General features: G+C 43.2%; 1 pseudogene; it reads right to left on the bottom strand.

Annotated features, from left to right (window-relative positions):
* Positions 1-136451: 136451 nt before the first annotated feature.
* Positions 136452-137154, bottom strand: LOC141124893 (uncharacterized; annotated as a pseudogene).
* Between the last annotated feature and the right edge of the window lie 7025 nt (positions 137155-144179).

The following is a 144179-nucleotide window of genomic DNA, read 5'->3' as shown; positions in this document are numbered from 1 at the left end:
AGGCACTACAACAAGATGTCACAGTCAAAGAAGTATTTTCCACACTAAAAAAGTTTGTACATCACAAAGCTAAACCAAATTATATGCAATATGCTTATGAAGTATAGAAAATCTGAACTGGATTTAGATTATATTAGTAAATTGCAAATATATGTTCAAAGTTAAGCTGGCCATACATGATATAGCTGGCTGAGCAAAAAAACCTGAACAGATTTCCCCATCCACACATTGATGGTGGATGCAGGAATCCTCCCTGCAGTGTCCCAGATACGGATTGTTCATGCAAGCAGTATAAGCATAGTAAGCAAATTGTCTGACACAGACTTTTATTTATATGTATTCCATGCACAGGACTTTATTATTAATTTAATGAGGTATCACCCCTATACGAGGTGTGTCTATTAAATAATGAGACTGTGATTCCACCTAGTAAACAAAGCAGTCAGAACTGGTTGTAGCTGCATGCATGGTGACCTTGAGCATGTTTGAACCTGCATGACAAGCAGCAACACATTCAGTTGCTTGTGAGGCGCCATTTCGTTTGGTGGTGTTTTCTGTAGTGTAGTGCCGAAACAATGCTAAGTTTAAAAGTTGAACAACGTGTAAATTCCAAATTTTTTGTAAAATTGCACAAAACACCAACAGAATTTTTTTTAATGCGATGGCCTGTCTCATGTGCATTTGTTTGAGTGTCACAAAAGATTCCGCGAGGGATGGGAGAATGAATTCCCAAAAGTTAAATCCTTGCTTAAAGGGACACATTTTGAGTCAGTTGATGCTGTAAAGAAGAAAACGGCAAATGTGTTGAAACAGCTGACAGAAATTGATTTTCTCCATGCCTTCGACCAGTGGAAAACAAGACTGCAGCAATGTATTAGTGCAAATGGGGAATATATTGAAGGGGACAAGCATTAAATGTGTAATACATATAAATAAAGGTGAGTCATTTAATCAGTCTCATTATTTAATAGACATACCTCGTACACTACTATTCTTGGTGTGTGGGTTCTATACTTAGCCTTGATCACCTTTCCAAACCCCACATTCTTGTGGCTTTTTCCTCTACTCTCCTGGGTATAGTGGTGCATTCATTACCCCTCACTACCCAAATTCTTCATTACCTAATCAAATCAAAGATTGTTTTCAGACATCTTCAACACTTATTACTTATGGAGACTCTTTCTTCAATGGGGATATTGTGTGCGTGTACGCTTCGTGTGTGGGTTTTGCCACCTCAGTTCTCGTGACAGGCCAATTCAGCGGTCCCCATTCCATCACACTGCATATCTCCCCCATTTGAGTATCATGTAAGTGATTGGGATGGGTCATCCTCTCCCTCCTGTCCAAGAATAATTTTCCGTTATGTTGCTTTTTTGCCATATTCTTGATCTGCCGTTACGTTCTTTTTAGACATATAAAGGCATCTGCTCCTGATGAGTGGTTCCAACCACGAAACGCGTCAACCTACATGAGATGCCAACATATACTAAAATCACTAATCACCCAAGTATGATATGCTAATGATATGAGTATTATATGCCACCAATGTTGAACAGGATACAAACATATTGATTGGTACTTTACCTAAACAAGGATGGGTCATTGGGATGGACTGCTCCAATGTTCATGCATGTATGCATTTGTAAAGCACTCATGTTATGTATATATATGAAATTGTCTTTTAATACCTTTTTACATTTCTTGTAATGTGACATGTTTACCATTTGAATAAATCAACTCTGTATCTGACCATTGATCATCTGCCTCATTTAAAGTCCCAAACCCTTTTGTTATCACCTCGTACACTAAATGCACTTTATTATTTAGAAGTTATTTGAATGGGGCAATTTTAGTTTTTTGTTCATCATTGTACTTTTTACTTCCTTTAATTTTGTGTATATATGGGTTATTTTTCATTTATTAGGTATATGTCACAGAGACATATACATGTTACAACAACACATAGACATAAACATGTTACAATAACATATACAGCATATAAAAACATGAGTGTTTACTGCAACACCTGGTGCATCATTGGGGTGGAGTTTACTACTTTATAATGCAATGAGGAATGATTTACACTTTGTTATCTGTACAAGAGGTTCCCACCACTACTCACACTTTGTATAGGAGGTTTCCACCACTATTCACAATTAATGAGCAAATAGCGGGCAGCTCTACATTTTTTTGTATTATATGTATTTTGCATGGTGTGGAAACACATATTAGTGTTTTGGAGCAGGCCCGTTCTCAGTGTGTAATAATTATTTATCACTTATTTAGGGTTATATTGGATCATTATTTTAAATAGCAGGTGGTATTTGCAATATATATTTTAAGCCAGATCATGAGAAGTAAATCAATAGAACCAGCTGAATTTCGATCCATGTATGGCCAGCCTTAGTTCTCTTCCCAGTATTGTAACGACCATTGTCTATCATTTGTCTACAATTCAATAAAATATATGATAATGGTAAGTGAACTTGTAAAAACGTAAAGCATACAGAAGAAAAAGCTATATTCTTATCAAATGCCCCTTGCATGAGTGGGTGTTTAAGGCAAAACCAAGTTTCATTCACTTTACAGTTTGTTACCACATTACATGCTTGAAAAAGGACACATCACACATCTTGTTCAAGGAAACCATTATTGGTAAGAAAAAAAAATACTGCAACTTGGCCACTAATGTCCATCCCATTAAGCACAGACTGCCACGCTGCATTTCAAGTAACTTGCTTGAAATGATAAAATAAGCTTAGAAGCAAGATGCCATTATGTATATGTACAATGTAGCACTAAAAGCAAAAATAAAGCCACTTGACTTTATTGATGTTATCTGATATAGGGAAAATTCACCTGCTCTCCTTACAGTGCCTTGAAAAAGTATTCATACCCCTTTAAATTTTCCACATTTTGTCATGTTACAACCAAAAACATAAATGTATTTCATGTGATAGACCAACACAAAGTGGCACATAATTGTGAAATGGAAGGAAAATGATAAATGATTTTCAAATTTTATTACAAATAAATATCTGAAAAGTGTGGCTTGCATTTGTATTCAGCCCCCTTTACTCTGATACCCCTAACTAATATCTAGTGGAACCAATTGCCCTCAGAAGTCACCTAATTAGTAAATAGAGTCCATCTGTGTGTAATTTAATCTTAGTATAAATACAGCTGTTCTGTGAAGCCCTCGGAGGTTTGTTAGAGAACCTTAGTGAACAGACAGCATCATGAAGGCCAAGGAACAGATCAGACAGGTCAGGGATAAAGTTGTGGAGAAGTTTAAAGCATGGTTAGGTTATAAAAATATATCTCAAGCTTTGAACATCTCATGTTCAATCCATCATCCGAAAATAGAAAGAGTATGGCACAACTGCAAACCTACCGAGACATGTCTATGTACCTAAACTGAGAGGACGGGCTAGGGGAGCATTAATCAGAGAAGCAGCCAAGAGGCCCATGGTAACTCTGGAGGAGTTGCAGAGATCCACAGCTCAGTTGGGAGAATCTGTCCACAGGACAACTATTAGTTGTGCACTCCACAAATCTGGCCTTTATGGAAGAGTGTCTAAAAGAAAGCCATTGTTGAAAGAAAGCCATAAGAAGTCCCGTTTGCACTTTGAGAAAAACCATGTGGGGGACACAGCAAAAATATGGAAGAAGGTGCTCTGGTCAGATGAGATAAAAATTGAACTTTTTGCCTCAAAGCAAAACGCTATGTGTGATGGAAAACTAACATTGCACATAAACCTGAACACAGCATCCTCACTGTTAAACGTGGTGGTGGCAGCATCATGTTGTGGGGATGCTTTTCTTCAGCAGGGACAGGGAAGCTGGTCAGAGTTGATGGGAAGATGGATGGAGTCAAATACAGGGCAATCTTAGAAGAAAACCTGTTAGAGTCTGCAAAAAAATTGAGACAGTTTCCAGCTGTTAATGTTTGCTGGGAAAGCAATGGTTGGTTGCACCTGCTGTGTCTTTACCAACCACTGATGTTACCCGGCCCATTTACTTACATGGCCTGGAATCCCTGGCCATATAAGCAAATGGACGGGGAATGTAGTGGGTTATATCATTGACTAAACATGGCGACGTGGCCATATTTGGGCAATGATGTCACCACTATTCTGGCTGTCAGTGCTAGCTTAGAAAGCAGTGGCTGCTTTCATTGCATTTGTGCAATGCATAACATTGTCCAAATATGGCCTTACTTGGACAATTATGTCACCATTATCCCTGCCCCTTCCTTTATATGTAGCTGATGACAGCACGGGGAGATGTCATTCGACCAGTATTATTGTTGGGATCAGTTTTGTGTAATGGGTCATCAGTTTTTCTTTTTTGATGAATAAGATGTGATGGATGATGATGGATTTATGATGAGAAACTTTTTGTTGATTTTTATTTTTTTAATAAAGGATAGTCAAACATTTGGGTGCCTTTATTTCTAGGTGACATTTTTTTTTGTGAATGATTAGGGTTATACATACTCATCCACGTAGGTGTTTATCTAAGGGTTCTTAGATAATAAAAGGGTTTTCCCTATTCCAATAAGCCTCCCAACTGCAGACCCCACAACTACTGGGGAATGGTTGTGGGAATGAAGCCCTTGTCCACATCAACATGGGGACAAGGTGGTTTGTTGGACAGGGGGTTATTTTTTTTTGCACGGAGTCCTCCTTAAAATCCATACCGGACCTGAAGGGTCTGGTGTTGATTTCCTAGGGGACCTTACATACACAGTAGCACTCAGATGCCTCCAAATTTCCCCCCACAATACCTAACAGACCCTTAGATATCTGCTATGTATTTTGGGGGACCTCTGGGGTCTGACTGCTGTTTTAAAAAAAAAATCTAGGAGAGAGAATTAATTTGCCAGAATTGTAACCACTTGCTGCCTGCTCACAATACATTTACTGCTAGTGTGTCACACAGCCAGGCACCTTGATGTACGTGTACATTATGGTGAACTTCCGGGTTTTGGGGCATGTGTGCTGGCTTGTGCTGTGATTGCCTACAGCTAAAGCTTGTCAGCAGGTTTCAGCCAATGATTCTGGCTGTGAACCTCACTGTTCACTGCCATTACTAGTATAGTGTCTGTACAGATCATTATCTTGATAGTGTCCCCAAAAATGCAGTGTTAGCAGAATCAGCCCTGATCACCAAAAGCACTTATGTTTATCCCCCCCCCCCACTCAACAAGTGCAGTGTTGCTATAATTTTTCTGATCATTGCCACTTCTGATACACTGTTTACAAAATCACAGTGTTATCAAGATCAGGCTTAATCTCTGGTAGCACTAGCAGTTAATTTTGTTTCTAGTGCACAAGCAGTCCCTGATTGCTAGCCAGGAGTTCCTTTTTTCCCATAGTCGCCACTAGTTACCTAGTAAAGTTAGTGCTCAAAATGTCCAAAGAAAGGTACACTAGTTAGGAGGCCTACAGGATTCTGAGCATGACAGATGAGAGTGAAAGTAAAGCCTCAACGTCAGAATCAGGCTCAGACTATGAACCTGAAAATCAGTTTTGCCTCTTCAATACAGAGCACCTTCACGCCCTTCCTGCCCAGAGCAATTTTAAGCTTTCAGTGCTCTCACACTTCGAATGACAATTACTCAGTCATGCTACCCTTTACCCAAATTTTTTTTTTTATAATTTTCACACAAATAAAACTTTCTTTTGGTGGTATTTAATCACCACTGAGTTTTTTTTGTTTGTTTTTTTTACGATGTAAATGAGAAAAGAGCGAACGTTTCGAAAAAAACCCCCACTTTTTTAAGTTTCTATTATAAAGCTTTGTAACTAAGCAATTTCTGTTCATAAATTTGTGCCAAAATGTATACTGTTACATATCTTTGGTAAATATAACCCAAATTAGTGGATATTATTTGGTCTGTGTGAAAGTTATAGAGTCTACAAGCTATGGTGCCAATCATTAAAAATGTATCACACCTGATGTACTGAGGGCCTATCTCATTTCTTGGGGCCCTGAAATGCCAGGACAGTACAAATACCCCCCAAATGACCCATTTTTAGAAAGTAGACAGCCCAATGTATTTTTTTAAGAGGCATGGTGAGTTTTTTTCACGTTGTCATTTTTTCCCACAATTCTTGGGAAAATGAAGAAATGATTATTTATTTATTTTTTACACAACATTGCCATAATAACAAGTTATTTCTCACACAGCATATGCATACTTGCAATTATACATGAAAATACATTCTGCTACTCCATCGAAGTATGGTGATGCCACATGTGTAAGACATTTACACAGCCTGATCACATACAGAGGCCCAACATGCATGGAGCACTATCAGGTGTTTTAGGAGCATAAATTACACATATAATTTCCTGACTACCAATTACTTTTTTGAAGGCCCTGGAGCACCAGGACAGTCAAATTACCCACAAATTGACCCCATTTTGGAACGCAAACACTCCAACCTATATTTTATGAGGCATGGGTTGCAGAAAGGTACTTGGGTACTCTTATGGGCTGCAGATAGGTACTCGGGTACTCTGATGGGCTGGGGACAGGTATTTGGGTACTCTGATGGGCTGTTGACAGGTACTCGGGTACTCTGATGGGCTGGAGACAGGTACTTGGGTACTCCAATGGGCTGGAGACAGGTACTCAGGTACTCTGATGGGTTACAGATAGGTACTCGGGTACTCTAATGGGTTGGAGACAGGTACTTGTGTACTCTGATGAACTGCAAATAGGTACTCAGGTACTCTGATGAGCTGAAGATAGGTACTCAGGTACCCAGGACTGGAGACAGGTAATCGGATACTCTAATGGGTTGCAGATAGGTACTTGGGTACTCTGGGCTAGAAACAGGTACTCTGATACTCTGATGGGCTGAAGATAGGTACACGGGTATTCTAATGGGCTGGAGACAGTTACTCAGGTACTCTGTTGGGCTGAAGATAGGTACTCGGGTAGTCTAATGGGCTGGAGACAGGTACTTGGATACTCTGATGGGCTGCAGATAGGTACTCAGGTACTCTGATGAGCTGGAGATAGGTACTCAGGTACCCTGAACTGGAGACAGGTACTCAGATACTCTGATGGGTTGCAGATAGGTACTCAGGTACCCTGGGCTGGAGACAGGTATTCGGATACTCTGATAGGCTGCAGATAGGTACTCGGGTACTCTGAGCTGGAGACAAGTACTCTGGTACTCCGATGGGCTGCAGATAGGAACTCGGGTAGTCTAATGGGTTGACGACAGATATTCAGGTACTCTGACAGGCTGCAGATAGGTACTCAGGTACCATGGGCTGGAGACAGGTACTTGGGTATGCTGAAGGTCTGCAGATAGGTACTTGGGTACTCAGGGCGGAAGACAGGTACTCGGGTACTCTGGGCTGGAGACAGGTACTCGGGTACTCTGGGCTGGAGACAGGTACTCAGGTACTCTGACGGGCTGGAGACAGGTACTTGGGTACTCCAATGGGCTGGACACAGGTACTCGGGTACTCTGATGGGCTGCAGATAGGTACTCGAGTACTCTGATGAGCTGGAGATAGGTACTCGAGGTACCCTGGGCTGGAGACAGGTACTCAGATACTCTGATGGGCTGCAGATAGGTACTCAGTTACTCTGGGCTGGAGAATGGTATTTGGATACTCTGATAGGTTGCAGATAGGTACTCGGGTACTCTGATGAGCTGGAGATAGGATCTCGGGTACGCAACTAGGGAAAATTGGGCACGTAGTGCATGGCACAATGAAAGAAACTGGTAGCACCACCTTGCATGTAGGGAAAGCTCCGTCCTCAACTGCTCATGAGTTTTAAGAGAACCATTATCATACAGTAGGAGTAAGGAAGTAACCCCAGCTCTCTCCCATGCATTTTTTATATAGTTATTTTAAAGCGAGGGTTCCACCCAAAAGTGGAACTTCCACTCGTTGTACTCCTTCCCCCCTCGGGTGCCACATTTGGCACCTTTTGGGGGGGAGGAGGGACAGCATACCTGTCTTTCACAGGTATGCTTTCCCCACTTCAAGGAGCCTCAGCCGCGGGTATTGATGTCATGGCTGGGGCTCCCTCCTCCTCCTCCTGTCGCCGGGCCAGTAAGAGAGGAGCAGAGCCTCACTCATGCGCAGTAGGGTTCCCGACGGGAAGCCAAAAGGCTACACTGCCGAGTTCCCTTACTCGCAATGGAGGCGGCATGTACCTGACAGCTGATAGAAACATCAGCTGCAGTGCCGACATCGATGGAGTCCAGGACAGGTAAGTGTCCGATTATTAAAAGTCAGCAGCTGAAGTATGTGCAGCTGCCGCTTTTTAATGTTTGCAGTGGTGGGCAGACCTCCGCTTTAACCCATTTGTTTTTTTTTTCTTTAATTATTATATGGAATTGTTTGTTTTCATGTGTGTTATTTCAGTTACATATATAATGGTGCAATTCCATCTACTAACCATGTAGAATCATCTGATATCATTATTTTGGGTATTGTGGGTATTTTCGGATGCATTTTCGGATGCATGTATGTGTATGCACATGTATATGTATGTTGTCCATGATGTGGCTTTTAACACAACATCAATAAAATAATTTGGACTAATTTTATTTATTTATTTTTTTGGTCTGGCTCTCTTCCATATAAGCCTGTCTTTTCCTGGTAACCTACTTATGGTAGGGTAGCCTTGCCTGTTGTTAGCAGCCTAACCAGAGCCAGTGGGCTTTTTAAATTCTTCTTGCTCTCTCACTACAATCATATCAAAGTCACAGTGGCTCTTGGATGCCCCTTTTTTTTCCCATTGGAATAGCAAAAATTGGTCTGGTCATAAAGTGCATAAAACCCTCCAGTGGTCAAGTGGTTAAAACTTGTTTTTTCCTTTGTAAATCACAGTACTAAAAAGAAAAAAAAATCACTGTTCTCATCTGCATGGAATTTTTTTTTTTTTTTCGCATTGGTGCATGTTCCCAACCTCATGCTATTTTATGACACCCCTTGCCTACTAGAGAATGTGCTTATTTGTAAATTTCTGTTTGATTAAAGTTTTATACAAGAAACAATACAATACAGATAGGCAGTGTATAAAACAAGAACTGGCATTAAAAAGCAACCAAAGTAAGCTCCACCCTCCCAAAGCAATAAAAGAGCGCATGGCAGCCAATAGAGGTATAGTGCCTGGAGAACACGTTTATATATATATATATATACACAGTGGGGACGGAAAGTATTCAGACCCCCTTAAATTTTTCACTCTTTGTTATATTGCAGCCATTTGCTAAAATCATTTAAGTTCATTTTTTCCTCATTAATGCACACACAGCACCCCATATTGACAGAAAAACACAGAATTGTTGACATTTTGCAGATTTATTAAAAAAGAAAAACTGAAATATCACATGGTCCTAAGTATTCAGACCCTTTGTTGTGACACTCATATATTTAACTCAGGTGCTGTCCATTTCTTCTGATCACCCTTGAGATGGTTCTACACCTTCATTTGAGTCCAGCTGTGTTTGATTATACTGATTGGACTTGATTAGGAAAGCCACACATGCGGTATGTGTGGAGAAAACCAGGCATTGCTCCTTACCTGTCCAATACAGTCCCTACAGTGAAGCATGGTGGTGGCAGCATCATGCTGTGGGGGTGTTTTTCAGCTGCAGGGACAGGACGACTGGTTGCAATCGAGGGAAAGATGAATGCGGCCAAGTACAGGGATATCCTGGACAAAAGCCTTCTCCAGAGTGCTCAGGACCTCAGACTGGGCCGAAGGTTTACCTTCCAACAAGACAATGACCCTAAGCACACAGCTAAAATAACAAAGGAGTGGCTTCATAACTCCGTGACTGTTCTTGAATGGCCCAGCCAGAGCCCTGACTTAAACCCAATTGAGCATCTCTGGAGAGACCTAAAAATGGCTGTCCACCAACGTTTACCATCCAACCTGACAGAACTGGAGAGGATCTGCAAGGAGGAATGGCAGAGGATCCCCAAATCCAGGTGTGAAAAACTTGTTGCATCTTTCCCAAAAAGACTCATGGCTGTATTAGATCAAAAGCATGCTTTTACTAAATACTGAGCAAAGGGTCTGAATACTTAGGACCATGTGATATTTCAGTTCTTCTTTTTTAATAAATCTGCAAAAATGTCAACAATTCTGTGTTTGTGTCACCTACACAATAGCAGAAGATGAGTATTAAAAAATAAACAAAAGTGGGGGCCGTTTGCCAGTAGTCAATACAGAGCAGGAGCCCTTTAGCCACATGGGGAGAAAGGTAAACTCACAGCTACCTGGTTAGCATCACTTAAAATATAGAGGCATTAAGATAGGGCAACCATTAGTGTCTATTGTGTCCTACAAGGTCAAACTATGTATCTCTGGGCACAACAACCTCTCTTATAAGCTACAGGTTTATGTGTTAAGACATACAATTGTACTAGATCCTATTTGAATCTTCTATGAACCTTTGGGTAAAAACGTCTACTTTTAACGTGGTATATAGCTTCTGTTTGTCTACTTCTTAAAATGTACCACCTTCTCATATGACATAACTTTTATGGCATTATCAGTTACGGCGGACTCCCAGAAACAATGTGACTATGTGACTCTATAACAGTGATGGAGAACCTTGGCACCCCAGATGTTTTGGAACTACATTTTCCATGATGCTCATGCACTCGGCAGTTTAGTTGAGCATCATCGGAAATGTAGTTCCAAAACATCTGGGGTGCCAAGGTTCACCATCACGGCTCTATAACCTTGTATTTGTCTAAATCCAATTAAAATGACAAAAAAAAGATAGGGCAACAATGTCAGAATTCTGCAACCACAGAAACCACATTTTGCGAATTTGGCCAGATGTCCTTGGCTGTGGTAAAAGGCCTTATGAAATGGAAGGACTGAATTAACAAGCTTCTTCCACCTGTCTAAGGCTGGGGGAGCAATGTATTTCAGAGAAGCACAATTGCTTTTCTATCATAATGTAATAAGGTACTCAAGAGTATCTGAGTAACCTTTCTATGGGCCAGAGGTTCCACAAGACCCAGCAAGCAGATTCCCAATTCCTGGGGTATGTGAATAGTAGTTACAGCTGCTATGAATTGTAGAACCCAGACCCAGAATGTCCAGTGCCCATTTCTCTCCACATTTACACAAGCCCTGTGAGATCGACTGCCTCAGGGCCTGATTTAGAGTTGAACGGGCTTTGGGCATGGGAATCAAACCATAGAGCAGGTTTCAAATCAGTGACCTGAAGACTGGTAAGAGCCAAATTAAACTGTGATATACACGCATGATGTAATTGGAATCAGTTAGGAAATATTGCAAAAAATTGGGAAGGACCAGGCCACCAAAGGTCACAGACTGCCTAACAGTGGCAAAACTGAGTCAAGGAGGTTTACTATTCCACCAAAAATAGGAAATATATGCATATAGTTACAAATGTGCAACAGGCTAATCCCAATTAAATATTCTGTTGCACATTTGTTTGAGGGGGTTTGTAATACATCTGCTGGTATCACTTATGCCGCGTACACACAAGCGGTTTTGCCGTTGGAATAAACTCTGAAGGTTTCTCCGACGGAATTCCGACGGAATTCCACTCAAGCTGTCTTGCATGCACACGGTCACACCAAATTCCAACCAGCAAGAATGTGGTGACGTACAATACGTATGACGGGACAACCTGTACGACGTCTCGTTTCAGAGCATGCATCATTTTTGGTACGTTGGAACAGCATACAGATGAGCAGTTTTCCCAGGGCTTTTTTTCAGCGGGAACGCGGGGGAACGCAGTTCCGGCACCTTCAGCACTGAATGTATGTAATCGCAAGGGGTGCTGGATTGTGTTACAGTGTCTATTGATGCTGGCTGCTGGGGGATCTATTGTTACTGGAGGTGCTATTCTTTTGCAGGGGTTTATTGTTGCTGGGGAGGTCTATTGTTGTTGCTGGGGGACCTATTGTCTCTGGAAGCTATCTATTTTTGCAGGGGGGAGGTCTGTTGTTGCTGGTGGGGGATGTATTGTTGCTGGGGGTCAGTTGTTGTTGGGGGGATTTACTGCTGAGGGAGCAGTCTATTGTAGCTGGCTGTTGGAGGGTCTATTGATGCTGTCTGTGGGGGGGAGATCTGTTGTTGCTGCCGGAGGTCTATTGTTGCTGGAGGGGGGTATTTTTTGCAGGTGGTCCATTGTTGCTGGGGGGTGAGAATGGGGTCTATTGGTGGCTGCAGGGGATCTTTTTTACTGCTTTTCTTGTTATCATTAACAAATTCCATACAAATTACTTAGTACCACAAATGTTACTTGATTCTGTATTTTCTAAAAGGGGCAATATTGGGAGGTGGATAGGGGGTTGAACCAAGAAACGGTGCTCGGAGGTGGGTAGGAGCAGAGACAAGGGCTAACTCCGAAAGGCAGAGTTCCTGCACCTATTCTCTGAGAAAAAAGCCCTGGGTTTTCCCGATAGGAATTTGTTCAGTCGGAAAAATAAAGATCATATTCTCTATCTAAGCCCGTCTGAATTTTCGACGGAAAAAGTTCGATGGGGCATACGCACAGTCAGAATATACGATGAAAAATTCCCATCGGACTTTTTCTGACGGACATTCCGCTCGTGTGTACGCGGCATTATTGTCATTTATTAATAATTTCGGGGGGGGGGGGGATTGTTTATTCTATTTGCTAACATTCCTAAGGATATCAAGAAAGGTAGGGAGTAGTTTAATCTTGAGCAGGTTGACCTTTCCAATGAGTTAAAAAGGCATGGATTTCTAAAATTCTAATCTGAATTTCATTAAAGCTAAAAGGAGCAAGAAATTTAGAGAGATACAATTAGCTAGATTAGGGGATGGATTGACTCTGAGGGATTATGAGGGGTTGTTAAATTGTCTTGCCTAACTATGAGTGGAAGGGGCTACAGAAACAATTCCTGAATTACCTCTACTGAATAATAGCAGTACTAATATAAGTTGTAAACAATATAAGAGTCGATCTCAAAAATGGCTAATGAAGGTAGGTAATATTGTTGTAATGAATAAATATAAATACAGATACGGTATGTGTCTTAAGATATTGGACAATGTGGATTGGTACAGAGGGATTCCTGGTAGTTTGCTTGAGTGGTTCCATGAAGATTTTCATTGTCTAATTGATAAGAGCTTTCTGAAGGCCTTATTACTAAACAAATGCTGACTTATCCTATGAGTTTAATGTTTTATGCCCTACCAAAAGTAAAAAAAAACAAAAACAAAGAACAACTAGGAAGTCAAATTATATTGGAGGTGAATTGGTGTTATCCAAAACATATTTTGATTGATGATTATTTGGGGCTATTAGTTTAAAGATGACAATTTTATATTAAAGATATCACAATTATGCTCTTTATTAACCTCCCTGATTATGTCTCATTTTTGATGCTGAAAGTGGTACTGTGTTTTGCATGAAAATTTGGCGTTTTATATTGTAGGTCTGTAATTCTTAGGAATAATTCAGTTAAATCTGCCCAAACAAGAGTCTAGTAGACATCCCGGGTATGATAAAATTGAAACACAAAATCATAAATTATAATATAATAAATAACTATAAATAATAACAAAAAATAATATCATGATAATAAATTGTATTTAATAAATTTTATTCAATAATATAATCAAACCAAAAACACTGAAATTTGTCCAAACAAAGGTGCAATATAGTCACTGCATATTGGTTCAGTAAAGATCCCGGGGCATGAAAATTTTTGAAACATGGGACTGCACAAAGTCCGACGTCACAATCAGGACAATGGAACCTGGTTTCTTTTTGGATTTTTTTTCCACTGTCATCTCACTTCGAGCAACAAACCACGCACATCCTTGTAGGTGCTGACTTTTCCTCAGTTGGTGGGATGTGTTCCATGAAGTCACGACCAGTCAGGCATTCCAGGTTGACAATGCCAGCAGCACGACATCCAGCTCTATTTACAGCCATTGGTGTTTGGTGGTTCACGAAGATAATTTCAGCAATTTTCCAAATAAAGTCAGAATGAATCTCTTTTTTTTGAGCAGAATGAAGGCATTCCACAAGCATTGCTCAAGAAGATGCCCGGAGATCTTCTTGTAGTACTTTTTTTGCTGTTTCCTCATTTCTGGATAGAATGTCATTGCTTGGTCGGCTCTCTCAACACCTCCGATGGTGTTATTGTAGTCTATCACTACTTGTGGCTTCATGATTTCTTTCCCACCTTTTTGTGCGTACCATAATAGTGGAGGTATTATGGACTGTACTCATTAGGTACACATCTTTTTTGTCACGCCATCGCAGTGACATAATTTTGCCTTTCTGTCAGGTAACCATGTCTCCAGTCTTCAGCTTCTTACTGCCAATCATTGGCGGCATGTCACGCTGGTTAGCCCTAACGTTTCCACAGGCATCCATTTTGTTCTGCAGAAGAAACTCATATGCCACACACGCGGTTGGATTTTCTGACGGAAAATGTGCGATCGGAGCTTGTTGTTGGAAATTCTGACCGTGTGTGGGCTCCTTCTGACTTTTTCCATCGGATTTTCTGACATACAAAGTTTGAGAGCAGGCTATAAAATTTTCCGACAACAAAATCCGATCGCATCAATTCCGACCATGTGTGGACAATTCTGACGCACAAAGTGCCACACATGCTCAGAATAAATTTAGAGACGGAACTGCTCGGTCTGGTAAAATTAGCGTTCAGAATGGAAATAGCACTTTCGTCATGCTGCAATGTTTTAAATTGTTTAATGCAGCGCACTCTCTTTTTCTTTATAATGCTAGAAGAATGAAGTTGTTTTGCTGCTGATATTCACACAGAGTTCTCACTATCGTGATTTCATCAATATAATATTTTTATTTGTCACATCTACCAAAAAATTTTCTTTTTTTTTACAATTTTAGATTAAATCATTTATTTGTGATTTTTTTATTGCCTGATCTTGTGTTTTTTTTTTTTTTTTTTTTTTACTCCAGAATAGTTTTGGGTGTGTTTTGTGTGTCAAGTTACCACAACACCATTATTATCTTGTATTATTTAATCTCAAGGAGTTTGCTTGGTGTTGGTGTCTCTTGTTAATTTCACATTGTATTTTTGAAATGTACCTGCCTCCTCACAAACAAACTGTCCTTTTTGAAGGAAAACACACATAGGCAAGTATAACTGAAACAAAAATACTTTTATTAAGGAGATCATGAATAGCAGCAGATGACATGTATGTCCCCAGGCTGTGGTCATACAAGAGCCTGCATCTTTTGTCAGACCAGACTGAACCCAGGTCATCACTCTCTGGTCTTCCTTAGACGCTTCCTTCCAGGCTGTGGCTCTGGTGTTGGAGGTGTGGCAGGAGGAGGAGGTGGTGGAGGAGGACCTAGAGGAGGAGGAGGACCATGGGTGAGCTCACAAATGTGGCTTTGGCATGTAAATTGGCCCCTCAACCTCTTATTTAGTGCTTGTAAAATGATAAACTCACATAAGAGGCGTTGGCCCTCCATTTGCTGCATTTTGCATGCTGCTATGTCCGCAAAGTCCTCTTCAACACTGTGGGGGGTTCTGAGGGCCTCAGTAGCCTTCCAAAATAGGCCAATTGCTGCCTCCTCCAGGTTACTCCTCTTCCTGCCACTTTTTTTTTTAAGGAGGAGGGAACGGACCTGGGTATAGGGCAGGCTACTGGGCCTGCCCACCTCCTGGCTGAGACTTTCCTGTGTATGAAAAAGGGACATCGTTTTGGTTTTTGGTTCATCAATCACAATCATAAATTAGTAATCCAAACCAACATAGATTTAACATCATTAATTTGATCAACAGAAATATTTTGAAGAATGCTATACCTGGCGCAAGCTGGGCTCCTCCACATGTTGCTGCCTGGAAGGCCCAGGTTGGATGTCAAAAGCCTCAGCTGAGAGGGAAGGAAGCGTGGAAGGAAGACTGGAGAGTGCTGGCCTGGGTTCAGTCTGACCTGCCAGAAAATTCAGCCTGTCATAGTACCACAGCCTGGGGACATAAATCTCATCTGCAGCTCCTGATCTCTGGAAATCCTGGACCTTCTTGCGCTCCCTTAGCTAAGTGCTCCTCAGGCCACCAATTAGGATCTTCAAATAGGTGATGTCTGCCGTGGGGATCACTGGCTTCACATTTTCCAGAAACGTCACGATCCCAGAGGAGACGATTTAAGGCATCGAATATGTCTTTTGTGGAGATGGTGGAGATGGTTGACATACTGAAGAGGGCCGACTATGATGGGAAATATGGACCTTACCCCAACCCCAATGTCAGAAAGGCCAAGATCATGGCTAAAGTTGTGAAGAGTCTGCACCATAATTTTGGGGTATGGCGATCCAAGGATCAACTCAGGAAATGGTGGTCGGACCTGAAATTAAGGGAGCATGATCAGTATAGAAGGATCAGGAGAGTGCTGCAAAAAAGTAAGTAGTTGTCCTCTGTTCCTATTCTTTATTTTTATAACGTTCGTGCTGCTCCATGTGCTTTTCTTTACTGTTGTACAGTTTAAAATGGCAACTTTCATGTTCATGGACACATTATTCGTTCATAGGAAACATTGTTCGTTCAGCCAATAAAACACCATGTTTTGTCCAGATGCATTTCAATACATTTTTTCTGGCCTATTTCTCTTAAAATAATTTTGTTGTCTAGATGGGTTTGTAACTAGAATGAAATGAAAACTAGATTCTGTGTAAGGAGAGGACACTCAGAAGCTGTTTACACATCTGGACGCAGGAGCACTAATGTGGGACACCAGAACACCCTTTTTATTAGGGAGCCCACACAGGTGCTCCAGTGTATACTATAGGGGTGTCTCTCATCAGAGGAGACAACAGACCACCCCACCTCATGTAGAAGTGGAAATGCCACAAAGCCAACAGGAGTAGGACAAGGGAGACGTGGAAATAGTCACCACAACAGGTGAGTGTCTGTGACCACAGCCTCAGGTAAGACATGTATGCCTGCATATTTATAATACATGGTGTGTTTTTGTTTCTATATTTTAGGTGATCGTGATGTTGTAGATGAAGGTCATTTCACCAGTGAAAGTGCCCAGATCCTGATCGGGGAGAGAATGGGGTGTAATAGGGACTTGGAAAACATCAAGCAAAACATCAATGATGTTCAAAACAAAATGAAGAACATCATTGATGTTTTAGGGAGAGTTTAAAACCCCTCGAAATCCCTAATTTTTTCATCATTTTTTCCCGAAAATTGTTTTCACATTTTTTCACATATTCTCGAAAAGCCAAATTTTGAAGATGCACACAGTGTGTCAACATGTGCTATCTGCCATCACGGGAGATCAATGTATGCATTTTGGGGGTGCAACCCCTTCCTCAATAATAAAGTAGCTGAGAGGAAAGGGTTGCACCCACAAAACATGTCCATTGATCCCCCATGATGGCAGCTAGCACATTTTGACATTCGGCAATTTGTGTGCATCTTCAAAATTTGGCTTATCCAGGGGTGACTTGACCCCATCTGAACGCAATATCAAACACAGTTTATTAACCACTTCAGCCCTGGAAGGATTTACCCCCTTCATGACCAGAGCACTTTTTACAGTTTGGCACTGCGTCGCTTTAACTGCTAATTGCGGGGACATGCAATGCTGTACCCAAATGAAATTTGCGTCCTTTTCTTCACACAAATAGAGCTTTCTTTTGATGGTATTTGATCACCTCTGCGGTTATTATTTTTTGTGCTATAAATGGAAAAAGACCAAAATTTAAAAAAAAAAAAATGATATTTTCTACGTTTGTTATAAAACAATCCAATAAACTCAATTTTAGTCATACATTTAGGCCAAAATGTATTCGGCCACATGTCTTTGGTAAAAAAAATGTCAATAAGCCTATATTTATTGGTTTGCACAAAAGTTATAGCGTCTACAAACTAGGGTGGAATTTCCACAGCTTTTAGTTTATGACTACCTATGTCATTTCTTGAGGTACTAAAATGGCAGGGCAGTACAAACCCCCTCAAATGACCCCATTTTGGAAAGTAGACACCCCAAGGAAATTGCTGAGAGGCATGTTGAGCCCATTGAATATTACTTTTTTTGTCCCAAGTGATTGAATAATGACAAAAAAAATTTACAAAAAGTTGTCACTAAATGATATATGAAAAGAAAAGGGGGGAAGGACACCTTAAAGTCGTCCAATAGTAGGTTCTGGGGTGACAAACGGGGGAAGGGGAATTCCCTCCCACTGTGGTAATTAATCAAATTAATATGTCTCTCATGTCACCCGTATCATTATTAATCATATAACTCAGTGGTATGTAGCTGACTAGCTGTCAAACGGTTGTTCAATGGACCATAAAGCATATATAAGAAAGGGAAGGAAGGGGTCAAGAGGAGATCCCCCCAAAAAAAAAAAAGATGGTCCGCTCAAGAACAAACAGTTGAACCTACAAAAACTTTATTGTGTCACAATATGTAGAAACATAATCCAACAACCATGTGTATTTAAAAATAGGGCAGATAAAAGTCCTATTGTGTGCTGGTGGCCACCACAGACATTACACATATATCTCATGCATTCATGCACTCACACTCATCAATTAAAGTCACTAGAGACCCGGGTCTATACTATTTCACTGGAATTCCAGAGCTGGATTGGCTACATAAGTGGGTAGACTAGGTCCTTGTAGGTAAAGTGCAAGTGCTAATACACAACAAAAGTCCCCTCGGATGTGAACCAATGGCTGGTTAGACATATGTATGTGTCAATCAACCAGAGCCAAGGAAGGAAACGGTGTCCTGATTGTGTGGTGAACAATTGCAACTCAAGCAACCTCACATAGAGGGCTTTTAAGGATGGACGGAAAATGGCCATAAACAAAATGCCTCATGAATGTGAGGGTACATTTTAGCTCACCGTCTGACGTCTTCAATGAAGAAGGAGTAGAGCCCAAAGGAGTTGCTGATGGCCGCGTTCGTGTGGGTTTGAAAACACGTTCATGCGGTATTAGCTTGTTGTGGGCATGAGCGGGTTACTTCCGGGTATCCTCCGGCAGAAGGTAAGGTGAGTCACAAGGGTCAAGATTGTTAGTGTCTCATATAAAATGGTATAAGCAATCCGGAGAGACGCTCGGCGTCCGTGTTCACCGCAGAGGTTTCACCTGATATCCCAAATCTTGATTGATCCGATCAGGATCGTTAGAGATGTTCACATCCAATTTGGAAGGATATTGTAGTTAGAGTGTGAGAGTCTGTGTGCCACCTGCACATGGGTCAAATGCTGAGCGCTTTCGCTTGTTGCCAAGCTTCCTCAGAGCTAATGTGGTATCAGTAGCTGGATGTTTAAATAGCCAGAGGGCTAGTGTTCAATTTCCTGTCTTCTTAATTAGCACCTGAATACCATAGCTTGACCATAATTGCAATCACCAAGAATGTGCCAATCACACCCATACATACATCTATTTAGACAAAACCATTGAGGGTAATGGATACATAGAGATTCAATCTGATTGACTTGTGTATGTGGTCAGATTTGAATATTGCATCTCTTACCATCATGAAATAACGGAAAAAGGCTTGTCAAGCAACTGCTATCAATACATAAAAGCCAATTGAGGAATGCTGCATTTCCAAAAACAAACCGTGCATATATAACCATATACTAAATAATAATAATAATAATAAGATAGTCAAAATAGTGATATATGGGAGCAAGAGGGAACAGTCTATTGTTCCGAATTAAATTGCAACACATATCATCATCCTGACAATAAACAGAGATGTCCCAATAGTTGATCAAAAATTGCATGGCATACACACACGGAATAAAAATAATGAGTATGAATATATGCAACCAACCATCGCTTTGGCCAGATTAAATGGCAGCTCACGTCCCATGTATTGTCATCCACACACGGGATAAAAACATTGTTACCAGTGAGATTGCCTGTGAAGTCGCATAGGACAAATTAGTACATAGTGATTCCGGATAGTCCAGATATGTAGTTACATATAGGCATTGCACTGGTATTACCCGCACATGGAACAACAGAATAATCTGTTGTACAGATTATAATTTAAAATATGAAAATTTCATAATCTGGGGGCAGTGCGGCTTCAATTCAATCAGTTGGTTGGTAGCCAAATGATCGAGGCAAGCTGGGATGGAATGAGGTCATGGGCCACCGTCTCGCATAGGTTACGTCTCACATGTCACTCGCTGATATTCGTGTAGAGAGCAGAGACATGGTCGTGAGCAACACTACACACAGTCAATTTTCTTTAAAAGCTGCCCGTTATGGGCAGGAGAAGATGTGGATCCTCAGTTAGAACCAATCAATTTTCGGATGGGAACATTTAGATTGTGAATATTTAAGTCATTGTTCCAAAAATGGGGATAAATTAAATTCATTGTTCAATCCAAAAGGCTGCATGCTGTTTAAATAGAAGATCCACATCTTCTCCTTCTGACATAAGATCTTATCAAGATCTCCACGTCTATGGGGCAAATTAAGCTTGTATATACCCTTAACCCTAAGGCCATCCGGTTTACCTTCATGTTTATCAAGAAAGTGCAATGATAGTGGCCGGTCATCATCCTTGTTGATAATACTTTGGATGTGTTCGCCAGTTCTGACTTTTAGCTCTCTTTTGGTCTTGCCAACATAGATAAGGCCACACGGGCAGGTCAACATATAGACTACCCGTGTGGTTGTACAGTTGATAAAATTATTGATTCTAAATTGTCTTTTATTGTCAGAACTGGCGAACACATCCGTCCTATCCACGTGTCTACATATATGGCATCTACCGCAACTGTACATACCCCTAAGGGGTGGAAGATCAGTAAGCCAGCTGCGTTTTTTAGGGCGGGTGTACTCTGAGTGTACCAGGCGATCCCTTAAATTTGTAGCTCTACGGGCAGTGAGCAGAGGTTTTTTGCTGACAAGCTTTCCCAAAATGGGGGCCTCAGATAAAATGTGCCAATGTCGGCCCAGAATTTCTTTGATTTGGTCCCACTGGGTACCAAATTTGGTAATGATTCTAAGGGGAGGGTGGCTTGAGGTTTTTGCTTTTTCTTTAGTAGAGTTCACCAACAAAGACGATCTATTTGTCTGTAGTGCTCTTTTTCTAGCACGTCTGATGTCCGTATGCGAGTAACCCCTATCACGAAACCTCCCATGTAGGTCATACATTTCCCTGTGGAAATCCCCCTCCTCTGAACAGTTCCTTCTTGCGCGGAGGAACTGTCCCACGGGGATACCCCGTTTCAGAGATGCGGGATGGTGGCTAGACGCCAGCAGCAAAGTGTTTGCCGCTGTGTCTTTTCGAAAGGTTTTTGTATGTAACTTATCATCCCTGACAAACACCGTAAGGTCCAGAAATGGCAATTCATTGGTGTCATACGTATATGTTAACCTAATATTACGGTCGTTGTCATTAAGTTCATTAATGAATTGTGTCAATTCAGATGGCAGGCCGTCCCAAATCATGATCACGTCATCGATGTACCTCAGCCACAAACGACAGTGGCTGAGGTACATCAACGAGGGGTACACACACTCAGACTCCCAAAAGCCAAGGTGCAGGCATGCATATGATGGGGCCCATGGGGCACCCATCGATGTGCCCCTAATTTGTTTGTAATATATCCCAAGAAATTGGAAATAATTGTTTTCTAACATAAATTGCAATAGTTCAATGATAAATTCATTTTGGCCTGCTAATGATGGTTGATTGACACATACATATGTCTAACCAGCCATTGGTTCACATCCGAGGGGACTTTTGTTGTGTATTAGCACTTGCACTTTACCTACAAGGACCTAGTCTACCCACTTATGTAGCCAATCCAGCTCTGGAATTCCAGTGAAATAGTATAGACCCGGGTCTCTAGTGACTTTAATTGATGAGTGTGAGTGCATGAATGCATGAGATATATGTGTAATGTCTGTGGTGGCCACCAGCACACAATAGGACTTTTATCTGCCCTATTTTTAAATACACATGGTTGTTGGATTATGTTTCTACATATTGTGACACAATAAAGTTTTTGTAGGTTCAACTGTTTGTTCTTGAGCGGACCATCTTTTTTTTTTTGGGGGGATCTCCTCTTGACCCCTTCCTTCCCTTACTAAATGATATATTGCTGACACAGGCCATGAGCATATGTGGAATTGCACCCCAAAATACATTTAGCTGCTTCTCCTGAGTATGGGGATGCCACATGTGTGGGACTTTTTGGGAGCCTAGCCGCGCACGGAGCCCCGAAAACCAAGCACCGCCTTTAGGATTCCTAAGGACGTAAATTTTTGATTTCACTCCTCACTACCTATCACAGTTTTGAAGGCCGTAAAATGCCAAGATGGCACAACCCCCCCAAATGACCCCATTTTGGAAAGTAGACACCCCAACCTATTTGGTGAGAGGCATGTTGAGTCCATGGAATATTTTATATTTTGACACAAGTTGCGGGAAAATTACAAACTTTTTTTTTTTTTTTGCACAAAGTTGTCACTAAATGATATATTGCTCAAACATGCCATGGGCATATGTGGAATTACACCCCAAAATACATTCTACTGCTTCTCCTGAGTATGGGGATACCACATGTGTGGGACTTTCTGGGAGCCTAGCCGTGTACGGGGCCCCGAAACCAAGCACCGCCTTCAGGATTTCTAAGGGCGTAAATTTTTGATTTCACTCCTCACTACCATCCTAGTTTCGAAGGCCATAAAATGCCATAATAGCACAAACCCCCCCATTTTGGAAATTAGACACCCCAAGCTATTTGCTGAGAGGCATGGTGAGTATTTTGCAGCTCTCATTTGTTTTTGAAAATGAAGAAAGACAAGAAAAAAACATTTTTTTTTCTTTTTTCAATTTTCAAAACTTTGTGACAAAAAGTGAGGTCTGCAAAATACTCACTATATCTCTCAGCAAATAGCTTGGGGTGTCTACTTTCCAAAATAGGGTCATTTGGGGGGGGGGGTTGTGCCACCTGGGCATTCCATGGCCTCTGAAACTGTGATAGGCAGTGAAGAGTGAAATAAAAAATTTACGCCCTTAGAAAGTCTGAAGGCGGTGCTTGGTTTTCGGGGTCCTGTATGCGGCTAGGCTCCCAAAAAGCCTCACACGTGTGGTATCCCCGTACTCAGGAGAAGCAACAGAATGTATTTTGGGGTGTAATTTCACATATTCCCATGGCATGTTTGAGCAATATATCATTTAGTGACAACTTTGTGCAAAAAAAAAAAAAAAATTGTCTTTTTCCCGCAACTTGTGTCACAATATAAAGTATTCCATGGACTCGACATGCCTCTCAGCAAATAGCTTGGGGTGTCTACTTTCCAAAATGGGGTCATTTGGGGGGGATTTGAACTGTCTTGGCATTTATGCACAACATTTAGAAGCTTATGTCACAAATCACCCACTCTTCTAACTACTAGAAGACAAAGCCCTTTCTGACACTTTTTGTTTACATGAAAAAATTATTTTTTTTTTGCAAGAAAATTACTTTGAACCCCCAAACATTATATATTTTTTTAAAGCAAATGCCCTACAAATTAAAATGGTGGGTGTTTCATTTTTTTTTTTTCACACAGTATTTGCGCAGCGATTTTTCAAACGCATTTTTTTGGGAAAAAACACACTTTTTAAAATTTGAATGCACTAAAACACACTATATTGCCCAAATGTTTGATGAAATAAAAAAGATGATCTTAGGCCGAGTATATGGATACCAAACATGACATGCTTTAAAATTGCGCACAAATGTGCAGTGGCGACAAACTAAAAACATTTTTAAAAACTTTTAAAAGCCTTTACAGGTTACCATTTTAGATTTACAGAGGAGGTATACTGCTAAAATTACTGCCCTCAATCTGACCTTCGCGGTGATACCTCACATGCATGGTGCAATTGCTGTTTACATTTCACGCCAGACCGACGCTTGCGTTCGCCTTTGCGCGAGAGCAGAGGGGGGAAGGGGTCCTTTTTTTTTTTAGTTTATTATTTTTTTGCTTTTTTATCTTATTTTTAACTGTTCCTTTCATTTTTTTTAATCATTTTTATTGTTATCTCAGGGAATGTAAATATCCCCTATGATAGCAATAGGTAGTGACAGGTACTCTTTTTTGAAACAATTGGGGTCTATTAGACCCTAGATCACTCCTCTGCCCTCAAAGCATCTGACTACACCAAGATCGGTGTGATAAAATGCTTTCCCAATTTCCCAATGGCGCTGTTTACATCGGAAAAATCTAAGTCATGAAATGCTTGTAGCTTCCGGTTTCTTAGGCCATAGAGATGTTTGGAGCCATACTGGTCTCTGATCAGCTCTATGGTCAGCTGGCTGAATCACCGGCTGCATTCTCAGGTTCCCTGTTGGGACAGGAGAGCCAGAGGAAAACATGGAAGACGGTGGGGGGGGGCATTCCCTCCCACTGCTTGTAAAAGCAGTCTAGAGGCTAATTAGCCGCTAGGATTGCTTGTACATGAAAGCTGACCGCTGGCTAAAAAGAATGATACCAAGATAATACCTAAACCTGCAGGCATCATTCTGGTATAACCACTCAAAGTCCAGCAACATACCAGTACGTTGCTGGTCCTTGTTGGGCATATATTGTAAACTTTTTTTTCATGCAGCCTGTGGGCTGAACGAAAAAAAGATATTGATCGGTGGGTATGCCCACCATTAGAATACCTTCCTTCATCCACCCACTTCTAATGATGGGCATACATGCACCATTTATATATGCCAAAGCATGGGGCATCCTCCCGCAAAAGGTAGGAGCAAATCGATCCTCCACCCACTACTGCCCCCACGCTTCAGCATATATGCTGAAGTATGTAACTGTGGTGGTGAAATCCCCTCAGACAGCGCTGGAGTCATCAGCTTTATGTATCGTGGGAGCAAACGCTGTTGCTGTCAAGATAAATAAATCCGCTCTGCAGCTGAATGGCGTACCTGCTAAGCAAATGATGGTTAACAATAAAACAAAGTAACATTACAGTATAACAGTAAGACTTACCATACCTGCAAAGCAAATACAAAAAAAAATAGTAAAAAATAAAACATTTAACGCAACCTGTGCCTAAAATATATATATGCCGAAGCATGCAATGGCATCTTGGGAGACCCTGTGAAAGTGTGTCCTAGTCTGTGCAGTGCTGTACCCTACGCTAATACTCAACTAGTGTATGGTAGCGTTCAAAACATTCACCAATGCAAAGACCAGGATTGTCAGAACAGAAGGGACAATAATACTGGGTTTGTGTTTAGTGTTTTGTAAGTGATAGTGATTGATCAATACTGCACTTGGGTGGGCTGGGCAGGGCTGGGCTGAGGGGCAAAACGCAGGTGCTAGCAGGTATCTGGGCTGATCCCGCTAACACTGCTTTTTGGGAACCCTAAACTGCTGGGGACGCTAGTATAGATATGATCGGATCAGATATTGATCCGTTCAGATACTATAGCACTAAGGGAGGTGTATGGTGCGTGTGTGGGTGTTAGCGGTACTGGTGCCAACCTGACGCTGCCTAGGGCGACGCAGACCTTATCTGATCCTAAAACTTAACTTATATCACCGCCGGGCGATCAGGGGGTTAAACCTTTATAAGGTAATAAACGGCAGGTGCCCTGAAACTATAATAAACAAACTAACTAAGCAGCGTCACCTGTAACAGTTACAGTTACACGGTGATCACTGGTGAAAGGGTTAACTAGGGGGAAATCAGGGGGTTAAAACCTTTATTAGGTAGTATATGGGGGTCCCTGTCACTATAAAACGCTGACGGCGAACCTATATACTTACCTACCTAACTAGCGTCACCTGTGTCACTAATACAGCGATCAGAAAAAGGATCGCTTAGTGACACTGGTGACGGGGGTAATCAAGGGGTTAAAAATTTATTAGGGGGGTTAGGGGGGCACCCTAGACCTAAAGGGGGTTAACCCTAACTGCCCTACCACTTATAACTGTCACAAACTGACACCAATGCAAAAAAAAACCCTGCTATTGGTGTCACTGTGACAGGGGGTACAGGGGGGTGATCGGGGGGTGATGGGGGGTGAAAAGTGTGCCTAGTGTGTTCTACTGAAAGTGTAGTGTTGGTGCAAACTTACTTGATGTCTTCTCTCCTCGGCGCCGGAACGAAAAGACCTGCTTGAGGAGAGATGACATAACTTCCTCTGCCGCTGTTTACATTACAGCAGCAGAGGAAGATTTTCATTCGTGGGGAGCGATCACGAGGGGGTGGCCACGAATGAGTGGCCTCCCCCTCAGCCTGTATCGCTCCCCTAATGAAGCTGACCGCCTAGGGCACCGGGGGGGCGTGATCACATCAGGTACGTGATTTTGCCTGCCCGTGCCATTCTGCCACAGTATATCTGCGTTAGGTGGTCGGCAAATGGTTAATACCCATGTCTGATATTGCCTTCAAGTTCTACAAAAGTTGAACTTTGTAAGTTCCAGATTTGTGTATTTCTTGTTAAAACATGCCTGTTTTACCTTAAAAGGACATTTCTACTTTGATGTGACCTAAAAAATTGTTATACAGCAAACATGTTGGTTTGTTTTAAAAACCTTTTATAAATGCACATGTTATTGTGCTTTGATTAAAAAGATTGAGATTCAACAATGTGTGGCTTCTTCTTTCAATGCTCCAAAGCATTTTTGGGTTTTAAAATTTGTGTTTTCATTGACAATGGGTGTTATTTACTAAAGGCAATTCCACTTTGCACTACAAGTGCAGTTTCAGTGCAGTCTCAAGCGTACTTGTAGTGGAAAGTGTCTTTGCCTTTGGTAAATAACACCCAACAGTGCTTTTTAATTTGACACAATCACGCCATTTTCAGGACTCCCCAAATTTCAGTCAGGGTCAGCTAAAAGAAAGACAAGCAGTAAATCAAACCAAATATTTGTTCAGTTTAAAATATTTTTTTATTTAAAAAATGTCTCAGACATTGTCTGGCATATTGATGGCCCCCCTACCCGCAAAGTATTCCATGTATCTTATACGGACCTCGCGGGCACTCTGGGGGGCAAGCCAGGATGGCCAGCTTCAAGCACCGTCAGGGTTGGTTCATTGAGATTAATAATTCCGGCTTCAGGCCCAACTGAGCCAGCATAGTTCACAGAATTTCTCCTTAAAAAGTTGTGGAGAACACAGCAAGCCAGGATGATGTGATTGAGTTTATACTCCACCATGTGTATCGGTGTAGGAACTAGGCAGAACCGGCTGGCCATTATTCCAAACATGTTCTCCACCACTCTTTTGGCTCTGGCCAGCCGGTAATTAAAAACCCTCTGGTCCGGGGTGAGGGTCCTCATAGGAAATGGCTGCATAAGATGGTCCCCCAGAGCAAACACTTCATCCGCAACGAAGACGAATGGGAGTCCTTCTGCATTGTCTTCTGGAGGTGGAAAGTCCAAGCTGCCATTCTGGAGACGCCTGTAGAACTCTGTGTGGGCGATGACTCCACCATCTGACATCCGGCCATTCTTCCCCACGTCCACATACAGGAACTCGTAAGTAGCCGACACCACCGCCAACATCACAATACTATTGAACCCCTTGTAGTTGTAATAGTATGACCCCGAGTTGGGTGGTGGGACAATGTGGATGTGTTTCCCATCAATTGCCCCTCCGCAGTTAGGAAAGTCCCACCGCTGGGCAAAGTGGGAGGCCACAGTCTGCCATTCCTGTGGGTTGGAAGGAAACATTGGAGTCAAACAAGAATAAAAAATAAATAATTTTGCACATAAACATGGAAAGCAGATTGGACACAAACATTCTTGGCCAACATCAGTATAACATTTAGTTTAGGGAGTATTTTAGGACAAAGGTATAAGATCCACCTATCAGATTCCCCCCCCCCCCCTATCATGGGCCATTTTTAAAATTTTATGGGGGGGGGATGTTTTGGAGAGGTAACCCTCTCCACTTCATTGAGACATGAATGCCTAAATAATGTGTGTTACTTTGGCCAGCCCCTCCCTACTTTTACTTACACTATTGGCAGCCCACTGGACAGGTAAGAAGTGTCATAATACAAAGATATAAATACACACTGTACACATTTTAGCACATTTTTACATTCTGCTATTACCTATCAAGATAATAATAGGATACAAAAACTTTGAACAGTACCATTTGAAAGTATTCAGGCAGGCCCTTGCACTACATGCTTTGGGGAATTCATCCAGAAATCTAATCACAAAAGAGGTAGGTATAGTGTGTATGGGTTTGGCAAAGTCAGCAGATAGAGGATTGGTATCAGCTGAGTTAGCAGTTGGGGGGAGGAAGGGTTCCAAATGATTTTGGGACCTAAAAAAAAACCTCTGGCACTGTGCCTGAATTTAAAGCACAAATCGCAATTGTTCACATTTTAGGGGGTATTTAGGGTAAAGCACTACATGGAGCTGACAAAATACATTGTTAAGTGACTACACAAGGTGAATATAGAGCCAAGAGAGCATGCTGGGGAGGTAAGTGAAGGCAAATATGTATGAAGGACAAAATACCTAAAAATCCAGCATGCATGAGGAGAAAGGGGACATTCTCAGCATATTACAATCATGGTAATTAGGGAATGAGGAAAGAAATACAATACATTAGCAAACATTCTATACAATAAAATGTGATGTTAAAGGATAAAAATCTTACCTTAATATACTCCTTCTGCAGGACCTGGATGATGGCAGAACAGGTCTCTGGGATAATGATCCCCAGAGCCTGGGGGTAGATGCCTGTCGAGAACTTGAGGTCCTGCAGGCTTCTCCCCGTCGCCAAGTACCGCAGGGTGGCAACTAGCCTCTGCTCCAGAGTGATGGCTTGCCTTATGCAGGTATCCTGCCTGCTGATATAGGGGGTCAGCAAAGCCAACAAATGGTGAAATACGGTCTCTCAATCCGGAGAAAGTTCCTGAAATCATCAGGATTATTCTCACGGATCTCACGGAGCAAAGGCATGTGACAGAACTGGTCACGCTGGAACAACCAATTCTTGGTCCATGAACTCCTCCTCACCCTGTTCATGGACTGGGCTTGTGTCAAAGTAAGAACCCCAACACCAAGCCCCTGCACAGCACGAACTCTACGATGAGTACATACACGCAACATGGCTAGAAAATGGTCGGCTGCTCAGAATGAAGTAACAGAACGCACTGAAGAACAGCAAGGCCTGTGAAGAGCGACCTGAAAATAAGTAACGAACGAACAAGAACACAATGATAAGTCAATGGTAACTCACTGCACACAATAAAGAACAGATAAAACGAACTGAAAACCACGAGTCTGAAAAACCGCAAATCGTCTCTCACCAAACTTTTACTAACACGAGAATAGCAACAGGAGCCCAAAGGGTGCCGCGCTTGGTACTGAACTGCCCTTTTATAGTCTCGTCGTACGTGGTGTATGTCACCGCGTTCTTGGCATTCGGAAATTCCGACAACATTGTGCGACCGTGTGTATGCAAAACAAGTTTGAGCCAACATCCGTTGGAAAAAATCCATGGATTTTGTTGTCGGAATGTCCGATCAATGTCTGACCGTGTGTACGGAGCAATAAAGTTCAGGAGATGTGTAAAAGTTGTCAGTAGTTAAGCAATAGCCCTGATTTAGCAATGACTCAATCAGTGAAAGAACGGAAGATGTTGTCAATCCATAGTTGCTGTATATTGGGTTGAATTGTTCCTTTTCCAGTGTATATGACAAAATTCCAAATGTAGTCAGTTGACGATTCACATTGCATGAAGGATTTTACACCAAATTGTGCTCTCTTTGATGCAATGTATTGTATCCAGCTGAGCCTTCCCTTGTAGGCCATTAGACTGCAAGCAGGGCACTGGACAAAGCACTGGGGACAAGCTGAGGTCAAATGATTTGATACAATAATGTAATCCAATAAGATTACAATGTATTGTGTGTGTGTTGTGTTTTATACTTTTTGAATTTGCTGCTGGTTCCACCCCCCTGCATCGCGACGCTCGCAGGGAATGGAGCCAGAACACACAGAGCATCGGGCCGCCGGACACAGAGGGGGTACATTGCAGGATCGTGGGGACAAGGTAAGTAACCTCTTCCAGGATCCTGTGATGCAATCCCGCGTGTGGCTATGGGTTACCGCTAATGGTACTGGAATTTCACCCCGAGCCACACTAGGGAATACCACCATGGAGGTTAAGGATGGGCAAACGGTTCAGACCAAGCATGAGTTCGGGCCGAACACTGGCTGTTCAGAAGTTTCACGAACAACCGAATTAAAAGGTCGATCGACCCATTGTTCGGCCCACCCAACGACCACAATGCACTGCGCCCTGATTGGCTGAAAGACCTGATTGGCTGAAGCAATGAAAGCTTCGCCCAATCATGACACAGAGCACTGTCAGAGCTATGATTGGACGCTGTCATGATGACTGTACCCAATCATGGCTCATTTCTCTTAATCCCACCTCACACTACAAAAGTATTCTTTCTATAGTGGCCATTTGTAGTGTGATAGGGGTGTGGAGAGAGATAGAACAGGGCTCTGTTCAGTGCTATTAGACAGTAGGGATGAGCCGAACACCCCCCTGTTCGGTTCTCACCAGAACATGCGAACAGGAAAAAAGTTTGTTCGAACACGCGAACACCGTTAAAGTCTATGGGACACGAACATGAATAATCAAAAGTGCTAATTTTAAAGGCTTATATGCAAGTTATTGTCGTAAAACGTATTTGGGGACCTGGGTCCTGCCCCAGGGGACATGTATCAATGCAAAAAAAGTTTTAAAAACGGACGTTTTTTCAGGAGCAGTGATTTTAATAATGCTTAAAGTCAAACAATAAAAGTGTAATATCCCATTTCGTAGCTGGGGGGTGTCTATAGTATGCCTGTAAAGGGGCGCATGTTTCCCGTGTTTAGAACAGTCTGACAGCAAAATGACATTTCGAAGGAAAAAACCCATTTAAAACTACTCGCGGCTATTGCATTGCCGACAATACACATAGAAGTTCATTGATAAAAACAGCATGGGAATTCCGCACAGGGGAACCCCGAACCAAAATTTAAAAAAAAAATGACGTGGGAGTCCCCCTAAATTCCATACCAGGCCCTTCAGGTCTGGTATGGATATTAAGGGGAACCCTGCACCAAAAAAAAAAAAAAAAAACGGCGTGGGGTCCCCCCAAAAATCCATACCAGACCCTTATCCAAGCACGCAACCTGGCAGGCCGCAGGAAAAGAGGGGGGGACGAGAGTGCGCCCCCCCTCCTGAACAATACCAGGCCCCATGCCCTCAACATTGGGAGGGTGCTTTGGGGTAGCCCCCCAAAACACCTTGTCCCCATGTTGATGAGAACAAGGGCCTCATCCCCACAACCCTGGCCGGTGGTTGTGGGGGTCTGCGGGCGGGGGGCTTATCGGAATCTGGAAGCCCCCTTTAACAAGGGGACCCCCAGATCCAGGCCCCCCTCCTGTGTGAAATGGTAAGGGGGTACTTACCCCTATCATTTCACTAAAAAACTGTCAAAAATGTTAAAAATGACAAGAGACCGTTTTTGACAATTCCTTTATTTAAATGCTTCTTCTTTCTTCTATCTTCCTTCATCTTCTTCTTCTGGTTCTTCTGGTTCTTCCTCCGGCGTTCTCGTCCAGCATCTCCTCCGCGGCGTCTTCTATCTTCTTCTCCTCGGGCCGCTCCGCACCCATGGCATGGGGGGAGGCTCTCGCTCTTCTCTTCATCTTCTTCTCTTCTTCTCTTCTTCTCTTCTTCATTTTCTTCTCCGGGCCGCTCCGCACCCATGCTGGCATGGAGGGAGGCTCCCGATGTGTGACGGCGTCTCCTCGTCTGACGGTTCTTAAATAACGGGGGCGGGGCCACCCGGTGACCCCGTCCCCCTCTGATGCATGGTGACTTGACGGGACTTCCCTGTGACGTCACAGGGAAGTCACATCATGTCCCGTGCGTCAGAGGGGGGCGGGGTCACAGGTGGCCCCGCCCTCCGTTATTTAAGAACCGTCAGATGAGGAGACGCCGTCACACAGCGGGAGCCTCCCTCCATGCCAGCATGGATGCGGAGCGGTCCGGAGAAGAAAATGAAGAAGAGAAGAAGAGAAGAAGGAAGAAGAGAAAAAGAAGAAGATGAAGAGAAGAGCGGGAGCCTCCCCCCATGCCATGGGTGCGGAGCGGCCCGAGGAGAAGAAGATAGAAGACACCGCGGAGGAGATGCTGGATGAGAACGCCGGAGGAAGAACCAGAAGAACCAGAAGAAGAAGAAGATGAAGGAAGATAGAAGAAAGAAGAAGCATTTAAATAAAGGAATTGTCAAAAACTGTCTCTTGTCATTTTTAAAATTTTTGACAGTTTTTTTAGTGAAATGGTAGGGGTAAGTACCCCCTTACCATTTCACAAAGGGGGGGCCGGGATCTGCTTGTCCCCTTGTTAAAGGGGGCTTCCAGATTCCGATAAACCCCCCGCCCGGCCAGGGTTGTGGGGATGAGACCCTTGTCCTCATCAACATGGGGACAAGGTGTTTTGGGGGGCTACCCCAAAGCACCCTCCCAATGTTGAGGGCATGTGGCCTGGTACGGTTCAGGAGGGGGGCCGCACTCTCGTCCCCCCCTCTTTTCCTGCGGCCTGCCAGGTTGCGTGCTCGGATAAGGGTCTGGTATGGATTTTTGGGGGGACCCCACGCCGTTTTTTTTTTTGGCGCGGGGTTCCCCTTAAAATCCATACCAGACCCTTCAGGTCTGGTATGGAATTTAGGGGGAACCCCACGTCATTTTTTTTTTACATTTTGGCCGGGGTTCCCCTTAATATCCATACCAGACCTGAAGAGCCTGGTATGGAATTTAGGGGGACCCCCAGTAATTTTTTTTTTTAATTTTGGTTCGGGGTTCCCCTGTGGGGAATTCCCATGCTGTTTTTATCAATGAACTTCTATGTGTATTGTCGGCAATGCAATAGCCGCGAGTAGTTTTAAATGGGTTTTTTCCTTCGAAATGTCATTTTGCTGTCAGACTGTTCTAAACACGGGAAACATGCGCCCCTTCACAGGCATACTATAGACACCCCCCAGCTACGAAATTTAAAGGGATATTACACTTTTATTGTTTGACTTTAAGCATTATTAAAATCACTGCTCCTGAAAAAACGACAGTTTTTAAAACTTTTTTTGCATTGATCCATGTCCCCTGGGGCAGGACCTAGGTCCCCAAAGACTTTTTATGACAATAACTTGCATATAAGCCTTTAAAATTAGCACTTTTGATTTCTCCCATAGACTTTTAAAGGGTGTTCCGCGGCATTCAATTTGCCGCGAACACCCCAAATTGTTCGCTGTTCGGCGAACTTGCGAACAGCCAATGTTTGAGTCGAACATGAGTTCAACTCGAACTCGAAGCTCATCCCTATTAGACAGTTATGCCCCGTACAGACGGTCGGACATTGATCGGACATTCCGACAACAAAATCCTAAAATTTTTTCAGACGGATGTTGGCTCAAACTTGTCTTGCATACACACGGTCACACAAAGTTGTCGGAAAATCCGATCGTTCTGAACGCAGTGACGTAAAACACGTATGTCGGGGACTCTAAACGGGGCAGTAGCCAATAGCTTTCATCTCTTTATTTATTCTGAGCATGCGTGGCACTTTGTGCGTCGGATTTGTGTACACACGATCGGAAATTCCGACAACAGATTTTGTTGTCGGAAAATTTTATAGCCTGCTCTCAAACTTTGTGTGTCGGAAAATCCGATGGAAAATGTGTGATGGAGCCTACACACGGTCGGAATTTCCGACAACAAGGTCCTATCACACATTTTCCGTCGGAAAATCCGACCGTGTGTACGGGGCATTAGAGTGTTATAATGTACTATTCTGATTCTATTGTCAGTAGAATATCAGATTAGTGTGCATCTAGAGATAGTTCATTGTGAGTGTAGTGCGACCATTCATCTTTACATTGGTGTTAGTTCAGGGATAGTTCAGTGATTGTGAGTGTAGTGTGACCACCATTCATCTTTACATTAGTGTCAATATAGGGATAGTTCAGTGAGTGTAGTGCGACCATTCTTCTTTACATTAGTGTCAAATATGTAGGGATAGTTCAGTCATTGTGAGTGTAGTGCAACCACCATTCATCTTTACATTAGTGTCAATGTAGGGATAGCTCAGTCAGTGTGAGTGTAGTGACTGTTTAACACAGTTTTTTCTGTGCGTTACTGCAAGTTTAACACCATATAGTTCTGTGTGTTACTGCAAGCTTAACACTGTATATTTCATTGCGTTGCTACAAGTTTAATGCCATATATTTCATTGCATTACTGCAAGTTTAACACCATATAGTTCTGTGTGTTACTGCAATAATATAGTGTATCCTTGGAGTGTGTCTGTGTCATGAATGCTCAAATTAAAGTGCACCAAACACCACTTTCCATTGATTAAAGTGCATCCACATACACATTTACACATCTTTATTACATTTTGTTATTAAGCACCCCCACTCCCCCCATCATATCTGGGAGGACAGCAAGGAGAGACAGACTTTCCCATGGCACTGTAAGGGGGCCAGCAGCGTATGTGTCCACAGGCAAAGGTGGACATGGTCAGTCCTCAGGCAGGGCATCATTCCCTCTGTTTAGTGATGTTGCCTGTGCTATCCAGCCACAGCATGCAGAGGAGGTGGTGGACTGGCTTACTAAACTGTCCTCATCCTCCCCACCCTCCGTCACCCAAGCAGAGACTACTGCACAGTCCCCTGCAGCTGCCAGAGTGGCAAAACCTGCCTCCTTGTCCACAGCTATTTTTGCCATAGCCCCAGCATCAGGCATGGAGGATCCGGCGGAAGTATCTGAACACAGCTTCAGCCACTTGCTCCTCGATGATGCAGACATTACTCGATTCAGATGTTGGTTCTGAGTCTGAGGTTGAGGAAGGCAGGTACATGAGCCTACAGAGAGGGGAGAACACTGGTACACAAATTGGCAGTCATGTTCCCCCAGCCGCAGCATTTTGCTAAGCTGTCTCCAATGGTAATGAGGATGGAGGAGATGATGATGATAAGGTCACAGACTCGACTTGGGTGCCGGATAGAGCAGAGGTGGAAAGTGAGGGTGAGGCACAAACCCAACGAGGCAGCTATCATGGAAGAGTAGAGAGCAGCCACCCTATTCCACCACATTGTGGAGCTGTTATCTCCTGGCCCACTTCCCACAGCTCAGCTGTCTGGGCCTTTTTTTAGTACATGTGCAGCCAATTGCACTGTGGCAAACTTTGTCTCAAGCCCATCAAGCGTGGCAAAAACACAAACCATTTGGGTACCACATGCTTGACAAGGCACTTAACCTCCCACCACTCTGCCCATTGGCAAGAGCACCTAAAAGCCACAAAAAAGGGGCACAAATCTGTCCCTCCTCCTTACTCACCTCAGTCTGTCCCTGCTATACCTCATGACCTCTCAGCAACCTTCACTGACAGGGATGATGGTATAGCACTGGGTGTCCCAGATCCTTACAGCACATCAGCCAGCAGCACACACCACCAGCTGTAGACTATAGCTGGCAAATTTCTCTACCCATCTGCTGCAGTGGAAAAAAATACAGTCCTTGCCACCCACATGCCCAGCGTCTAAATGCAAGCTTATCAAAGCTGCTGGCTCTACAACTTCTGCCTTTCTGCCTGGTGGATTCTGCCCCCTTCCGTGAATTTGCAGAATGATCTGTACCACAATGGCAGGTTCCCAGTCGCTATTTTTTTCCAAGTAAGGCCATTTCATCCCTCTACCATCACGTGGAAGGCAATGTTTTGCCATCGTTGGGTAAGGCAGTCAGCTGCAAAGTCCACATTACTGCTGACACGTGGTCAAGTAAGCATGGGCAGGGACGATATATTTTTCATTCACAGCACACTGGGTAACTCTGCTTGCAACTCAGAAGGATGCAGGACAGGGCCCATGAAAACACAAAAGAGAGCAGCGCCATCTAAGTGCAGCAATGTTAAAACATTTTAATATACTGTGACGAGCCCCTTTGCTCGCTCGGTTCCACTCTCCCGACACTCCTCTGCAGCTATTGAATCAGACTGCAGATTGCAACATCTGATTGCTCGGTCATCCAGTGCTCCAGGATTAGAACTACAGCTCTGTGCCATTCTAGTCCAATTGTGATAGCTCAGAACAAACACCAGGCAGGCTGTATGTAAGTTCAACCAGGAATCTCTTTTATTGCAAAATACAGGCTTTTATACACTCAAAGTGGAGATGCAGACCTCCTGCTCATATTACTCTAACAATACAGCTGTAACCTAATTAACCTAATTAACATGAGCTAATTAACTAATCCCTTTAGACAGCCTAGATGACTCAGACATGACCGTTAGGCCAGACTGGCCGTCTTGTAGTTCAGAAAATCCAATCAACATTATCACAATCAACATAGACCCTTCTTCACACAATAGCAGAGTTAATTAACACAAATAACAATGGGGATCTAATGACTCTTAGATCCCATAGTAGACCTATTTACAATACACATTTTATCAGACAACAGACAGACAGGTGCTGGAATTTACATCAGCATCTCCTAACAGTATCTGTCCCAGCATTATGAATCAGCCACTATTCCAATATGGCAAATCCAGGGTCCCCAGAGTCTGTGTGTCCTGGGGGACCAGGACCCGAATCCACAGTAATACCACCTCAAGGGTCCCCAGGCATACAGCTCACAAAGAGCACCGTTCCCCCAAATGCAAGGGCCCCCAATCGATCGGCAAGAGGCTAGCATACAGTCCCCTCCAAAACACTCTCTTCCGGCTAGGTCTGTCACATTTCTCCCCTTTCGGCAGGAGACTAACACAGGAGGAGACCCTAGACGGGTTGACTCCGAAGTTAGTCAGTAGTTCCAGTCCTCTAATGCCTGTACCCACACAGTACCCCAAACAAATTGTTCCAAACAAGGCATTACTCACCCAGCCAACCTCTGCCTCTCTCAGAGAACATATCTGCCGCTGGGGAGAGGCCTGGACTGGCCCTTCTCCCTGGAGTCCTTTCTGCCACTGGAGAGAAGACAGGGTGTCTGGGCTCACTCCGCCATGCTGTTGGGGATCTGGGCCGACTGCCAAGCATCCCTGGGGTATACAGGTGGAGACTGAAGTCCCATCCACCTTCACAGGACATCCATCCTCTGTTAGTTGAGGGCAGAGTCCAGCAGTACTCGGCCCTGTTGCCAGCCCTTCTGCTGGAAACCCCACACCATCTGCTCTGGCTAACTGTTGGGGAGGGATGACAAACACCTCCTCTCCCTTCTCCCCCTGTATCCTGATCTGCTGCTGGGAAGTGACCACCTCCTTCTCACCCTGAGCCTCCGGAACCGACGCAGGTGTAGGGCAGAGATCTTGGACCCTCTGTCCGGTTGCCAGCGCTTCAGCTGGGGAAGTTCCTTGTAACTTCACAGATACTTCTGTTGGTGCTGGGCAGAGCATAGTGAAGTTTGGCCCTAATAACAGCTCCTCTTCTGCTGGAGGCTCACCAGGTTGTTCTTCCTCAGCAGAAAAGTCTATCAAATCCCCTGTCTCTGCAACTGGTGTCTGGGGATAAAGGTTCACCATCTCCTGTCCCTGGAACCCAGAAGATGCTATCAGTGCTGGCCAGAGCACAGTGAAGTTTGGCCCTAATAACAGCTCTTCTTCTGTTGGAGGCTCACCAGGTTGTTCTTCCTCAGCAGAAAAGTCTATCAAATCCCCTATCTCTGCAACTGGTGTCTGGGGATAAAGGTTCACCATCTCCTCTCCGTGGAACCCAGAAGATGCTATCAGTGCTGGGCAGAGGTTAGCAGAGCTCTGCCCTGTTGTCAGCACTTCAGGTTTGGGGACGGCAATCTTCAGATTTTCCACTGCCGATTCTCTGGCATTCTGCTGGACAGGCACATTCCTCCATCCAAGATCATCCAATGCAGAAACAGGTTCATCAAGGTCAATCAGCACTTGCTGCATCCGCCATAAGACCTCCCCCTCCATAGCTGCGGGTGCAGGTTGGCAAAGCACACCGTTACTCTGCCACATTGTCAACTCTTCAGCCAGGATTTCAGAGTTGTCAACTGGTATTTCATGATAGTCCCAGGCAAAGGGAGCACCACCCTGCTGCTGAGCAGAGTCTAACAGCTGTTTGAAGGCGATCTCCAACTCCCATTCCTGAACGGCCAGAAACTCCAAATCTTCCAGTGCCCAGTGCACTTCTGAGACATTCAGTCTCCGCTCTCTGTGCTCCATTATTTCCTCCAAACGCCACTCCCGATCACTTCCAAAGTCAAGGTCCCTGGACAGCCTCCAGTATAACAATCCCAGGCCATCGTAGTCAAAGCCTTCCGTGAGGCTGTCATCCGCTGTCCATGGGCACACTTGGGCTACATACCACTGGAGGACTCTGTAGCTCTCGTCCAACCGCATTTCTGCCTGGATCAGCCTGCTTAACTCGGCTGTCCACTCCTGGTTCGGCTGTTCCCCCAAAAGCAGCATTCGCACTTCATACTGCGACCAGTACTTCACATGGATGGAGGGGAGAACTTTTCCCTGGTGTCGCTGCTCACGGGCTAGTGCTTCCTTACAGAGTTCACAGCGGATAGAATCAAACCATCCTAGCAGGACCTGCTCTGATACTGGTCCTCTGTGCTGTATCTCCTCTCGCAACCTCCTTCTGAATTCATCATCCATGGTGGCTGGTATTTCTCCTCTCCTGCTATCCTGCTACCTTGGATCCAGGTGATGGTTTGGATGTGTTCACGGCAAGGAAGCACGATCCCACCATTCCCTCCATGGCTCTCAAGTAAGTCTTTCAGCGTGGCTCTCCTGCAGGCTGGTTGGGAGTATTCCCAGTAACTGGAGAGCAAATCCCGTGGCTGCCAACCAATGTAACGAGCCCCTTTGCTCGCTCAGTTCCACTCTCCCGACACTCCTCTGCAGCTATTGAATCAGACTGCAGATCGCAACATCTGATTGCTCGGTCATCCAATGCTCCGGGATTAGAACTACAGCTATGTGCCGTTCTAGTCCAATTGTGATAGCTCAGAACAAACACCAGGCAGGCTGTATGTAAGTTCAACCAGGAATCTCTTTTATTGCAAAATACAGGCTTTTATACACTCAAAGTGGAGGTGCAGACCTCCTGCTCATATTACTCTAACAATACAGCTGTAACCTAATTAACCTAATTAACATGAGCTAATTAACTAATCCCTTTAGACAGCCTAGATGACTCAGACATGACCGTTAGGCCAGACTGGCCGTCTTGTAGTTCAGAAAATCCAATCAACATTATCACAATCAACATAAACCCTTCTTCACACAATAGCAGAGTTAATTAACACAAATAACAATGGGGATCTAATGACTCTTAGATCCCATAGTAGACTTATTTACAATACACATTTTATCAGACAACAGACAGACAGGTGCTGGAATTTACATCAGCATCTCCTAACAGTATCTGTCCCAGCATTATGAATCAGCCACTATTCCAATATGGCAAATCCAGGGTCCCCAGAGTCTGTGTGTCCTGGGGGACCAGGACCCGAATCCACAGTAATACCACCTCAAGGGTCCCCTGGCATACAGCTCACAAAGAGCACCATTCCCCCAAAAGCAAGGGCCCCCGATCGATCGGAAAGAGGCTAGCATACAGTCCCCTTCAAAACTCTCTCTCCCGGCTAGGTCTGTCACATATACGACAGACAATTTGGAACTCACAAGATCATAGAGATCACAGCGCATGTAGGAAGGTATAAGAGGTATAAGAGGTTCATCCACTCCTGGGGGAAGGTGGTAGGCTCACAGATGGAGAGGCAGCTGATGTTCCCGGCTGCGCTGATGGCTTCCAGTGCTTCCTGGTTCTCAGAATTGGCTCAGGGATTGCTGGACATGTCACTTCCAGATGGTGAGGGAGTGAGGAGGAGGTAGGAAGCCTGGGAGCCTACCGCCTTCCCCCAGGAGTGGATGAACCTCTTATACCTCTTAAGCTAAATAGAATGATTGGCTTCCCTAGGCAAAAGGAACGCAGTGCCACATCCAGTAATTACATATATATCAAAAAAGAGATAATTCCCCTGAGTGGACTTTACCGGCACTTGCTACTAGATTTTGGATAGTGAGTACATATGAAAAGGGTATAAATAGTAAAAAAAGAATTTTTATTTGAACATATCATAGATTAAAAACATAGTATAATATACATTCAACGGAACATATTACAGGAACAGAGAATAACAGTGTTGTTACCAAACAAAATTAATTATACGGAGGCTCTTATTCAACCCAATGCGTTTCGGAGTACATACTAATATTCTCCTTCTTCAGGGATATAACACGGAAGAGCGCTTCGTCTTAAGTGGTTAAAATATAACACAATGAGTGGATTGTTATGACATATGAGTATGGGTATATTTAATCAATCTATATTTAGGTAATGGGTCACTCACTTATAATATGTTTCGTTGGATTACTTTAAAATTTCTGAATTAAAATATTAGTGGACATTGTTGCTGGTATAGTTATTATCGTGGGAACATAATAGTTATCACTAGTTGGTATTATTTGTTGGATGTCCCTTTTACTGGGACATAGAATCTCACCAACCCCCGTCCCTCCTGGGCGCATGCAGACCAGAGTGATGTGCTGAGACGAGAGGAGAGGAAACCCCTAGGGGTAAAGTAATGTAAACAGAGTAAATATTTGTACATATAATTTAAATAAAAATTCACTAATTAAATATACCAAATATCTCAAGAAAAATATTAATTATTGCGAAAAGGTCATGTATCTACGCTATAAGTAAAAAATATATATGCTGTATATATAGTTCATTAGACGACGACTATTATTATTTTATTTGTTTTATATGATAATTTTTAATTTTGGTTGTAATAACTCATTCACATATAGCATGATGGTATCCCAGGATATTTAATATTGTTTAATAATGACCATAAATCTCTATTTTAAACAGAGATAAATATCATTATTTTAATATTTTATAGTTTAAAGAATGGTTACAGTTTTTCTCTGTGTTGACCATGTTATATGTAGAATTACAATGTTTCTTTATATTAATTAATATTCTATAAATAAGTCATAGAGATTAAGTGCTTGTATGTACATTGTAGTTATATGTATCATTAGTAAACTTTAAGGTGAAAGATTATAAAGTGTGCAGAGAAAGAATTGGTTAATTGTTGCTTGAAAAATAGCAATTGCACTATTGTGAGCTCTATGGCACAGGGCTGTAGAGTATGCAAAGAAAGGATTATTTAAGTATTGCTACAATAATAGCAAGTGTATCGCATTGTATAGTCTGAAGAACAGTCAAGGGGAGGGGGGAAAAAGAAGAGAAGTTTTTTGGTTTTCCTTACCTATTTGTATTGAATACTGCAGTGTGTCAGCCACGCATCCCAGCTTCCAGCATATACAACGCCTGAGCTGGGAATGCAATGGTCTGACATTTTATGGTGGTGAACCTGCAATCAGCTGGTGCTGATAATTGCGCTCAGCTGATCAGTCAGGCTTTCAGTGGGGGAAGCCTCGTATTCGCCCCCTGGGCAGAGGGTTCGTGGCGCCGCCCCCACCGCGTACGCGCAAGCGTGCTTGTGTTGGAGCTGCGTCACGCACACCCCGCTCACCGACATGGATAGCTACGCCGGTGGACTGCGCATGTCCGCCGGAGTAGCAAGATGGAGGTTGTGGGTGGTGATGGTATACGCCCAACTAATCTCCCATGACGCCGCCCAGATGAGAATCTGGGCGGCTTTCCATGCCGGGCAATCGCTCTGGCTGATCGCACCGGGGGAAAGACCTGGGGAGGAAGAAAATTTAGTAATGTTTAGCAAAGAAGTAATATTTTTTCAATACAGTCTTAATTGGAACAGGAGAATCCCTACAATACAGAGAAACCAAACAAAATATATACTGATATATATATACTGTGGTTTACAGATATATAAACGTTTCTGAGGTTAATTAGATGTAGACAGTAAGATTATGGTATCTTTTGACTCATGGTCAATCAGCATGAACTCTTCTATGTCCATTTGTATATTGATGTTTATCCACAACAGGAAATCTTTAACATAGGTCATATTCTATTACATGATGAAGAAAAATTACCTGTAGACATTTGTACAGAACATTAGAAAAAGTTCATTTCAACAGTCAAACAAGTTCAGTTTGTTTAAATAGACAAAATAATTTTGGAGATAAACATATATGGACAGAATTGTATAAAAATTATAGTCTGGATTGTCCGATCGTAGTAAAAATACCTGATGACATTATATATGCGTTTATTAGACCCCTGGCATGCATGGTTTTCGGAATCTGGGTATAATGCTCAGATGTATAGTCCCAGTCGTATTATTACAGTTATTTCATATAGTAATTAGTAATTGGAAATTTATAATATTAACAAATTAGCATATATGTGGGTTGAATTAACAGTACCGATACATATATTGTATATTAGTTACATCCAAAATAATGAAGACAGCAAGGGACTATCACTGTATAAAAGGAAGTGAACACTGGAGTAGATAAACCACTCCAGTGGTCCTGCAGTTGGCAAAGTGTTTTGGGTAGAATTTCTTACCATTCGGAAGAATGGGGTTCCTTTGTGTGAGCATATACCTACAGTAGCGACAGGATCCACACATAAAGGTGCCCTTGTATCAACAGTGTGTTCTCGTTGATTCATTTTTGAATTCGCTCTTCACGATTCTGTCGCTAATGGAGGCAACCCTTCTAAATGTGAATTGTGGTTTCTCCGGCACTAGGTGACCCAAGGATGGGTCCAGGGTCAACATGTGCCAATATTTTTGAACAATTTTTCTCACCTGGCGATGTTGTTGATTATATGTTGTAATAATGCGTAATTGATTGGTGTCTTTCTGTTTATGAGATTGAAAGAGTGTATTCCTAGGTTTGTTTAGTACTTTTTTAAAAGCTTTTTTTAGAGTTTTGTGGGTATAGCCTCTTGCTAGTAATCTCTCTCGTAGGAGACCTGCTTCTCTTATAAACGTCTCATTATCTGTACAGTTGCGCTTAATTCTGAGATATTGTGAGTAGGGTATTGAATTAATGAGAGGTTGGGGGTGAAAACTGGTTACGTGGAGGATTGTGTTTCCTGCAGTGATTTTTCTAAATAGTTTACTGCCTACTTTGCCTTGTTCATTCTTATATATCTCTATGTCTAGGAATGTTATCCGATTTGGGTCGGAAGACATAGTAAATGTTAGGTTGAAATCGTTTTTATTCATCCTCAATAAGCACTGCTCGAGCACATCCATAGGTCCATCCCAGATGACCAGAATGTCGTCTATATAACGATACCATCCCAGGATATGGGTGGTGTATTGAGTGAGGTCTCCATCTGTGAGGAATGTTTTCTCCCACTCCCCGTTGGCGTATGATGGGGCACAACAAGTCCCCATCGCCACCCCCTGCACCTGGAGGTAGTGGGAGCCATCAAATGTAAACACGTTATGGGTAAGGATGTGCTCGAGCAGTGTAACAATGAATTCGTTGTATGTGGGGTCGGTATCTAAATTTTGTTGAAGGATGTGCCGAATGGCTGCTAGTCCCCGTTCGTGTGGGATCGAGCTATCCAGCGTTTCCACGTCGATCGTTACTAGAAGGGCTGAATCTGGTACATGTAGTTGATCCAGAATTTGTAAGAGGTGGCCTGTGTCTTTAACATATGATGGCAGAGAGACTACAAAAGGTCTTAAGTATTCGTTTACCACTTTACTCGCATTATCACTAATTGAACCAATACCTGAAATGATTGGCCTGCAAGGTGGGTCTTTTAGATTTTTGTGTATTTTTGGGAGTGTATAGAACGTAGGGGTTCTAGGGAAATTATTTCTGATGAATGTCCAAGTGGTTTTATCAATGGTGTTGCTTAAGAAGGCCGAATCTATTAACATGTAAAACTCTTTATTGTATTTGTCCACAATGGTTGCTGGCATGCGCCGTTACCAATTTAAATTGTTCAAAATTTTTTTACAGATATTTGTGTAATGTTCATTATTGAGGACAACTACATTTCCGCCCTTGTCAGATGATTTTATGGTGATTTGAGTGTTGGCAGCTAGCGAATTTAGTGCATCTAGTTCCCCTGGGCTTGTCCTTTTGTCTGTATTTTTAGTTTTTCAAGGTCATTATTAATTAGTTTTAAAAAAGCTGCCGCATTGGGGCATGTACTTGGTGGCGGACAGAAATCTGATTTTTTCTTGAGTTTAGACGAGGTTGGAGTGATTGGGTTAATTGAGTCTAATTCTTCTATGGACTGTAAAATTCAGGGAAGGTCTATTGAGTCAATTAAATCGGTCGTGTCACTCACTTCGAGGAGGGTGATTAATTGATCTAGAGCTTGGTTTTCTTGAGGGGTATAATCTATTCTCATATTTTGTTTCTGATATAATTTTTTCAAAATTACTTTTCGGATAAATAACTGAAGATCTTTGTAGAATTCGAATTTATCTAGGTTGTGACTGGGACAAAAATTCAGTCCTTTTTTAAGGACTGAGAGTTCATCTCTCGATAGGGAATGTGAAGACAAATTAATAATACTGAGGTCTGTGTCTGAGTGTATTAGGATATCATGGTGATCATTTACAGTGTTAATTGAGTGTAGGTGTTGAGGTTGGGTGGGGTTGGTTTGATTCCGGCTAGGACTTGGTCTAAAAAAGATACATCATTGCGTGTCGGATCCTGTGCGGTGTGCACCTCTTGATTGGTAGACAATGTGTTTTCTTGTGGTGTATAGTGGGGCATAAGGGGGTTAGTGGATTTATCAGAAAGTGCCTCTTATACCTTCCTACATGTGCTGTGATCTCTACGCTCTTGTGAGTTCCAAATTATCTGTCCTATATTAAAATGTTTTAACATTGCTGCACTTAGATGGCACTGCTCTCTTTTATGTTTTACTGTCTGCAGATCCCCTTCTAGCTTGCTACGAGCCAGCAGCCATCCACAGTCAGCCATCCACAGTCAGCCTATCTGTGACCACAAACACACCTTGTGCTGCATTTGAACTCTCATACATGGACTCCCTGCTATAGAGAGCTGTTTAATTGCCCATTCTCTCTACTGAGCTTACAGAGCGCATATGAGCATATGTATACAATATTCTTGTGTTAGGACAGGGCTCAATGCTGCAGCTTGTTGTGACCTCACATCTCCATACAGCTGGTGATGATGCCAGATTTGTCATATCTACCCCCAGCTCCTCCTCCATGCCTTCCTCTGCTGAATTGTCCTATGAACCTCAAGTACCCCCTAAGCGTTCAAAGGGCTATTTAATGAGTCAGGCTAAAAGGTGACATGCAGTGCTTCAGCTTGTGTGTCTAGGGGACAGGAACACACCGGAGCAGAGATTTTTGCAGCTCTGCAGAGACAGGGCAAGAGGTGGTTTACGCCATGCCAGCTGGAGCCAGGAATGGTGGTGTGTGATAATGGCACGTCCTTAGACAGGGAAAGTTGACACATGTGCCATACCTGGCACATGTCCTCAGTTTGGTGGTGCAGCATTTCCTAAATAGGTACCCAGGGTTAGAAGATCCGCTAAAGCAGGCCAGAAGAACATGTAGCCATTTTAGGCAGTCATACACATCCAGTGCTTGGTTGGCTGAAATTCAGCAGGAATTCCACCTGCCCGTAAACCACCTGATTTGTGACCTGCCCACCAGGTGGAATTCGACTTTGGAAATGCTGCAGCGGCTGCACATGCAGCAGAGGGCCGTCAACGTGTTCCTATGTGAGTATGGCACAACGACAGGCTCAGGCCAGCTCGGCTTTTTTTCCCCATGCCAATGGCTGCTCATAAAGCAAAATAAAGAAAGCTTGCAGGGGAGGGGGCATGGCCAGCAGCTGAGGAGAGCTTGAGGAGAGAGCTCCATAAGAATCCAGAGCAATCCAGCGACTAAACACAGAAAGGCATCGTGAGGTGATACTGATAGCCCAAACACTCAGCTATCATCTGCCATCAAGATGTACAAAAGAAAACCTGAGCAGAGCTGTAAAAAGCCGCGGACCTCAAAATGGCGTAGCGGCCTATACCTCGAGGCGTGGTCGTGGCAGCAGTGGAGGATCCAGGAACGATCACCAGTATCTGGCATCATCCCCAGGGAACAGCAGCAGATCCTCACTGAGCGGAACCTGTGTGCATAGCCCACAGAAGGCTTCACAGAAAAGGTCAGTGGAACACAAATATCCAGGTGAGATGGGGGGACATGACACCTCACAGGACAGTACAAAATAATTCATTGATCAAATGCATGATTTCCCCACCCTGGACCAGCCACTAACTGACACCATGATGAGAGACATGCTTGACACTCTAAGGGGCTCACTGCACAGGGACCTGATGGAATGCATAACTCAATTAAAAGCTGAAGTTGCTGCTATTGAGGACAGAGTATCTTATGCAGAGGACAAAATGGGGGAATTTGCCACGGCCCATAATGAGCTGGTTGATGGCTATAAAGGAGTGGAGGATGAGATTCTAGCGATTAAAAACAAAATGGCAGACTTAGAAGACCGCTCAAGGAGGAACAGCGTAAAGTTGAGAGGGGTGACTGAATCTATAGTGCCAGCAAAACTCAGGAAAAATGTCCAACAATTCATCTCTACATTGCTGCCAGATGTACCAGAGGGGGAGGTGATTGTAGATCGGGCACATCGCCTGCCTAAACTCAAGCACTTGCCTGATAAAATACCAAGAGATGTCATTGCACGCATTCATTTCTTTCATATGAAGGAGGATTTGATGAGATTCACCAGAAAAAAACTCCCCTCTACCTGACCCATATGCGGACATTTCTGTGTATTCTGACATCTCACAACACACCATGCTGGCTCGATAGAACCTCGCCACGCTGACAAAACTATTTCAAAATCACAAAATACCCTACACATGGGGGTTTCCTACAAAAATCATCATAACAAGAGAAAACAAAACCTATGCCATTACTAATCTGGAACACAGATTAAAATTGGCCAAGCACTGGCAGCTTATCCCAGCTGAAGAAGAAGGCCCCATTGTTTCTCCCACTCATAAAATTTCCTCTGAGTGGCAAAAAGTTAAACCAGGGTGAACACAAGGATGATCAGCATTTGCAATTTGCATTACCCCACACCTTTCTATAACCTATCCTGGATAGGATTCTGGATCTCTGGGCGTAAAGACCCCCAGCGTGTTGAAGCAAATATTTTCGTACATAGTGATATGTTTCACTTTTTTTTATTTTTTTTATTTTTTCTTCTCGTTATTTTCTTCTGTTTCATATGTACCTGCAAGCTATGTTGAACCTCTGCATTGGAAAATGCTTATGACTTCAGAACAACCAGGCCTGCACAGAGTTTTTAACTTCCAGCAGTTCATTCCCTATCCTTTGCTGCCATCTACAAGTAATAGCAAGAATTTGCACTATTTTACTAACTGTATTTATCCACATCTAGCACTGACTTCACAAAATAACAATGACCATTAAAGTGATCTCGCTTAATGCGCATGGCTTGAACAGCCCATTTAAAAGAAGGATCATGTGGCAAGAAGGCCAGTAGTTTTCAAACTCCATACAACTGTAACAGACTCAAAAGGCAGATACATCATCTTGGTGTGTGAAATGAACAATTTGTTATACACTATAGTCAACCTGTATGCGCCAAATACTGGACAAGCATCTTTTTTAAAAGATCTTCACCATAGGATTAATAAGCATAAACAAGGATCTCTACTCATCTCTGGGGACTTGAACTGCGTTGTAGACAGAACCATGGACTGCTCCTCCTATCACACAATATGAAATAAAACCATTTCTCGCAGAGACTAATCTCTACGATACTTGGATATGTACCAATTCCTCAGAGCGGGACTATACGTATTCCACAGCCCCTCAGAATCCTACTCAAGGATTGACCTAATTTTATCAGACCTCACTATTCTACAAAATATTCTAGAGGTGAAAATACATGCGATAACCTGGTCAGATCATGCTCCAGTAACCATTACCATACAAGAACACAACTCATGTACCCCTACTTACCTTTGTAGGAATAATATTTTGATACTATTTAACCCACTCTATTAAGGGCAAATTTCTAAATTACTTAAAGAATATTTTCAGCTTAATGATAATGCAGAAGTGAATGTAATGTCTTTATGGTGTGCTCACAAGGCCTATAGCAGAGGCTTGCTAATCCAAGCTGCAGCTAGGGAAAAGAGGCAGAAGGCTAAAAATCTCACCAATCTATTAACAAACTTAAATACATTGGAGACACAAAACAAACAAAGCCCCTCCCCTATCACCCAATCAGCACTTTTAGAATGTAAACAAAAGCTTTGGCTAGCCCTATTAGCAGAACATACATCTCTGAAACGCTTTAAAGCCACCTATTATGCACATGGCAACAAAGCAGGCAAACTGTTAGCTAATTATATACAGAAAAAACAACAACATTCTAAACTAAGTTCTATCACTGACCCCCATACAGGTCAGTTTACCATCCAACTAAAATTGCCAATGCATTTCAGAAATACTACAGTGACTTATATAACTTAAAATCTGACTGCAAACAACCCACAACTAAATGACCTCAATATAAACACTTTCCTTAATTCAGTAAACCTGCCCAAACTAAGTGAGGAAGCCTTGGACTCACTTAACTCACCGATACTATAAAAAGAAATATTAGATACAATTAAATCACTCCCAGCTTATAAATCCCAAGGCAGTGATGGGTTCTCTGGAGAATACTATCAGACCTTCGCAACAATTCTCTCTCCGCATTTACAAAAATTGTTCAACTATGCAGCCTCAATTGCCTCTTTCCCCGAAGAAATGCTAGAAGCCACTATTACAGCCTTGCCAAAACCAGGTAAGAAGCCGGACTGTCCTCAAAACTTTAGACCAATTTTGCTGCTTAACACTGATTTAAAAATATATGCTAAACTTATAGCTAAACCAAATAGTACACACGCTGCGCTTATCAAAATAAAAATGTAAGAAATTTCTACTAAAATATTAATAAAATGATATTGTGCTTAACATACAAAATATACAAAATCTATTAATACTATACATTAATGTGCAATAAACTTCGATGAATGAATAAATAGGTAAAAGTGCTCCAATCAGCCTGTGTATTGCAAATATTCCACAAAGCTTGTGCAATTTTCAAACATTAATAGATAATTCAAAACAAACATCCATGCGATTTAGTGTTGCATCCATGCATTTCAGTGCTGCATCTATGCAATATGGTGTTAGTGCAATGTTCAAACAATAAAAAGTTAAAAAGTAAAAAAAATGCATCCATGCGATTTGGTGCTACATCCATGTGATTCTATGCAATTCAGTGCTGTGTTGCTGTGCAATAATCAAATTAACAGTCCGATTTAGTGTTGCATCCATGCATTTCAGTGCTGCATCTATGCAATATGGTGTTAGTGCAATGTTCAAACAATAAAAAATTAAAAAATACAAAAAAACGCATCCATGGGATTTGTTGCAGTCTGCAGATCTTCCACAATCCATTCATGTGTTATTGTGAACACAAACTAAAGTGCTCTGTGCTCATACAAGTGCTCCCCCCAGGTGATAGCCCCTCATCTTAGGACGTGTGACCTTGCAATTAAGCCAATGAACCTCTATGGGTTCGATGTTATATGCAGGGTCCTGGATAGATTTGCACTGGTGCCTCTGTTCCTCACAGCAGTCCTGTTTGCGCCTCAATATATCAACACAAAAAGGACTTCATGGTGCACTATGTACTAAATGTATTAAAATCATAAACAAATCCCGCAATGGGTACTCACAGTAACAAGGCGCTTAAGGGCACCACACTAAAATAGCAGAAACGAACAGGCAACAGCGGCCAGTATGGGGTGGCGTGTAAATCGTTTCCAACAGGTTGTATAACGTTCCATCCTGTCCCCTTCCCCTACGCATGTTCGATACAAGGGGTATTTTGTATCTTCATCAGAGGGTGATTTGACAACTGTATGACAACTCATAGTTCACAACATAAATTAAACTAAACTGTGTAACTGCATCCTTATCTGTGTACTGAGCCAAGAAAGGGGAATAAGGGAAGGGAAAATAAATAATGACTGACGTTAAGTTTATTACATATAATGTAAGAGGGCTCAACTCCCCGGAAAAAAGACACACAGTGTTAAGAGAGTTGGAAAGATATTCAGCTGAGATAATTTTCCTACAAGAGATGGATATAGCAACGGATTCTAATATTAGAATATATTCGCGGGCGATCCCAACTTGGTTCTATGGTGACTCCCCAAACAAAAGAGCAAAAGGAGTTGCTATACGAATAGCGAAAAAGATCAGTTTTATTTTGGAAGAAAGGAAAATTGACCCAGAAGGTCGTTATTTGTTCCTTAGAGGGTCCTTCCAAGGGAAAACATATACATTAGCAAACGTTTACTGTTCCAATAGGCACCCTAAAAAATATCTAAAGGGGATTCTCAACGCACTAATGGAGTTTAAACAAGGTCACTTAATATTAGCAGGGGATTTCAACTTCACAATAGATAAAGATCTCAATAGTACGTCTGGTACACGGATTCGAGAAAATAAACAACTAAAATTGATTAAAAAAAAATGTACAGTCAACAATTAGTTGACCATGGAGGATAATATATCCAATATCAAAGGACTACACACTTCACTCAACGGTGCACGATACGTACTCAAGATTAGATTACATCCTGGTGGATCATGAAATACTGGAGTATGTAGTAGATGCATTGATTGGAATAATCTTGGTCTCTGACCATGCTCCAGTAACATTAAGGATAACCGCTTCAGCCCCGGAAGATTTTACCCCCTTCCTGGCCAGAGCGTTTTTTGCGATTCGGCACTGCGTCGCTTTAACTGACAATTGCGCAGTCGTGCGATGTGGCTCCCAAACAAAATTGATGTCCTTTTTTCCCACAAATAGAGCTTTCTTTTGGTGGTATTTGATTGCCTCTGTGATTTTTATTTTTTGCGCTATAAACAAAATAAGAGCGACAATTTTGAAAAAAACGCATTACTTTTTACATTTTGCTATAATAAAAATCCCCCAAAAATATATAAAAAAGTTTTTTTTTCCTCAGTTTAGGCCGATTGTATTCTTCTACATGTTTTTGGTAAAAAAAAAAATCGCAATAAGCATTTATTAATTGGTTTGCGCAAACGTTATAGCGTTTACTAAATAGGGGATAGTTTTATGGCATTTTTATTAATAATTTTTTTTTATTAGTAATGGCGGCAATCAGCGATTTTTATTGTGACTGCGACATTATGGCGGACATGTCGGACATTTTTGACACATTTTTGGGACCATTGTCATTTATACAGTGATCAGTGCGATTAAAAATGCACTGATTACTGTGTAAATGGCACTGGCAGTGAAGGGGTTAACCACTAGGGGGCGGGGAGGGGTTAAGTATGTCCTAGGGGAGTGATTACTAACTGTAGGGGGGGATGGGCTCTGTGTGTGATGTCACTGATCTCTGCTTCAATGACAGGGAGCAGAGATCGAGTGACACTTGTCACTAGGCAGAACGGGGAGATGCTGTTTACAACGGCATCTCCCCGTTCGTCCTCTCCGTGAGGCGATTGCAGGTATCCCAGCGGCGATCGAGTCCGTGGGACCCGCGACCCAACTCACGGAGCTCCCGGCTGGCGCGTGCCGCCGGTGGCGCGTACACAATGGCACGACGGGGAATTCAAATGGACGTACAGGTACGCCCATTTGCCCAGCCGTGCCATTCTGCCAATGTACATCGGCGTGTGCCAGTCGGGAACTGGATAAGATTTAATGATAGGGAGCATGGAAAAGGGAACTGGAGATTCAACGAAGACCTTATAGATGATGTAGAAGTTGGATAAAAAAATATTGACTGAAATTGAACAATACTTCAGTACAAATGACACACCAGAAGTGACAAATGCAACAAATTGGAGAGGCCCATAAAGTCTATATTAGGGGAAAACTGATCTCCATAGGAGCTAGAAAAAAGAAAGAAAGAGAGATAAAAATGAAAAATGTAATAAAAGAACTATATGAACAACTACATAAAACACAACTAGACAAAGAAACCCACCAGAGGATTGTCATAAAAAGGGGCCAGTTAAGAGACATGATGGAACAAGAAACTAGAAAGGTTTTTTAAAATGTAGTAAAAGAAAGGTACAAGTGGGGGAATAAGCCCGGCAAATATCTAGCAAAAATATCAAAGGGGAAAAAAACTTCAAATTATATAGAAAAAATGAAAAACGAGAAAGGTGAAATGAAATATAAATCAACTGAGATTGCAAATACTTTTAAAACATACTAAAGTGCATTATATGCAATCAGAAAAAATGAAACACAACAGGAGGAGGAGAGAAGGAAATCTAAAATACAGGAGTATCTAGCGGAATCTACCAAAAATAACAGCAGAAAGTGTAGTGAAATTAGAACCAAGTACCCACGGTGAAATCTATAAAACGATAATGGAAACACAAGGGGGGAAAAGCCCAGGCCCGGATGGCTATACGATTAAATATTATAAAAGATTTAAAGAACAACTAGTTCCAGTATTATGTAACTATTCAAATAAAATAGGGGAAAATGAGGAAATAAGGAAAGAATCTCTTTTAGCTAATATCACAGTAACAACCAAAGATAGAACTATTTGTTCAAACTACCACCCTATAACACTATTAAATGCAGACACAAAGCTATATGCAAAAATTATGCAAAAATTCTGGCATCGAGGTTAAAAAACCTCATGCCGGAACTGATTAATGTAGATCAAGCAGGTTTCGTGCCAGGAAGGAGGGTAGGGACAATAGTAGTAGAACCATGTTATTAATGAAGAGTAAATCCCCAATGCTTCTTATTTCAATCAATGCTGAAAAAGCATTTGACCAACTAGATTGGGGATTTACGTAGAACCATTACCAATAAAAATACGGAATAATGTGGATATAGGAGGGATCAGGGTGGGAGAGGAAGAACATAAGGTGGCAGCATACGCAGACGACATACTCCTATATATGACCAAACCAAGACTGTCCCAACGCAGCCTAACAGCCTAATAAAAGAACTGAAAGAGTATGGCGAGCTCACAAATTTTAAGAGCAATCCTATAAAAACAGTAATATTAAACTTAGGTGTAGATAAAAATGAGGAAAAGGCACTACAACAGGAATTTCCCTTTGTCTATGTTTACCTTCATTCTCATTTTACCCTTAACCCTACTCTGTGCCACTTTTTATACCCTACGGGCCAAATGGCTTGAGTAATCAGCAATGGTTGATGGGTATTTAGACAGTTTTACTGGGTAATATCTGGTTTTGCTTTCTTACTAAGTTTATCCTTAAGATTTTATCCTTAGCCACGAGGGGGACTCTGGAGCAATTAGACTATATACTAATGGTACAAATTTTTCTCACACTACTATATTTACCCTGGTCTGTGTATTAACTGATTTTATTTAGGGTCTGGGCTACCAGGTAATTGGAGGTATGCCAGTTAATTGTTGAGCCAGGTTCAATAAGAAACTATTTGTATTTTCTGCCTTTTGGACTAGGCGATCTATTTTATTTTTATTTTTATATCTCTATAGGTACTTTCTTCCTTTATTCGTAACTCTATGTTTATCTTTATTTTCATTTTATCCTTAACCCTACTCTGTGTCACTTTTTACACCTTACGAGCCAAAGGGCTTGAGTAATCAGTGATGGTTAATGGTTATTTAGACAGCTTTACTGGGTAATATCTGGCTTTACACTCTTACTAAGTTTATCCTTAAGATTTTATCCTTAGTCACTAGGGAGATTCTGGAGCAATTAGATTTTATACTAATGGTACAAATTTATCTTTATATTGCTATATTTACCCCGGTCTCTGTATTAACTGATTTGTGTTTATGAAGTTTATGGTGTTATCAAGGGAGAGTGGGTGTATTATTATCTACCTTCACCTGAAACCATATTTGGTCCGCCCCGGGATGGACACCTATTTAACATCATTATGCGATGTATGGGTTTCCTGGTTCCCAGTATTAGCTGGACGGGTCAGTGTTAAGTGGGCAGGGTTACAAGCCGTTCTCCCTTATAAAATATGTGATGTGCAGTGGTAAGACATCGCTGCTGAAGACGTCTATGACAAAACGCGTACGGCGTCACTACGCACATCACGTGAATTCCAGGAAGCTGAGCGAGTGGGTGGAACGCAACCAGAGTGCACGCTGTCCACCCACAGCTCGGTTGCCTATGCTTTATACCGGCAAGTGCAGCCCCTATGGGACTAGGCATTACGCTGCATGAACTGCATTTTTTGTCTGTTTGATTTTATACATTTTTTAAAATAATCTTTTAATAAACGGAAGTTTTTGGTTTGGTTATACTGCACTATGGGAGCCAATTTCTCTTTTTTATGAGGATTATGAAAATTACATCTATCCCAAGGCTGCTCGAGGAACTGCAAAGGCTGATACCAGTGGTTACCTGCCAACCTAAAGAGCTACATGCGCATTACCCCTGTAGGGGTAGTAGGATCTGGTAAGTGGGGACCCTTGAGGGGAGCACGCAAATCACCTGTCAAGATTCTGTGATCACTAAAGTCACCTGCTACAATTCCTCTAAACACGAACAGTCACCTTTATTGGGATGAATACACCTATGTGTTCTTTGTACATGGTGTGATAAACTGCATCTTGGTGTAATTTTTAATTTTGGTGCGATTTTTGCATTGTTTTTAGGTGCAATTTTTCCTTTTTTTTCTTTTTTTTTGCAACTTGGGTTTATATACACCTTGATTTTATGATTGGGACACTATATGTATACACTTATATGTTTCTGTATATGGTGCGATAATTACATTTTGGTGCGACTTTGGTGCAATTTTTTATACCTTTTTTGTTTTTTGGTGCGATTCTTTGCATTTTTACTTGGATTTGGTTTTTGGGTTCACTCACATCCTGTATTTTGGGTTTGGACACTATAGGCACTGTTATTAGCAGAGGATCACTATACTATCATGATATTCATGTTTGGATGTTTTATACACTAATGTGTAAGCCATTACAGTTTTGGTGATAACTTCTCCTGTGTAGGATTGGTGTCCACACCTAGAGGGTTTAGTACTCACCTACTGGGGTATCCTTTAATATCACACTGGGGTAGGTGAGGTGTGATAACTATTACACTATCACCTTTATGGAAACTGTTTTGTTATAATTCATTCCACAATAATGCCCCGTACACACGGTCGGACATTGATTGGACATTCCGACAACAAAATCCTAGGATTTTTTCCGACGGATGGTGGCTCAAACTTGTTTTGCGTACACACGGTCGCACAAAGTTGTCAGAATTTCCGATCGCCAACAACGCGGTGACGTCAACCACATCCAACGAGACTAGAAAAGGCCAGTTCAGATCCAAGCGCGGCACCCTTTGGGCTCCTTTTGCTAATCCCGTGTTAGTAAAAGTTTGGTGAGAGATGATTCGCGCTTTTTCAGACTCGTGGTTTTCAGATCGTTTTCTGCGGTTCAGTTTGTGCTTGTGGGTTTGTATCTGCTCTTCAGTGCGTGCAAGCAAGCTCCGCGTGACTTGGATTAGTCATTGTGTTCTTGTTCATTCGTTACTGTTTTTCAGGTCGCTCTTCACAGGCCTTGCTGTTCTTCAGTGCGTTCTGTTACTTCTTTCTGAGCAGCCGACTGTTTTCTAGCCATGTTGCGTATACGTACTCCGCGTAGAGTTCGTGCTGTGAGGGGGCTTGGTGTTGGGGTCCTGACCTTGACACAAGTCCAGTCCATGAACAGGGTGGGTAGGAGTTCATGGACCAAGAATTGGTTGCTTCAGCGTGACCAGTTCTGTCACATAGAAGTACATCTTCGCCAGCACACCATGGATCAGCAAACAAGATTGTCCAAAAAAAGGATTTTAATTGAAAACGGTCACATCACAAGGGAGCACCTCCCTTGTGATGTGACCGTTTTCGATGGCACCTCCCTTGTGATGTGACCGTTTTCGATAGCACCTCCCTTGTGATGTGACCGTTTTCGATTAAAATCCTTTTTTTGGACAATCTTGTTTGCTGATCCATGGTGTGCTGGCGAAGATGTACTTCTGTTTGATGCTTCCAGAACCCAACTGGTAATCGTTACAGCACCCGTTAATGTTCTATTGCATTTGTCCGGGAACGTGTGCGACTGGAATATTGAATTGACAGTTCTGTCACATGCCTTTGCTCCGTGAGATCCGTGAGAATAATCCTGATGATTTCAGGAACTTTCTCCGGATGATGGACCCCGTATTTCACCGTCTGCTGGCTTTGCTGACCCCCTATATCAGCAGGCAGGATACCTGCATGAGGCAAGCCATCACTCCGGAGCAGAGGCTCGTCACTACCCTGCGGTCCTTGGCGATGGGGAGAAGCCTGCAGGACTTGAAGTTCTCGACAGGCATCTACCCCCAGGCTCTGGGGATCATTATCCCAGAGACCTGTTCTGCCATCATCCAGGTCCTGCAGAAGGAGTATATGAAGGTAAGATTTGTATCCTTTAATATCACATTTTATTGTATATAATGTTTGATAATATATTGTATTTCTCTCCTCATTCCCTAATTCCCATGATTGTAATATGCTGTGAATGTCCCCTTTGTTCTCATGCATGCTGGATTTTTATGTAATTATTTTTTTGTCCTTCATACATATTTGCCTTCACTTACCTCCCCAGCATGTTCTCCTGGCCCTATATTCACCTCATGTAGTCACTTAACAATGTATTTTATCAGCTCCATAGTAGTGTTTTCCCCCAAACACCCCCTAAAATGTTTAGAAATGTGATCTGTGCTTTAAATTCAGGCAGAGTGCCAGAGGCTTTTTTTTGTGGTGTCCCCAAATCATTTTTATTAACCCTCCCTCCCCCCAACTGCTAGGTCAGCTGATACCAATTCTCTATCTATCCTCAATCATCTATCTGCTGACTTTGCCAAACCCATACACACTATACCCATCTCTTTTGTGGTCAGATTTATTGATGAATTCCCCAAAGCATGTAGTGCAAGGGCCTGCCTGTATACTTTCAAATGGTACTGTTTAAAGTTTTTGTATCCTATTATTATCTTGATAGGTAATAGCAGAATGTCTTACCTGTCCAGTGGGCTGCCAATAGTGTAACTAAGGAGGAGCTGTTCCAAGTAATACCCTGTATTTAGGCATTCATCACTCAATGAAGTGAAGAGGGTTACCTGTTCAAGATCCCCCTCTATAATGTTAGAAATGGCCCATGAGAGGGGGTGGGAGGGGGAATATGATAGGTGTACCTTATACTTTGGGGTTGTAAAATTCCCCTTAATAAATGTTATCTGGATGTTGGTCAAGGATGTTTGTGTCTAATCTGCTTTCCATGTTTATGTGCAAAAATACTAAGTTTGTTTTGTTTTCATCAACAGTTTCCTTTAACAAATGGCAGACTGTGGCCTCCCCTCTGCTCAGCGGTGGGACTTTCCTAACTGCGGAGGGGCAATTGATGGGAAACACGACCACATCGTCCCACCCCCCAACTCGGGGTCATACTATTATAATTACAATGGGTTCAATAGTATTGTGATGTTGGCGGTGGTGTCGGCTAATTACGAGTTCCTGTATGTGGACGTAGGGAAGAATGGCCGGATGTCCGATGGTGGAGTCATTGCCCAGACGGAGTTTTACAGGTGTCTCCAGAATGGCAGCTTGGACTTACCACCTCCAGAAGACAATGTGGAAGGACTCCCATTCGTCTTCGTTGCGGATGAAGCCTTTGCGCTGGGGGACCATCTTATGCGGCCATTCCCGATGAGAACCCTCACCCCGGACCAGAGAGTTTTTAATTACCGGCTGGCCAGAGCCAGAAGAGTGGTGGAGAACACATTTGGAATCATGGCCAGCCGGTTCCGCCTATTTTTGACACCCATCCATATGGCGGAGTATAAACGTAATCATATAATCCTGGCGTGCTGTGTTCTACATAACTTTTTACGCCAACATTCTGCCAACTATGCTGGCTCAGTTGGGCCTGAGGCCGGAATTCTAAATGAAACAACCCTGACGGCGCTTGAAAGTGGCCGTCCTGGCTTGCCCTCCCTGAGTGCCCGTGATGTCCGGTTAAGATACCTTGAGTTCTTTGCGGGTAGGGGGGCCATCAATATGCCAGACAATTTGTGAAGCCTTTATTAAATAAAAACAAAAGAAAAAAATAAATCTTTGGTGACATTTACTGCTTGTGTTTGTTTTAGCTGACCCTGACTGAAATGTGGGTAGTCCTGAAAATGGCGTGATTGTGTAACCTTATCCAAAGCACTGTTGGCTGTTATTTATTAAAGGCAAAGACACTTTGCACTGCAAGTGCACTTGAAACTGCACTGAAACTGCACTTGTAGTGCAAAGAGGATTTGCCCTTAGGAAATAACCCTCATTTTCACAGAAAGCAGCAATTACATAACCACAAAAGTGTTGTAGCGTTGAGACAATAATCCACACATTCTTGATTCACAATCTTTTTAATACCTGCACAATCACATGTGCATTTCAAAAAGCTTTTTAAAACAAACCAACATGTTTGTTATATAACATTTTTTGGGGTGGCATAATCAAAAACAGAAATATCCATTTAAGATAAAACAGGCATGTGTAAATCCAACAAGAAAGACACAAATCTTGAACTTAGAAAGTTCACATTTGGTAGAACTTGAAGGCAATATCAGACATGAGTATTTAGGAACTGTGTTTGATATTGCGTTCAGATGGGGTGAAGTCACCCCAGGAAAAGCCAAATTTGCAAGATGCACACAATTTTGCCAATGTCAACATGTGCTAGCTGCCATCACGGGGGATCAAGGGACGTGTTTTGGGGGAGAAACCCCTTCCTCTCAGCTACTTTATTATTGAGGAAGGGGTTGCACCCCCAAAACGCGTCCATTGATCTCCCGTGATGGCAGATAGCACATGTTGACACACTGTGTGCATCCTCCAAATTTGGCTTTTCTAAAAATTGCTCAAACATTTTAAAGATTGTAGCACACAAAAAAACAAAGGGATTTGGAGGGGTTTTAAACTCACCCCAAAACATCAATGATGTTTTTAGTTTTTTGAATAACATCATTGATATTTTTCTTGAGGTTTTCCAATTCTAAATTACACCCCATGATCTCCCCGATCAGGATCTGGGCACTTTCTGATGTGAAAGGATCTGGATCCACAACATCTCGATCACCTAAAAAGAGAGAAACCAAACAAAAACAGGTATCAAAAATATGCCGGCATCCATCTCTTATCTGAGCCTGTGGTCGCAGACACTCACCTGTTGTGGTGACAATTTCCACCACATCTTCTTCCTCCTCCTGCTCTGCTTGGGTTGGGGGTATTTCCCCTTCTTCCCGAGGTGGGGGGTCTCTGTTCTCCTCGGATGAGGAGTGTCCTCCGAGTCTTTTCTCCCCTATGTAAAATAAAAATGGTATATTTAGCACACAGATATTTGATGGCAGAACTATAAATAGGAAACATTGCTTGGAAGTGGGGTACAATTGTCTATTTTGGCCGAGTTCCAAAATGTAGCATTTTCAGTGTCCTTTGTCAAGCTGCAATACTTTTTACCTGTTTTGTACAAGCTTCACAGATGGAGTCACCCCTATAGTATACACTAGAGGACCTGTGTTGCCCCCCTAATAAAAATGGTGTTCTTGTGTCCCACACTAGTGCTCCAGTGTCCAGATGTGAAAACAGCTGCTGAGTGTCCTCTCCTTACACAGAATCTAGTTTGCATTTCATTCTAGTAACAAACACATCTACACAACCAAATTAGTTTCATACAAGTAGGGCGTCAAAAATGTGGCCAAATGCATATGGCCAAAACAATGGTGTTTTATAGTCCGAAATAAAAATGTTTGATACGAACGAATAATGTGCCCATGAACATGAAAGTTGCCATTTTAAAATGTACACTTTTAAGAAAAGCACATGGAGCAGCACAAACGTAATAAACAGAAAAAGATTAGGAACACAGGACAACTACTTACTTTTTTGCAGCACTCTCCGGATCTTTCTGTACTGCTCGTGTTCTAGTAATTTCAGGTCCGACCACCGCTTCCTGAGCTGATCTTTCGATCATCGTACCCCGAATTTCCGGTGCAGACTCCTGACCACTTTCGCCATAATCTTGGCCTTTCTGACATTGGGGTTGGGGTAAGGTCATAGTCGGCCTTCTTCAGGATGTCGACCATCTCCAACATCTTCCCAAAGGACATATTTGAGGCCTTAAATCGTCTCCTTCTGGATCCAGACGTTTCAGGCTCCAGCCTTTCCTCCTACTCCTCCTCGTTGCTGTAATTAGCAAGCACCTGCTGTGTATCCGCCATGTGCTTTCCCCCACTGCGCAGAACGAAAAGGGGCGGGGAATAGACTAGAAAGAACATCAGGGGTGGGAGGAGTTAGACGCATGCGCAGTGTGTATAAAGCGTAACACGCGTGCGTATTACATACGATCTGTGAGCGGAGGAAGGAGCATCGAAGGCGCCGATCGTGATAACGAAGGTAAGATCTAAACTTGGGCCTATACCGCTTCGAAATTGAAGCCTATATTGTAACAAGATTAGGAGAGTTTGGCCTGACATTAGGGTTTGTCTCGTGTTGTGTCTTGCAGAGAAAATGGATGGCTTCAATGACCACAACTTCCTCCCCCTGTTCATAGACAAGTACAGGGAGCTGCCCTGTCTGTGGCAGGTGAGACACCCCCATTATAATCATAAACAAAAGAGGCAGGCAGCGCTGGAGAAACTGCTGGAGTTGGTGAAGCCGGTGGTCCCCACAGCAACCATCCCCTATTTAAAAACCAAAATTGGTGGCCTGAGGAGCACATATCTTAGGGAGCGCAAGAAGGTCACGGATTCCCAGAGGTCCGGAGCTGCAGCAGATGATATTTATGTCCCCAGGCTCTGGTACTATGAGAGACTTCATTTTCTGTCAGACCATACTGAAGTCAGGGAATCCCTCTCTACTCTTCCTTCCACTCTTCCTTCCACCCCAGCTGAGGCTTCCGATGTCCAACCTAGGCCTTCCAGCCAGGAAGAAGTGGAGGAGCCCAGCTGGAGTCAGGTATAGCATTCTTCTACAGATTTCTTGTCAATAAAGAAATAATCTTTACTAGATGTTATTATTGATCACTAATTGCTGATTGAAAAAAGTGTTTGACATATCAATAGACAGTAGTGGGCACCCAAAATTGGGACAAGAATGAAAAATGCTGGGCTCAGAATGATAGTCTGTTATATTTGTTCACATTCAATTTGCAACAGTCAGGAGGTGAAAATTGTGTGTGATTGATGAAACAAATACTAAAACTATGTCCCTTTTTCATACACAGGAAGACCTCAGCCAGGAGGAGGCTGTGGAATGTGGCAGCCAGGAGGAGGCGGGGCTAAGTGTCAGCCAGGAGAAGCCTGGGACCAGTTGAAGCCTGACCGAATCGCAGGTTCCTCCCCTCCGCCTTCCATACAAAAGACCCAGGATTCAGCTCTCAGGCTCATTCAGGAGCCTTCTGCGTCCCTCAGAGCCTTACCCACTCCTAAAGAGGCCTTTGCCTGCATAGCTGCCACAAAACTGCAGGGTATGCAGGAGGGTCAACGCCTCATGTGTGAGCAACTTATTTATAAAGTCCTAACTAAGGGGGTCAGTGGCGAAATAACACCCAAGACCGACGTGATTAAGTTGGACCATCCTCCTCCTCCTCCTCCTGCTGCCACAACTCCACCACCACAGCCACAGTGTGGAAGGAAGCGTGGAAGGAAGACCAGAGAGTGATGGCCCTGAGTTCAGTCTGGTCTGACAAAAGATGCAGTCTCTTGTATGACCACAGCCTGGGGACATACATGTCATCTGCTGCTTTCCGGATCTCTGGGACTTCTGGACCAGACTGCACTCCCTTATATATGGACTCCTCAGGCCACCAATTTTGATTGAAAATAGTTGATGTCTGCCCTGGGGGTCCAAGGCTTCACCCATTTCTGCTGTTTCTCCAGCGTTGCCTCCCTCTTTGTTTAGTTGTGAGCCCTTAATAAATGAAATTTTTTGGAAAATTATACTCTCCTATGTGTGTTTTCATCCAAAAAGGACAGTTGGTTGGTAAGGATTCAGGTACATTTCAAAATACAATGTGAAATTAACAAGAGACAACAACACCAAACAATCTCCTACAGATTAAATAGAACAACATATTAATGGTGTTGTGGTAACTTGACACACAAAACACACACAAAAATATTCTGGAGTAAAAATTAAAATACAATAAAACAAAGATCAGCCTTGAAAAAAAGACAAAGCAAAAAAAAAAAAAAAAATCTGCCTTAAAACCAAAAAAAAATAAAAATAAAAAAATATATAATGTTGTCAGATGTGACAAATCCAAATATATTGAGGGAATCCCGATAAATAGTAAAGAAATAAGTTTGTGAGAAGTCTGTGTAAATTTGAGCAGCAAAACTACTTCATTCTTCTCACATAATAAAGAAGAAGAGAGTGCGCTGTATTAAACCATTTTTAACATTGCAGCCTGACGAAAGTGCTGTATCCATTCCGAACGCTAATTTTACCCGACCGAGCTGTTCCGTCTCGGAATTTCTTCTGAGCATGCGTGGCACTTTGTGCGTCGGAACAGGCCACACAAGGTCGGAATTGATGCAATCGGATTCTGTTGTCGGAAAATTTTATAGCCTGCTCTCAAACTTTGTGTGTCGGAAAATCCGATGGAAAATGTCCGATGGAGCCCACACATGGTCGGAATTTCCGACAACATGCTCCGATCAGACATTGTCCATCGGAAAATCCGACCGTGTGTACGGGGCATAACACTGTGTCTTTTAAAACTATAGAGTGATTTGGTAGAGCACTATTTGACATATAGGTAGCGCCACTCGCCCCTTCACATCTTCTTTCTTTCTATATTCAGGAATTCCCCTTTACCTGGGAAAAAGAATTAACATATTTAGGAATTAAAATACCACCTACCCTAGAGAAGTTATATCAAGCTAATTATATTCCACTACTAAATGAAGTTAAAACAGAGATAAAAAATATTTAGAGGAGACCAATCTCTTGGATAGGGAGGATAAATATATTTAAAATGGTGATTTTACCAAAGATAATATATAAATTCCAAATGCTTCTGATAGAAATTCCATTAAACGTCTTTAACCTGTTGCCGCCCGCCCACCGTCATATGGCGGCGGAGCGGTGCGGCTCTTGTTCTGGGCCGCCGTCATATGACGGTGGCTGATTTACACAGGGCATGCGCGCGATCGCGAGTGCGCAGCCCTGCTCTGACGGTGTTGCCGTGTCCCCGGGACACAGCGCGTCATCGACAGGGGTGAACAGCCATTGGGCATGGCTGTTCACCATGTGATCGGCCGCGATTACGTCACGGTCAATCACAAAGGGGTCACAAAGCGCGGTCACGTTGGTGGTGGTGTGTTCCCAGGAACACTGCTCATCACCGACAAGGGTAAACGGCCAATGGCTGGTGGCTGTTTACCACGTGATTGGCTGTGATCCATTCACAGCCGATCACTAAATGTAAACATAGACCGGTTACTAGCTGTTACCGACTCTTCTCTCCTCACACACCATTACCAGTGTGAGGAGAGAAGAGCCAGGAGCAGTGAGTGACCGATCTGTGTTTGTACTGTACTGCACCAACACAACACATAAAAGAGAACCTGTCACATCGCCCGCCCCATTACAGCTATCACCCAACAGTCACCACATCAGTGCTTATAAAAGTGCACCTGTCACCCATCAGTGCCCACAAAGTGTACCTGTCACCCATCAGTGCCCACAAAGTGCACCTGTCACCCATCAGTGCCCACAAAGTGCACCTGTCACCATCAGAGACTGCCATCAGCGGTGCACCTGTCACCCATCAGTGACCATCATCAGTGACCGTCATCAGTGACCCATCCGTGACCCTCATCTGTCACCTATCAGTCCCATAAAGTGCACCAGTCACCACCAGAGACTGCCATCAGTGACTGTCACCCGTTACCTGTCAGCCACCAGTGACCGTCGCACATCACCTGCTACCCACCAGTGACTGTCACACGTCACCTGTCACCCATCAGTGACCGTCACCTGTCACCAATCACATGTCGCCCATCAGTGACTGTCACCTGTCACCCATCACCTGTTGCCCATCAGTAACCGTAATTTGTCACCTGTCGCACAGCCCATCAGAAAAAATGTCCAAAAGATTCTATACAAGTGAGGAGGCGTTTCAGATCCTCTCCATGACTGATGAGAGCAGCGGGGAGTTCTTATCAGATTCAAATGCCAATTCCGATCATGAATCAAATTCAGCATTTGAACCGATCGATAGTAGTGGATCGGCAAACAAATCAGAGGAAGAATGGATCCCTCCTAAAAGAGCATGGCACTCTGGAAACCAGGCAGCCACCAGCAATATACCCCAGGATCAAATTCCCAGGCCCAGTACCAGCGCTACTGCCAGCAATAGACCCCAAAACCAAAGGCCCAGTACCAGAGCTGCCGCCAGCGAAAGGCCACAAAAAATGCCCAGTACCAGCACTTCCGCAGCATCAAGCCCAAATGCCAGCACAGGAACTCCAACTACCAGCACTGGAGTGCCACGTCCCCCAAAAGCCAGGGCCACTACATATCTCCCAGATGGTCTTGCCAATCCAACATGGCTGCCTTCCATCTCAGGATCAGCAAGAATTCCCCCTTTCACCGCACAGCCAGGTGTGCAGGCCAATACCCAAAATTTTTCTGAAATTGATTTTTTAATTTATTTTTGCCCAAAACTTTGCTGCAACTCATCGTGGACCAGACCAATTTATATGCCCAGCAGCATATTGCCAACAAGCCCAATCTTCATACGCCCATCCATTCGAGTGGAAGGATTTGACTCTGGAGGAGTTCAAAATGTTTATGGGCCTCACCATAAACATTGGGCTTACAAAAAAAAATGAAGGACATGCCTATTGCTCCACCCACCCCATTCACCACATGCCCATTTATTCTTCTGTAATGTCCAGGTCCTGATACGAGATGATAATGCGCTTTCTTCATTTCAGTGACAACACCCAGTGCCCTCCCCGCAATCATCCAAATTACGATAAATTATATAAAATTCGCCCACTCATTAATTTCTTTTCCCAACGATTTGCAGAACTCTATGTCCCCGATAAGCATATATGTGTAGATGAGTCCCTGGTACCCTTTTCAGGCTGGCTAGGAATAAAACAATACATTCCTAGCAAAAGGGCCAAATACAGAGTGAAATTTTATAAGCTTTGCGAGAGAGTCACGGGATATCTGTATGCGTTCCGCATATATGAAGGAAGAGATTCCCAGCTCCAGCCCCTTGAGTACCCGGCCTACATGGGCACAACTGGTAAAATTGTATGGGACCTGGCCTACCAACTGCTGAAGAAAGGTTACCACATATACCTGGATAACTTCTATACAAGCCTGCCCCTTTTCAAACACCTATACCTTGCACAAACCCTGGCCTGTGGAACCTCCAGAAAGAATAGGAAGGGCTTCCCACAAGCTATAGTAAATAAGAAATTGTGAAGGGGAGAAAGAGCAACTTTGAGATGCAACAAAGTACTGGCCTTGAGGTGGAAGGATACCAGGAATGTGTACATGATGTCCACCATCCATGACGACACTACAGTTGAAGTTCAGAGAAGACGAGGTCCCATTGTAAAGCCAAAATATGTACAAGATTACAATCTGTATATGGGGGGGTGGATTTCAATGACCAAATGCTTCATCCCTATTTAGCAATAAGGAGGTCCCATTTCTGGTACAAGAAAGTAGCACTCTATTTAATTCATTTGGCCATTTATAATGCCTACGTAATTTACACCAAATCCACCGAAAGCCCTGCCCACTTCCTAAAATTCATTGAGGAAGTTGTCACGTCCCTCATCTACCATCAAAGACCCCCCCCAGAAAACCTTCGCTCTGATGCTGTTAGCCGACTTCATGAACGCCACTTCCCGGACCACATTCCACCATCTGAAGCAGGCCGAAGATGCCAAAAAAGATGTTGAGTACGCAGCAGTAAAGGATTTTGAAGAGATACCAGCTACCATTGTCCCCAGTGTCCTCTTGAACCCAGCCTTTGCATTGGTGAATGCTTCAGACTGTATCACACATCCCTAAAATATTGGCCCATATTCTTAACCATTTCCCCATTTTCATCATCTGTGCTGACCATTTCCCATGCTTCCTCAAATAACCATGCCACTGCCTTCTACGTGAACTAACCCTGGCCTGTTTTTTGACTATGCCTCTGCCAACTGTTTGGACTGCTTACATGTGAACTGACCCTGGCCTGTTTTACCAACTACGCTTCTGCCTACTGTTTGGACTGCTTACATGTGAACTGACCATGGCCTGTTTTACCAACTACACTTCTACCCACCACTTGGACTGCTTGCACGTCATCTGACCCTGGCCTGTTTTATGGACTATACTTTTGCCTACTGCTTGGACTGATCTGTTGCCCTGCTACTGTAGGACACAGGGGTCTCACATGTGAGGGGCTCCAGAAATGTTTTTCTGGATGGAGAAAAACATTTTTTTGTTGTCTCCAGGTTTCGTAATTTCCGGATTAGGGTCTGGAGTCCGGAGGCTTCATAGAGATTTGGGTGGGTCGAAGCCTCTACCCCTGTGCCCCTGTGCACAGGTCTTACCTGACCGTGGCCCTCAGCTTGCTGCTGACTTACTGCTGCCATCCCCCTGCCTGCAGCATAAACTGACCACACCTCTACCTGCTACCTGGACTATGGAAATACTTAGCTGTTTACGAAGGGCTGGAGAGCGGTACAATAATGAGTGCAGGGAGGTAACGGTGTACCAGGACCAATATTATGGCTGTGCTGGCTGTCTCTGCCTGGACAATTTCTATGGACAAATGCTTTGGCTGTGCTGACGATATCCTTGTGCTGACTATAGACAATATTCCTGCCTGCTGCCTGGATAATTACTATTGTTGCTAAGCACATCCCTGCCTGCTGCCTGCACCAATTCTCTCCTCTGGGGACACTACTAAAACCACAGGTAATACTTTTTTTTACCCTTTCCTCAATAGAATTTATTTTGGAGTGTAATTTTTGGTATGTATATGCTATGTGTTAGAAATATGAAGGGCCTTAAAAAATGATAGGTTGCCAGCAAATTATCTATGTAATGTATGCTCCTAGAACGCCTGATGGTGCTACTTGGATGTTGGGCCTCTGTATGTGGCCAAAAATGCGTTTTCATTTTTTTTCCACATTTTCCAAAAACTTCTGGAAAAAAAATAACCATTCAAAAAAATCATTATGCCTCATAGATTATACGTTGGGGTGTTTGCTTTCCAAAATGGGGTTATTTTGTGGGCAATTCCATTGTCCTGGTTCTCCAGGGCCTTCAAAATTGTAATAGGTGGTTGAGAAATGAGATGTGTAATTTATGCTTGTAGAACGCCTGAAGGTGCTACTTCCCTGGCGGGCCTCTGTATGTGGCCAGGCTGTGTAAAAGTCTCACACATGTGGTATTGCCATACTCAGGAGGAGTAGCAGAATGTATTTTGGGGTGTCATTTTTGCTATGTACATGCTATGTGTTGGAAATATCTTAAAAATTGTCAACTTTGTGGAAAAAAATGCGTTTTAATTTTTTTTCCACATTTTCCAAAAACTTCTGGAAAAAAATGAACAGTTCAAAAGACTCATTATGCCTCATAGATTATACATTGGGGTGTCTGCTTTCCAAAATGGTGTCATTTTGTGGGCGTTTCCATTGTCCTGGGGCTCCAGGGCCTTCAAAACTGTAATAGGTGGTTGACAAATGAGATGTGTAATTTATGCTTGTAGAATGCCTGAAGGTGTTACTTCCCTGGCAGGCCTCTGTATGTGGCCATGCTGTGTAAAAGTCTCACACATGTGGTATCGCCATACTCAGGAGGAATAGTAGAATGTATTTTGGGGTGTCATTTTTGCTATGCACATGCTATGTGTTGGAAATATCTTAAAAATGGACAACTTTGTGGGACAAAAATGTGTTTTCATTTTTTTGATTGTAGAATGCCTCAAGGTGCTACTTCCCTGGCGGGCCTCTGTATGTGGCCAGGCTGTGTAAAGGTCTCATTATGCCTCATAGATTATATGTTGGGGTGTCTGCTTTCCAAATTGGGGTAATTTTGTGGGTATTTGTACTTTTCTGGACTGTTAGTGTCTCAAGAAATGAGATAGTACATCAGGTATGACCAGGTGTGATCAATTTTCAATGATTTGCACCATAGCTTGTAGACTCTATAACTTTCACAAAAACCAAATAATATACACTAATTAGGGTTACTTTTACCAAAGATATGTATTCGTATACATTTTGTCCAAAATGTATGAAGAAATTTTACTAATTTACAAAATTTTATGACAGAAACAAATAAAAAGGCATTTTTTCACCAAATTTTCAGTCTTTTTTTATTTATAGCACAAAAAATAAAAAACCCACTATTGATTAAATACCAGCAAAAGAAAGCTCTATTTGTGTGAAAAAAGGGATGCAAATTTGATTTGGGTACAGTGTTGCATGACTGAGTAATTGTCATTCAAAGTGTGAGAGCGCTGAAAGCTGAAAATTGGTCTGGGCAGAAAGGGGGTGAAAGTGCCCTGTAGGCAAGTGGTTAAAGTAATAAAAACAATAATTTTGAAATTCATATGGCAAAATAAAAAAGCCAGGGTAAATAATTCTCTCCTAACTAGGAAAAAAGGAAAAGGAGGGTTGGCACTTCCGGACATAAAAAGATACTATAAGGCGACTATACTGACAAGACTAGTAGAATGGGCAAACACAAACACTAAAAATGGATGGGTGAAAATGGAAGACACACTAAACACGACACAGCTTCAAAAAAATATTTGGATCCCACCGAAACTGAGAACACATGGTAGTGACACACATGAGTTAACTAAAAATGTATTTAAGATATGGGATGCATTATACCAAAAAGAAAAATGGAAATATAATTCACTTTTAATCACACTATCAGGCACAAATTTTTTTATTCCAGGAAATGGGACATGGGAAATACACAATTAAAAGATATTATTATACACGGTAAAATTAGGACAAAATAGGATTTATTAATGACTCACGGGTGGCACAGGATTAATGACTGGGAAAATTTGCAAATAAAACATTTAGTAAGCACAATCCCTCAACCAATTAGAGACGAGAAAGCGTTAACCCCAATCGAAAAGCTTTGTAATACAAAAACACCTGTAAAACATGGAATATCGCAAATGTATGATATACTGTCAGAAATAGAAGGCCACAGGACGTTACCCTTCATAGAAAAATGGGAACAAGACTTGGGTATAAAATTAGACGAAACACAAATGATCGGAGCAGTGTATAATTATGCATCTGATATAACTACAATAGAGGCAAACTTTAAGTGTATGGTGCGTTGGCATTTGACACCAGAAAGAATTAACAAATTCCAGCCAGACAGGTCCTCCCAGTGTTGGAGGAACTGTAAACAAATAGGAACAACAATTCACATGTGGTGGGAGTGCCCAGAGATAAAAGATTATTGGAAAAAATATTAGAATATATTAAGGTGATAACTGGAGAGAGGATCCCACAAAACCTCTGGAATTGTCTGTTTCATGGGACAAATAAAACAAAAAAACAATATAAGAAAACTTTGGTTCCGTAACTGCTCAACGCAGCGAAAGGACTCATTCCAAAAAAATGGTTGGCCATAAGAAAACCTAGTGTAAAAGAGTGTCTACAAAGGGTAGATCACATTTGTAATATGGAGTACCTTTGCAGCGGAGAGCAGGGTCGTGCCGAAAGTTATAAAGCAATCTGGGTGAAATGAAATGTTTTCAAAACGTCAGAGAAATATGCGCAGGGTATGATTGAACTGGATTGAACTAGAATAAGGACAACAGATCGGGCAGGGGTGAGGGATGGGGGGAGAGGGGTGGTAGGGGATTAGAAGTAAGAGAGTAGTTGGAAGGTTTTAAGTTTTAAGATGTAATTGAAAGATGTGTATTTTGTATGATGATTATTCTCTAATAATAATTCAAATACATGAAAAAAAAAAAGAGTTGTCATTCAGGAAAAATTGACTACACAATTTAAAATAAGTATGTAGTCCAGGTTAAAACGCTATACAGGGTGCGGCTCTGTACTCCACAGCACAGCTAGCTCCCGTTAAGGGGTGCCGGGAGTGCTACAGTGGTACCGATACTGAGAATGAGCGCAAGGCTCAAGCAGTCACTGGACCTATAGGATGCAGGATTTCTATGGTATTTATCTACTTACCTGTACTAATGTATCTTCTAATGACTATTCAGATGTCTATCACATCTATGTTGTGTAAATATTTGTTTTACTGTGAAAACTTAATAGAAACAATTGAAAATAAAGCAGGGAAATTTTCATTTTTTGGGCTTTATAAATGCAATTATTGCTGCAGCAGCTTTTATTCACAGTACAGATGTGTCACTGCTCATTTAAAAATGTTGCTTTTTACAAACTTGTTTTCATTGATACATGTCCCCCAGGGTAGTACCTGGAACCCCATAACCATTGTATGCCCAATTACTTGCATATAAGCCTTTAAAATTGGCACTTTTGATTTTTCATGTTCGGGTCCCATAGACTTCAATGGAGTTCGTTATTCGGTTACGAACTTTCCCAATGTTTGAAAGTTCTGGTGTGAACCGAACAGGGGGTCGTTTGGCCCATCCCTACTCACTATGATTAATGAACTATATTGGTGACAATTGATGTTGAGACACTATATTCTAGTATACCTAATAGAAAAGGCTTGAAGGTAAATGCAGCCTTCCATAATGCAAATAATTATACTTGAAGGCATACAATGCTTACATTGTTTGATTTTTGGATGTCACTGATATTATTTGAGCATCCAAAAAGCAATCCATTTAGTCTTTATTTCACAATGGCATATGACAGTTCACAGTTAACTTTTTTAGATTTAACGATATTTGTGCATAAGATTAAAAAATAATTTTTAGTACAAACCTATACAGGAAACCTATGGAGGAAACACTAATCTCCATGTGTCTAGCTCTCAACTTGTTCATTAAATCTGAGGTATCCAAAAAGTTCCATATCAACTTGCTAAAAACAGTCTAATGCCATGTGCACACGGTCGGACATTGATCGGACATTCCGACAACAAAATCCTAGGGTTTTTTCCGACGGATGTTGGCTCAAACTTGTCTTGCATACACACGGTCACACAAAGTTGTCGGAAAATCCGATCGTTCTGAACACGGTGACGTAAAACACGTACATCGGGACTATAAACGGGGCAGTAGCCAATAGCTTTCATCTCTTAATTTATTCTGAGCATGCATGGCACTTTGTCCGTGGGATTTCTCTACACACGGTCGGAATTTAAAGGATTGGATTTTGTTGTCGGAAAATTTTATAGCATGCTCTCAAACTTTGTGTGTCGGAAATTCCGATGGAAAAAGTCAGATGGAGCCCACACACGGTCAGAATTTCCGACAACAAGCTCCGATCGCACATATTCCGTCGGAAAGTCCGACCGTGTGTACAGGGCATTACTCTTGTAACAAGGTGAAAAATAGGTTTTGATGCTGTTATCATGATTACTTTGTACAACAACCAAAGAAATTCAAAATATATTTTGGAATATATTTTGGAAACAACGGCATAACTTAACTAAGGATAGTTTCTTAAAGAATTAATAATTACACAAGGGTTTTTCATGCATTATGCCCCTTAGGAAATGCTTAGCTCTGAGCAATTTCTCTTAAGGTCAAAATAGAGATCCTTGTCATTCTTTAGTGACCCCAGGGGACATATAGGTGTGTATTATGTTTTTACAGCAAATATCAAGGGAGCTCAGACAAAACTGCAACACAGACCTAAATACAAATAAAAATAATACCAACTGTATAGAAAAAAATACTAAGAAGGAGAGCTGCTATCCTAATTTTGATATATCATCAAATCCTAGTAATATTAGAGAATAGACAGTGCTACCCCACATAAAGCTCTAATAGTGTACTCACACCCTTCCAAATTGTCAAACAATCACATATATCACAATGTGTGAAAATACCAGGTGCAATTAATATACAATAAAAAACAAACTATATACAATTCATGTACAATAAAGTGCTTAGTGCAATATATATATGTACAGCAAAGTATATTAAAAATAAATGTGCAAAAACATATGTGCAAAAAAAATCCAATATCCATGCAAGAAAAAGTCCCAAAGTCATTGTACAATCATAAACGTGAATAAATTCTTCACAAAAAGATCCTTTCAGTTGTACACCAAAAACACCTAGTGTAATTCTCGTAATTGCACCATACACCATGAAGGATAAATTCTGTGGCTGTTGACTCCACTTCAAAGGCAATTACCAGATATCACTCTTATAAACTCCACACTAGCATGAAGGAAGAAGTTGAAAAAGAAGAAGCTTTCATAGTGTAAAATCGTCTAAAATGTTCCTTTATTTTAAAAGCATTTAAAACACTCACTTTTTGAGGTGTCCCCACCAACACTAGTACAAACAGTAATCTTGTTTAGCCAAGTTGCCTCCAGCCGATGCTCTGTCCTCTGTGACTCAGTATAGTGCAAATATATATAGTTGGTCAAATAAAAACACTGTACTAAGCATCATATGTAATTCTTTTAAACTTTTGTACAATGTGAATAATAAGTTTGAAAATAGTTTTATACTTTTGCTTTGCATTTATATTCCTGCCAACTTAGAAAGTCCATGGTTTTTACTTTGTAGTCATTTTCTGGTTTGGAATAATGGCACTCTAGGTCCTTTGCCTAGTGTCACTTTGCCTCCCTCCTCTTGCTTTTGACTAATTTCACCTCAATTTACACTTTTATTAAATCAGGCTGTATGCTGGATAATGTAAGTACTGTCATTGCCACTAGGGATAAGCTGAAGTGCCATGGGTTCAGTGAATTTCTTTCAAATAAAAAATGGCCACTTTCTGGGCTAATAGCGAAAGGCACTGCGCTAGGGAACATGTACCAATGCAAATAAATGTTTTAAAAATTCCATTTGCTGTTGACTTATGGTGCATTTGGTGGACTCTATGGAGGCCTGCATGACTCTTGCCTGCCCGTGGCTACCTAGCATTACCATTGAATATATACTTGCTCTTCGATATCTTTGGTACCCTGACCTTCTGTGACTGTCTTTTTCTGTATTTTGGCTCATATGCCACATACACAGGAGCAAAATTTCCAACAGAAAGAGTCTGATGGGAGCTTTTCATCATATATTCCGACCGCGTGTATGCCCCATCGGACTTTTTCTGTTGAAAATTCAGATGGACTTAGATAGAGAACATGTTCTATATTTTTCCGATGGAACAAATTACTATCGGAAAAAATGCTTGCTGTTTCGACGCACCAAAAACAGCGCATGCTCTGAAGCAAGTGCGAGACGGAAGCTATTGGCTACTGGCTATTTAACTTCTGTTTTCTAGTCCCGTCATACGTGTTGTACGTCACCGCATTCTGGATGGTCGGAATTTGGTGTGACCATGTGTATGCAAGACAGCTTGAGTGGAATTCTGTCTGAACTCTGTCATAAAAACCTTCAGAGTTTATTCCGACGGCAAAACCGGTCATGTGTACAGGGCATTACAGACCTGTCCTTCAAGGATATTGTTTCAGGGCCTCCTGGCTTATGTTTCTTCATGCTACATATATTGATTTTGGGTGACTTTAATAGGGTTCCTGACCCTGGTGTGGACAGAAATTAACACCAGATATGCCCTCTCTGATCTTGTGACCTGGGCTGAAGTGTCCCGCCTCACTGATTTTTGGAGATGGTTGCACCTTTCTCAGCAGATATTTACCTACCTCTCGGTCACCCATAAAATCTTCTCCTGCATTGATCTGTTTTTTGCAGGTTGTTCTGTCCTTCCCAGGGTCCAGGAAATCACCATTCTGTCACGGGGTATATCGGACTATGCCCCTATCGCTTTGTCTTTGGTTACATCCAGGATGCCATCTGCTGAGTTATGGAAAGAGTCTAGATTTTGGTTGGGTGACCAGAGGGTTGATATTTCATACAGACAGGACATGTCGGAATACTGGTCTCTTAATGCACATACAGACGCTTTTTCTGCCACCTGGGATGCTTTCAACCATTATAGGAGGGGTCAGGAAAGATTTAACAGCTGAACTTATCTGGGCAGAGTGTAGGGTGATGACTTTAGAACTCGCCCAAACATAGACTCAAGATCCCCCCTACCTTTTCATTCCTACAGATAGCACCTAAAGAGGTAATGCTTCTTCATACCTCTAAAACTCAAAACGGAAGGCTACTGGCTTGGCTGGCTAAGGGACACTCTGCCACTGTCACAATCCCCATTTTTCCCATTCTTCTTCAAGATCTTATTTCCATTTCTGATAGGTACAAGTCAAGTTAGTGGCATAAGCTAGTTAGAGCCTAAGGTATAAAGAGAATAATAGTTTCCTTAACATAGGTGAGGTGAGCAGCAGTTCAATAGTAATAGGAGTGGGTAATTGTGCCTGGACCTCATGTCTCAACTGAAAATACCTAAAGAACATACTATTAGAAAGATTATATTTAGCCCCAAGGTCATAGAATCCAATAACTCTCTTGCCTGAAATAATTTGTTTCAGACTGACTACTCCATGGATTGCACACAGCCTGGTATCTGGAATACTACGTTGTTGAAATAGGGTGGGATTACTCCACAGGAGTGTATGTGGTGAGAAGGTCTGAGGAGAATGATATTTTGCCTTAGGATTATGCCACACATGATATTTTGCACTAACATTAGGCCACACATGAGGTAGTCCTCGTTGAGCCTGTAACCACCAAATTAGATCTAGGGCCCCAAAAGACCAGGTTGCATAAAGTACCATACAACCCTAAGACGGCTTCCTCCAGGGTGATGGCAGGGTTGTTTCTAGGTTGTGAAAGAGTAGCCAATGTATTTCAGAAGCCCAAAACTACCCCCTTCATCAGGGCTAGAAAGAACATAAGATAGAATGCTTCCAGAGATGGGTAACAAAAATAATGAAATGTCTGGGAGATAAAACATATCAAGAGAGACTTCAGGAACTTAATATGTACAGTCTGGAGGAAAGAAGGGTAAGGGGAGACGTGATTAATTCTTTAAACACATCAAGGGGTGAATAAGGTTCAGGAGAGCGATTTTTTTATGAAACCAAAATCAAGAACACAGGGACATGACCTCAAACTAACTGGAGGAAAGTTCACAACTGTTTTAAATCTTAGAAAGTATTATCTTATTGAAAGGGTTATTGGTGCTTGCAATAGACTTCCAGCAGAAGTGTGAGACAGTCAACAGTAGATGGCTTCAAACATGCTTGGGACAAACATAGATCTATACTCAGACAAAAAGTTAATGAAAAACAAACAAATAAACACACAAAAAATGACAAAACAATTATACAAAACATGTATAAAAAAAGTGGGCAGACTGGATGGACTACTCGGTATTTTTTCTGCCATCACTTTTCCATGCTTCTATGTAACATAAGGACTTCTCCATATCAAAACAATAGCAGTACAATATCCCCTTCTCAGGGTCATAGTTAAAACCAAATATCCAATAGTATTGAATGTATAAAAATTCATAAGTTGGGTAACATAGAATGCATAACCAATAAACAAAAACCTCAGTCAAAGGTGAGAATCTGAATAATAAAACATACCATTTTAGTTCATGAATTTGGTTAAAAACAGAAATAATTAAAATAATAATACTAAATACTGATTAAAATATGGAACTAATAATAATAAATACATAAATAAAAAATATCTAAAAATGAATATGCGTATAGTGCAAGCCATACACTATGTAATCTTATTGTACAAACCCTGAACAATTACCAACATTGTGCATTATGAGGATAAACCCAAACACACCAATCCATTAGTTGTAGATCCACAGGAGACAGTACAAACAAATTATACAAGGTGCATACAGCCTAAAAGGTTGTAAAATAATTTTATAATTAAGGATATACTTGGCAACCTGTAGAAGTTTAATGGGAAATATCTAAATCATACACAAATGGCAGAAGCCCCAAGACAGAGGCATGTGCCACCATGACCTCACTGTTGTCAGAAACCATGAAATAAAACTGAGACAGAAGTACAGTTAAATCACACTTGTTTAATAATAAAAGTAAAAAGAACAAACGTACTCAAAACATAGACAAAGTTCAGTAACCGGAATGGATAGTCAGCCAAGCCAAAAGTCAGGGATCACTGTATTGGAACAGCAAGCAGGATCTGGAGCCAGAAGGGATGTCAGCAAAGCAAGTCTTTAAACAGGAATGCAGGAGAATGTCTCTGTGATGTTGACCAAGGCGAAGGCAGAGATCCACTGGGCTGAATGGCTTAAGTAGGCAGGACTGATGAGCAGGATATCATCAACAGTTGAGTAATTGTGGAGAGACAGGAGCTGGTAATTAGTCAACAGCTGAGCGGCCAGCTCTGAGAAGGAAGGGCTGAGCCCAGGCCTGACAACTGTGCCCTGTTATGACATAGGGGTTGCACAGTGGGCGGCACAGGCATTCAACACTCCCTGACATTTTGAATGTTGAAAACTCTCATACAAGTTGCATCATAGGAAGAGAACAGTGATACTAGACATGAGTCCCTGGAGAGGATGCTTCCTCAATTGCAGGAAACTGTTATTAGGTATTTTTTAGATGGACAGGGTCACTATAAATAATGTGTTATGTGTGATATACAATTCTAATTTAAGCATTGTTGTGATTTACATGCTTCAGTTATTGCTTTAGGTTGGGACTGGACTGGTTGTTAATGTGTCACTGTATACTGCATTAGTTAAGCCAGAGAAAGGGAAAGTGAAATTAAAATGCTTGTGTTTCTCTTTAAGATGGCAAATGTGATGCAACAAGCAGCAGACAATATTAGCTTGAAATACATTGGAGAAAACACTACTGCATATTTCTTTTACATAGCACAACAAAACTCACAGCCAGTTTATTTTAAAATCTATGGATGAATGCTGCTCTTATGCTCCACTGGGAAGCATACTGAATATGCTTATGCATTTAAATATCCTTATTTTCAAACCCATTGTTGTCATTATGAAGTTTTAAAGTTCTTTTAAGGTATGATCTTTTGAAACACCAAGAGAGTTATAGTTTAGTAAATTCATTATTTTACAGGGCATAAATATGTGTAAAGCCAATAATTTATTAACATGTACAGTACATTTTTATTAGCATTCCATTAAGAAACGTTGCCCATTAAATAGACGTGTAGAGTTCTAAGAAAATTTACTTCAACACTTAATCAGAAATGGTTTAAAAATAAAAGTCATAATGGTTCCATAGAGAGATATCTTTACAGGTACACTGAGGTCAAGAAACATTCAAGCTGGACTGTTTTATTTAATATTCTTTTTATTCTTTATAATAAAGAAGCTTCTTTAGAAAGGTTAGGGGAACTTTTTGAATGTACAAATATCTGTCTCACTCATATCAAACATTAATTGGTTTTACAAAGAAAAACATGGCTTATCTCTTCAAAAAGTCTTTCCTAACACAGATCTATTAAAATGTTAAATTCCAAATTGAGACTTGGAGAAACGAGCATTGCCATGGGATTCTTCTTTCACAATAAGGTTATTTAGCTTATACAGTATGAGCACAGTTTTTTCAGTCAATGCTGCATTCCTGCATTGTAGCCAAACTCCTCGTTTCATGTATTCTACTATTTGACATACATATCAGTAATTGATCCATAAAGAGAGGTACAAAAGATCTGAGGTCTTTATGGGTATTTGCTTTCAACAGGGTCTCCATCAAAACATGGGTTAATATATGCAGTAGGGTTGCACTGATACTGATACCAGAATCAGTATCTGTGCCGATACTAGGCATTTGCATGGGTATCGGTACTTGTGCAAATGCACTGATACCTGAAAACGATACCTTCTGGCTCGGTTATTTCAGCTGTCAGTGGGATTTCCCCGCTAACAGCTGAAATGTAAAGAAAAGAATGTCTGCAATTATTGGTAGTTAACCACTTGCTGCCCGCCCACCGTCATATGACGGCGGGACGGTGCATCTGTTATCCTGGTCCCCCAGGGGGCGCACATGTGCCGCCGCCGGCACGCACGCCCCTGCCACGTCACTCGGGTCCTGGTGCGCGTGCCCGGCGGCCGCGATGTCCACTGGGCACCCGTGATTGCCCGGTAACCGAGCAGGACCGTGGATCTGTGTGTATAAACACATAGATCCACTTCCTGTCATATGGGAGGAGACTGATAGTGTGTTCCTTGTACAGAGGAACACCGATCGGTCTCCTCCCCTTGTGAGTCCCCTCCCCCCACAGTTAGAATTACTTCCTAGCAACACGATTAACCCTACAGTGCCCCCTCCTGGTTAACCCCTTCATTGCCAGTCACATTTATACAGTAATCAATGCATTTTTATAGCACGTATCGCTGTTTAAATGTGAATGGTCCCAAAAATGTGTCAAAAGCATCCGATATGTCCGCCGATAAAAAATGCAGATCGCCGCCATTACTAGTAAAAAAAAAAAAAAAATAATAAAAATGCTATAAATCTATCCCCTTATTTTGTAGACGCTATAACTTTTGCGCAAACCAATAAATATACGCTTATTGCAATATTTTTTACCAAAAAATATGTAGAAGAATACATATCAGCCTAAACTGAGGAAAAAATTTGTTTAAAAAAAAAAAATTGGTTATTTATTATAGCAAAAAGTAAAACATATTGTGTTTTTTGCAAACTTGTCACTCTTGTTTTGTTTATAGCGCGAGAAATAAAAACCACAGAGGTGATCAAATACCACCAAAAGAAAGCTCTATTAGTGGGGAAAAAATGATACAAATTTCATTAGGGTGCAGTGTTGTATGACCGCGCAATTGTTATTCAAAATGCAACAGCGCTGAAAGCTGAAAATTGGCTTAGGCAGGAAGGGGGTGAAAATGCCCTGTATGGAAGTGGTTAAGGAGCAGGGCTGCCACGTTCTTAACGACCAATGACATTTCATCTGTCCATGGGATTCCCCTCGCCGCCACCTCCTCCCCTCCTGCCAGCTGTCAGCCTCCTGTCCTGAAGTGCAGTATGAGCCACCAGCTCCTGGAGTGGATGGTACCATGAGACAACTGGAAGTATCAATATATGATTTAAAACTCACGCTAGATAATGTGCCAAAAAATGTGAATCAAATAAATATATAATAATATGAAATATAACTGCAGTGGCTATCACAAAGGTGCTAAAACCTCAAAATAGATGGATTGGATGGACAGCACTTACAGGATATTCATAAATCACAATTATATGACGTGCCCAAAAAACATTGACTGACAATAGGTCAAAAATTCATATAAATAAATTACAGTCTGTATTCAAGTGCTGAGTGCTCCAAAAAAAATGTGATCTGGTGAATGAGGGATGATTTCTCAGAAGCCTCTCCATAGGGGTAATCTTATAGATATATCAAAGTGGATAAACCATACTCAGAGAAAAAAACAAAGAGAAACCAATAGTGAAGTACCGCTAACACTTTGGGAACTTGCGCAATAAAAAACGTCACTCACAAGATAGCTGAAAAAGATCCGGGTCCGCCGCTGGTCGGCGTGTGTTCCACGGAAGGCGGAAGTTGCGTCACTGGTTAGCGAAACCGGAAGTACGTCAATGCGTTTTTCGCCCCTCCTCCAGGGAAACATCAAAGGACATCCTTTGATGACGTCCTGGATGAGGGGAGAAATGCGTTTACATCCTTCCAGTTTCGCTAACCAGTGACGCAACTTCCGTCTTACGTGGAACGAATGTCGACCAGTGGCGGACCCGGAATTTACACTGATTCCTGTTTCCATTCAGCTATCTTGTGAGTGGCATTTTTGATTGCGCACGTTCACACAGCGTTAGCAGTACTTCACTATTGGTTTCTCTTTGTTTTTCTCTGAGTATGGTCGATCCACTTTAATATAGCTATGAGATTACCCCTATGGAGAGGCTTCTGAGAAATCATCCCTTATTCACCAGATCACATAGATCACAGCTTTTTTGACCCCATACTACAAAGCTGAGGGTCCATACTTTTTGGTGAGTGGGGTCACAAGAGGGGAGTATGGCACACTGACACTGTATATCTTTTGAAGCACCGATGCACTTTTTTTGAGCACTCAGCACTTGAATACAGACTGTAATTTTTTCATATGAATGTTTGATCTATTGTCACAGTCAATGTTTTTTTAGGCACATCACATAATTGTGTTTTATCAATATCCTGTAAGCACTGTCCATCCACTTCATCTAAGGGGAAGTATCAGTCTATGACAGGAGGGAGAAACCAGGTGGGAGAGGAAGCTTACACTCATCATGGAGACGCCGGAGAGGGGCAGCTGGGAGCACTGAGGAGCCGCCACCATGTCCGGGCCCCACTGGTAATACAATATGTGGAGTGCTGTGCTCAGGGGCCTGATGCTCTGTGGCCTGGGCTGCCTGCTGAGGGGTAAGTGACATCTGCCCAGGGCTCCATCTGAGCGACACTTGACAGGGGAAAGGGGGTGAAGAACAGGAGGAGGGGCACTGTACCAGAGGATGGACTGATACTATACCAGGGGATGGATGGTGGGATAGAACAAAACTTGGGATATACAGGGAAGGGGGGCTGGCCCAGTACCAAGGGACAAGGGGACTGGCACTACACTAGGGCATAGGGATGACACTGTATCAGGGAGAGGAAGGAGGTGGGGCACTACACCAGGGACAGGAGGGGACTGGTACAATACCAGGGGCAGGATGATGGGGGAACTGGCACCATACGGGGGGCAGGATGAGTTGGAGGGGCTGCCACTATACCAGAAGCAGGACTGGCATTGAACCAGGTGATCGGGGCTGCCATTGTACTGCAGGCAGACAGGAGGTGATTTTCACCATACCAAGGACAGGAGGGGGGGGGGCATTGTAACAGGGGCAAAAAAGGTGGGGGAGAATTGGCATCATACTAGTCAGAGTATGGGGGAACGTGCACTATACCAGGGGCAGGATATGGGAAGAAAGATGGTGATTGGCATGGTACAAGTGACATGGGAGGGGGTGACTGGCAATGCAGTGCAGAAGGGCAGCAGTGGACTGGCACCATACCAGGGGAAGGAAGCTAAGGAGAGTCTGACACCACATCATGGGTGGGAGGACAATGGGACTGGCAAGATACCAGGGGCAGGAGAATATGGGTAATTGGCACCAAACCAGGGGCAGAAGGATGGGGGAAATAGTTTTTTTTTACCTTGTGAGTGTATTTCTTACCTTTTATACATTAAATTGCGGTCATACTACACTTAGATGGTGCTGCTCTCTCTGTTCTTTGTGTTCTAAGAGTAGCTTGTAGCTCACCCCCACCCTGCCCCCATTTACCCTCCAACTCCCCAACCCTGCCCTCACTTGCCCTCCTACTCCCCCCACCCTGCCCTTCCAAACACTTCTACTCCCCCCCGCCCTGCCCTCACTTACCCTCCTACCTCCCCTCCACCCTGCCCTCACTTACCCTCTCACTCCCTTCTCACCCTGCCCTCACTAACTCCCTATCCCCCCCACCTTGCCCTCACCCCAGCCTCAAACTACCCCTCTATCTGCTCTTCCTAGGTGATAGGTATCAGTAATTGGTATCCACGAGTACTTAAAAGAAAGTATCAGTACTCATACTCTTTGTAAAAAATTTGGTATCGGTGCATCCCTAGTAGGGATGAGCCGAACAACCCCCGGTTTGGTTCGCACCAGAACCTGCGAACGGACCGAAAATTCGCACGAACGTTAGAACCCCATTGAAGTCTATGGGACTCGAACGTTCCAAATCAAAAGTGCTCATTTTAAAGGCTAATTTGCATGGTATTGTCCTTAAAAGGGTTTGGGGACCCGGGTCCTGCCCCAAGGGACATGTATCAAGGCGAAAAAAAGTTTTAAAAACGGCCGTTTTTTCGGGAGCAGTGATTTTAATGATGCTTAAAGTAAAAAAAAAAGTGAAATATTCCTTTAAATAACGTACCTGGGGGGTGTCTATGGTATGCCTGTAAAGTGGCGCGTGTTTCCCGTGCTTAGAACAGTCCCTGCACAAAATGACATTTTTAAAGTAATAAAAGTCATTTAAAACTGCTTACGGCTTTAATGTAATGTCCGGTCCCGGTAATATGGATGAAAATCTGTGAGACAAACGACATGGGTACCCCCCCCCCCCAGTCCATTACCAGGCCCTTTGGGTCTTGTATGGGGAACCCCGCACCCAAATAAAAAAAATGAAAGGTGTGGGGCCCAGGCCCTCTGAACAGCAGTATACAGGCGGTGCAAACAAGACAGGGACTGTAGGTTTGTGTTAAGTAGAATCTGTTTGTAATTTTGAACTGGTACATTTTTAAAGTGTAGCTCCAGCCAAAAAAATCTACTTTTAAGCTTTTTGGAAAACATAGGGAAGGGTTATAACCCCTGTGACATTTGTTTTGCTGTCTGTGCACCTCTTCAGAAGATTTTACCTCCCTTTCTGTCCCAATGACAAATGTTTTTTGACAATTTGGAGTTTTTAGTGAAACAAGGATTGGTGATAAAGCATCAGTGGAGAGGAGACATGTTTTTTCCCATATTAACTCTTACAGGAGAGAATTTCCCTTTCTAGGGATAGATTTAATCTCACTTCCTGTTGTCTCCTTCCGTTTGCAAGTAGGAGTTGTTTGTAAGTTGGATGTTTGAAAGTAGGGTCCTGCCCTATATACTCCACAGAAATTGCGGCCTTAGGTGTTGGTGTTGCCACAACAATGTAAGCCCTCACAGTTACTCTTAATGGGCGCAGGAACGGGCTCTGCTGTGAAATATTAGATCAAGAATTGTAATTACATGCCCCTGTTGAACAGGGTCAGAAAAATTGGGCCTTTGGTGGTGGTGGTGCTGGTGCCACAACACTGTAAGTCCTCACAGTTAATCTTGGTGGGTGCAGAAAGGGGCCCTGCTGTGAAATATTAGATCCAGAATTGTAATTACATGCACCTGTTGAACAGGGGCAGAAAAATTGGGCCTTTGGTGGTGGTGGTGTTGCCACAACACTGTAAGTCCTCACAGTTACTCTTGGTGGGAGCTGGAACGGGCCCTGCTGTGAAATATTAGATCAAGAATTGTAATTACATGCACCTGTTGAACAGGGGCAGAAAAATCGGCACTGGTGCCACAACACTGCAACCCCTCACAGATACTCTAGTTGGGGCGCAGGAACGAGCCCTGCTGCAAAGTATTGCATCAAAAATTGTAATTACATGCCCCTGTTAAACAGGGGCTGAAAAATTGGGCCCTAGGCACTGGTGCTGGTGCCACAACACTGCAACCCCTCACAAATACTCTAGGTGAGTGTAGCAACAAACCCTCCTTGAAAAATATTGCATCAAAAATTGTAATTACACGCCCCTGTTAAACAGGGGCTGAAAAATTGGGCCTTAGCCACTGGTGGCAGCGCCCAGAACCAAAAATATTCTTACAAGCTATCAGCATGATCATTGAGGAGGAAGAGGATAGTCACTCAGCATTAGGGATGAGCCGAACACCCCCCTGTTCGGTTCGCACCAGAACATGCGAACAGGAAAAAAGTTCGTTCAAACACGCGAACACCATTAAAGTCTATGGGACACGAACATGAATAATCAAAAGTGCTAATTTTAAAGGCTAATATGCAAGTTATTGTCATAAAAAGTGTTTGGGGACCTGGGTCCTGCCCCAGGGGACATGGATCAATGCAAAAAAAAGTTTTAAAAACGGCCGTTTTTTCAGGAGCAGTGATTTTAATAATGCTCAAAGTCAAACAATAAAAGTGTAATATCCCTTTAAATTTCGTACCTGGGGGGTGTCTATAGTATGCCTGTAAAGGGGCGCATGTTTCCTGTGTTTAGAACAGTCTGACAGCAAAATGACATTTTGAAGGAAAAAACTCATTTAAAACTACCCGCGGCTATTGCATTGCCGACAATACACATAGAAGTTCATTGATAAAAACGGCATGGGAATTCCCCAAAGGGGAACCCCGAACCAAAATTAAAAAAAAAAAATGACGTGGGAGTCCCCCTAAATTCCATACCAGGCCCTTCAGGTCTGGTATGGATATTAAGGGGAACCCCGGCCAAAATTTAAAAAAAAAAAATGACGTGGGGTTCCCCCTAAATTCCATACCAGACCCTTCAGGTCTGGTATGGATTTTAAGGGGAACCCCGCGCCAAAAAAAAAAAAAAAAAACGGCGTGGGGTCCCCCCAAAAATCCATACCAGACCCTTATCCGAGCATGCAACCTGGCAGGCCGCAGGAAAAGAGGGGGGGACGAGAGTGCGCCCCCCCTCCTGAACCGTACCAGGCCACATGCCCTCAACATTGGGAGGGTGCTTTGGGGTAGCCCCCCAAAACACCTTGTCCCCATGTTGATGAAGACAAGGGCCTCATCCCCACAACCCTGGCCGGTGGTTGTGGGGGTCTGCGGGCGGGGGGCTTATCGGAATCTGGAAGCCCCCTTTAACAAGGGGACCCCCAGATCCCGGCCCCCCCCTGTGTGAAATGGTAAGGGGGTACAAAAGTACCCCTACCATTTCACTAAAAAACTGTCAAAAATGTTAAAAATGACAACAGACAGTTTTTGACAATTCCTTTATTTAAATACTTCTTCTTTCTTCTATCTTCCTTCATCTTCTGGTTCTTCTGGTTCTTCTGGCTCTTCTGGTTCTTCCTCCGGCGTTCTCGTCCAGCATCTCCTCGGCGGCGTCTTCTATCTTCTTCTCCTCGGGCCGCTCCGCACCCATGGCATGGGGGGGGAGGCTCCCGCTCTTCTCTTCATCTTCTTCATCTTCTTCTCTTCTTCTTTTCTTCTCTTCTTCTCTTCTTCTCTTCTTCATTTTCTTCTCCGGGCCGCTCCGCAACCCATGCTGGCATGGAGGGAGGCTCCCGCTGTGTGACGGCGCTCCTCGTCTGACAGTTCTTAAATAACGGGGGGGCGGGGCCACCCGGTGACCCCGCCCCCCTCTGACGCACGGGACATGACGGGACTTCCCCGTGGCATTCCCCGTGACGTCACAGGGAAGTCCCGTCAAGTCACCGTGCGTCAGAGGGGGCGGGGTCACCGGGTGGCCCCGCCCCCCGTTATTTAAGAACTGTCAGACAAGGAGCGCCGTCACACAGCTGGAGCCTCCCACCATGCCAGCATGGATTGCGGAGCGGCCCGGAGAAGAAAATGAAGAAGAGAAGAAAAGAAGAGAAGAAGAGAAGAAGATGAAGAAGAAGAGAAGAGCGGGAGCCTCCCCCCATGCCATGGGTGCGGAGCGGACCGAGGAGAAGAAGATAGAAGACGCCGCGGAGGAGATGCTGGACGAGAACGCCGGAGGAAGAACCAGAAGAGCCAGAAGAACCAGAAGAACCAGAAGATGAAGGAAGATAGAAGAAAGAAGAAGTATTTAAATAAAGGAATTGTCAAAAACTGTCTCTTGTCATTTTTAACATTTTTGACAGTTTTTTAGTGAAATGGTAGGGGTACTTTTGTACCCCCTTACCATTTCACACAGGGGGGGGGCCGGGATCTGGGGGTCCCCTTGTTAAAGGGGGCTTCCAGATTCCGATAAGCCCCCCGCCCGCAGACCCCCACAACCACCGGCCAGGGTTGTGGGGATGAGGCCCTTGTCCTCATCAACATGGGGACAAGGTGTTTTGGGGGGCTACCCCAAAGCACCCTCCCAATGTTGAGGGCATGTGGCCTGGTACGGTTCAGGAGGGGGGGGCCGCACTCTCGTCCCCCCCTCTTTTCCTGCGGCCTGCCAGGTTGCGTGCTCGGATAAGGGTCTGGTATGGATTTTTGGGGGGACCCCACGCCGTTTTTTTTTTTTTTTTTGGCGCGGGGTTCCCCTTAAAATCCATATCAGACCTGAAGGGCCTGGTATGGAATTTAGGGGGACTCCCACGTCATTTTTTTTTTAAATTTTGGTTCGGGGTTCCCCTTTGGGGAATTCCCATGCCGTTTTTATCAATGAACTTCTATGTGTATTGTCGGCAATGCAATAGTCGCGGGTAGTTTTAAATGAGTTTTTTCCTTCAAAATGTCATTTTGCTGTCAGACTGTTCTAAACACAGGAAACATGCGCCCCTTTACAGGCATACTATAGACACCCCCCAGGTAGGAAATTTAAAGGGATATTACACTTTTATTGTTTGACTTTAAGCATTATTAAAATCACTGCTCCTGAAAAAACGTCCGTTTTTAAAACTTTTTTTTGCATTGATCCATGTCCCCTGGGGCAGGACCTGGGTCCCCAAACACTTTTTATGACAATAACTTGCATATTAGCCTTTAAAATTAGCACTTTTGATTTCTCCCATAGACTTTTAAAGGGTGTTCCGCGGCATTCGAATTTGCCGCGAACACCCCAAATTGTTCGCTGTTCGGCGAACTTGCGAACAGCCAATGTTCGAGTCGAACATGAGTTCGACTCGAACTCGAAGCTCATCCCTACTCAGCATAACAGGATAGTCACTCAGCATCAGCATAGGCAGTCTTGAAGAGATCTGACATTTAAAAAAAAATTATTTGGTTACATCAGCATCAGGTGCTTGGTAGCTGGTGGTGATCCAAGACTGATTCATTTTTATGAAGGTCAGTCGATCGACCGAGTCGGTGGACAGGCACACCCTGTGATCGGTTACAAAACCTCCAGCAGTACTGAATGTACTTTCCGAAAGAACGCTGGATGCAGGACAGGCCAGTAGCTCAATTGCATACTGTGCAAGCTCTGGCCAGTGATCCATCCTCAAGACCCAGTAACCCAGAGGATTTTCGGTGGGAAAGGTGTCCAAGTCAGATCTTGCCCCTATGTATTCCTGCACCATGTAAAACAGACGCTGGCGATGGTTGCTGGAACCGATCATACCTTGGGGCTGCGGACTGTCTGAACGCATCGGTCAGAAGGCCACCTTCTCCACCACTCCTTCTTTGACTGACCGAAGCCTCAGCAACACATTGTCCAGGAACAGGAGCTTGTAACCTCCCAGTCTCTGGGAACGCATTGCACAGACCTTTCTGCAAGGCCTCCCAAAGATGTTTCATACTTTGCTCCCTCTGCGATGGCAAGATAAGGTCCGCAACCTTACCCTTGTAACGTGGATCAAGGAGGGTTGCCAGCCAGAATTGATCCCTCTCCTTGATACTACGAATACGAGGATCCTTCCGCAGTCTTTGCAGGATCAGGGAGGCCATGCAGCGTAGGTTTGCTGAGGCATTCGGTCCGGAGTCCTCTGGGTCACTAAGGACGACATGATCCGCAGCCACCTCCTCCGAGCCACGTACAAGTCCATGTGTTTCTTGGGACTGTAAATGATCCCTTAAAGACTGCTGCTGATGCTAAGTGCCAGGCTCCACCTCCATGCTGACACAATCCTCCTTTTCCTCATCCTCCTCCTCCTACTCCTCCTCCTCCTCGTCCTCTTCCTGCATGATCGGTGGGCATGCAGGAACACTGTCTGGATAAAGGGGGCCTTGAGATCTAAAGAAGTCCTCCTCTTCCTGCCTCTGTTCTGCCTCAAGTGCCCTGTCCATTATTCCACACAGCGTGTACTCCAACAGGTGGACAAGGGGGACAGTGTCACTGATGCATGCACTGTCACTGCTCACCATCCTCGTGGCTTCCTCAAATGGTGACAGGACAGTGAATGCATCCCTGATCATGGCCCACTGGCATGGGGAAAAAAAAAAAGCTCCCCTGACCCTGTCCTGGTGCCATAGTCGCACAGGTACTCATTGATGGCCCTCTGCTGCATGTGCAGCCGCTGCAGCATGGCCAACGTTGAGTTCCACCTGGTGGGCATGTCACAGATTAGGCGGTTCTTGGGCAGGTTAAATTCCTTTTGGAGGTCTGCCAGCCGAGCACTGGCATTATATGACCTGCGAAAATGCACACAGACTTTCCTGGTCTGCCTCAGAACATCCTGTAAGCCCGGGTACCGGCCCAAGAACCGCTGCACCACCAAGTTACAGACGTGAGCCAAACAGGGCACATAGGTCAGTTGTCCCTGTCGGAGGGCGGAGAGGAGATTGGTGCCATTGTCACAAACCACCATACCTGCCTTAAGCTGGCATGGCGTCAACCACCTCTGAACCTGCCCATGCAGAGCTGACAGAATCTCTGCCCCAGTGTGGCTCCTGTCCCCCAAGCACACCAGCTCAAGCACCGCATGGCATCTTTTGGCCTGCATGCTTGCGTAGCCCCTTGAACGCCTACGGAGCACCGCTGGTTCCGAATTCAAATCAGCACAGGAAGAGGCCATGGAGGAAGAAGAAGAGGAGGGGGTGAAGGAGAGAGATGTGGCAGAATCACCACTAGTAGTATTTTGGAGGAGTGGTGGCAGAACAACCTCCAACACTACTGCACCTTGTTCTGTATCCTTCCCAGCTGCCAGCAGAGTCACCCAGTGCGCGGTGAAAGATAGGTAACGTCCCTGTTCATGCCCGCTGGACCATGAGTCAGTGGTAATATGCACCTTACCGCTGACCGCCCTGTCCAGCGAGGCCAAGACATTGCCTTCCACATGCAGGTAGAGAGCCGGAATCGCCTTCTGTGAGAAAAAGTGGTGTTTGGGAACCTGCCACCGAGGAACCGCAGATTCCACAAACTCACGGAAGGGGCAGAGTCTACCAACTGAAAAGGCAGCAGTTGAAGTGCTAGCAATTTAGCCAAGCTAGCATTCAACCGCTAGGCATGTGAATGGCTGGGAGCGAACTTCTTTTGGCGGTGTAGCAGCTGGGGCAGAGAAATTTGCCTGGTACAATCTGACGTCAGTGAACCGATAGCAGATTGCCCCCAAGTACTTGGCTGTGACACACCTAATTCTACATCTTCATTCCTCTCAGTGCAGGTCTCAGAGAGGACTGAAGGTATAGTGGGGTTGGAGATCCCAGCTGATGAGGAGCAAGGAGAGGTCCTCTTTGTTCTTTGGTGTGGGTCTTTTAGGTACGCTTGCCAACGAACTGCATGGCAGGTCAACATATGTCTGGTCAAGCATGTGGTGCCCAAGCGGGAGATGTTTTGGCCACGAGAGATATGCTTGAGACATATGTTGCAAATAGCAGAGGTGGGATCTGATGCACTCATCTCAAAAAAGGCCCACACCAAAGAACTTTTGAAATAACGCGCAGAGACAGCAGCGCCCTGCACATGCGGAGCTCTGCGGTGTGATGCAGTCGGTGTGCTGCCCTTAAGCTGGCCCCTGGAGGGCATCCTGCCTCGTTGGTGATGTGCCTCCTCCTCCTCTCTCCTATCAGGCACCCACGTGGAGTCAGTGACCTCATCATCCCCTCCCTCCTCATCACTGGAGCAAAGCTGGCAGTATGCTGCAGCTGGGGGAACATGACTGCCAGATTGCTGTCCTTCTTGGGCACCCTCTCTCTCTGGGCTCACGTTACTGCCTTCCTCTAGCTGGGTACCATCATCAGAGCCTTCAAAACCCTAGGCATCCTCCTGGAGCATGTACCCAACACTGTGGTCAAACAGTTCGGGGGACTCCTCAGGAGGACATGGTGGGGCTAGGGAAGGAGTGACTGATGCCATTGAGCCAAGGGAAGAGGCCGTGTTGGCAGCTGCTTTGCCAAAGTACCCTGAGCCTGGGTGAGAGAGGATTAGGAAGATGAGGACAGCTTGGTCATCCACTCTACTAAGTCTTCCGCATGTTGCGGCTCAACGCGGCCAGCTGCCAAAAAAAAGGACAAGCGTGTCCCACGGCCACGTGTTGATGAGGATGCACCGTCTCCATGACCAGCACTGTTGCCTCTAGCCACAGAGCCTGCTTGCCCTCTTTTATTGGCTTGTGACTGTCTGCCTCTCCTTTTTGGCCTTCCAGACATACTAATGGCCTGCAGTGAGATGTAGCTGCACAAAGCTTTGATGTATATATATACTGATACTGCAGCTAGCAGAATCAACTGCCTGCCTGTAGTATTATTAGTATGAGAACACCAGCAATTGTCTTCAGGTAGCTTTAGGTGCACACTGTGCAGAGGACGCAGTACAATAACTGTAAATACTGTAACTGCCTGCCTGTGGTATTAATAGGAGCAGAACAACAGCAATTGTCTTCAGGTAGCTTTAGGTGCACACTGTGCAGAGGACGCAGTACACTAACTGTAAATACTGTAGCTGCCTGCCTGTGGTATTAATAGGATCAGAAGAACACCACCAATTTTATTCAGGTAGCTTTAGGTGCACACTGTGCAGAGGACACAGTACACTAACTGTATATACTGTAGCTGCCTGCCTGTGGTATTAATAGAAGCAGAACAACAGCAATTTTCTTCAGGTAGCTTTAGGTGCACACTGTGCAGAGGACACAGTACACTATCTGTAAATACTGTAGCTGCCTGTGTGGTATTAATAGGATCAGAAGAACACCACAAATTTTTTTCAGGTAGCTTTAGGTGCACACTATGCAGAGGACACAGTACACTAACTGTAAATACTGTAGCTGCATGCCTGTGGTATTAATAGGAGCAGAACAACAGCAATTGTCTCCAGGTAGCTTTAGGTGCACACTGTGCAGAGGACGCACTACACTAACTGTAAATACTGTAGCTGCCTGCCTGTGGTATTAATAGCCTCAGAAGAACACCACAAATTTTCTTCAGGTAGCTTTAGGTGCACACTGTGCAGGGGACGCACTACACTAAATTGTAAATACTGCAGCTGCCTGTTGTACTGTACTAATAGGATCAGAAGAACACCACTAATTTTCTTCAGGTAGCTTTAGGTGCACACTGTGCAGAGGACACAGTACACTAACTGTAAATACTATAGCTGCCTGCCTGTAGTATTAATAGGATCAGAAGAACACCACTAATTTTCTTCAGGTAGCTTTAGGTGCACACTGTGCAGAGGACACAGTGCACTAACTGTAAATACTGTAGCTGCCTGCCTGTGGTATTAATAGGACCAGAACAACAGCAATTGTCTCCAGGTAGCTTTAGGTGCACACTGTGCAGAGGACGCATTACACTAACTGTAAATACTGTAGCTGCCTGCCTGTGGTATTACTAGGATCAGAAGAACACCACTAATTTTCTTCAGGTAGTTTTAGGTGCACACTGTGCAGAGGACACAGTACATTAACTGTAAATACTATAGCTGCCTGCCTGTGGTATTAATAGGATCAGAAGAACACCACCAATTTTCTTCAGGTAGCTTTAGGTACACACTGTGCAGAGGACACAGTGCACTAACTGTAAATACTGTAGCTGCCTGCCTGTGGTATTAATAGGAGCAGAACAACTGCATTTGTCTCCAGGTAGCTTTAGGTGCACACTGTGCAGAGGACGCACTACACTAACTGTAAATACTGTAGCTGCCTGCCTGTGGTATTAATAGGATCAGAAGAACACCACTAATTTTCTTCAGGTAGCTTTAGGTGCACACTGTGCAGAGGACACAGTACACTAACTGTATATACTGTAGCTGCCTGCCTGTGGTATTAATAGAAGCAGAACAACAGCAATTTTCTTCAGGTAGCTTTAGGTGCACACTGTGCAGAGGACACAGTACACTATCTGTAAATACTGTAGCTGCCTGTGTGGTATTAATAGGATCAGAAGAACACCACAAATTTTTTTCAGGTAGCTTTAGGTGCACACTATGCAGAGGACACAGTACACTAACTGTAAATACTGTAGCTGCCTGCCTGTGGTATTAATAGGAGCAGAACAACAGCAATTGTCTCCAGGTAGCTTTAGGTGCACACTGTGCAGAGGACGCACTACACTAACTGTAAATACTGTAGATGCCTGCCTGTGGTATTAATAGCCTCAGAAGAACACCACAAATTTTCTTCAGGTAGCTTTAGGTGCACACTGTGCAGGGGACACACTACACTAAATTGTAAATACTGCAGCTGCCTGTTGTACTGTACTAATAGGATCAGAAGAACACCACTAATTTTCTTCAGGTAGCTTTAGGTGCACACTGTGCAGAGGACACAGTACACTAACTGTAAATACTATAGCTGCCTGCCTGTAGTATTAATAGGATCAGAAGAACACCACTAATTTTCTTCAGGTAGCTTTAGGTGCACACTGTGCAGAGGACACAGTGCACTAACTGTAAATACTGTAGCTGCCTGCCTGTGGTATTAATAGGACCAGAACAACAGCAATTGTCTCCAGGTAGCTTTAGGTGCACACTGTGCAGAGGACGCATTACACTAACTGTAAATACTGTAGCTGCCTGCCTGTGGTATTACTAGGATCAGAAGAACACCACTAATTTTCTTCAGGTAGCTTTAGGTGCACACTGTGCAGAGGACACAGTACCTTAACTGTAAATACTATAGCTGCCTGCCTGTGGTATTAATAGGATCAGAAGAACACCACCAATTTTCTTCAGGTAGCTTTAGGTACACACTGTGCAGAGGACACAGTGCACTAACTGTAAATACTGTAGCTGCCTGCCTGTGGTATTAATAGGAGCAGAACAACAGCAATTGACTCCAGGTAGCTTTAGGTGCACACTGTGCAGAGGACGCACTACACTAACTGTAAATACTGTAGCTGCCTGCCTGTGGTATTAATAGGATCAGAAGAACACCACTAATTTTCTTCAGGTAGCTTTAGGTGCACACTGTGCAGAGGACGCACTACACTAACTTGGAAATACTACAGCTGCCTGTGATACTGTACTAATAGGATCAGAAGAACACCACTAATTTTCTTCAGGTAGCTTTAGGTGCACACTGTGCAGAGGATGCACTACGCTAACTTGTAAATACTGCAGCTGCCTGCGGTACTGTACTAATAGGATCAGAAGAACACCGCTAATTTTGTTTAGGTCGCTTTAGGTGCACACTGTGCAGAGGATGCACTAAACTAACTTGTAAATACTGCAGCTGCCTGCGGTACTGTACTAATAGGATCAGAAGAACACCATTCATTTTCTTCAGGTAGCTTTAGGTGCACACTGTGAAGAGGACACACTACACTAACTTGTAAATACTTCAGCTGCCTGTGGTACTGTACTAATAGGATCAGAAGAACACCACTAATTTTCTTCAGGTAGCTTTAGGTGCACACTGTGCAGAGGACGCACTACACTAACTGTAAATACTACAGCTGCCTGTGGTACTGTACTAATAGGATCAGAAGAACACCATTCATTTTCTTCAGGTAGCTTTAGGTGCACACCGTGCAGAGGACGCACTACACTAACTTGTAAATACTGCAGCTGCCTGCGGTACTGTACTAATAGGATCAGAAGAAGACTAATTTTCTTCAGGTAGCTTTAGGTGCACACTGTGCAGAGGACTCACTACACTAACTGTAAATACTGTAGCTAATAGGACTAATAGGTACAGAAGAACACCAGCAATTTTCTTCAGGTAGCTGTAAATACTGTAAAAACACCTGCCTGCCTGTCAGTAGTAGGAAGAGAATAACAGGAACAGATCTAGCTAAACTGAATAATACAGTGTATATATATATATATATATATATATATATATATATATACACAACACCTAGGATGTGTATATATATATATATATATACACAATACACTGTAAGTGCAGCTAACTGACTCGCCAGCCTACTCTATCTAACTTAAATCAAATGACACTGTCTCTCTGTCTATTTATCTCTCTCTCAACGCTGGAGCACACCACACAAGGCCGCCGTGCAGGCGGCCTTATATAGTGTGGGGCATGTACTAAACCCCCTGAGCCATAATTGCCCAAAGCCACCCTGGCTTTGGCCAATTACAGCTCTCTGTACAGACGGCGCTGTGATTGGCCAAGCATGCGGGTCATAGTGCATGCTTGGACAATCATCAGCCAGCAAATGCACTGCGATGACGCAGTGAATTATGGGCCGTGGCGCGCCACTCTAATTTGGCGCAAACGGCCCATATCGTTTGGAATTCGGCAAACGACCAAACAGGCAATGTTCGAGTCGAACATGCGTTCGATTCGAACAACAAGCTCATCCCTAATCCCTAGTATACAGTAAGAGTAGGTCTTTGTGTGCATACACACAGGTTTACATTTCAGGTCCACGCACCAGCATCTTGACTAAGAGAAACCAGCAGTGAAGCCTTTTGGCTTCACAGCCGGCTTCCAACCACGCATGTGGAAGCCACGTTGCACTTTATGAATGGTCCTGCTATCTACTGGGACCTGTGATGTGCCCTAGAAGGCTGCAGGGGAAGGAGGGTACCCCCCCCCAAAAAAAACAGTGTGAAATGTAAAGGACAAGGTGGGGAGTAGGAGGAAGAATGGAACTTCCCCTTTTGGGTGAAGTTCCACTTTAAGTAAAATACATTGAAGGGAATGGGGAGTGCAAAATTAAACTGGTTCAAAGCCTTAAAGGGGAGGACCGCCCACTGCTGCAAAAATGAAACATCTACACATACTGCAGCTGCTGGCTTTTAATAATAGAACACTTACCTGTCCTGGAGTCCAGCGATGTCGGCGCTGAAGCTGGTGTTTCCATCAGCTGCCGGGTGCTGCCCCTGCCATTGCGGTAAGGTAACCTTACGGCTTCACACCAGGAACCGTACTGCGAATGCGTCAAGCTCCGCTCCTCTCTCCTACTGGCCCGGCGACAGGGGGAAGAGGAGGGAGCCAAGCTGTGATGTCAATATTCCTGGCTGTGGCTCCCGGAAGTGGGAACAGAATACCTGTCCCCTCTCCCCTCCGGAAAGATGCCAATCGTTGCACCAGAGGAGGGGAGGAAACAAATGACCGGAAGTTCCAACTTTGGGTGGAACTCTGCTTTAAGATTTTTTATGTTAATGCACTAGGTGGGGTTGGAGCCAGGAGCACAGATGGGGGACCCGAGAAGAGGAGGATCAGTGCTGTTCTGTGCAAAGCCACTGCACAGAACAGGTAAGTATATCATGTTTATTATTTTTATTTAAAAAATGGGAAGCTTTAATATCACTTTAAAGTGATTGTAAAGGCAGAAGTTTTTTTTTTTTTCTTAACCACTTCAGCCCCAGACCATTTGGCTGGCCAAAGACCAGAGCATTTTTTGCGATTCGGCACTGTGTCGCTTTAACTGACAATTGCGCAGTCATGCGACGTGGCTCCCAAACAAAATTGACGTCCTTTTTCCCCACAAATAGAGCTTTCTTTTGGTGGTATTTGATCACCTCTGTGGTTTTTATTTTTTGCGCTATAAATAAAAAAAGAGCGACAATTTTGAAAAAAATGCATTATTTTTTACTTTTTGCTATAATAAATATCCCCAAAAAATATAAAAAAAAATTTTTTCTTTAGTTCAGGCTGATACGTATTCTTCTACATATTTTTAGTAAATAAAATCGCAATAGGCGTTTATTGATTGGTTTGCGCAAAAGTTATAGCGTCTACAAAATAGGGGATAGTTTTATGGCATTTTTATTAATTTTTTTTACTAGTAATGGCGGCGATCTGCGATTGTTATTGTGACTGCGACATTATGGCGGACAGATTGGGCACTTTTGGTGCTATTTTGGGACCGTTCACATATATATTATACAGCAATCAGTGAGATTAAAAATGCACTGATTACCGTGTAAATGTGACTGGCAGTGAAGGGGTTAACCAGTAGGGGGTGTTGCAGGGGTTAAGTGTGTCCTAGGGATGTATTATAACTGTGGGGGGGATGGGCTATGTGTGACATGACACTGATCCCAGCTCCGGATCACAGGGATCTGTGATCAGTGTCCTGTCACTAGGAAGAATGAGGAATTTCTTGTTTACATTAGCATTTCCCCATTCTTCCTCTTCATGAGACAATCGCGGGTATCCCCACGGACATCGAGTCAGCAGGATCCGCGACCACACTCACGGAGTTTGCGGCGGGCGTGCACCCACAATGTCGCATCTTAAAGGGCAATGTACAGGTATGTCAATATGCCTGTATGTGCCCTTCTACCAACTTATATCAGCGTGAGCCAGTCGGCAAGGGGTTAATGCATTCTATCCATTGTCATAAAAAGCCTTCTGTGTGCAGCAGCCCCCCTAATATTTACCTAAGGTCCATCTAGATCCAGCGATGTTGCACGAGAGACTCAGCTGCCCGGGACTCCCCTCCTCATTAGCTGAGACAGCAGCGTGGAGCCATTGGCTGCTGTTTATGTCAATCAAAGTCAGTGAGCCAATGAGGAGAAAAAGGGGGCAGGGCCAGGCCTCGACTCCATGTCTGAATAGACACAGGGAGCTGAGGATTGGCTCGGGCGCCCCCATAGCAAGCTGCTTGCTGTAGGAGCACTCAACAGGAGGGAAGGGCCAGAAACACCGAAGAAGGATTCGAGAAGAGGAGGATCAGGGCTGCTCTGTGCAAATCCACTACAACAGAGCAGATCTGTATAACATGTTTGTTATTTTTAATGGAAAAAAGAAGACTTTACAATTACTTTAAGTTGGTGTTTGTTGTTTTGTTTAAGAGGGGGTGGAATGGGTTTTAAATGACTCCCGATAGCAATGCAATCTTTTTTCAACTATCTTGATTCTGTACTTGTGCCAAAATGGTCCTTCATTATCTTGGAACATGAAATTAAATATTGTACAAATTAAAGTGCATTATGATGAAAGCCATGGATTGTAACAATTACACTTTCGTTGTCCCTGTATTGTCAGAATTGCCATTTTGCCTACAAATTGTCAGGTCAGTTCTGTTGGTTTAGAGGAGCGTGTTACTTATATATAATTCCCCTGCTGTTCTATCACTATCAAACTATGCCCCTATTATCCCCATATTTTGCTGCCATGTACTATGTGCACTGCAATTGAATCCTTTAATTTGCTCAGATGATTGCCACAGCTGCTAGTTGATTTTACAGGGCTTGAAGTGTCCAAAAGGTTTGCAAAGCAACAAGTAAAGGTTTTATTTAAGTCGTCTTTTCTTTTGATCTTCCAAATGAAAAACACTGCAACCCTATAAGGGTGAACAGTGGGAAAATATGTGAATTGTGGTGGTGGGTATTTATGCTGCAAATCAGACATACGGAGAAAATTGGACACATTACCAGAATAGCACATTTTTAGACATACACTCTTTTATCTGTTTTTCCTTTTATTACACTTGTTTGTTTTACATGTACTTTTATAAAAGTATAAAATGCTTGTATATTTGGTAAACACACAGCACCAATCATATAAAGCTTGGGGGGGGGGGGGACTTAGTTTTTCTCCATAACAAGGCAGTACATAAGAGGAGCAATGGCATACCTTGAGATTTACTTTGGGTATGCATTCTGAATGATAAATTTAACCTTACTGCTCCGTCAAAGCACTGCACTAATATAAATAAAACATAAATCTTACCATATTTTTTGGGCTTTATTTTAGTATCACAATAGAGCACATATGTTTCCAAAACAGTCACAGTAGCGGTACAGAATTAGTGCTACAGGGGTCCACAAGATTTCAGTTTGTTTCCTAATTCTGTCAGTGCCTTGCTTTATAATCCTATCCTATGCCTCAAAAATAAATATACTTTTGAATTTAAACAAAGCATAAATGAAGGGGAAAATAGAACTTGTATCAGTTTTTTAACACAAAAGCTTCAAGTTGTTAATTATAGTTGTACCAATATTGAAAAATCCAAGTGCAATTAATGTATGATTTGAGAAATATTGTGCATGTCAAGCACTTCACTTGTACCAATAACAATGGATTTGCAGAAATGATTATGCAGATGTCATTCAAACAGTATTATATGAGAACACTAAATATAAGGTTTCTGCTACTTGAGAGTGAATTATAAAACAATGCAAGGAAATGTCATGCACAACTGGCTTAATGGTAGATTGTTCTGTCTTTGTGTTTGTAATATGTGCTTTGACATGATTTCTTTTTCACTAGTTAATACCATTTTGATGAAAAAGTAAACGTTTACTTAGAAGTATACAAATTGTAGCAAGAATTATTTATGAAAACTGCAGTAGAACTGTTGATATATACAGGGTTTTTTTTCAGCGGGAACGAGGGGGAACGCAGTTCCGGCACCTCCAGCACTGAATGTATGTAATAGCATAGGGTGTGGAGTGTGGTGGAGGGTCTATTGATGTTGGCTGCTGGGGGATCTTTTGTCACTGGTGGGGATCTGATTTTGTGCAAGGGTCTATTGTTGCTGATGGGGAATCTATTGTTGCTGGGGGGGTGTCTTATGTTGCTTGGGTGGATATTTTGTTACTGGGTGTGATATTTTGTTGTGGGTGGTTCACTGTTGCTGCAGGGAATCTATTGTTGTTGAGGTGGAGTCCATTGTTGCTGGGGGAGTCTGTTGTTGTGTGGGGATCTATTGCTGGAATTCTATTCCTGGATGCAGGGGATCTATTTTACTGCTTTTCTCTTTATCATTAACATGTTCCATACAAATGATTTAGCACCACAAAATGATACTTGGTTCTGTATTCTCCAAAAGGGGCAGTACTGGTAGGTGGGTAGGGGGTGGAATCAAGGGACGGTGGTCAGAGGTGGGTAGGGGCAGAGACAAGGGGTGACTCAGACAGGGGGAGTTCCTGCACCTATTCTCCGAGAAAAAAAGCCCTGGATATATATATCAGTTTGTTTCCACATATATATTTTTTTATGAATATGTCCATACTGTATGCCATACCTATTTGGAGGTTGTATACATAAGATATCTAGCATCTTTGCAAAATGAGAAATTGCATTCTTTACCTCATTTTGTTCATAATTAGTGTAGCGATAACCACTGGAGGGGTCACTGGAAATAACTTGGGTCCCCCTTACCTGGTCAGAGGCTTTCCATCCTGTGTTTAGTCCCAGAAGCACACCAACAAATTCAAATTTTCTCCTAACTGAGATCTTTTCTGACAAATCTTTCTATTTAGTGGAATGGGAAAGGAAGTTATGAGTCATTTTTGCAGAGGAAATCCTGTCTATGCACTTATAAATCTTTTGTTGCGAGTATAATACAGGAACAAAACTACAAAGTCATCATGAGATGGTATTACTGTCCTTGGGTACTACACAGAATATTTCCAAAAACATCAGACCAATATTGGCAATATCTATCCCATGTAGGCACCATGCAATACATATGGTGGAGTTGCCCTGCCTTGCGCCCATTTTGGGACAATGTTTTTAAAATATACAGCATTTTTGCCTCAGAGACAGTGCCGTAAACTCCCAAAATAGCACTAATATCTATGTTCCCAGAATATGCCTCAAAAGTTAAGAAGGGGATTTTTTATTTCTTTTTAGTGATTGCCAGGGCGATAATTTCTGAGATATTGGAAATCCCAGCACACTCCTTCAATAATAGAATGGATAACTGAACGAAATAAGCTTATGAGAATGGAAGAACTATCGGCACAGCTACACAACTGATAATCTCATTTCCAAGATGTATGACTCTCCTGGATATCTTTTATGAAAAACCCTGACTTTGCAAACTTACTATCCTAAAATTCCCCCACCGGACCTTAAAACCCATATTTCATCTTATATTATTGGACATCTTGTTGACAGGCCTATGTCGTTTTTCCCCTTTTTTGTTTCTTTTCTTCTCTCTTATTCTTTTTTTTTCTTTGTCTTTTTTAGATTTAATTATGGTCTTTAACCACTTCAGCTCCGGAAGGTTTACTCCTCTTCCTGACTAGGCCATTTTTTAAGATAATGCACTGCATTGTTTTAACTGACAATTACGTGGCCCTGCAACGCTGTATTCAAATAAAACTGATGTCCTTTTTTTTCCCACAAATAGAGCTTTCTTTTGGTGGTATTTTATTTTTTGCGCTATAAACAAAAAGGCAGAGAATTTAAAAAAAAAAAAAAACAATATTTTTTACTTTCTGCTAAAAGACACATACAATAAAAAAAAATAAAGAATCTAATTTCTTCATCAATTCAGGCCAATATGTATTCTGCTCCATGTTTTTGGTAAAAAAAATCCCAATAAGCGTATATTGATTGGTTTTCGCAAAAGTTATAGTGTCTACAAACTTTGGGATAGATTTATGAATTTTTCATTTTTTTACATTTTTTACTAGCAATGGTGGCAATCGGCAACTATTAGCAGGACTGCAACATTGCAGTGAACACTTTTTGGGGACCAGTGACACCAATACAGTGATCAGTGCTTAAAAAATGCACTGTCACTGCACTGACACTGGCTGGGAAGGGGTTAACATCAGGGGAGATCAAAGGGTTAACTTTGTTCCCTGGGAGTGCTTTCTTACTGTGTGCAGGATGGTTTAACTGAAGAAAGACAGAGATCCGTCTTCCTGCTTAGCAGAAACACAAGATATCTGTCTTTCTTACTAGCAGAACAGCGATCTGCCTTGTTTACATAGGCAGACCGCAGTTCTGTCTCTCTCTGAACGATTGCCGGGTTTCCGGCGGACATGGGGTCTGCCGGATCCGCTGATCAGCTCCCACTGTGTCCAATCACAGCAGGAGCAGAGCTCCGGCGGCGCCTACGTGCACCCCAGAGCCAAAGAAAGGAATCATGTACAGGTACATGATTTTTGTGCTTAAGGGCTGCTCTGCCGCAGTATATGTATGTGGGGAGGTCCTTAAGTGGTTAATGCTTGATCTTTAATGTGCACTTTCAATTCAATTTTAATACTTTTCATGGCAATCTATGTTAATATCCATGGGTATACTATTAAATATATTTAGGGTACCTACTGTATGGGCTTTACTGTATATTTCCATTGTTGTTAATTGTGTTTCTTTTTTCTCTTTTGTAAATTTCTATACATTTCTTCGATGAAAATCTCAATAAAAATATATTTATAAAAATTCAAATTCAGTCCAGGGGTCTTTTTAGGATTTATTTGCAGATCTTGAACAAATGCAGGGAGGAGGGATGAGCATGCAAGATACCCAGAAACACTTTCAGACAGTTTCCTGAAACATCTTTGTTCCAGTAGTTTTAGACTGTATAGTAGAAGCCCTCAAAATGAAGCAGAAGAAAGAGGAGACAGCCAGTAAATTTGAGACCCTATAAGGACAGTCACAGTAATTTGCAGCAACTTCTCTTCACCCTCAAGAAGGACTTTCACACCTGGAGATACAGGCAAAAGTTACCCACCTCTCCAATCAAGCTTCCATAGGTAAGTTTCCCTCAGGCAAGACTTCTTTCAGGCTCTCAGCCCATAGCACACGCTGAAGCCTAGTAGCAGTGTTTTTTGGAACACATACACAGACCTCTTCCCAGGGGAGAAGCCTCATGGGAGAAAGACTGATCAGATCCTCCCAAATATTTATCTTCTTCAACCCTCATACCTTCTGGGTTAGTCTCCCAGGGATTGGCTAGGGTCAGATAACTCTTCATAACTTCAATGATTGGCCCTCCCATACTATTGATGCAATAGTTTGCCAGCAGCAGACAGAAGCAATCAACCACTAAGTTTGGGGAAAGCCTGAACCGACCTGAAAAATTAGTTTCAGATCAGCTATGTACTAAATTTAGCCAGCCCAGGACAGGGGCGCTACATCAGTGATGAATGAATGTGCATGAGTTTTATGGGCCATTCATTGAGCGCATAGTAAAATCTGAAAATTGTGAACTTTAATCTAAACCCCACTGAAGTCAATAGAAGGAGAATCTTAACCACTTCCATACCAGGTCATGGACAAATGATGCCGGCAGGAACATCTCCTCCCTCTGGGTGGACATTATATGACGTCATCCGGTTCTCGCCACTCCTGTGGGCCCCCAGGGGCCCGCAGCGCGACGATCAGAGATGGGGCATCTCAGGAGACAGCCCATCCCCGATGGGTAAAGAGCCAATACAAAAGTCTCTTTACCACGTGACTGATTGTATCCAATCACAGCCGGTCACATGTGTTGTACTAGTGTTCGCTTTTCATGCGCACCCCTGGGGGCAAGCAGCGTGGCGATTGGGGATGAGGCGCGTCCCTCACACAGCCCATCCATGATCAGGGTAAAGAGCCAATGAAATTGGCAAGTTACCATGTGACCGGCTGTGTCCAATCACAGCTGGTCACAAATGTCAACAAATGGCTGTAGTGCCGTTTCCGGGTTCTCCTCCTCAGTGTGTGAGATATGGAAAAAAAAACACAGTACAGTGCCTGATTGCCCCCCCAAATAAAGAAGACCCTTCACGGCCCATCAGAGTACCTGTCACAGCCCATCAGAGTAGCTGTCACAGCTCATCAGAGTACCTGTCACCAGCATCAGAGTACCTGTCACAGCCCATCAGAGTACCCATCACAGCCCATCTGAGTATCTGTTACCAGCCCCAGAGTACCTGTCACCAGCATCAGAGTACCTGTCACCAGCATCAGAGTACCTGTCACCAGCCCCAGAGTACCTGTCACCAGCATCATTGTACCTGTCAGCAGCGCCAGAGTACCTATCAGCAGCCCCAGAGTACCTGTCACCAGCCCCAGAGTAATTGTCACCAGCCCATTAGAGTACCCGAGTACCTATCACCAGCTCAACAGAGTACCCGAGTACCTGTCACCAGCCCATAACTCCTAGAATATACGTTGGGAGTGTTTGCTTTTCAAAATGGGGTCATTTTGTGGGTGTTGCCATTGTCCTGGTGCTCCAGGACCTTCAAATGTTTGATAGGTTATCAGGAAACTAAATGTAAAATTTATGCTCCTAGAACGCCTGATGGTGCTCCCTGTATGTTGGGCCTCTGTATGTGGCCAGGCTGTGTAAAAGTCTCACACATGTTGTATTGCCATACTTACGATGAGTAGCAGAATATATGTCGGGGTCTAATTTTTGCTATGTACATGCTGTATGTGAGAAAAATCTTATAAATTGACAACTTTGTGTAAAAAAAAGAATATGTTTTCATTTTCTTTCCACATTTTCCAAAAAATTTTGGAAATAAATGCATGTTCAAAAGACTCGCTATGCCTCAAAGAATATACGTTGGGGTGTTTGCTTTCCAAAATTGGGTAATTTTGTGGATAATTCCATTGTCCTGGTGCTCCAGGACCTTCAAAAATGTGATAGGTAGGAATGCAATTACATGTGTAATTTATGCTCCTGGAACGCCTGATGGTGCTCCTTGCACGTTGGTCCTCTGTATGTGGCCAGGCTGTGTAAAAGTATCACACATGTGGTATCGCCATACTCAGAGTAGCAAAATGTGTCCTGGGGTGTAATTTTTGCTATGTACATGCTATATGTTGGAAATATCTTATAAATGGACAACTTTGTATGAAAAAAAGTTTTATTTTTTTTTCCACATTTTCCAAATACTTAATGTATTTGGGGGTGTAATTGGAAGTATGTTTATGCTGTGTGTGAGAAATAACGTGTTATTATGACAATTTTATGTAAAAAAAAAAAGTCAATTTCTGAATTTCCCAAGAATTGTGGGAAAAAATTACAACTTCAAAAAACCCACCATGCCTCTTACTAAATACCTTGGACTGTATACTTTCCTAAAATGGGTCATTTGGGGGGTAATTGTACTGTCCTGACATTTCAGGGCCTCATGAAATGAGATAGGCCATCAGTACATCAGGTGTGATCAGGTGTGATCAATTTTTAATGATTTGCACCATAGCTTGTAGACTCTCTAACTTTCACACAGACCAAATAATATACACTAATTTGGGTTATTTTTACCAAAGATATGTAGTAGTATAAATTGTGGCCCAAATTTATGAACAGAAATTACTTATTTGCAAAAATTTTTAAAACAAAGTAAAAAAAAGTGTTTTTTTATTTCTAAATTTTCACTCTTTTTTTACTTATATCGCAAAAAAAAAAAAACCCAGTGGTGATTAAATACCACCAAAAGAAAGCTCTATTTGTGTGAAAAAAAAATGATTAAAAAGTTGCTGGGGTACAGTGTTATATGACTGAGTATTTGTCATTCAAAATGTGAGAGTGCTGAAAGCTGAAAATTGGTCTGGGCAGGAAGGGGGTAATAGTGCCTTGTATTGAAGTGGTTAAAAATCAATTCTGCCCATTTTTCAGCCTAATAGGCAAGGCGTTGTCAAATAAAGGCCATGCAGAGATGGGCACTTCCAGGAGTGATATGTACCAATGAATGAAAATAACGATCAGTGGGGGGGGGGGGGCCCTTAGAGGGTGATATGAAAAATGCATTAATTGTTCAAATGACATGCTTGCAATATGCTTTTGAGTGTTATGTGGTGTTACTGGACAGTATGATTGTCCAGGACATTGTCAGCGGAAATGTGTTCTGACATCACATAATTTGTAAGTTGAAGACATTTATTGTATTTTTCTATTATTACTTAAACTGCATACAACAGCAAACCCCTATCTGAATCATTTTAAAGTGGTCATAAACCTCTGACATACAATATGAACAAAGCACATCCTTCTATAGTGTTTAGTGAATACAAAGCACTGAGCATCTTTTTTTTCTCTGCTATCTGCATTAGTTATTTCTGACAGGTTTGCCCAACTCCAAGAGATAAAAAGGTGATGGGGAGGGAGCTCGAGCCTGTGATTGTTATCCTCAGCTCTGCATCATTGCTGTGTGCTGTGTGGAGGGGGTGAGTCCCTTCTCTCCAATCAGCTCTCAAAGCTTTCCTCAATGAGCTGTGCAGTGTGGGACTTCAGCTCCCTGCCCCCTGCTTTGTGCTTCCGTGACAAATTATTTTTATTTTGTGTTTTACAGGGCTGTATGGGACAAATTTCTGCAAATAAACAGGTACAACTTATGCCGGAGAATTCGTTTTTTTCTCTGTATATCATTAGAGGCTAGTCACTCCACTGGGTATATGTAAGGTTTTACAACCATTTTAACCGCTTGCCGACCGCCGTACACAGATGTACGTCGGCAGAATGGCACAGGCAGGCAAATGGGAATACCTGTACGTCCCTATAAATTTGCCGCCTATCAGGGGCATGCACGCCTGCCCGCCGCACGCTGCGGGAGCGCACCCGTGGGTCCCGGGAGCTCGACGTTCACCAGCTGCACGCGATTGCGGTGTGGAGTGGCAGAACGGGGCGATGCCTATGTAAACAAGGCATTTCCCTGTTCTGCCTTGTGACATGACAGAGATCCACTGCTCCCTAGCCCTTCCCCCCTACAGTTAGAACACCTCACTAAGACACACTTAACCCCTTGATCGCCCCCTAGTGTTTAACCACTTCCCTGCCAGTGTCATTTACACAGTAATCAGTGCATTTTTATAGTACTGATCGCTGTATAAATGACAATAGTCCCAAAATAGTGTCAGAAGTGTCCAATGTGTCCGCCATAATGTCGCAGTCATGATAAAAATTGCAGATCACCGCCATTACTAATAAAAAATAATTAATAATAAAAATGCCATCAATCTATCCCCTATTTTGTAGAAGCTATAACTTTGGCGCAAACCAATCAATATACGCTTATTGCAATTTTTTTTACCAAAAATATGTAGAAGAATACATATCAGCCTAAACTGAGAAAGAAATTAGTTTTTTTTATATATTTTTTGGGGATATTTATTATAGCAAAAAGTAAAAAATATTGCTTTTTTTTCAAAATTGTTGCTCTTTTTTTGTTTATAGGGCAAACAATAAAAACCGCAGAGGTGATCAAATACCACCAAAAGAAAGCTCTATTTGTGGGAAAAAAGGATGTCAATTTTGTTTGGGTACAACGTCCCATGGCCGCGCAATTGTCAGCTAAAGCGACGCAGTGCCGAATCGCAAAAAAATGCTCTGGTCAAGAAGGGGGTAAAATCTTCTGGGGCCTGCCTTTACAAACACATTAACTTTGACGGCATCCCAGTCTTAGTTTGTAGTGTTCAATATCGGGTTTGCCCACCCTTTGCAGCTATAACAGTTTCAAATATTCTGGGAAGGCTGTCCACAAGGTTTAGGGGTGCGTCTATAAGAATGTTTGACCATTCTTCCAGAAGCGCTTTGTGAGGTCCGGCACTAATGAAATATAAAATAAGGGGGAGGGGAGCACTCACATTGCCACATCCATCAATTGGGGAGGAGAAAAAGATGGGTACTCAAAGAGTATCTTAGGATCAGACTTTAGAGGCATGGAAACAATGGAGAAGTAGAAAACATAAGTAATATTTATTGAAAAAAGAAATTACATAGTATCTACACAATATTCACAAGCTTGAAAAATCATATAAGATGATATGGTTTGTACAGTGAGCCCTTGTGCGTCTACAAGTTTCGCCGTGAGGCTTCTTCAGGACGTGATCAAGGTTCAAAGAAATGGCACAGAGAAAAAAGAAAACGAATCTGACTATCTTCTTTTTCAACTGAGCCTCATGTACAAACATCCGGAACGTTTTCGATAGTAATCAATGTATGGACTATTCTCAAGTTGCAAAAAATTCCCGGAATGCCACTCAATCTATTAGTAGCCAGAAATCGAATGCTATTGGAACAGGGACATAAGGCATCTTACAAGGAGAAGGATCATGTTCAAAAGTCCAAAATAGCCCCTGGAGACAGCCTGGTATTGTACACGAACAGTACAGTGTACAGTACCAGGCTGTCTCCCAGGGGCTATCCTTTATCACGTCTTTGCATTTACTATCCCTTTGCAGTTTTTTTTTTTTTTTATTTTATCAGGCCAGGTTTACTCCAGTTATTCGTTTTTATACCTTTATTATTTTTCCTCCATGTGGCCAGTTTCCTCCTTCCCCCCGCCCCTCCCGTGGCGTGGGTGGTCGGAGCGGTTGCCCGGCACGACAAGCCGCCCCGGGAACCTTCTTTTTTTTTCCTGGGGCGGCGCTTAGGGAGGCACTTGGGCGTCCCTCCATCTCACGCCCACTGCCTCCATGTTGCCACTCCGGCGAGCATGCTCAGTTCGCCGGAGTGGCACTTCCGTGTCGGTGGGGCGGGTGTGCGCGATGTCGCTCCGACGTCATCGCGTTCGCGCATGCGCGGTTGGGGCGGCGCCGCGCACCCTCGCTTCGGGGGGTCTGTACAGGGCGTCTCAGCTGACGGACTCCACTACACAGCTGTGCCTCGTTCCGACGCCAGCTAATTGGAGCCCGCATACTATTTATACCAGCCTCACTCACTCCCTGCTAAGGCGCTATACACGCCGGACGCTGGGTTGTGAGGCTGGCTACTTGATTGGTCTTTTTAAGGTATTTTATCCCATTTATACATACTTTTTTTACTCTCCCTTCACTTAAGCATTATTGTTATAGGTACAGTAATATCTGTTCTTTGATTGTGTACACACTTACAAGTATACAGTTATATTTTGCTTGCTTTTTCATTACTTCTCAGCCTTCTATGGCTCTTAGTCCCGGCGGGCTTTTGTTAACACATACATAGGGTTTTTGTAGTAACATATTTGTCTCTTACAAACTTCCCATATACTTTTATGATATACGTAATTACATTACTCTAGCTCCCAGGATGTACACCCATAGAATCCTTTTATACTTATGCATATTACATTATATGTTTACTCTGGGGTATATATATTTTGCATTTACTATTCCCCTTTTTCTTCCATGCAATAACCTCATTATAACACTCATCTATATATATGTACATTTCTCTCTACCCCAATGTACTTTAAGCCATACCTTTTCTACGAATTTGCTTTCACTGTACTTTTCGGTTGCACCAAGCCATCAAGTTTATTATCTATATATATATATAGTATCTTTAGTGTGCTCCCTTTGCACAGTATTGTGTACATCAGTTTACTTAATTATTTACCCCTTCAATCACCTATACTGGATCTTTTCTAAAGGTTCCTCAATTTTTTCATTTTTAGAGACGCCTTCCTGTGATCCCAGCATATCGCTCTGGCTTGCGCACGCCCGGGTCGGGCGGGACTGGAGCACTGCCATACTCCTTTATGGAGATTGCTGCCCACCTATTTGCAGCCTTTACTACTTAACAATAGTACCTATACTTGTTATACGATTATTGCTTACTCCCACGTCCTGCCCTTTCTCTGTGGTTCTCCTTGCTTCTAACAAAAATCTCCGTTCTACAAGCAATTAATGAAATCCTTTCAGGTAGGCGATCTATTGATCACTTTAACCTCTTACTGGATATCTACTGATAGCCCCACTAACATTTGACCCCTTTTCTCCATTTTTTCAATTAGTTGAGATGAACCCCTCTTTCTCAAATATGCCCCTGAAGAAGGACCCTACAAATACTAAATACCCCGAAACGCGTCGGACTTGAGAAGAGTTGTTTTGCTTTTTTATGCTTTTTTGTTTCTTTTTTTCATTATTGCTTATTACTTGATGTCTATCATGTTTACTGTGTAGCACTACCATGTTACTCTAGATATCTATTTCTGTTTTTAATATCTGTATTTTCCCATATGAATAAAATTTATATGTTTTTACTATGTACAACAGTCTCTACTTCTACAACCTCTCTTTGTTTATGCAAGTGCCGGTAAAGTCCACCTAGGGGAACCCCTTTTTTCTGTATTCATGTATTATTGGACGTTGCACGGCCCCCTTCCCTAAACGAGTTGGTCACCCTTTCGTTGTTCTAAGGTTCAAAGAAATGGCACAGAGAAAAAAGAAAACGAATCTGACTATCTTCTTTTTCAACTGAGCCTCATGTACAAACATCCAGAACGTTTTCGATAGTAATCAATGTATGGACTATTCTCAAGTTGTAAAAAAGTAGCCAGAAATCGAATGCTATTGGAACAGGGACATAAGGCATCTTACAAGGAGAAGGATCATGTTCAAAAGTCCAAAATAGCCCCTGGAGACAGCCTGGTATTGTACACGAACAGTACAGTGTACAGTACCAGGCTGTCTCCCAGGGGCTATCCTTTATCACGTCTTTGCATTTACTATCCCTTTGCAGGCTTGATTCATAGTTGGGACGTGAGATACCTCCCAATTATATTTGTGTAGTTCCAGTTGTTTCTTCCTTTATTGTATTTTGGACTTTTGAATATGATCCTTCTCCTTGTAAGATGCCTTATGTCCATGTTCGAATAGCATTTGATTTCTGGCTACTAATAGATTGAGTGGTATTCCGGGAATTTTTCGCAACATTTTGAGAATAGTCCATGCATTGAATACTATAGAAAACGTTCCGGATGTTTGTACATGAGGCTCAATTGAATAAGAAGATAGTGAGATTTGTTTTCTTTTTTTCTCTGTGCCATTTCTTTGAACCGTGATCGTGTCCTGAAGAAGCCTCATGGCGAAACCCGTAGATGCACAAGGTCAGGCAATAATGTTGGAGAGAAGGCCTGGCTTGCAGTCTCAGCTCTAATTCATCCCAAAGGTGTTCTATCGGGTTGAGGTCAGGACTCTGTGCAGGCCAGTCAAGTTCCTCCACCCCAAACTCGCTCATTCATGTCTTTATGGACCTTGCTTTGTGCACTGGTCGTTGTAACTGTTTTTTTTTTCAGGGGTTGGGCTTGGCCTCTTAATTCCAGTGAAAAAAACTCTTAAGGCATCAGCATACCAAGACATTTTGGACAATGTCATGCTCCCAAAATTGTGGGAACAGTTTGGGGGTGGCCCATTCCTGTTTCAACATGATTGTGCAAAGCAAGGCCCATAAAGACATGGATGAGTGAGTTTGGGGTGGAGGAACTTGACTGGCCTGCACGAAGTCCTGACCTCAACCCGGTAGGACATGTTTGGGATGAATAAGAGCGGAGACTGTGAGCCAGGCCTTCTTGTTCACATCAGTGCCTGGCCTCAGTAATGCGCTTCTGGAAGAATGGTCAAACATTATCATAGACACACTCCCAAACCTTGTGGACAGCCTTCCCAGAAGGGTTGAAGCTGTTATAGCTGCAAAGGGTGGGCCAACTCAATATTGAGCCCTACGGACTAAGACTGGGATGCCATTAAATTTCAAGTTATTTTTCTAAACAGATGCGTGACAGTATATAATAATATGTTTACGTGTTTTTGAGTTTTGTAGCTGAATGGCATTTACTTCTTTTTTAAATTTTGGTTCTTTATCCTTTGTGGACATATCCTTATTTGGTATTTGAAGGTGCAGAAGGAATAATGCACTGAAGCTAGACTGCTACATTAGGAACCTAAAGCTGGCCATAGATGGGTAATTTTTTTTATATTCAGCCAGTGAGCTGAATGAAAAAATACAAACACATTCCTCCATTCACACAAATACAGTAGATGGAGGAATCCCCCCCGCCAGGACATTGAATTCTGACAGTGGGACCTGGTGCTGTTAGAACACACTGATTAGTGACTACAGCCGATTGGTTGCAGATTCTAATTGCCTAAAGTTTTCCAACTTGTCTGTTTGACAGAAGTCTAAATCCTCGTACACACTATGTGAAATTCAGAAGGGTTTGACAGGCTGTTGTCTGAAATTCTTACCGTTAGTATGCTCCTTTTGACAATTGTTTTCCAATTTTCAAACAACAAATGTTGGATGACAGGCTAGTAAATTTTTGGCGAACGACGGCTCCACGTCTGATTTTCAGATGGTCAGTACACAAGTCCGTCAGACAAAAGTCCAAAGTACAAACACGCATGCTCAGAAGCAAGGACGAGCCAGAAGCAGTTGGTCTTGTAAACTAGCATTTGTAATGGAGAATTAACATTTGTGACGTGGCAAATTATGAAATGTCAAAATGCAGCGCACATTTTTCTTCTTCTTTAATGGGATAATAAGGAAGATGCTTTGCTGGTGATACCGATGGAGTTATGCCAAACATATTTTAAAAGGCATTTGTTTTGTACAATCTGAAAATTGTGAATCAACGCTCACCAAAATTCTACTAACGTCTACTAACACAAAATTAGCAGAAGGGGCCCAAAGGCTGGCGCTTGAGAAATGAACTTCCTTTTTATACTCTCATAGCACGTAACTACGTTCGTGTTTGTCAAATGACAATTTGTGGATAGTTAGTATGCTAGACAAAATCCAGTACATGCCCTTTTGACAAAAATCAGATGCTCGGTCGTCCAACAATCAGACTGTGTGTACGAGGCTTAATGATTGACTTCTGTTGAGCAGGGATGGCCATACACTAATCAAAATTCAGCTGGTCACCTGATGAGCCTGCCAAAATTTTGCTCCATCTACAGCCAACTTAAGTGTGGAGGTGCATTCATTGTTTCTTGAGTCGATAATGATGTAAGTGTAGAAACTGCACATGAACTGCCATTCAAATTCCACTGTTGTACATACACTGATGCAGTGCCATCCCTTTTATGCCTGGAAGTCGAGCTTTAACAAAACTTACAAGCTACATTCAGGCAACCATGACCATTGCTCTAGTTAGAAAAAGTGAGCCACAAAATCATAATATATTCTACAAAGCCATATCATCCATGAAAAACAATTATTTTTCTCATACAAAGAGAAGTTCTCCAACTGAACTGAAAGTTGCACACTAATACAAAATGCTCATATCTATTATTCAAGCCTTTGTGTGCAGTATGTATGGTATGATAAAGATAATATTTTAGCACCACTGCTTATATCCTTGATGCAGATGTTAAATATATTATTTATGGAGAGTGTACGATTTCAGTACGGCTGCTATTAGGCTGCTTTCACCCTGGGATATCGGCGGTAAAGCACCGCTATTTTTAGGGGCGCTTTGGTTCTGCTGAGGTTTTCGGCCGCTAGCGGCCGAAAAAGATTTCAAACGACCTGCAAAGCGCCGCAAAGCGGTGCTTTGCCGGCGGTTCGGTGGCGCTGCACATTCGTTTCAATGGGCAGGAGCGGTGGAGGAGCGGTCATGGGCGTCCGCAGAACTTTTTTAAGGGGCGGTGCTTCGGCAACGGCGATACACAGTGGCATTTAACCCTTTCTTCGACCATTAGCGGCCGAATAGCGCCGCTAAAACGATGGTAAAGCATCACTAAAACTAGCGGCACTTTACCAATAACGCGGCCAGATGACAGTGTGAAATAGCTCTTGAGATAATTCAGCTTTCCCTCCATGCCCATATAAATATAGCCTAGAGCAGTGGTTCTCAACCTGGGGGTCAAATTATGATTTGCCAGGGGTCACCAAATCCTGGACTGTTCCTGAAGCCAGCACTGCTGTCCCAGCCTTTTTGTGGCCTCCCAGCAGGGCTGTCCCTGGAGCCTGTGGCCGCCCAGCTGGGCTGTTCCTGGAGCCCACAGCTGCCCACTCAGCCGCCCATTCAGTTCACAGCATGGTTGGGGAGCAGAGACTAGAGGTCAGCTGACTGGTGAGGAATGTGAAGTGAGAGGGGCTGGAGGAGACTCTATCTCCTGATTTCGGCATAGGTGTCACTGCTACAAGACACCACAAAGTTGGAGACACAGTAAGTAACACTACCTGTGATTATAGTTGCCAATAAAAGTCCTCACTACAGTTCTCAGATCAGCAAATTACCTTGATCAAGGCTGAAGTTGGCTGATCGGAACTCCCCCAAGCACTGACAATCATTCCAACTCCCCGCCAGAACTGCCACTCATCCCATCCCCCCCCCCCACCAAGGATTAAGAGAAGGAATAAAAATAGAGAATACATGGAAGGGAGAGGGAAAGAGGAGGAGGAACAAAGAAAAAGGGGGAGAAAGAATAAGAGAAAGAACAAGAAAGATGGCTAGAGAGGGGGATGGGGAAAAAAATGAAATTAGGATAGAGAGAGATAAAAGGGAAAGAAAGGAGAAAAAAGAGAAAGAGTGGTACATCCTAAAATATACCATATGGGGTTTTAATACTGTACGAGTGGAAGCGACTCAGGGAGCGCTAAATTTCCGTTGGTTAGGGGCACAAATTACACGTCTTGCCTTGGGTGCTGAAAACCCACGCTACGAAAATAATTTTACTGTTAGGAGCCCCCACAACTTGGGAAATTTTATCAAGGGGTCATGACACTAGTAAGGTTGAGAACCACTGGCCTAGAGAATGTACATCTTTCTATTTGCAATGTATTACAATACATCTGTTGTGGCAATATTTTGATCTTTATGAAAACAGCCTATACTCTATAGGTTGTTTTCATCAAGATCAAAATATGGCCACAACAGATGTATTGCAATACATTGCAAAATAGAAAGATGTACATTCTCTAGGCTATATTTATATGGGCATCATAGACTGGTATGCCTAAAAGACTTCCATACAAAGTGAAGAAGAAATTATAACACACAACACAAATATATTTTTCCAGCAATAGCTCAGCTGTCCAACTTTCCAAGCAATATATATATATATATATATATATATATATATATATATATATTCTCCTCCTAACTGGCATAGTGGCACTGCAGTGCTGTTACCTGTGGTCCTTCAGTGATGCGATAGCACTGGCAGCGTATTCTCTCTTGGTCAATGCACACACCTTTGGGAGGAGCCGCGATGTTACACAGGCAGGCTGAGGCAGCCAATCACGTTCCGGAACAGCCGAGATGTCGAGCAGAGGCCCGAGTGGCATTCAGAGCCAATCCGATGATTGGGCTGGGGGTGAGGGAGAGAGGGACGGATGTCTGTATCAATCTGTGATAAGTTGGAACAGACTGAGAGCAGCCCCAGACCAGCAGATGTAGAAAAAAAAGTCCACGGCTGCCGCGGAGGCGGCCGCGGCGGCCATTGCATTACACAGGGCAATTGTCTTCACTTTTCAACACCTTCTTATAGAGGTCGACCGATAAGGGTTTTTCTCTGGCCGATGCCAATATTTAGAAACTGGGGCGGCCGATGGTCAATACATGATACCGATTTTTGCGGTCGATATTTTGACAGGTGGCACTGGCAGACACTGACCGGTGGCACTGGTTGGCACTGGCAGATAGCACTGGTTGGCACTGGAAGGTGGCACTGACAGGTGACACTGGCAAGTGGTACTGGTTGGCACTGTCAGGTGGCACTGGTTGGCACTGATTGGCAGGTGCCACTAATTGGCACTGGCAGGTGGCAGTAATTGGCACTGGCAGGTGGCACTGGATGGCACTAATTGGGACTGGCAAGTGGCACTGGTTGGCACTGGCAGATGGCACTGGCAGATGGCACTGATTGGCACTGGAACTGGCAGGTGGCACTGACAGGTGGCACTGGCAGGCACTGATTGGCACTGGCAGGTGGCACTGATTGGCATTGGCAAGTGGCACTGGCAGGTGGCATTGGCAGGTGGCACTGATTGGCACTGGCAGATGGCACTGGCAGGTGGCACTGGATGGTACTGGCAGGTGGCACTGGCAGATGTCACTGATTGGCACTGGCAGGTGGCACTGGTTGGCAGGGGGCACTGGTTGGCACTGGCAGGCACTGGTTGGCACTGGTTGGCATTGGCAGATGGCACTGGCAGGTGGCACTGTATGGCACTGGCAGGTGGCACTGGCAGATGACACTGATTGGCACTGGCAGGTGGCACTGGTAGGCACTGGTTAGCATTGGCAGATGGCACTGGCAGGTGGCACTGGATGGCAATGGCAGGTTTCACAGCCGATAGTGTAACTGTGTGAAACTGTATGGAGAGAGAGAGGGGAGCTGACAAATTCAGCATGATGTCGGAGGTGGGCGGGACCTGGGGTGGGTGGGACCTGGGGTGGGCGGGACCTAGCAGCTATCCAGCCAATGATTGGGCTGTTTAAGAAAGGGGCAGGGCCACATACACGTAGCGGCCCACCCAGATCCCATCCCATTGGCTGGTGCTGGATAGCTGGGTCCCGCCCACGCTGGGTCCAGCCCACCCCTGACATCCAACCTCAATTTTGACAGCTCCTCTCTCTCTCCATACAGTTTCACACACCGCGGCACTGCTCTGCCAACAAAGTGTGGAGAAGGGAGGAGGAACCCCACGTTATATCGGTCGACCTCTACCTTCTTACGATTCTGGGGGGGGGCAATTGCCCCCCTTGCCCTATGCTGCTGACGCCCATGGGAGCGGTGTATACACCACTCCTTCACCGCTCCAAAGATGCTGCTTACAGGAGTTTTAGTAACGTCCTGCCAGAGCATCACCTCAGTGTGAAAGCACTTGGGCTTTCACACTGAGACTGCCGGGGAGCCGTTTTTCAGTCGCTTTACAGGCGCTATTTTAGTGCCTGAAAAAATGCCTCAGTGTGAAAGGGGTCTTATTACTGGTATAAATATTACAATATAATATACTATTATTAAAGGGGGAAACCTGAAGATGCAATTAAGTTTAGGAAGTTTATGAATGGCAATGATTTAATTAATCGACTCAAGTAAGGCTACTTTCACACTGGGGTGGGCGGACATCGGTGGTAAAGTGGCGCTATTTTTAGTTGGTTTTAACCCCTGCTAGTGGCCGAAAATGAGTTAAAACTGCCCACAAAGCGCCACTGCAGTGGCAGTTTGCTGGCAATTTGGCGGCGCTGCCCCATTGTTTTCAATGGGCAGGGGGGCTTTAGGAGCGGTGTATACACCGAGAGGTGTATACACCACTCCTACAGGGCTGCAAAGATGCGGCTTGCAGGACTTTTTTTACCATCCTGCAAGTGCACTGCTCCAGTGTGAAAGCCCTCGGGCTTTCACACTGGAGAGACAGAAGAGGCTCTTTATAGGCGCTATTTTTAGCGCTGTAGCGCCTGTAAAGCGCCTCAGTGTGAAAGTAGTCTTATGCCTTGTACACACGATCGGACATTGATTGGACATTCCGACAACAAAATCCATGGATTTTTTCCGACGGATGTTGGCTCAAATTTGTTTTGCATACACACGGTCGCACAAAGTTGTCGAAAAATCTGATCGTTTGGAAGCGGTGACGTAAAACACATATGCCGGGACTAATAAACGGGGCAGTAGCCAATAGCTTACGTCTCTTAATTTATTCTTTGCATGCGTGGCACTTTGTGCGTTGGAATTGTCCATACACGGTCGGAATTTATGCAAACGGATTTTGTTGTCGGAAAAATGTTATAGCCTGCTCTCAAACTTTGTGTGTCGGAAATTCCGATGGAAAAAGTCAGATGGAGCCACACACGGTCGAAATTTCTGACAACAAGCTCCGATCGCACATATTCCGCCGGAAAGTCCGACCGTGTGTACAGGTCATTAGAGTTTGCAGAGAATCTGGTCTTTTAATTTGAGGTGAATGATTGTTGAATTTCACAAATTGTACCATTTACAATCACATGTTTGTTCTAACCAAGAATATGTTCCCCTACATCCTGCAGTAGCCAGTAGCATTACATTTCACAGACAATCTCCCAGTATAAAAACATTGTGGACTACCATTTTTATGTTTTGTATGAAGAGAAAGAACTTTTGAAAAGCTAGTATGGTTTTTCCCAGTTACACAGGTTAAGATCCTATAGTGTGTTATCTGGTAACAAAGCTGCCAATCTGAGCAAATTTGAGGCAGATAGCAAAATTTTATAAACATTATTTTCTCGTTTGGCAGATAAACTAACAATTCTATTAAAATTTTAAAGGACAGCTGCACCTTTGGTGCAAGTTGTCCTTTAAAGTGGCTATAAACCTCAGACACACTGTAAAATATAAAAAAAAGCATATACCTCTATAGTGTGTACTTGCCTCAATCCAGTGCACGGTGTGACATTTTTCTCTACTGACTTGTACCTCTGCTATTTGAGCCATTTCTGACAGGTTTTCCAAAATCCAAGAGATAGAGGGAGATGAGATAGGGAGCTCCAGCACACAACCTATGATTGACAGCCTCAGGTCTGTATGCTTTCTGCTTGAGCGACTATGATGCAGTATGCAATCATCATATCATGTTTTGTACCATTCATTCCACGTCTTCCAACAAGAATGCATCATTTGGTAGTTTCCTTGTGATAAGGTAAACATTATTTCGTATGTAGCATGTGTGGTCATACTAATAACTTCACTTAAAGAAGGGGCTTCATGGGCTTTCCAGTGTCTCATTACTGCTAGCCTAGAACTTAGCAAGACATGAGTCACTATTGTCTTGGCTGCCACTAGAATGGAATAGCCATTCCTGCTGAAAGAGGAACATGCATTCTCAGGATTTGTGAGAGTAATCGAAAAATTGCTGTCCAAAAAGTATATATAATTGGGCAAGACCACATTAATGAAACAGTCTACCATCAGCTCCACAAATTCCTCCAGCACAGTAGAGACATCTTGGGGTCAAATTTTGAAATTCTAAATGGTGTCAAATACCATCAAAGCAGTTTTTTGGGGGTTATTTCCCATAAATGTATGCTCTTTGTTGTGATGTAGGTAATGTTAAGAGCTTTTTTCCATTGCTCTGGGGTGTATGAAGTACCCATATCTTGCTCCCATGCATTTATAGTTGAGGATTTAGTTAACACGTTTTTATTATTGAGGGTATTGTAAAATAAGGAAATGTCTTTGATGTTAGTGACGGGTTTAGTGAGATATAAGGCTATTCGCCATCGCAGAAAGATAGATGTATTCGGATCATTATGGTGGAAATTAGTGATTTGAAGATGCCTATACTGGTCAGAGTCTTCCAGTTTGTATCCTAATTGTATCGCTCTGAACGTTTTAAGAGCAGGACCTACCATTAGATCGTCCACTGTCTTCAACCCCTTGGAAACCCAATGAGTAACATATAGTCCTACGATGATTGATTAGGGGTAGGCTAGATAAGGTTAGTGAGAAAGATGCTGTGGCAGAGTCCCCATTTGGTGTGGCCAAAAGTGTATTCCATGCCTGCAATTAGGCTATTATAGTCAAAGACAGTGTTGTAATCCTGTGGAGGTTAAATCTTTTGGACATCAACAGATCATATAAGTTGTTACCAATAATTTGGGACCTAGTTCTTTCCATCTCATACCATGAGACTGAAGGAACCAAGTTTTCAATTGTGTGAGAATCAAAGCTGTATAATAATATTTGAGCAAGACATGACTCACTCCCCCACCTTCCTGGGTGCCACTAATTTACCAAATACACATCTTGCCTGTTTACCATGCCATAAGTAGCTATCTATCAAGGATTGAGCTGTCGAGAAGAAGGAGTTAAGGACCGTAATAGGGAGTGTTCTAAACAAGTAAAGAAATTGAGGCAGTAATAGCATCTTAAAGGCTGCCAGGCATCCAGACCAAGTTAACTCTACCTTGCCTATATCTTGGAGCTTTGAACCTAGTTTATTGAGGAATCGGGTGTAACTAGCTGTGATAAGGTCTTCAGTAGTTGGTGTTAAAGTAATTCCAAAGTATTTTATCCCTTTGTCCTGCCATATGTATAGAATCAAGAAGCTAAGTTTCTGTTTTAGAGATATGTCAATACCCAACCCCAATATATAGGACTTACAGTACTTCCATTAACTTTGTAATAAAAGACTTGACTAAATAATTCTAACGTATCATGTACCGAAGCCAGGGAAGTCTCCGCCTCAGTGAGCATCATGATAATATCATCAGCAAAAAGGCTAAGGCTGCATTCACACCTGAGTGTATCATTTTCAGGCGTTTTTTAGGGTGTTTTTATGGCGTTTTTCTTGCATTTTTTCAGGTGTTTTTGCAGAGTTTTTGCAGCATTTTTGTACGGGTGTTTTGAGGTCCAAAGGTCACCAATGTAAAAAGCAGTAAAATGCCTATAATCTGCCTAAAAAGAAGCTAATGTACTTTTTTGATCTTCAGGCGTTTTGCTTCAGGTGACAGAATGCTCAGATGTGAACAGGGGCCATTTAAATGAATGGGATTTTGCTTGTTGGGAGTTTTGGAGCTTTTGAGCTCAGCATTTTACAATAATTTTATGAGCTGAAAATGCTCAGGTATAAATGCAGCCTAATAGTATGTGTGGAGTTTTGTATTGGGAATCCTTTAATGTTAGGATGGGAACAAATATAGATAGCCAGTGGTTCCAGAATTAAATTGAATATTAAAGTGGATAAAGGACATCCCTGACGGGTCCCATTTAAAACAGTAAAGAGCCTAGATAAGACTCCTGAGAAATATACTTGGGCAGAGGGTTTAGAATATAAAGCCATAATTGCTGAATGTATGGGACCAGAGAATCCAAAGGCCTCCATTACTTGGGTTAGATTTTGCCAGTGAATTTGATCTGCATCTAAAGCCAACAACAGAGAAGGTATTCTATGAAGTTTGTTTAGATGAATAATATTCGTCAGTCAACGGGTGGCGTCTGTAGTCTGTTGTCCCTTAGAAAACCCTGTTTGGTCTGGGTGTATCAATAGAAGGAGTATAGCTAGTAAGTGTGTAACAATAAGTTTGGCATAAAACTTCAGGTCAGTATTCAACAGTGATATCCACCTGAAGTTTGGAGGCGAGTTCAGTTCCTTCCCCGGCTTGGGCAAAGTCACAATCAAAGCTTTAAGCATCTCAGGTAGGAGAAAGGAAGAGGCAGCCGCAGCATTGAAAATACCTTCTAAGTATGGTGTTAATAGGAGTTTGAAAGTTTTATAGTACTCTCCAATATAGCCGTCTGGACCAGTTGACTTGTTCATTGGAAGAGAGTCAATCCTTTTGTGTATTTCAGCAGTGCCAAAGGGTAGGTTCAACGTCTGTAGTTGGTCTGGGGATAATTGGGGCAGGGACAATTTATGCAGAAAGTCACTGATTAACTCAGGATTGGGAGGTTTCTGGATCATCTTTTAAATTATATAGAGTACTATAATAGTACTATAATAGTGACTAAAGGCATCTGCTATGTCCTGTGGGTGGTACAATTTGTTTTTGGAATGGGGTGGATTATATATGGTATCTTAGTATTATACCTTTGTCCCCGTAATTTTTGAGCTAACATTTTACCTGCCCTGTTGCCATTTGCACAATATGTCATCTTTAGCCTTTTAGAAGCTTTCTCAAAGTTCTCCAGAAGGAGCAGTCTGAGATCATATCTTAGCTGTGATAACTTTTGGGAAAGTGAGGGAGGAGGATTTTGTTTATTTTGGTTTTCTAGCAGGAAAATTTCATCTGTGAGTTAACACAAATGCATTTACCGCTGCGTCTTAGCCCTTGCCCTCAATTTTATAAATATACCTCTTATATATGCTTTATGAGCGTTCCATAGGACAAACTGATCCTGTACAGACGAGTCAATATTGCAGAAGAGCTGGATCGCCAGGGAGGAGGTCGCTGTGTGTGGCTGGGTCCCTTGTATGCAGGAACTCCAGTATCAGGCTGCCATTCGGCTCCGCTGCAGGCCACAACCCCCCGGTTTTCAACCATTTTAATGAATGCAGCCCCCCAGCTGAGTGCAGTTGCTTTGGTCCTATACTTTCCTTTGTTCTTGATCCAGCCATCTTCACTGTGCGGCCCCTCTGTGTGCCAAACAGCCTTACTAAAGGTGTCCTCACTGGGTCCTCTTCTGCTTGTTCAAGCACACCGCATTCCTATGGGGAAAGCCACAATCTAGCAGGACTGCTGGAGGACATCAGCAGTAGGAATGAAGCCTTTATTCTTCATACATCTTTACGCTAGGGACCAATTACCTCACTAATAATGCAGCTTATCTATTTACTGGCGACCATAGATTTAGAATAAAATGCAAGCTTTGATACTGAGAACTGTGGCATTGTTAGCATCCCTCCTTGCAGCAACCCGTGCTGGGCATCAGGAATTCCTGAATAGCCTGGAGCCTGGAAGCTTTGGACATCAGTTCTTTGTGAGGGGACCCAGTTCTTTGTGAGGGAATCCCTCACAAAGTACCCCTCCAATGCTAAAGGGCATACAGGATGGTATCTAAATATCTGCATGCTCTCCACTCTGCATGTCTAGGGTTGGTTAACTCTAGTGCCCCGTACACACGGTCGGATTTTCCGGCGGAAATTGTGTGATAGGACCTTGTTGTCGGAAATTCCGACCGGGTGTAGGCTCCATCACACATTTTCCATCGGATTTTCCGACACACAAAGTTTGAGAGCAGGATATAAAATTTTCCGACAACAAAATCCGTTGTCGGAAATTCCGATCGTGTGTACACAAATCCGACGGACAAAGTGCCACGCATGCTCAGAATAAATAAAGAGATGAAAGCTATTGGCCACTGCCCTGTTTATAGTCCCGATGTACGTGTTTTACGTCACCGCGTTTAGAACGATCGGATTTTCCGACAACTTTGTGTGACCGTGTGTAGGCAAGACAAGTTCGAGCCAACATCCGTCGGAAAAAATCCTAGGATTTTGTTGTCGGAATGTCCGAACAAAGTCCGACCGTGTGTATGGGGCATTAGAGTGGGGCCCTGTCAATTTTGTTGCAATTTGTTTTTAATAATGAAAAAATAACCATAGACATGCTGAGCCTATATTAAAAACACAGGTTCAGAACTCTCTATAAACAAAAAATCCACAGCTCCAAAGCAAGAATAATCCTAAAATACACATTACCCTCTCCAAACCAACAGTGAATGATCTTTAATTTTATCTCCCCTGGAAACTATTGAGTGAATCTCTCTCTTCTGAGATGTGAAAATGAAAATTAGAATCTCAGGTGAAAAACATTAGTACATAGGCCTCTAAGTGTCCTGGGGAAAAGCCCAAACAAAACTGGGGCAGCACAGTGGCTATCGCTTCTGCCTAGCAGCACTAGGGTGGTCGGGTCGAATACCAACCATGACACTACCTGCCTTGAGTTTGCCTGTTCTCCCTATGCCTGTGTGGGTTTCCTCCGAATACTCTGGTTTCCTCCTACACTCCAAATTTATGCTGGTAGGTTCATTGGCTCTTGTCTAAATTGGCACTCATATGTATGAATGTGAGTTAGGGACCTAAGATTGTAAGCTCCTTGAGGACAGGGACTGGTGTGAGCGCATAACTACAAGTTTTAGCACAGAGGTTCCTGTAACAAGAATAAGTAAGTATGCAGCAGAATAGAGGGTAACTGGTGGAATTTCTATCAATATGTGGCCATCCATGTTTAACAGAAGCCGACCGCTTGATCAACTTGTCAAAGTGCCACACTGGAAAAAATGTGTCAATCAGTGGCTGCAGCTAATGATCACTGATTTCTGATAGCAGCAGAAGTCAGTCACAATACAATGTCCCAGCACTGGGGGGGGGGGGGGTAGTCAGAGAGATTCCTCCATCCACCTTGTTCGTGTGGATGGTGGATTCTGTTTTTATTTTCTTTAGCCAGCTTTAGAAGGGGGGTAACTATTAAAGGTTTTCTTTAGGGCTTAACTTAACCCTAAACTATCAGCAACCAAAAGATCCACCTTTTTCTATCACATTTCTAAATCTACATGTCAGTGGGAAAAAAGTGTGTGATAATAGGTCAGGTAATTTTTTATTTACCTTTCTAAATGTATTTTTAGTAGTATTTTGTGTCCTTGCTGTAACACAGCATAGCTGTTAGACATTTGAATGACTAGTGAATGGAAAGAAACCAAAATTAGCTTGTTTTTAGCAATGGAACACATAATTAGCATGTTAGCTCCACAGAGAGCAGGAACCAAAGTGATTGGTATATTAAACTGTGCCTGAATCTGGCACATCATTCTGAAGTTGTTAAAATGCCAAGAAAAAGTCCTTTGAAAGAGCAGCACATAGAACTTCCAATGCTTTTAATTTTACAAGTAAGGCTTGTTTCTGTGAACACCTGTCAAAGTATGAATAATTAACGTGTTTAAGTATTTATTTAAAAATTTCCCCTGTGAGCTTCAGTATTTGGCAGTCAACAGTTTTGCAAAGTTGTAATGACTGATAAAACTGGCTCCAGAGAAATATATGGCTGTCAAAGAGAAAAGCAAATATGCAGTTTTGAAGAAGAAATTTTAAATTGAAGCATGAATGCAAACAAATCCACTAAACAAGTAATGACCTAAAGAAACATGCTCTTTCAGAGTTTGTGTAAGTGGGGATTTTCTAAATGAAGTGTAGCACCGGTATGTGTTGCTCATAGCAAGTTAGTTTTATCTTAGAGTTGCAGGAGTCAAATTATTTTTTTATTCTACTTTGTGTTCAATGACCAGGGTTCAGTTTCACTACTCAATATCTGGTATTGTGGTCATGAAACTGAGAATGTTTACTTCCATCAGAGCCTGTGACAGGTGTACAGTAGTTATCTTCAAGTAAGACCTGGAGTCAAGGCAAAGTTTGTCACTAGAACTAGGAAAAGGACTAGAACTAGGACTAGAACAATTATAGTATCTCTATCCATAATAGGTATCACCTTGTTTTTTTTTTGTGAGTGGAAATTAGAGACAATTCTCTGGATACTGTTCCCACAGCCTGTAAAAAAAAGTATATAGCACTTCCCAGATGTATGGGGGGGGGGGATAAATATAGAGTTTTAGGGGAGGGACTTATTCATTTAAGTTCAGTTCAATGACTAGCAAAAAGACTTAAGTTTTAGGCCTCATGCACACAGGGCATTTCTCCTGACACTTTTAGCAGTGTCAGGCATTTTTATTTCCAGCTTCAAAATGCCTCTCCGTGTTATTCTATGTGTCCATGCACACTATGGCTTTTTGAGGCTTTTAGTGACATAGGCGTTTAGAAACTGTAAAAAAAAAAAAAAAAAAACAGGGCCAGCCCCTTTAGAAGGGGAGATTAGGAGCTGTAAATATGCTTACTGTGCCTAAACGCATGTAAACGTGTGTTAACTCCGAATAGCACGTTTAGCCCCAGCAAGCAATTTCTGGCGTTAATATTGTGATTGATGGCTGTAATATCAGCCAAAACAGGAAATTCCTGTCTGTACATTACCCAATTGTCCTTTGCTCAGCCGTGGGGTTGTGTGGAGAGAAGGTGGCTGCAGATGTGTCCCAGACTGAGTTAATCACAGCTTTAGAGGCCCATGCAAAGTTATGGGATATTTCCTATACCCTCTACAATGTCTGTTTGAGGAAAGTAAAGCTATGAATGGACATATCCCCATCCTTGACGCCGAATTGGAAGCGATTGGGCACTTTGCAGAAAAAGGAAAGAAGTGAGTCCATTACACAGATTGCATGATATGTTTGTTGTAATGTTACTGAAGATTGCAGTAAAAAAATCTAAACAAAAAGTGTAGTGCTACCTCCAATCACCAGCAAAATGAATAGATTCTCAATTTAAGAAGTAATGTGATAACGGTCAACTCACAAAACACAATATGTAAAAGACATAACATGTACTCTTGCCCAAAAGTAAATCAAAATTGCAGTGTTGTGGCCAAATGGTGGAAATCTCTGTGGGATAGGGTTAGGAGGGATCTCACAGAGGAGAAGAAGACCATGCGCAGTGGGGATCCAGTTCCACAGAAGAAGCTGCATGTGTATTATAACAAGTTGTTATTCCTCTGTCAATCAGTTTGGGGCTCTGGTTCAACAGTACCTCTCTCCTTGTCCTGCAGAAGTTGTGAAGGACACAACAGGCCAGAACCACTTTAATGGCATTTTCCATGTCTAACTGCATGCAGAACAACAGTACTCTGCACTTTGCCTTGCAGGCACTGAAGGCACATTCAGCAACATGGCGGGCACGGCTGAGCCAATAATTGAAGATTTGTTGCTTCTGTCTGAGACCGTATCCACTGTATGGCCTCATTAGATTTTCTGCAAGTCCAAAGGCCTCATCCACTACCATGACCAAGGGTAGACTGAATTCTTCTGTACAAGTTAGAGGCCTGCTGGGTGGAATGTGAAAGCATCCCTCATGTAGGCAATGTCCAAAGGCCAACTTGGGAAAGATGCGGGCATCACCTTGGCTGACGTATGCTCCGACATCCACAGCTATAAAGCGAAGATTGGCATTAGCCAATGCCAGGAATATACTTCCTGTAACTGAAGTATAGATATTCAGACTAAGGAGGCTTCTTTACCCTGATGTCTTTACCGTAAAGGGCACCAATGCAGTTGGGGAACTGGATCTTAACCCATCTGCTATAGCTTCCCAGATGTCTTCATTAGGCTCAGGCATGACCATTTCCTTTAGCTCTTCGCATAGTGCCAAGCAGGTTTGCCTGGTTATCTTGGCCACCATGGAGACGCCCACTAGAAAATAGTGGTGTAAAGACACAAAGGTTTGTCCTGTAGCAAGAAACCTAAAAAAATGTAAATATTCATCCAAAAAAAAGAAGGCAACACATACAATTATCAACATTTCAAATATAGTATACATTTTGTTGTCGAAAATTTTATGAAGATGTATTTTAATGTATTGTCATAAGAGTCTCCCAGTGTTTGTTCTCTCACAGCCCGCTCTAAAGAGCTGACTGGGGCAGACGACGTTGGTTGAGACTGACGCTGGTTGAGACCTGTTAGGTAGTGGAAAACTTCCGGTTGTTTGGAGAGAGGTCTTTGTGGAGAGAGGACATGTCCGCCAGCAAAGGGCCCCTGTGCAATGCACAGAACTATCGTCTGGTAGGGGTGTGTTTGCTCTGCGAAGACATTATCGGTTTAGTGGATGTTTGCTCTTGTCACCCCTGTATGCCTGATCAACATATTTGGGGTGCCATGACGTAGACCTGCAGATAATCTCCCATCCACGAGGAACTGTAGTCATCGTTATTTGGTTATTGTATATTGTATCATGTCCTGTAGTCATTGTTCATTGGTTGTTGTATTTTGTTGTGTTGTTAAATCCTTATATGGTCATTCACATCCTGTGTTCATTTCCTGTGAGTACACAAACTTTGTAGGAGGCGTTTGGCTGTTGGAGGCACAACCCTCAAGTTTTGGGACTTCCTGTTGATATGGTAATAAAAGAGCATGCTAGCTAGAGAAAGCGAGTCATGCTGAGATGAGAACGTAAGAGTGTGATGATGTCTGATTACTTGGATGCGTGAGATTTTAGGTAAGATGCATTTATATCATTAGATGAAATTGTTATTATTATTAGAAACAGGAGATTTGGCTGTGTGCTCTGCGTCCAGCCAAATTTCGCTGACAGATGGCGAGCCAGAACCGTAGGCATGAACAGAACCTCCTTCACAATCAGATCATTAAGATGTGTTGGAGAGGCTCTGCTTCGCGAAAAGAACTAATTTTTCATCTTTTGAAATAATGCTGGAAGTTTGATCGTATGTCTGGTGTGTGCCTGCGTGTGTGTGTGATTTGTATTTACAAGCTCGAATGTTTGTGTAAAGAGACTGTGTGCTGTGTGTATGTGTAAGTAACTGTATGTTGTGTAATAAGTATATGAGAATTAGAAATGTAAGAATTGGGATTATTCACAGCCTGCAATGTGTGTGTGACTGATAGGGATGAGCCGAACACCCCCCGGTTTGGTTCGCACCAGAACCTGCGAACGGACCGAAAATTTGCACGATGTTAGAACCCCATTGACGTCTATGGGACTCGAACGTTCAAAATCAAAAGTGCTCATTTTAAAGGCTAATTTGCATGGTATTGTCCTAAAAAGGGTTTGGGGACCCGGGTCCTGCCCCAGGGGACATGTATCAATGCAAAAAAAAGTTTTAAAAACGGTCGTTTTTTCGGGAGCAGTGATTTTAATGATGCTTAAAGTAAAAAAAAAAAAAAAAAAGTGAAATATTCCTTTAAATATCGTACCTGGGGGTGTCCATAGTATGCCTGTAAAGTGGCGTGTGTTTCCCGTGCTTAAAACAGTCCCTGCACAAAATGACATTTTTAAAGGAATAAAAGTCATTTAACCACTTGAGCCCCGGACCATTATGCTGCCTAAGGACCAGAGGTCTTTTTCCAATTTGGCACTGCGTCGCTTTAACTGCTAATTGCGCGGTCATGCAATGCTGTACCTAAACGAAATTTGCGTCCTTTTCTTCCCACAAATAGAGCTTTCTTTTGATGGTATTTGATCACCTCTGCAGTTTTTATTTTTTGCGCTATAAACGGAAAAAGACCGAAAATTTTGAAAAAAAATGATATTTTCTACTTTTTGTTATAAAAAAAATCCAATAAACTAAATTTTAGTCATACATTTAGGCCAAAATGTATTCGGCCACATGTCTTTGGTAAAAAAAATGTCAATAAGCATATATTTATTGGTTTGCGCAAAAGTTATAGCGTCTACAAACTAGGGTACATTTTCTGTAATTTACACAGCTTTTAGTTTATGACTGCCTATGTCATTTCTTGAGGTGCTAAAATGGCAGGGCAGTACAAACCCCCCCCAAATGACCCCATTTTGGAAAGTAGACACCCCAAGGAAATTGCTGAGAGGCATGTTGAACCCATTGAATATTTATTTTTTTTGTCCCAAGTGATTGAATAATGACAAAAAAAAAAAAAATATTTACAAAAAGTTGTCACTAAATGATATATTGCTCACACAGGCCATGGGCCTATGTGGAATTGCACCCCAAAATACATTCAGCTGCTTCTCCTGAGTATGGGGATACCACATGTGTGGGACTTTTTGGGAGCTTAGCCGCGTACGGGGCCCCGAAAACCAAGCACCGCCTTCAGGATTTCTAAGGGTGTAAATTTTTGATTTCACTCTTCACTGCCTATCACAGTTTCAGAGGCCATGGAATGCCCAGGTGGCACAAAACCCCCCCCCAAATGACCCCATTTTGGAAAGTAGACACCCCAAGCTATTTGCTGAGAGGCATATTGAGTCCATGGAATATTTTATATTTTGACACAAGTTGCGGGAAAGTGACACTTTTTTTTTTTTTTGCACAAAGTTGTCACTAAATGATATATTGCTCACACAGGGCATGGGCATATGTGGAATTGCACCCCAAAATACATTTAGCTGCTTCTCCTGAGTATGGGGATACCACATGTGTGGGACTTTTTGGGAGCCTAGCCGCGTACGGGGCCCCGAAAACCAAGCACCGCCTTCAGGATTTCCAAGGGTGAAAATTTTTGATTTCACTCTTCACTGCCTATCACAGTTTCGGAGGCCATGGAATGCCCAGGTGGCACAAACCCCCCCCCAAATGACCCCATTTTGGAAAGTAGACACCCCAAGCTATTTGCTGAGAGGCATGGTGAGTATTTTGCAGCTCTCATTTGTTTTTGAAAATGAAGAAAGACAAGAAAAAACTTTTTTTTTTTTCTTTTTTCAATTTTCAAAACTTTGTGACAAAAAGTGAGGTCTGCAAAATACTCACTATACCTCTCAGCAAATAGCTTTGGGTGTCTACTTTCCAAAATGGGGTCATTTGGGGGGGTTTTGTGCCACCTGGGCTTTCCATGGCCTCCGAAACTGTGATAGGCAGTGAAGAGTGAAATCAAAAATTCACGCCCTTAGAAAGCCTGAAGGCGGTGCTTGGTTTTCGGGGTCCCGTACGCGGCTAGGCTCCCAAAAAGTCTCACACATGTAGTATCCCCGTACTCAGGAGAAGCAGCAGAATGTATTTTGGGGTGTAATTTCACATATTCCCATGGCATGTTTGAGCAATATATCATTTAGTGACAACTTTGTGCAAAAAAAAAAAAAAAAAATTTGTCTCTTTCCCGCAACTTGTGTCGCAATATAAAATATTCCATGGACTCGACATGCCTCTCAGCAAATAGCTTGGGGTGTCTACTTTCCAAAATGGGGTCATTTGGGGGGGTTTTGAACTGTCCTGGCATTTTATGCACAACATTTAGAAGCTTATGTCACACATCACCAACTCTTCTAACCACTTGAAGACAAAGCCCTTTCTGACACTCATTGTTTACATGAAAAAGTTATTTTTTTTTGCAAAAAAATTACTTTGAACCCCCAAACATTATATATTTTTTTAAAGCAAATGCCCTACAGATTAAAATGGTGGGTGTTTCATTTTTTTTTTTCACACAGTATTTGCGCAGCGATTTTTCAAACGCATTTTTTGGGGAAAAAACACACTTTTTTAAATTTTAATGCACTAAAACACACTATATTGCCCAAATGTTTGATGAAATAAAAAAGATGATCTTAGGCCGAGTACATGGATACCAAACATGACATGCTTTAAAATTGCGCACAAACGTGCAGTGGCAACAAAATAAATACATTTTTAAAAGCCTTTAAAAGCCTTTACAGGTTACCACTTTAGATTTACAGAGGAGGTCTACTGCAAAAATTACTGCCCTCGATCTGACCTTCGCGGCGATACCTCACATGCATGGTGCAATTGCTGTTTACGTTTGACGACAGACCGCCGTTTGCGTTCGCCTTAGCGCGAGAGCAGGGGGCGACAGGGGTGCTTTTTTTTTTTTTTTTTTTTTCTTTATTATTTTTTTGCTTTTTTATCTTATTTTTAAACTGTTCCTTTCATTTTTTTTTTTTTTAATCATTTTTATTGTTATCTCGGGGAATGCAAATATCCCCTATGATAGCAATAGGTAGTGACAGGTACTCTTTTTTGAAAAAATTGGGGTCTATTAGACCCTAGATCTTTCCTCTGCCCTCAAAGCATCTGATGACACCAAGATCGGTGTGATAAAATGCTTCTCCAATTTCCCAATGGCGCTATTTACATCCGGCGAAATCTAAGTCATAAAATGATCGTAGCTTCCGGTTTCTTAGGCCATAGAGATGTTTGGAGCCACTCTGGTCTCTGATCAGCTCTATGGTCAGCTGGCTGAATCACCGGCTGCATTCTCAGGTTCCCTGTTGAGACAGGAGAGCCAGAGAAAAACACGGAAGACGGTGTGGGGGGGGGCATTCCCTCCCACGGCTTGTAAAAGCAGTCTAGAGGCTAATTAGCCACTAGGATTGCTTTTACATGAAAGCCGACCGCTGGCTGAAAAGAATGATACCAAGATGATACCTAAACCTGCAGGCATCATTCTGGTATAACCATTCAAAGTCGTGAATGGCGTACCTGAAGACAAAAAAATGGTTAACAATGGTTAACAATAAAGCACAGTAAACAGTAAAGTATAAATAATTACATACCTGAAAAACAAACATGATAAAACATAATAACAATAACAATAACAATAAAACATTGCAGAATAGAATACAGTAAAAAAAGAGCAGAACAATAGAGAGAGAGAATAGAGAGAGAGAACAATAAAACGACAACTATTTTTTTTTATTTTATATATATATATTTTTTTACACTTTTTTTGTAACTAACTTTTATAACTGTAACCGGTTCCAGGTTCGGGTCTCTCAAAATGCGATGGCATCTTGGGAGACCCTGTGAAAGTGTGCCTAGTCTGTGCAATGCTGTACCCTACGCTAATAACTAGTGCATGGTAGCGTTCAAAACATTCACCAATGCAAAGACCAGGATTGTCAGGACAGGAGGGACAATAATAGCGGGTGTCACGCCTATATCCGCGCTTGCTGCAGACACAACATCTTTTTGGGGGGGTTCGTTGGGTAGGGGTACTCGGGAGGACATAAAAATGCCTCTCATGCAGCCGACTGCATTTGGTTGGGGATGTGAATGGGGGAAGTACGGGCGCTGCAGAAGCGGTGTGTTCCCAATTAGGATTGGCGAATGCAGCAGGAAGGGCACTATGGGCATGACGGGCCTGTGTTTGTCTTTTTGGTGGCAGCGGGACACTACTTGTGCTTGCCACCTCACCAGCTTGAACTGCACTTATGGGACTCGCCACGTCTCCAAGTGTTACTGCAGCGCTGGTTTGACTACGACCGGGGTGTACTAGGCCGCTGGTGCTTGCCAGTTCAATAAAAAGCTTCCAAAAAAACTGTTAGCGATCGCAGGGATCAGGCCTGACTCTGCAAACGCTGCAGTTATGCGTTTAGTGTTTTGTAAGTGACAGTGATCGATCGATACTGCACTTGGGTGAGCTGGGCTGGGCCGGGTGGAGGGGCAAAACGCAGGTGCTAGCAGGTATCTGGGCTGATCCCGCTAACACTGCGTTTTTGGGAACCCTAAACTGCTGGGGATGCTAGTATAGATCTGATCGGATCAGATATTGATCCGTACAGATACTATACCACTAAGGGAGGCGTATGCTGCATGCGTGGGTGTTAGCGGTACTGGCGCTAACCTGACGCTGCCTGGGGCCGGTGCTTGCTAGTTCACCAAAATGCTACCAAAAAAACTGTTAGCGATCGCAGGGATCAGGCCTGACTCTGCGAACGCTGCAGTTATGCGTTTAGTGCCTTGTAAGTGACAGCGATCGATCGATACTGCACTTGGGTGGACTGGGCTGGGCTGGGCCGGGCGGAGGGGCACAACGCAGGTGCTAGCAGGTATCTGGGCTGATCCCGCTAACACTGCGTTTTTGGGAACCCTAAACTGCTGGGGACGCTAGTATAGATCTGATCGGACCAGATATTGATCCGTTCAGATACTATACCACTAAGGGAGGTGTATGGTACGTGCGTGGGTGTCAGTGGTACTGGCGCTAATCTGGCGCAGCCTGGGGCTGGTGCTTGCCAGCTCACCAAAATGCTACCAAAAAAACTGTTAGCGATCGCAGGGATCAGGCCTGACTCTGCGAACGCTGCAGTTATGCGTTTAGTGTTTTGTAAGTGACAGTGATCGATCGATACTGCACTTGGGTGGGCCGGGCGGAGGGACAAAACGCAGGTGCTAGCAGGTATCTGGGCTGATCCCACTAACACTGCGTTTTTGGGAACCCTAAACTGCTGGGGACGCTAGTATAGATCTGATCAGATCAGATATTGATCCGTTCAGATACTATACCACTAAGGGAGGCGTATGCTGCGTGCGTGGGTGTTAGCGGTACTGGCGCTAATCTGACACTGCCTGGGGTGACGCATATCACCGCCGGGCGACCGGGGGGCTAAACCTTTATTCGGTAATAAACGGCGGGTGCCCTGACACTATAAAAAATAAACAAACTAACCAGCGTCACCCGTAACAGTTATACGGTGATCAGTGGTGAAAGGGTTAACTAGGGGGCAATCAAGGGGTTAAAACATTTATTAGATAGTATATGGGGGTCCCTGTCGCTATAAAACGCTGACGGCGAACCTAAATATTTACCTCACTAACTAGCGTCACCAGCGACACTAATACAGCGATCAGAAAAATGATTGCTTAGCGACACTGGTGACGGGGGGTGATCAAGGGGTTAAAACTTTATTAGGGGGGGTTAGGGGGGTATCCTAGACCTAAAGGGGGGTAACAGTAACTGTCCCAACACTGTAACTGTCACAAACTGACACCAATACAGTAATCAGAAAAAAAAAAAAAAAAAACTGCTGGTGTCAGTTTGTGACGGGGGGGGGTGATTGGGGGGGGATCGGGGGGGCGATCGGGGGGGGGGATCGGGGTGTTTTGCGTGCCTGGCATGTTCTACTGTGTGTGTGTGTGTTGTGCACTCACTCACTTGTCTTCTCTCCTCGGGCCGGAACGGAAATTACCGAGCCGAGGAGAGATGACATCATTTCCTTTGCTGCTGTTTAGCATACAGCAGCAAAGGAATGTTCTCATTGGCCGGCGGCGATCGCGAGGGGGGGGGCCACGAACGGATGGCCTCCCCCTCATCTCCGATCGCCGTGGGAGAAAAGACGACCGCCTCGGGCACCGGGGGGGGGTCCGATCGGACCCCCCACCCGCGGAAGGCAAATCACGTACATGTACGTGATTTTGCCTGTCCGTGCCACCTTGCCGACGTAAATCGGCGTGAGGCGGTCGTCAAGTGGTTAAAACTGCTTGCAGCTTTAATGTAATGTCGGGTCCTGGCAATATAGATGAAAATCAGTGAGACAAACGGCATGGGTACCCCCCAGTCCATTACCAAGCCCTTTGGGTCTTGTATGGATATTAAGGGGAACCCCGCACCCAAATTAAAAGAAGAAAGGTGTGGGACCCCCAGGCCCTATATACTCTGAACAGCAGTATACAGGCAGTGCAAGCAAGACAGGGACTGTAGGTTTGTTGTTAAGTAGAATCTGTTTGCAATTTTGAACTGGTACATTTTTAATGTGTTTAGCTACAGCCAAAAAATCTATTTTAAGCTTTATAGAAAACAGGGAAGGGTTATCACCCTGTGACAATTGTTTTACTGTCCATGCCGCTACCCATTCACCTAGGGAAAAAGTGTCAATAATAAAACACACTACACAGATTTTTAAAATAATTTATTAGACAGCTTGGGGGGGTCTTCTTCCGTCTTCGGGGGTCTTCTTCCAACTTTGGGGGTCCCTCCGGTTCCTCTTCTCCCAGCGTCCGGTTGGTTCTTCTCCGCTCTCTCTGGCCTCTTCTCCCGGTTTCCAGTTCTTTTGCCGGCTCCTCCGCTGTCTTCATGACGCTCTTTTGCCAGCGGAGGCCCGGTCTTCTGGGAGTCTGGGCTTCTGGGCTTCTTCTCTTCTTCTCTTCTTCTCTTCTTCTGATGTTGACACGACGGTCTCTCTGACTGGAATGCTCTCTGAGCGCTCCGATGTGACTTATATAGGTGGAGACCCCGCCCCCTTATGCCGTCACAGTCCCTGGGCATGCTGGGACTGTGACGTTTTAGGGGGCGTGGTCGTTGACCATGCCCCCTTATGCCGTCAAAGTCCCAGCATGCCCAGGGACTGTGACGGCATAAGGGGGCGGGGTCTCCGCCTATATAAGTCACATCGGAGCGCTCAGAGAGCATTCCAGCCAGAGAGACCGTCGTGTCAACATCAGAAGAAGAGAAGAAGCCAAGAAGCCAAGAAGCCCAGAAGTCCAGGCCTCCGCTGGCAATAGAGCGGCATGAGGACAGTGGAGGAGCCGGCAGAAGAACTGGAACACAGTGAGAAGAGGCCAGAGAGAGCGGAGAAGAACCAACTGGATGCTGGGAGAAGAGGAACTGGAGGGACCCGCGAAGTCGAAAGAATACCCCCGAAGCCGGAAGAAGACCCCCCCGAGCTGTCTAATAAATTACTTTAAAAACCTGTGTAGTGTGTGTTATTATTGACACTTTTTCCCTAGGTGAATGGGTAGGAGTACCATGTACCCCATACTCATTCACATAGGGTGGGGGGCCGGGATCTCGGGGCCCTCTTATTTTAGGGGGCTCCCGGATTCCGATAAGCCCCCTGCCCGCAGACCCTGACAACCAATGACCAGGGTTGTCGGGAAGGGGCCCTTGTCCTCATCAACATGGGGACAAGGTGCTTTGTGGTGGGGGGGCCCGCAGGGCGCCCCCTCCCCCAAAGCACCCACCCCCCCATGTTATGGGCATGCGGTCTGGCACGGTTCAGGAGGGGGGGCGCTTGCTCATCCCCGCCCCCTTTCCTGACTGACCGGGCTGCGTGCTCGGATCGGGGTCTGGTATGGATTTTAGGGGGGACCCCACGCTGTTTTTCGGTGTAGGGGGTTCCCTTTAAAATCCATACCAGACCTAAGGGCCTGGTATGCCCTGCACTCGCCGCAATAGGAAAATTTGTTTTTCCTATTGCAGCGAGCGCGAGATGCAATCCCCTGCCCTTGCGTCATATCTGCAACCCCTCACAGATACTCTAGTTGGAGCTCAGGAACTAGCCCTGTTGCAAAGAATTGCATCAAAAATTGTAATTACACGCCTCTGTTAAACAGGGGCTGAAAAATTAGGCCTTAGGCACTGGTGCTGGTGCCACAACACTGCAACCCCTCACAGATACTCTAGTTGGAGCGCAGGAACTAGCCCTGCTTAAAAGAATTGCATCAAAAAATCTAATTACACGTCCCTGTTGAACAGGGGCTGAACAATTGGGCCTTAGGCACTGGTGCTTGTGCCACAACACTGCAACCCCTCACAGATACTCTAGTTGGAGCACAGGAACTAGCCCTGCTGCAAAGAATTGCATCAAAAATTGTAATTACACGCACTGGTGGCAGCGCCCAGAACCAAAAATGTTCTTACAAGCTATCAGCATGATCATTGAGGAGGAAAAGGATAATTACTCAGCATAACAGGATAGTCACTCAGCATCAGCATAGGCAGTCTTTGAAGGGATTTGACATTTCAAAAAAAATTATTCGGTTACATCAGCATCAGGTGCTTGGTAGCTGGTGGTGATCCAAGACTGATTCATTTTTATGAAGGTCAGTCGATCGACTGAGTCGGTGGACAGACACACCCTGTGATCAGTTACAAAGCCTCCAGCAGCACTGAATGTGTGTTCCGAAAGAACGCTGGATGCAGGACAGGCCAGTAGCTCAATTGCATACTGTGCAAGCTCTGGCCAGTGATCCATCCTCAAGACCCAGTAACCCAGAGGATTTTCGGTGGGAAAGGTGTCCAAGTCTGATCTTGCCCCTAGGTATTCCTGCACCATGTAAAACAGATGCTGGCGATGGTTGCTGGAACCAATCATACCTTGGGGCTGCAGACTAAGAAATTGTCTGAATGCATCAGTCAGACGGCCATCTTCTCCACCGCTCCTTCTTTGACTGACCGAAGCCTCAGCAACACGTTGTCCAGAAACAGGAGTTTATAACCTCCCAGTCTCTGGGAACGCGTTGCACAGACCTTTCTGCAAAGCCTCCCGAAGATGTTTCATCCTTTGCTCTCTCTGCGATGGCAAGATAAGGTCCGCAACTTTACCCTTGTAACGTGGATCAAGGAGGGTTGCCAGCCAGTACTGTTCCTTCTCCTTGATACCACGAATATGGGGATCCTTCCGCAGGCTTTGCAGGATCAGGGAGGCCATGCAGCGTAGGTTTGCTGAGGCATTCGGTCCGGAGTCCTCTGGGTCACTAAGGAGGACATGATCCGCAGCCACCTCCTCCCAGCCACGTACAAGTCCATGGGTTTCTTGGGACTGTAAATGATCCCTTAAAGACTGCTGCTGATGCTGAGTGCCAGGCTCCACCTCCATGCTGACACAATCCTCCTCCTCCTCCTCTTCCTCCTCCTCTTCCTGTGTGATCGGCGGGCACGCAGAAACACTGTCTGGATAAAGGGGGCCTTGAGAGCTAAGGAAGTCCTCCTCTTCCTGCCTCTGTTCTGCCTCAAGTGCCCTGTCCATTATTCCATGCAGCATGTGCTCCAACAGGTGGACAAGGGGGAGAGTGTCACTGATGCATGCACTGTCACTGCTCACCATCCTCGTGGCCTCCTCAAATGGTGACAGGACAGTGCATGCATCCCTGATCATGGCCCTCATGGCCATCGTTGAGTTCCACCTGGTGGGCATGTCACAGATTAGGCGGTTCTTGAGCAGGTTAAATTCCTTTTGGAGGTCTGCCAGCCGAGCACTGGCAATATACCGGCGGAAATGCACACAGACTTTCCTGGCCTGCCTCGGGACATCCTGTAAGCCCGGGTACCTGCCCAAGAACCGCTGCACCACCAAATTAAGGACGTGAGCCAAACAGGGCACATGGGTCATTTGTTCCTGTCGGTGGGCAGAGAGGAGGTTGGTGCCATTGTCGCAAACCACCATTCCTGCCTTAAGTTGGCGTGGCGTCAACCACCTCTGTGTTGCAGAGTGCGATTGCTAGGTTCAGCGGAGTCAATTCAGATCAGATGTTGTGGAGTAACAGGAACTGACTTCTTTATTGGAACATAACTGGCAAGAAGTACACAGATATCACCTCACATGGTAAGAAGAACACAGACAGGAAAAAGAAAACCAACAAGTACAACACTATACACAGGAAATACAACATATCATAGAAAACTGCACAGCACAGCATACCACTGAGCATTAGTGACATCTATTGTCCTGTTTGAGAACTGCAGTTAATAGGCTAAGCTGAAATCTGTTGTATCTCCAACACCCTTTCTCAACAGTTAAGGCTTAGTCTGTTAAACGTATCTTCTTTGTATGCCTTGAATGTCTTTCAGCGGTCAGGGGCTTTGTAAGGATATCTGCTGTCATATCCTCGGTTGGGCAATAAAGTAACTCAAGAAGACCTTGTTCTTGAAGATCCCTAAGAAAGTGAAACTTCACATCAATGTGCTTGGTTCTTGAATTAACTCCTTCCATGTGCGCAAGTACAAGGCATCCTTGATTGTCCTCATAGATTTCTGTTGGTCCCAACTGTGATTGACCCAAGTCTGTTAATAACTGTCTCAGCCATATAACTTCTTGGCTTGCCTGCGCTGCAGCGACATATTCTGCTTGAGTAGACGACAGTGTAACAGAGAGTTGCTTTTTTACTAGTCCAACTGATGGCACCACCTGACAGAAAGAATAAGTAGCCACTGGTAGATTTTCTGTCACTGGTGTCTCCTGCCCAGTCAGCATCCACATATCCTGCTAGGGTGCTTTCATCACTTGCTGGTAACTATAACTTGTAGTGCGAAGTCCCTTTAAGATAGCGAATGATTCGCTTTACAGCATTCCAGTCCTTTTTACTTGTCATCGAAACCTTTCTGCATGGGATTCCAACAGTTGCTGCAATGTCCGGCCTTGTAGCAGTAGTAAGGTACAGCAATTTCCCTATTGTTTTTCTGTATTGAGTATTAGTAGGTAATGGGTTATCTTGACAATTCATCTCCTTTAGGTAGTTGGTTTCCATGGGAGACTTTACCGGTTTGGCGTATTCCATTCCAAATGTTTCAATTATTTCTTGTATTTTGTGTCTTTGGTTCAGAAGAAAGCTGCCATCTTCCTCTCTCTCAATCTGGATACCGAGGTAATTCTTTATGTTGCCAAGATCTTTGGTGTCAAAGTGCTGATTTAGTTTTTCCAGTATTTCTGCTTCATCCCTTTCTTGCTCAAAACAAATCAGGATATCATCCACATAAATGAGCATATAGACCCATCGATTTGCCAATTTCTTTTTGTATAAGCAGGGGTCTGCTTTACTCCTTAGAAAGTTTTGATGTGTAAGCACTTCATTTATTTTTATATTCCAAGCCCTGGCTGCTTGCTTTAGACCATATACACTCTTGCGAAGTTTGCATACTAGTTCTGACCTTTGCTCGTCTTTGAATCCTGGTGGCTGTTCCAAGAAAATTTCTTCTGTTAAATCGCCATTTAGAAAGGCGGTTTTCACATCAAAATGTTTCACTTGCATTTTCCTTATGGCGGCTACTGTCAGTAAAGTCCGTATTGTAGTGTGCTTGACTACTGGTGCAAACGTCTCATCATAGTCCTCTCCGTATTTTTGAGAATAGCCCTTGGCTACTAGTCTTGCTTTGTACCATTCAATTGTGCCATCTGCATTGTATTTCACTTTAAATGTCCATTTACAGCCTATGGCTTTCCTTCCGGGTGGTAGTTCTGTAATTGTCCATGTTTTGGTGCCATGCATGGATTTCATCTCTTCCTTAGCAGCCTTTATCCATTTACTTGCTTCTTGTTCTGGAAGTTGAGATATGTCTTCCCAGCTCGCAGGTTCGTTGATACTGGCAGTACTTGCTTTGTATGAGAGACGCATAGGTGGTTTACCTTTGTTTTCTCTTGTTGAACGTCTCGTTTTTGTGTCTGAGTCGTCTTGTTTCTGCTCTTCAGTGCTGGCTGAGTCTGCGCTTACTTCAACTGTTTGTTCGGAAGTTACAGAGATGGGCTGGTCAATGTCAGTTTGCTCTTCTATTCTCGTTTCTACTGTTGTCAATACATTGTCTCTTAAACCTTCAACAAAAGTTATGCTGTTGCTAATGGTAACCTTGTTGTTTTTGGGATTTAGGATTCTGTAACCCTTGACATTGTCACTGTATCCAACGAAGATACCTTCAAACGCTCTGTTCTGGAGTTTGGTGCGTTTTTCTTCAGGTATGTAGATGAATGCTTTGCATCCAAAAACTCTTAGGTGTTTTACACTTGGCTTCTCATTGTGCCATAGTTCATATGGGGTTTTCTCCACTGTTCTGGAAAGAAGTCTGTTCTGCAAATATGTAGCTGTCATGGCTGCCTCACCCCAGTATTTTTGTGGTAGTCCAGAGTCTGTCAGAATACATCTGATCATTTCAGTCAGAGTTCTTTTCTTTCTTTCAGCTACTCCATTTTGTTCTGGTGTATACGGGACTGTCGTTTGATGTTCTATTCCATTCTGTTTTAAGTACTCTTGTATCTTATTTCCTGTGAATTCACCTCCATTATTGCTCCGAAGTATGAGAGGCTTCCTCTGAAACTTGTTACTGTTACTTGTTATATAGTCTTTTAATTTGTTGAAAACTTCACTCTTGTGTTGCATTAGGTAGGTGACTGTGTATCTTGAATAGACGTCTATGAAAGTCACTGTGTACCTGTTGCCTCCAGGTGTGGGTGGGTTTAGGGGACCACACACGTCACTGTGAACTAAGTCAAGTGGTCTTGAAGCTCTCTTCTGACTGACTTTGGAAGTGTTGCTCTTGTTGCTTTGGATTTACTGCAACATTCACACTTAACAGTAACTGGACAAGGGGATACTGTTAGATCCCTTGTTAGATTCCTCCTTTGTAGTTCCTGTATGCATTCTGGGTGTCTGTGACCTAGACGTCTGTGCCATATATGTATACAGTCATTGTGTTTGTGTGTACATAGTCTCACCTTTTCCTTCACTGTGTCGAGATTATATAGATGATCATCCAGCTTGGCACTTGCTATTGTCTGTTTGCCGTTTAGAATAGAACACTTGTCACCTTGGAATTTTACAGTGAGTCCTGTGGCTGTTAGACTTCACAGATAAGAGTCCTCCTTCTAGATTAGGAACATAAAGCACATCTTTCACTGGTATGGCTAAATTGTGTCCCACATCATTCGGGCATACAAGAGTTCCATGCCCATATCCTTCTGCATGTATTTTGCTTCCATCTGCAAGATATATAGTTTCTTTGTTGTTCAGATCAAGTTCTGTGAAGAAACTTCTATCGCTCCTCATGTGACTGGTAGCCCCGGAATCAATGCACCAGCCTTGGCATTTGTTGTTGCCTGTCGTTTTAAATGTGGCATTCCAGTTTCATTCCCATGGATCATTGATTATAGTTTTGACCTTTTGTTTGGCATAAGAGGGACGCTGTCTCATTTGCTCTGCTTTCCATATAGTACAGTCTTTCTTTATGTGTCCCTGTTTGTGGCATCTGAAACACACTCTGGTCTCTTTCCTGTGTAACTTTGTATCTCTAACTTTAACCACTTCCCTACCCGCCCATAGTCATATGACGTCCTGGGATGGGATCTCCCATCCTGGGTGGACGTCATATGACGTCCTGGGATTCCCGTCCGTCTAGGGGGCGCGCGCGCGCTGCCGGGAGCGCGCGCGCGCGCCCGCCGCGTTCCTCGGGACCCGGTGCGTGTGCCCGGCGGCCGCGATGTCCGCCGGGCACCCGCGATTGCCCGTTAACCGGGCCGGCATGTGGATCTGTGTGTGTAAACACACAGATCCACAGCCTGTCAGCTCTGAGGAGAGCGATCTGTGTTCCCAGAACGAAGGAACACTGATCGGTCTCCTCCCCTAGTGCGTCCCCTCCCCCTTCAGTTAGAATCATTATCTAGGAAACATTCTTAACCCCTCCCCGCCCCCTAGTGGTTAACCCCTTCACTGCCTGTCACATTTACACAGTAATCAATGCAATTTTATAGCATTGATCGCTGTATAAATGTGATTGGTCCCAAAAATGTGTCAAAAGTGTCCGATGTGTCCGCCATAATGTCGCAGTCACCAAAAAAAATCGGAATCGCCGCTAAAAAAATAAAAAAATATTTAAAAAAAAAATGCCATAAATCTATCCCGTATTTTGTAGACGTTATAACTTTTGCGCAAACCAATCAATATACGCTTATTGCGATTTTTTTTACCAAAAATATGTAGAAGAATACGTATCGGCCAAAACTGAGGAAAAAATGTGTTTTTAAAAAAAAAAAATTGGGATATTTATTATAGCAAAAAGTAAAAAATATTGTGTTTTTTTCAAAATTGACGCTCTTCTTTTGTTTATAGCGTAAAAAATAAAAACCGCAGAGGCGATCAAATACCACCAAAAAAAAGCTCTATTTGTGGTGAAAAAAGGACATCAATTTTTTTTGGGTACAATGTCGCACGACCGCGCAATTGACGTTTAAAGTGCGACAGCGCTGAAAACTAAAAATTGGCCTGGGAAGGAAGGGGTTGAAATTGCCCGGTATTGAACCGGTTAAGAGCGGTTCTGGTGTTGGTTTCTGTGGAGTCATGCACTATTTGCTTTCTTCTCTGATACTCATCTATGAGCCTGGTTTTTACAAATGCTAGCGTCAGATTTGTCTCAGGTCGTGTCTCCAGTGCATTGATTAGTGCAGTATATGTATCAGGCAAACTGCATAACAACATGGCTGCACTGTGACTGTCTGTTATATTCTCCCCGATTGATCTGTTGTTGTGCAATCACTTCCAGCATTGCATTTATATGCTCCTGCATGTCCTTTTCTCTGCCAAGTCTCATTTTATAAAGTTTCCGCAGCAAAAACAGCTTTCTGTTTAAACTGGATCTTTCATGCAGTCTTTTCAGTACGTCCCACATGCCTTTCGCTGTGTCCTCATGACGTATATGAATGAGCTGATCATCCTCCTCTAGTAAACTTATGGTGGCCCATGCCTGTCTGTTTTTCTTGTCCCAGTCCAAATTATTATCCTGTGGCCTCTCTGTGGTGGTAACCTCCCACAAGTCGTCTCTGGATAATAGCATTTCCACTTTGAACTTCCATAACTGATAATTGTCATTGTTCAGCTTGGCCACTGAGAGTTTAAGCTCTGAGTTTCCGGCCATTTTTTCCCTCCTTTATATACAGTCTTACTTGTCTGTAGGAGATGTCACTGGAAACCTTCCTTATGTCCATCTCCACATCAGCCACACTGTCTCCGATTTGAGGCTTTGTTCTGCCTGGGCCGCACCTGGTTGTATGACTTTATCTGGACACTGGGCCCATAACCTGTTGCAAAGTGTGATTGCTAGGTGCAGCAGAGTAATTCAGATCAGACGTTGTGGAGTAACAGGAACTGACTTCTTTATTGGAACATAACTGGCAAGAAGTACACAGATATCACCTCACATGGTAAGAAGAACACAGACAGGAAAAAGAAAACCAACAAGTGCAACACTATACACAGGAAATACAACATATCATAGAAAACTGCACAGCACAGTATACCACTGAGAATTAGCGACATCTAGTGTCCTGTTTGAGAACTGCAGTTAATAGGCTAAGCTGAAATCTGTTGTATCTCCAACACTCTGAACCTGCCCCTGCAGAGCTGACAGAACCTCTGCCCCAGTGTGGCTCCTGTCCCCCAAGCACACCAGCTCAAGCACCGCATGCCATCTTTTGGCCTGCGTACTTGCGTAGCCCCTTGAACACCTACGGAGCACCACTGGTTCCTAGGACAAAGCACAGGAAGAGGCCATGGAGGAAGAAGAAGAGGAGGGGGTGGAGGAGAGAGGTGTGTCAGAATCACTAGTAGTGGCATTTTGGAGGCGTGGTGGCGGAACAACCTCCAACACTACTGCCCCTTGTCCTTCATCCTTCCCAGCTGCCAGAAGAGACACCCAATGCGGCGTGAAACTTAGGTAACGTCCCTGTCCATGCCTGCTGGACCATGAGTTAGCGGTAATATGCACCTTACCGCTGACCGTCCTGTCCAGCGAGGCCAAGACATTGCCTTCCACATGCCGGTAGAGAGCCAGAATCACCTTACATGAGAAAAAGTGGCGTTTGGGAACCTGCCACTGAGGAACCGCACATTCCACAAACTCACAGAAGGGGGCAGAGTCTACCAACTGAAAAGGTAGCAGTTGAAGTGCTAGCATTCAACCGCTGGGCATGTGGATGGCTGGGAGCGAACTTCTTTTTGCGGTACAGCAGCTGGGGCAGGGATATTTGCCTGGTACAATCTGACGTCGGTGTACCGATAGCAGATTGCCCACAAATACATGGCTGTGACACACCTAATTCTGCACCTTCATTCCTCTCAGTGCAGGTCTCAGAGAGGACTGAAGGTATAGTGGGGTTGGAGATCCCAGGTGATGAGGAGTAAGGAGAGGTCCTCTTTGTTTTTTGGTGTGGGTCTTTTAGGTACACTTGCCAATGAACTGCATGGCAGGTCACCATATGTCTGGTCAAGCATGTGGTGCCCAAGCGGGAGATGTTTTGGCCATGCGAGATACGCTTGAGACATATGTTGCAAATAGCAGCAGTGCCATCCAATGCACTCGTCTCAAAAAGGCCCACACCAAAGAACTTTTGGAATAACGCGCAGAGACAGCAGTGCCCTGCACATGCAGAGCTCTGAGGTGTGATGCAGTCAGTGTGCTGCCCCTGGAGGGCATCCTGCCTCGTCGGTGATGTGCCTCCTCCTCCTCTCTCCTATCAGGCACCCACGTTGAGTCAGGGACCTCATCATCCCCTCCCTCCTCATCACTGGAGCAAACCTGGCAGTATGCTGCAGCAGGGGGAACATGACTGCCAGATTCCTGTCCTTCTTGGGCACCCTCTCTGTCTGTGCTCATGTTTTTTTTTTTAATTCTATATTTTATTTTTCCAAAAACAAAAAGTACATTTTTTATACATATCGACAAATATACAAATAACATTATTGCTGTTTGCATATCGCAGAGTATAGTTTAACATATTATAGTTCAGGTTTCTTTACATATATATGACTTATTGTCAACCAGAGCAGAACCAGAAGTAACACAGCATATACAGAGAAAAAAAAAGAAGAACTCAACCCACACACAGATTCTTCCCCTGTTTCTAGTATAGCCATTCTACATACACGCATATGCGCATTTGTCCATATACGCACCTTATGCACGCACACACATAGATACATACATGTATAGTTTCCCCATCCTCTTCCCCAACAGCATTTCACAAATGCTAATTACCAGGGAGAAAAGAGAAGGAGGAAAAAAAAAATAACCCTTCCCATAATGCTCCCGCTCTCTCTCCCTTCTCCCTAGGCCTCCATCTGCTCTCTGATCGCACATCCATATTCCCTAGTGCAGACCAGAACGGACCATGAGTTCCATTTTTTATTGAATTTCTCCACCTTACCCTTTATAGTTGCAATGCCTTTTTCCATAGCATAAATCCCAGCTATTTTTTTAAACCATAATGAGATCGGGGGGGTGATTCCCGCTTCCAAAAGGCCGGGATACAAGCCTTTGCCGCATTCAGAAGGTGAACCACCAGGGAGTTCCAATATTTGCGCTTAGGAAGATCCAAAAGGTGGAGAAGATATCTTCCTGGATTGAGTCCCAAATCATACTCTATTAACTGTCTTACGGTGTCCCACACTTTAGACCAGAAATCTACTATCTTCTTATATGACCAGAAGATATGGAGCATGATACCCTCTGACTCTCCACACCGCCAGCATTTATTCGTCCTCTCTGGGTACATTTTTTGTAATAGTGATGGAACTTTGTACCACCTTGTGAGAATTTTGTAACATAACTCTTGGTAATGGCTGGCCGTTGAAGAGTAATGGGCAAAATGTAAAATATAACTCCGTTGCTCCTTAGAAAGTGTATTGTCTAGATCTCTATCCCATATTGCCGATACCCCATGTGCAGAGGGCTCTTCTAGAAGACATACATTTTCCAATGGTGTGTTTGATCGATCTGATCTCTCCCCCCTGTTAAGGGAAGTTAGGAAATGTGTAAGCTGCTGCAT

Source organism: Aquarana catesbeiana, linkage group LG01 (genome assembly GCF_042186555.1).
Source record: "Aquarana catesbeiana isolate 2022-GZ linkage group LG01, ASM4218655v1, whole genome shotgun sequence".
NCBI lineage: Eukaryota > Metazoa > Chordata > Amphibia > Anura > Ranidae > Aquarana > Aquarana catesbeiana.
The sequence above is the reverse complement of the archived record's forward strand: the minus strand, read 5'-3'. Positions and strand labels throughout refer to the sequence as shown.